The sequence below is a fragment of the Pongo pygmaeus genome, chromosome 22 (genome assembly GCF_028885625.2).
Source record: "Pongo pygmaeus isolate AG05252 chromosome 22, NHGRI_mPonPyg2-v2.0_pri, whole genome shotgun sequence".
Classification (NCBI taxonomy): Eukaryota; Metazoa; Chordata; class Mammalia; order Primates; family Hominidae; genus Pongo; species Pongo pygmaeus.
In genome coordinates, this window is record NC_072395.2 from 47521534 (window position 1) to 47635797 (window position 114264).

At 45.4% G+C, this 114264-nt stretch overlaps 1 protein-coding gene across 1 annotated transcript; it reads left to right on the top strand.

Moving 5' to 3' along the window:
• Window positions 1-16537: 16537 nt before the first annotated feature.
• CLIC6 (chloride intracellular channel 6) lies at window positions 16538-65222 on the top strand. The gene is made up of 6 exons (XM_054468939.2): window positions 16538-18377; window positions 54159-54268; window positions 54819-54944; window positions 55573-55679; window positions 56231-56412; window positions 63121-65222. The coding sequence occupies exons 1-6, from the start codon at window positions 16917-16919 to the stop codon at window positions 63280-63282; spliced, it is 2148 nt and encodes a 715-aa protein (XP_054324914.2). The 5' UTR covers window positions 16538-16916; the 3' UTR covers window positions 63283-65222.
• The last annotated feature ends 49042 nt before the right edge of the window (window positions 65223-114264 follow it).

The window sequence follows — 114264 nt, forward strand, 5'->3', positions numbered from 1 at the left end:
TATCTTAAAATTTTGTATAAAGCCAATCCCATATGTTAATAAGAGATTGTTAATAAATGCCACAAGTGTCATCTGTGAAATTCAAGGACTTAAATAAAAAGTGGAGTTGTTTAAAAAGCTGTTTTTTATTTACAAATGTAGTCAAGAACCTTCCAAAGAGGTGTTATACTGAATGGTAAGCAAGTATTTCTTTCTGTTTTTTCCTTTCATGAAAGGAGCTGCCATCTACAATTCAGCAGAGGAAGGGCTGGTCGGCCCTCTTCTGAGGCTATCTTGGGCTCACTGAGAGACAGGCATACAACGGGGTTGCCCTAGGGTACTGGGTCAGGATAGAATAGGACTGTTTTTGTTCCGAGGGTTAAAGAGAAGCTAGCCCACATCTAGGAGTGGCAATGGGGTGTGGTGCTGCTGGACTGTGCCCTAATGTCAGGCTCTTGGGGCCAGCTTGGGCCCCAGGAAGGGCTGGGTGTGTAAACCCATGGAAAGATTCCATGAGAACTGTGATGTGGGGGACACCTGGAGGGAACCGGAGTCAAAGAAAGAATCATCTCCCCTCTAAGTTTTAGCCTCTGTGGGATTGAGAGCAGGTCTCTCTGTTGAGGGGAGAAGTGTCCCCACTTTTGAGTATCAGCATTGGGTGGAGGTGGGAAACCAGAGCAGGTTCTCCCTGAGGAAACTCCTGGGGTTTGGGCAAATCAAAAAGAGGGGAGACCCAAGAGGAAGATACGCAAATGAGTCCTTGGAAAGGAAAAGGAGGTGGTTGCATTTAATTCTTGACTTTATAGATAGTTCACAGGCTAAGTTTCTAGCTCACCTCCACCTGGGCGTGAATTACAGAAGAACTTGGCAGTAAATACATATGTGATGGCTGGCTAAGAAATTGCATTGGCTGTGCAAACAATCCTAAAACATCTGGACAGTTTAGACAGAAAATCAAGTCAACTCAGTCAAAATATTATTCATTCATATAACAGATGATTATTGAGAGCTTCCTATTTGCCCAGCACTGACTCAGGTGCTGAGGAGACAGCAGGGAACAAAAGCCAGGTTCCCTGCCATCCTGGAGCTTCCTGTCTTGTGAGGGAGACAGTCAACAAATGGAATCCCGAGCAGGATGAGAGGATGGAGAGCGAGGGGAATGCTTCACATAGTACATCTGGGAGTGCAGCCTTGAGGAGGTGACCTCAGCAGGGGAGCTAGGTGAAGTCATAACGTGAGTTCTGCGGACACGGGTAGAGCACTCCAGGCAGGAGCTGGTTCAGATCGAGTGCAGCACAGTGATGGGGAAAAATGAGGCAGGAGACAGAGGTCAGAGAGGGGTGGGGAGATGATGCCCAGTTATGGAGACTTTCAGAGCCCCAGGAGATTTTCAGATTTGGTTCTAAGTGTAAATTGAAGCCATTGAAGGATTTCAGCAGAGCAGGGACATTATCCATTATCCATCCTATTATTACGACAGCTCAGGTTGCTGGGTTGAGAACAGGCCCTAGAGACAAGCATGGAGCAGGGAGAAGAGCTAAGATGCTATTGCAGTGATCCAGGCCATAGATGAAGGTGGTCCAGGCCGGAGACGAAGGTGGACCAGGCCAGAGCTGAAGCTTGGACCACCATTGACAAAGGTGAATCCAACTCATTCCTTCAGCTGGTGTGTAGACAATAAAGTCCCATGAGGGGTCAGGCGTGGTGACTCATACCTGTAATCTCAGCACTTTGGGAGTGTGAGGTGGGCAGATCACTTGAGGTCAGGAGTTTGAGACCAGCCTGGCCAACATGAGGAAAGCCCATCTCTACTAAAAATAGAAAAATTAGCTGGGTGTGGTGGTGTGCACCTGTAATCCCAGCTACTCAGGAGGCTGAGCAAGAGAATTGCTTGAACCTAGGAAGTGGAGGTTGCAGTGAGCCAAATCGCACCACTGCACTTTGAAGCCTATTCAAAAGAACAAAATTTAGCCCCAGCATTTGGGAGGCTGGCAGGGGCAGGGGTGAGCCTGCTGGATGGTGCCGTGGCACAGAGAGGCAGGTGGCTTCCCAAAATACAGTTCTACATGGAAGTGGAGCGCAAAGTCTTACGTCATGACCACGAGGAATTATTACTAAGATTGTTATTTTACTCAAGGCCCGAAAGTGATCAAGCTGCCCTAGTGGGAAACATTTTAGAAAATGTTGTATTAAAGAGTCAGTTTTTCACAGTTCGTTTGTAACTTAATCCAGTTAAACTTCTGTCCTTTCACTCTGTGGCAACCCCTGTCCCCACTCCAGGACAACAACTACCTCCCAGGGTTGTGAAGAGTGTTAAATCACTTAAAATAAGATCTGATGTGTAAAGAGCCCTCTTTATATAGGTAAAACGCAAGACACTTTATTTACAAGAGGGAGCTAGACGGAACGATCTTCGATGTCTAGCTCCCTCTTATAAATAAAGAGGGAACAAAATCCCTCTTTATTTGAGGGATTGAACGAAATCTTTCAAGATTTAATACTCTAAGAGAATGTGAGATATTTACTGAGGACTTGCTGTATGGATGGCATGTGCTTGTCTGGCAGACCACATCTGGTTGGCAGGTGAAGGGTGAAAGTTCAAATGCTATCTCTGGGGACAAGGGATCTGGGAACAATCTCAGCACTTGGATGCACAGCTGCTCCGTCTGGTTCGCTTTCTCCCGTCTTTGCATCTATTCGTTGCCTTTTCTTCTGTTGGACTCCATTAACAAGGATTCAGCTTCCTGCTATTCCCCTAGAAACCAACTTTAAAGGAAAAAAACTTTAATCTTGTTTTCGGCAATCACACTTGAAACAGAGAAATGAAAACTAATTAAAATCCTAATTTAAACTGCAGTAAAGGGAATATGAAGAGGACAAATGTGCTATGTAGTTTTTTTTTTTTTTTTTTGAGGTGGAGTTTCACTCTGTTGCCCAGGCTGGAGTGCAACGGCGTGATCTTGGCTCACTGCAAACTTCACCTCCCAGGTTCAAGTGATTCTCCTGCTTCAGCCTCCCAAGTAGCTGGGATTACAGGCGTGCACCACTATGCCTGGCTAATTTTTGTATTTTTAGTGGAGACCGGGTTTCACCATGTTGGCCAGGCTGGTCTCGAACTCCCGACCTCAAGAGATCCACCCACCTCGGCCTCCCAAAGTGCTGGGATTACAGGTGTAAGCCACCACACCCAGTGTAAATTTCTAATTGACAAATAATGTCTTTTTTTGCAAGATTGATAATTATATAATAAATAGTTATATATAGTTTATTTAAATTAAGTTATTCTACTTGAAGTATTCACATTTTGAAGTTTTGTCCCAATAATATGATGCCAATTCATTAATATAATAAAACCAAATATCTATGTTGTTTTTACCCAACAAGCATAATCATCAATTTGCTTTTGAAATTTTCCTTCATTGTTATCAACCACGTGCCAGGCATATCAGGTTTTTCTTTTCTTCCCTCCCTTTTTCCCTCCCTCCTTTTCTTCCTCACTTCCTTTTTTCTTTCTTTCAATCAATAAGTCATTTTTTTATTCATTTGAAATTAGAAAATATACCTTATTGATAACTAAAACTTAAGACTTCAATTATTATTTTTGCTTTCAATTTAAGCATTTTGTTTTTATGAAGACAACTGTTTAAGCCCCTCTATTTTGCTGTTTCTAATACATTCTGGATTAAGAAACCAGATAACAGGTTAGAATGAATTTAGAATAAAGTTATAGCCTCTGAATGAGAGTCCAGGTTGTTCATCTTTGAAGAAAACATTCACACTTTTATTTAAGAGGCAAACTCCATTACATAGTTTTTGCTTTGGGAGATCTTTTTTGCTCACTCTTTGATTCTGGGCTTTATTCCACTCTGATTGGTGACTTCTAAATATGTGAGATGTTAGGTCATAGAATACAGAATTCAAGTGATAAAAGAACCCCAAGACCATCTGATCCAAGGTCTGCATCCAGAGTGGTATCCCGTCGAGTGAAAGAGATTATCCAAAAGTACAGAACTGGTGGAGTCAAACACATATGTCTCCAAGGGGAATATGCAGCAAAGCCAAGTCTCTCACTACTGGCAGACCACCCTTCTTAGCCCTCATCTCTTTCTGGTCCACCTGGATTGAACTCAACCAAATTAAAAAGAAAAGCTCAAATGTTAGCAAGATACTCTACAATAAAATCACAAGCTAAATGATTTCATTTTATGTGCGCTGCATAAATACATTTTCAAACACTCAATTCCAAGTTTTTAAGAAATATAGTTCAAATTATGAGTAGTAAAAATAATTTTACAAAGTGTGGTCTTGACATATTTGGGCTTATAGGGTGTAGTTAGGGAAATTCAAAATAAATCTGTAATTTAAACTATTGATGAAGCATGGCATGAGACACCAGCATGAAACTACCAGAAACTCAACAGTTTAGTCAGCTTTTTCCATCCTGCAGTTACACAATAGGGTAGGAACCTTGGACTGTTTATGATTATTTCTCCAACACCAGCTGAGTCTGTGTCACAAGAAAGGTCCTCAGAAAAAGTTCATGGAATGATAAATGGATGTATGGGTGGATGGATGGATGGATGGATGGATGGATGGATGGATGGATGGATGGGTGAATGTGTGGATGGATGATGGATGGATGATGGATGAATTGTTGAGTGGATGGGTAGATGGATGGGTGGATAATGGATGGATAGCTCTTCTCAATTCTGTGAATAGTATAGAAATCATCTTTCTAGATCACAATTTTATGACTACATCATATAGAGATGCTGACTTAATTTTGAGATATGCTACACGTCTTTTTCATGGATCTGTAGTCACAGGTAGAATGGTAAAAACAAAAGATTGTAAAGTATCACAATGGCCAGCTTGCACATCTCTTGGCCATTCACAACTTACCTGTCTCCTGGCAGATGAGGGATGTTTTCTGGATATATGGGAACAAGACACGTCCTGGTGACATCCTTTCTCTTTAGCCTTATTTATCTGTTTTTTTCCCCCTAGTGTTTCCTGTAAGACATTGAAGTTTAGGAAACCAAATTATCTAAACTGTTATATGTCAGTAGGTGCTCAGGGCAGTGGATGTTGGCTTTTTGACAAAAGTCAATCTAAGGATAAATACTTCATATTAATGTCTTGTATTATAGAAGGATGAGGTCAATTTCAGTATCTAGCAGTGAAAAACAATTAGGATCAGCCATCACCTGCAGGCAAATTAATAATTTTACTTGGCAATTGTGCATAAATCTCATGGCTGGCAAAACACTTTCACATCTTATACGTTTCAATGCTCAGAAGAACTCAATGCAGTAGGCTTATAACCAATAAGTAGCTTGGCCAAAATAACACAGCTGGTAAGCAGCGTAACTGGGATTTAAACCCAGATTTCTAGATGCAAATCTCATAATCTCTCCATCATCCCAAGGGGTCTGTCATCAGGATTCATTGGTAATCGTAGGGAGATGTTGTAGGGATGATGGGTCCTCTCCACATAAACTATATTCCCTTATCTACAGCTTCAAAGTTCCTGGTAGAGTCAACACATTGGATTAAGGCTTTTTCCATGGAATACACTATAATAAGGGGGCTAGAGGGAGGCTGACCTTCCTCTAACACAACGATTAACAATTTTGGCTGATTGATTCTTTGTTAGGGGGCTGTCTGTGCATTGTAGGATGTTTTACAACTTACCTGGCCTCTACCTACCAGACGCCAGTAGCATCCTCCAATCATGGAAACTAAAAAATGTGCCCAGACATTGCCAGATGACCCATGGAGGGCAAAATCACCCCTTGTTGAAAGCTACTTCTCACACCCATGACCACAGATCTGTTTCATCAGGTCAACATCCTTCACCATAAATTTCAGGGATCTGGAGGAGTGGAGGGTGGAGACTATAATCTTGAGGTTTAAAATAGTTAATGAGACCTCAAGTTTAAAAACTTGTAGAGAGCAAATACAGAGGATTGAACAGTTTAGAAAAACACCACAATGTTAAGCAAATATCTTACAGATAGAGGTGAACGGTTTAAAACGGAACTCCTGTCTTAAATTTTAGTATTGTTTCTATCTCCAGTAGTATCATTACTGTTGCTCCTGGCATCAGAAGTGAAGGTAATATGAGAATCAGAGGTTCAAACTGCAGTCTCCAGGAGTCCAGAAGCCAGCCTGACTCAAGGGTTACATACCCTTCCACACTTGCCTTGGTGCTGACTAGGGAGCCATATTATATCTGAGGCCTAGGATACTCCTATGTCTTTCCCTTTCAGATTATAGCATACTTTTCTAGAAGGGCTTTTGGCAAGTGGTCAGCAATAAAATCATGGAGGAATCTCGTCTTTCTCTTCTTCCCCCTCTTCCTTTATTTTTTCAATAGTTGGACATATGTTTGTTCAAAATCTAGTTTGTTTTGAGAACAGTGCAAGATCACGTGGAACATAAAAAAGAAAACAAAAAATTCTTACTAACTAGATGAGTTCACGGCAAAGTGATTATATAATTCATTGTCCAAACTAGAGCATTTTTGAGAGTGACAGGGGGTGCTCTTACAATCATGCTTTTGAGACAACAGGCATGATTTCTGGTACTGTCACTGGCTAAGTTGGACAAAGTGTTCCCCCTAGTTCTTCATGACTCTTCCAGCTCTTATTGCACACTCCTGTCAAGATGTGACGGCTCTGTTCTCTGGAACAATACTAATAATGGGGTCATAATGTTAGCAATAACAAATGCCGTGCTAAGTTTGATACATATGTTATATCCAATTTAAAACTCACGGAAGAGGAGTTTCAGGATGGCTCATGAGAGGCATCTGGTACTCACTCCCTCCACAAACTAGGACCAAAATAGCAAGTAGATAATCATATTTTAAATAGATCACCTAACAGAGAATGCTGAAATTCAACAGAGAAGTGACAGGAAACATCTAAGGCAAGGAGGAAGAGAGAAGTAAGGCAGAGAGCTCAGTTTTGATTGGCTAGGATCCTGGAGAGGCTCCCCAGTGCAGGGAAAGGGTAAGTGAGTGACCCCCAGCAGCCTATATTTCCACTGCAAATCCCTGCAATCCTACCCATGGGAAAGCTCCTCAATCCATGATGGCTCGGAGATTAGCATGAGCAGCTAACTAAAGACCATGCACTGTCACAACATTGCTCCAGAGAGGGAGCTCACATTGGGTACTACACAGCCCCTGAGTCCTAAACAGCTACAGAAAGGTGCTATTTTGAGAGTCTAGACTCCACCAGAGTGCATCCTGCCCTGGGTCCCAACAGCCCCTGCATCTCCACATCCCTGGAGCCCCAATAACATCCACTCCTCATAGCCAGGTGCCACTGCTGGCCGCTGCCACTAGAGCCTAAGAACGGGCCATTGGCAGTGATCCTGCCACCCCCAGAAGCAGGGCTGCTATGCGTTTACAAGTGCCCTGCAAAAAGGCTATGCAGCTTCACCTAGGGCTGAAGAGCATGCTCCCCAGCCACCTGTTTAAAGATGCTGCCCCTGAAAGCAACCCTGCCCTCCTCAGCAGCAGGGCTGCAGTGCAGCTGCTGCCACTTTAACCTGAGTATTTCTCCAGGGGCCTGGAAATCACCTAATCTCTGCCTAACACAGCCAGTGCTTATACTCAGCCCAGCTCCATCCTCCCTCCCCAGTGTCTGAGCATGCTGCCTGGGGACCTGGAGAGTGCCCTGCCCCTGGAGATTGCCCTGCCCCATCATTGGCACCTGAGCACTCCTCCTGGCGTTCTGAGGATGGGCTGACCCAACCTGCTGCCACCACTACAGGTGGCACTCACTTGCACATGCCACCTGCAAGCCTGGGGACTGGCTTGCCCAGCCTGTCCCAGCCACTACCAACACCAGCACGGACCATGTGAGAGCCAGATGATTGTCCCACCACTGCTACTGCCACTGCCCTCACTATGCCCACTGCTTAAGAACCTGAGGATCTGTCCACCTACCTGGACTACCACTGCCACTTCTGCCACCCAAACAAGCCTCCTAGAGGCTCAAGAATTCGTTCACCTGGACCTGCTAACACCAGTGCTAGTGTACCCCGCCCTGAGGCTCAAGGACAAGCATGCTCAGTCCACTGCTGTCATCAATGTACTGGTACCCAAGGACTGGCTCATTTGATGTTCCTGTCCCCAGCAAAACACTTCACCATAGGCTTTACTAACACCACAGTCTAAGCCACTGAGGAAATCAAAGACGGCACAGATTCTGTTTACAGCTGAAGAAATCATATGGAGAGTATACTACTGCATACACCAAGAATCAAAGCCAAAGTGCTGTGTGCTACTCAACCAATACCACAGATATATCTTTAGTAAAAAAATCCTCTCCTATTATAACAAGTTCAAAAAATTGAAAGAAGCCACCATTACACCAGATGTGCAGATATCAATGTAAGGACATAAGAAACATGAAAAACAAGGAAATATGGTAACTCCAGAGGAAGACATTAATACTCCAGCGTTAGATTCCAATGAAAAAGAAATATATGAAATCCCAGAGGAAGAGTTCAAAATAATGATATTAAAGAAGCTCAGTAAGATACAGGAGAACACAGAAAAACAATGCAAGGAACTGAAAAAAAAAAAACAATTCAGGATATGAGTAAGAAATTTGCCAAAGAGATAGATATCATGAAAAAGAACCAAACAGAAATTCTTGAACTGAAGAATTTACTGAATGAAATATAAAATACAATCAAAAGTTCAAGAATAGACTAGATCAAACAGAAAGAATTTTAAAACTTGAAAACAGGTGTTTTGAAATAACCAAGTCAGACAAAAATAAAGAAAAAGAATAAGAAAGAATAAACAAAGCCTATGTGAATATGGGACACCATAAAGTGATGAAATATTAAAAATTTTTGGTGTCCCAGAACGCAATGAGACAATGAAAGGGACAGAAAATATATTTAATGAAATTATAGCTGAAAAATTCAAGAGAATTAGACATCCAGATACAGAAAGCTCAGAGATTCCCAAATAGATACAATTCAAAAAGGTCTTCATGGCACATTATCATCAAACTGTCAAAAGGCAAAGACAAAGACAGAATTCTAAAACCATCAAGAAAAATGTATAAAGTTACTTATAAGGGAATTCCCCTTAGACCAACAGTGTATTTGTCAGCAGAAACCTTACGGGCCAGGAGAGAATGAGATGCTATATTCCAAGTGCTGATAACAAACAAACTACCCAATTGGCCAGCTAAGGATACTATTCCCAGCAAAGTTATCCTTCATAAATGAAGGAGAAATAAAATCTTTCCCAGAGAAGCAAAAGCTGAGGGAATTCATCACCACTAAACTGGTCCTACAAGAAATGCTTCAGGGAGCCTTATATCTGGAAATGAAAAGATAATATCTACCATCATGAAAACACATGAAAGTATAGAACCCACTGGTAGAGCAGACACACAAATGGGAAGAAAAAGGACTCAAACGTTACCACTACAGAACACCACCAAACCACAATGATGAATAATAAGAGATAAATAAAGGAACAAAGTATATACAAGACAACCAGAAATCAATTAATAAAGTGACAGGAATAAGCCTTCACATATCAATAATAATATTAAATGTAAGTGGATTAACTTTCCACTTAAAAGATATAGACTGGCTGAATAAATAAAAAACAAACACAAGCCAACTGTATGTCACCTACGAGAAACTCATCTCACCTGTAAAAACACAAATAGACTGAAAGTAATGTGATGGAAAAAGATATTCCATGCAAACAGAAACCAAAATCAAGCAGGAGTAGCTATACTTACATCAGATAAAACAGACTTTAAGTCAAAAACGTAAAAAGAGATGAAGAAGGTTGTTATATAATGATAAAGGGATAAATTCAGCAAGAGGATATAACAATTATAAACATACATGTACTAACACCAGAAAACCCACATATATAAAGCAAATATTATGAGATCTAAAGGGAGAGAGAGATTTCAGTACAGTAATAGTTGCAGACTTTAACACCCCAGTCTCAGCATTATACAGATCATCTAGACAGAAAATTAGCTAAGAAACATTGGATTTAAACTGGTTAAGAACTCAAAAGCACAAACAACAAAACCAAAGACAAATGGGCTATATTAAACTAAAACGTTTCTGTACAGCAAGGGGAATAATCAACAGGGTGAAAAGACATTGTGTCAAATCAGAGAAAATATAAACTATCATTTGATAAGGGACTAATATCCAGAATATACAGGAAACTCAAACAACTCAACAGTAAAAAACCAAATAATACAATTTAAAAAAGTGGGCAAAGGACCTGAATAGACATTTCTCAAAAGAAGACATACAAATGACCAACAGGTATATGAAAAAATTCTCAACGTCATTAATCATCAAGAAAATGCATATCAAAATGACAATGAGATACCATCTTACTCCAGTTAAAATGACTATTACTAAAAAGACAAAAAAATCAGATGCTGATAAAGATGCGGTGAAAAGGGCACTGTTGGTGAGAATGTAAATTAGTACAGCCACTATGGAAAACAGAATGGAGATTTACCAAAAAACTAATAATAGAACTACTATATGATCCAGCAATCTCACTAACTGGTTATTTATCCAAAGGAAAAGAAATCAGTATAACAAAGGGATACCTGCACCCCCATGTTTATGGTGGCACTATTTACAGTAGCCAAGATATGGAATCAACCTAAGTGTCCATCAACAGAGGAATGGATAAGGCAAGTGTGGTATATATATACACACACAATGGAATATTATGTGGCTATAAAAAGAATGAAATTATGTCATTTGCAGCAACACGAATGGAACTGAAGGTCACTATGTAGGTCATTATGTTAAGGTCAAAATGTTTTATGTTCTCACTCCCATGTGGGAGCTAAAATGGTTGGTCTCATGGAGGTAGAGAGTAGAACGATAGATACCAGAGGCTGCAAAGGGAGTGTGGGTGGGTAGGATGATGAAGAGAAGCAGGCTAATGGGTATAAACATACAGTTAGATAGAAGGAATAAGCTCTAATGTGGGATAGCAGAGTATGGTGACTATAGTCAAGTTAACAACAATATATTGTCTATTTCAAAATAACGAAGAGAGAGGACCTGAACTGGTCCCAACACATAGAAATGATAAATACTTTAGGTAATAGATACCTTAAATACCCTGACTTGATCATTACACATTCTACACATGTAACAAAATATCACATGTACTGCATAAATATGTACAAATATGTATCAGTGAAACAACTCACAATGGCAAGGTTCCTTTTATAACCCTCACTATTCCAAATGAAAAACTGAATCAAGATCATATAGTTATTACACGATAGGGCAGGGATTTAAATCAGACCACTTAACCCAAGAACCACCCATTTCACCATGATTGTCATGTGTGTCAGTTCCATGTAATGTTCTTACTGACCTGCAAGATGATGTGTACATGCTTCAGGATCTACTGACTAGCAGGCTTTGAAATCCCTGCCTCCTAGTACAACCTATTCTGCAGTGACATTCTTCTTTTAACTGAAGTGTACCTTACCAAGTAACTGAAGAAAGCCAGCCAGATTAAGAAGCAGGTTTGGGGCCACTTGTAGGTGAGTGCAACTGTTTGAGGAGAATTCCAGGCAAGGAGAAACTTTACTCAGCTCTAAGTGTATCCTATGATCTAAATGTTACAGATACATTATAATCCCAAGGGCTCTTCTGAAAGGAGCAGATACCTGCTAGAGAAAGAGCAGATTTCTATGGAAATGAGGCCATTCCTTCTGGAAAAGCAACAAAAGCAACAAACCCTTACATTGTTTATAAGCCCTTAAGGTTTTCTTGTAATCTGAGTTTACCTGCTTCATGGTTCCTTATAATATATGGCAGAAGAACTGTATAATTATTAAAAGTTACTTAAGTATCAACACTTTCACTTCTTGTCATCCACCTCTGAATTTGTCACCTCTGTTTAACCCTCCCTGGTATTTAAATAGCTAATCTAGTGTTGGAGGCCAGGTTAACAATGTGCAAGTCTCTAAGTGACTTCATAGCGACCTTCACACGTCTATTTATTTGGTATTTCCTTTGTGTTCCTTTATATGAAATGACTGAGCCCTTGCTAATAATTAAAAGAATTTGCTAAAGTATTCTTTTGGCAAAGTCAGTAGATAAGAATTTCTGTGAGTGGCTCACGCCTGTAATCCCAGCACTTTAGGAGGCCGAGGTGGGTGGATCACGAGGTCAGGAGATCAAGACCATCCTGGATAACATGGTGAAACCCCATCTCTACTAAAAATACAAAAAATTAGCCAGGCGTGGTGGCGGGTGCCTGTAGTCCCAGCTACTAGGGAGGCTGAGGCAGGAGAATGGCATGAACCCGGGAGGCAGAGCTTGCAGTGAGCCGAGATAGCACCACTGCAGTCTGGCCTGGGCAAAAGAGTGAGACTCCGTCTCAAAAAAAAAAAAAAAAGAATTTCTGTGAATAGTGTGTCTTGTGACATTAGCTTGCCCCCCAAAGTATAAAACTAACTGAGAAAAGTATTTTCCAAAACTAGTTCAGGTTGGTGCATATGTATTTGAAGGCACGTGTGTATTCACTCATTCAGGAAATATTTATGGAGCTCTACTATGTGCCTGGTCTATCCTAGGCAATGACAAGCAAAAACCCCTGCTTTCACAGAATCACCATCCTAGTGGGCTGAGGTAGGGTAGACAGATAACAATTAGAATATATTATGTGTCAGATGAAGGTAACTGCTATGGGGGAAAATAAGGCAGAGAAGGATGCCAGAGAGTAAGGGTTGTGTTTTAAAATGAAATGCTTGGGCCGGGCATTGTGGCTCATGCCTGTAATCCAAGTACTTTGGGAGGCCAAAGCAGGCGGATCATGAGGTCAAGAGATCGAGTCCATCCTGGCCAACATGGTGAAACCCCATCACTACTAAAAAAATACAAAAATTAGCTGGATGTGGTGCCATGCACCTGTAGTCCCAGATACTCGGGAGGCTGAGACAGGAGGATCACTTGAACCTGGGAGCTGGAGGCTTCAGTGAGCCGAGATCACACCACTGCACTCCAGCCATTTTATAAAAGTAAAATGGAGCACTTGGGGAAAATAATTAATCAGAGACTGCAGCAAGGTAAGGGAGTAAGCCATGAGAATATAGGGGGCATCCCAGGCAGAGGCCCAGCAAGTTCTAGGAACAGCAAGCAGGCTGGTGTTTTTGGGGCTGCAGAAGTCTAGTAGGCCAGAAAGAGACTGGGATTGCCTGATTTTACAGGACATCATACTTCATGCATAAAGACTTGACTTTTTCTTAGTGTAAGACAGAAAACCCTTGAAGGGTTTTGAGCATAAAAGTGGCATGGTCTGATTCATGATTTCCAAAGTGGATCAGCTGGCTATGGAGTGGAGAGCAGACTGTCGAAGGCCAGGAACTAGTTAGGAGGTGGTGGCAATAATCTAGGTGACAGGAGGTGATGGTGACTTGGACTGGTACAGTGGTAATGGAGATAGAGAGAAGAGGTTGGATTTTATGTGTGAGTGTGTGTGTGTGTGTGTGTTTGTGTACTTTCTAGTGATGGCATCTCACTATGCTGCTTCCAAGCTGGTCTAGAACTCCTGGGTGCAAGTGATTCTCTTGCTTCGGCCTCCCGAGTAGCTGGGACTACAGGTGCACCACCATGCCTGGCTTTGGATATATATTTTTAAAAAGTGAAGCCAGTTTGATTTACTGGCAGGTTGGATGTAGGGTGTGGAAGAAAAGAGCTAAGGTTTTCAGTTTGGGCATGTCTGTGCACACATTGGCATATGTGTCTACATAAAGGTTAACGTTATCCAAAATTATCTCATTTCTTTGTTTATTTGTTTTTTTTTCTCTACACCATTTGAAGAGGGACCTTCCCAGTCTTGTTTATTGCTGTATATCCAGTGTCTGGAACAATCTGTCTCTGTCTCTTTCTCTTTCTCTTTTAAAAGAAAGTATTTAGTTGTCGGTAATGTGGTTACAGAAAAATTGTAAGAAGCTGTTATTTTCTGTCTTCTGCATTTTCAGCATTGAGCCTGCATTTATTTAAAAATAAACTTTATTTAATTACAGAAGATTGAACAAATTTGCAAAATTATATAATAGAAAATTTTAAAATGCTTATTATCATTAAGTGAAAAATTCTACATTCTGCAGACAGAATGTTATTTTGAGAGCCAATGTTAATGTGAGTAAATGACCCCAAACCCTATAAAAGAATAAATCCAAACCCTGTAAGATCAAATAGCCTTGTGTGATCCACAGGATCAGTTTCCAGGACAGAATAGACTTTATTAGCATTGTTTTTCTGCAAGGACATTATCCAGGCCAGTTCTCAGCCACTCAGCCAACAGCTTTGTTTCCGACTGTGCCAAGTCTGCAAACAGCAGCTGATCATCTTTAGCTCAATTCAAAAGGAGGTTTTTCTAGATATTCCAACCACCACCGCCATAGCCAGCACATTTCTATCAAGTTTGATTGAGTTAGAATTTATGAAATATTTCCTGAATGAGTGAATACACACGCGCCTTCAAATACATATGCACCAACCTGAACTAGTTTTGGAAAATACTTTCCTCAGTTAGTTTTATACTTTGGGGGGTAAGCTAATGTCACAAGACACTCTATTGACAGAAATTCTTATCTACTGAGTTTGCTAAAAGAATTTGCTAAATATTATTACCCACATAAGTGTCTTTAATTTGGTTCTTTGTAAACGTTGAGCATTGAAGACAGTTGGTTTGTTATTAAGGACAAAGTTATGCATCTAACTAATCTCACATTTTTCTAAGCAGTGCAAATAAAACCAGAGCCCTTCAATGGTTCACAGGTCCACAATCCTTTTATATACATTCTGAAATCCTAAAAGGCTCTGAATACTGAAAGTTTTTTTGGGAACTCATCTGGAATCAGGACCAGAATGGCTTGAATTCAGTTGGAGGTGAACCTAAACTGGGGGTGAGGGGCCTGAAGCTTGTATGATTTTACTGTATCTCACCAAATGTGATGCCTGTCTGTCTTACTGCAGAAATATTAATGTGTTTGATCACAAAGTGATGTTCTGTGTTATGTAATATACAGTAAAATCACTCAATCATCTATCTAATAATTCTGTTTTCTGAAACACATCTGGGCTCATGGGATTTGCATAAAGCACTGTAAACCTGTACTGTGTTTGCTGTTTGGGGCTGAACGTGCTGGCTTCATTTTTCTTTACAAGATAAGGGTGATGGCTGCTACCTTGCCCAGTGAATGCGGCAGGATTCCTTTTCTAGGTGCCTAGAGCTTTTACAGCTCACGTGCATCTCTGGCTCACCTGTGTGAGTGTCGTGCTTTGAGTAGATGCCACTTTGTGGTGATGAAGCTTCTGGCCTGTACCTACCCAGACAGAGCACAGCCTTGGAGAAAGGTAGCATGAAGCTGAGTGTCTTTGGGCTCCTGTCCTGTCATCCATCAGTGATGAGCAATGGGAAGTAGAAGGAGACACATTATGTTCATGGCCAAAGGTGTGACCCCAAGCCACATCAAAGGCACCCCCAGCTCTTTCAATGAAAACAACCTTCTGTGGGCATGAGGGGCTCATGTATCTTAGGCCAATATCAAAGCCATATAAAGCCTGACGAATCAAGTCAATCTTGAGCTGGGATCCCCGTTCCACCACATTTACATAGTGCCACCTTGGGTAACCCAGTTTCTTGGTAACCCACTAGAAGTAGCCTGGCTTATAATAAACTTACGACATACTTTTCGCCATAATAACTTCCTTTTTAAAGAAGGTATTGGGTCTGTGATCCTGGGAGAACCCTAACCCAGGGAATTCCATAGCTCCCCTCTTTCATATCTTGGATTTTCTTTTCTCCACCTCCAGATCCCCAAGCTCTTAACTTGGAGGCAGAAGCACTGGTCGTGAGTTTAGAAATCTAGGAGAATCAGCAAGATACACAGACTCTTACAGTCTTAAGAGACCCGGGAGATGAGGGTGTAACCTTTTTCCAGCGCAGGGCTCCCACGATCCTCCAGACAGGCCCAGAGAAGCGGCCCCTCATGGACAACAGCGCCCATCTCTGGTCAGAGAAACTCGACTGGTTCCTTGTGCGTCTATATGAGGGGCCTCTGGAACCTCTCCGGGGGCCCTGCAGACATGGGAAGGCGGCAAGCGTAGCCTCCCCTGCTTCTTCTCTCCGGGATTTACACCCTTGCTCTTGGACACCAGGCACAATGTGGACATCTTCAGTTGGGTACCGGGGGAGCTTGATGCTTCACTCCTGGGGTAAGGTGGGGATTAGGTGTTTGGGTGTCGGGGTGTGTGTTTGGAGGGGGTGATTTAAATGACTCTGGAACTTGAAGCCATTCTGGAGAACAACACCCAAGCGGCCAGGAGAACCAGAATCTTTTCATCAACATCCACAAGGGTCACGAGAAAGGCTGTCATTGGCCAAGCTCCTAGGCTACCCAAACAAGGGAGGGAGGAGGGGAAAACAAACCCCGCCCAAGTCCCAGGGGATGGAGTTGGCACCAAGGACTTCTGGTCAACCCCAGGACAGCGGACAGCGGGCCGGGCACTTCCAAAGGTGCAGGAGCGAAGCAGCCCTCTCCAGCTTTGCACTGCACCTCCGCGGCCCGCGGGCGAGATTGGGGTCCCGGTGGGGAGCAGACGCGCAATCGGGGAGAAGCTCCAGCGGTGGAGGAAGAGTCCAGAGAGCTTCAGCTGGGCAGAAGGGGCGCAGAGGCTTGGGGCCAAGCGGAGTTTGCCCTGCGGGTCCTGCGCGAGGCCCCAGTACCCCGGCTAAATCTTTACCGCAGGATCCCTGAGCCGGCGTCCTTCAAGGAGCACAGAGGGCCCCGCAGCACGCCCCTTGCCCAGCGCCACCGACCCCTAAGCAGCGTCAAGGAAGGAGTCCCGATCAAGGACAGGGATCTGCAGCCATGGCCGAGGCCGCGGAGCCGGAGGGGGTTGCCCCGGGTCCCCAGGGGCCGCCGGAGGTCCCCGCGCCTCTGGCTGAGAGACCCGGAGAGCCAGGAGCCGCGGGCGGGGAGGCAGAAGGGCCGGAGGGGAGCGAGGGCGCAGAGGAGGCGCCGAGGGGCGCCGCTGTGAAGGAGGCGGGAGGCGGCGGGCCGGACAGGGGCCCGGAGGCCGAGGCGCGGGGCACGAGGGGGGCGCAAGGCGAGACTGAGGCCGAGGAGGGAGCCCCGGAGGGTGCCGAGGTGCCCCAGGGAGGGGAGGAGACAAGCGGCGCGCAGCAGGTGGAAGGGGCGAGCCCGGGACGCGGCGCGCAGGGCGAGCCCCGCGGGGAGGCTCAGAGGGAGCCCGAGGACTCTGCGGCCCCCGAGAGGCAGCAGGAGGCGGAGCAGAAGCCTGAGGCCCCGGAAGGCAGCGCGCCCGGGGCGGCGGGGGACAGCGTAGACGCGGAGGGCCCGCTGGGGGACAACATAGAAGCCGAGGAGCCGGCGGGCGACAGCGTAGACGCGGAGGGCCGGGTGGGGGACAGCGTAGACGCGGAGGGCCCGGCGGCGGACTGCGTAGACGCGGAGGGCCGGGCGGGGGACAGCGTAGACGCGGAGGGCCCGGCGGGGGACAGCGTAGACGCGGAGGGCCCGGCGGGGGACAGCGTAGACGCGGAGGGCCGGGCGGGGGACAGCGTAGACGCGGAGGGCCCGGCGGGGGACAGCGTAGACGCGGAGGGCCCGGCGGGGGACAGCGTAGACGCGGAGGGCCCGGCGGGGGACAGCGTGGACGCGGAGGGCCCGGCGGGGGACAGCGTAGACGCGGAGGGCCCGGCGGGGGACAGCGTAGACGCGGAGGGCCGGGCGGGGGACAGCGTAGACGCGGAGGGCCGGGCGGGGGACAGCATGGACGCCGAGGGTCCGGCAGGAAGGGCGCGCCGGGTCTCGGGTGAGCCGCAGGAAGCAGGGGACCGCAGCGTCTCGCCCCAGGCCGAGGCAATTGAGGTCGCAGCCGGGGAGAGCGCGGGGCGCAGCCCGGGTGAGCTCGCCTGGGACGCAGCGGAGGAGGCGGAGGTCCCGGGGGGAAAGGGGTCCGAGGAAGCGGCCCCCGGGGACGCAAGGGCAGACGCTGGCGAGGACGGGGTAGGGGATGGGCCACAGCAGGAGTCGGGGGAGGACGACGAGAGACGAGAGCGGAACCCGGAGGGGCCAAGGGAGGAGGCCGCAGCCGGGGGCGAGGAGGAATCCCCCGACAGCAGCCCACATGGGGAGGCCTCCAGGGGCGCCGCGGAGCCTGAGGCCCAACTCAGCAACCACCTGGCCGAGGAGGGCCCCGCCGAGGGTGGCGACGAGGCCGCGCGCGTGAACGGCCGCCGGGAGGACGGAGAGGCGTCCGAGCAGCGGGCCCTGGGGCAGGAGCACGACATCACCCTCTTCGTCAAGGTAAAGCTCGCTTCCCTCAATTCTTAGGACGACCCCCTTCCATTAGAGGTCTTGGTCATCTCAGATCCCAGAGGGAAGCGCAGGGAGGAACCCTTGGTGATGTCCTGATTGTCATCAGGTGCTTCCATGCGCGGGAGGTAGGCGGGACAGCCGGGATTTCCTGGAGAAGAGTTTCCAGGGCATTTGCGGGAGGACTCAACGGTCTGGAAGCAAAGACTTTGGGGGTGGGGGTGACGGGGAGTGCGATGGGGGGCAATGAGGATGTGGGGTTGTGGGTTCAGCATCCCACTGTCCTTTGTCCTGAAAATCCTAAGTAACCCTCCTAATCAGGAGGTTATTAACGAATTAACTAAAAAGTTAAAAGAAAAAAAAGAAAAAAGAAAAGAAAAGCAACACACCCTATTGGTGTTCAAAGGGATTTCTGCCAAAGGAAGCTTTAATACTTGAAGTCAAAAAACGCAGACAGGTAGGTTCAATTTGGGAGATGCCTTCGAGACTCAATCTCAGAGACCCAGAGCTGGTCAATGTTTTCAACTCCAAAAAGGTATTCCATTTTGGTAGAATCAACAATGTACGTTTAGGGGGGAAAGTGGAGCCTTATTGACCTAATGTTTATTGAACGTTTTAACATTTAATTTGGAAGAATACAAGATGCCAGTGACTTGAACATCATCTGCTTGTATGTAATGTTTTTAACCGCAGTTCACATGGGAAGAGAGCAAGGATTCTGTGAAGGAATCTGTAGAGACACAACTCAGGAAGTTTTGAATTTAAACAGGAATTATTTACAAGGCATGAAAAATGAAAGAACAAAGCTCAGCAGCGGTTCACACCAGGATCTTTGTTTAAAAAGCCTTTTCTGAGGACCTTTGGCCAGACCCAGGAAAGCTGGAGATAATAAGGTCAAGAATGTGCATTTCATGTTGAATCATAATCCTTCAGAAATACTTTCAGGCTTATAGAAACCAGTTACCATCTAAACCTCTCTGGCTGAAATGCAAGCACATTTTAATAAGTAAAAGGAAATGCTCCCAATGTGATTAACATCAGAATTTTAAGAATTGTTTGGGTGGCGAGGGACTTGGAAAAGAAGTGGTGTGTGTGTGTTTCTTCCCTAGTGAGAAGGTGCTGTTTCTGGCTTTTTTCAAGACCCTGGGACATAACCTCAGGACACCAGCCCCTGAGAGGCTGCGGGGAAGAGCTGGAGTGCAGTGCTGCTGTGTGGCCCCAAATCTGCTCCTCTCCATCACCTTGGTTTAAGAAATTACCCATTGCTCTGGTTGTAGGGGTACATGATTCTGGCACACGGCCTCTTAGCACAGTTTTGATGTACAGTAGCAGCTTCTGGCTAGTCTTCCCTGTTTCAGTTCTCTGTCCTCTCCAATCTAGCCTCTTTGTAATAGCCAGTGAGCTGTGGACAAGATCTGCTAATTTTATTTCTTCGTATAAAATTCTTTAGTTGTTTACTGCAGAATTTCAGGTAAATCCCCACTCCTTAGGCAGCCCACAAGGCCCTTTGTGATGTTATTTCTGCCTTCTTTCTCTCTGACCTTGGCATTGCTGGGTGTCCCCACCCTTTGTTACCTGTGGTCTCGCTATGCCACCTGGATTAAACTACTTACTGTTCCTTGAGGGAGCCACGTTCTTTCCTGCCTTGAAACTTTCTACATTATGTACCCTCTCTCTGAATGGAGTTTCTCCTCCTCGCCCCTGTCTGCCCTCCTGCCTAGTTATCTGCCACAAGTCCAAGAGTTAGCATGGATGTCATATCTTCCAGTCCCAGTTGAGTGTCCCTGTTAAGGCATTGCCCTCAGCCTGCTATGTCTCTTTCCTCAGCTGTGTGAAATTCATCATTCTATCTCCAGTGCAGAACACAGGTATGGGATGTGGTGAAGGCTTGAATGGGTGGCTGGCTGCTGGATAGTGTGGTGATCAAGAACATGGACTTCAGAGCCAGTGGGTCTGGGATCAAATCTTGGCTTTGCTAATTTCTTGCCGTGTGACCTTGGGCAAGTTACTTAATTTTTTGGTATCATTGTGGTCTCATTGATAAAATGGGGACAGTAATAGTACCTAGCCCTTGAGGTTACCGTGAGGAATCGAGAATTAGATTACAGAAAGCACTTAGAAAAGTGCCTGGCTGGAAATAAGCGTAGTACACATGTGAGTTCCTATTGTTACATCTGTGCTGCTCCCATACACTTGCATTGATTTTGCACAGAAACAGTTATCCCTGCCATTATTTATTTTATTTATTTTTAGGGAAAATCCCTCTAGGTACCAAATTACCTCCAATCTCTAGGGATAAGAATGTTATGAAAAGTAAAAACAACTTGCTTTCTCAAATACTGCTTGGGAGGAGTTTGTGGAGGCAGAAGCGTGTGGCCTAGCACCAGCAGCCGCAGAGCAAGAGCAGCTTATCCACAATGCTTTATTCTGATGATTGACTTGGTGCTCAGTTGTTAACTGTTTTTTTCTTAAGGAAACAAATAGATCTCCAAATGATGAGATTGGTTAACTTTTTCATTTTTTTTAAATTGACACAGGTTCTTGCTCTGTCACCTCGACAGGAGTGCAGTGGTGCTATCTCGGTTCACTGCAACCTCCGCAGACTGGGTTCAAACGATTCTTGTGTCTCAGCCTCCTGAGTAGCTGAGACTACAGGCATGGGCCGCCACACCTGGCTAATTTTTTTGTGGTTTTGGTATAGATGGGGTTTTGCCATGTTGGCCAGCCTGGTCTCGAACTCCTGACCTCAGGTGATCCACCCACCTTGGCCTCCCAAAGTGCTGGGATTACAGGCTTGAGCCACCACACCCGGCTGAGATTGGTTAACTTCTGAGGGGTCACTTATGATGAGCCTCACAGTATTGACATTGTGTCTCAGTTTCTTCTTATCCTACCAATTATGCTCTTTGAAAACAAAATGAAACAAAAACAAAAAAGACAGACATCAAAGCAAAAAACAAAACTAAACAAACAAACAAAAAAACACCCTTTAGACTCGTATTTTCTGAGTTTGAAATACTTGATGTAAAATCTGTCAATTAGTTCAGAATAGGATTTCTTTGCCAGAATTAGCCTTTTCTAGGCTCCTTCTTTGGACTCAGTTTTGTCTGGATTCTAGTCTACTGTGGACACCTGAGCTAGGTTTTGTGAACATGCCTAGGTGTGTCCTCATGGTGGGTTTTCTACAGCATAGCTGGAGTGTGGAATTCATAGCTGGCTTTAGAGGAAAGTACTGCAATATTCTCTCAAACATTCTCCTAGCCTTCATATGACAGCTGAGCAAACACATTTTAAAATTAGTTAGCCCATATTCTGTTTGGGAACTCCTAGCTTTCACATTTCTTCCAATTTTTTTTTGAGACAGGGTCTCACTATGTTGCCCAGGCTGGTCTCCAACTCCTAGGCTCAAGCAGTCCTCCTGTCTCAGCCTGCTGAGTAGCTGGGACCACAGGCACGCACCACTACACCCAGCTAGTTTTTTAAAAAAAATTTTGTAGAGACGGAGTTCTCACTTTTTTGCTCCAGAGGGTCTCAAACTCCTGGGCTCAAGTGACCCTCCCACTTTGGCATCTCAAAGTGCTGGGATTATAGGCACAAGCCACCATGCCTGGCCTCTCTTCCTATTTTGTTAAAAATAAATATGTTGGTTACAAATATACCAGAAAGTCATGGCTAACTATGCAGTAACATGTAATAATAATTGTCCCACATTTGCTTCTAATTAGCCATCTAATATATTCTCCATCTTTATGAGAATTGTCATGTTATTAATTTGTCAGTTTGTTTTATTTTACAAGCATGCAAGGATGCATTCTTGTACAAAAGCCAGGAACATATAGAACCAGCCAAGAAAGGCCTTAAATTATTTTGTGGTAAATTAATTGCTGATTATGCTAATTTTTAGTTTTGTTTTCTCAAAGAAGTGTTAATTATTTGTCATCAAATTATAGGGTAACTCTGCAATATATTTAGTAAGAAAGGTTCTTTTTCTTTCCTCATAATAACAAAGGGTAACAACATAATCACATAATCACACAACAACATAATAACAACAGGCAAAACACTAGCAGCAAAGAGTTAAGTAAGAACTTCATTTAAGTAAGGAGTTCAGCAGTAGTGGGGATTTAGTCGCCGAAGAAGTCTTGTTTACAGCTTTGGTTCCCCTAATCCGGCGTGTAAGCTTTGAGTCAGGGTCTTTTGGTGGGACAGTCTGAGCTACGGCTTTCCTGGCAAATTTGACATGACTTAAAAAACTTCAGTGTTGACCAGTGATTAGTTCTGGGCCACCCAGGATTTGGACACCACCTGTTTACATGTAAACATGCAGTTATTGCTGAGCTAAAAAAACTTGCATTTGTATTCACATTTGGGTTCTCCAAAGAGGTGAAACTGACCTGATGAAACACAGTAAAACTCAAGACGGACATGGCCTTTGAATAAACACTGTCACCCAGAAATGAGCCCCCGCCCCTCCAAAAAAAAAAAAAAAAAAAAAAGAGCCTTCCAAGCATTGCCACACCACAGGGCTGGGCAAGAATGAGCCAGAACCAGCGTCTGATGGACTCCTGGTAGACTGGTAAGCTGTGGCTCTCTGTGGACGTGTCACTGGGAGAGAGCATGTTGGGACTTGTTCTACGGGGCTTGGTCTCCAGGGAGCTTGAAAGGGAGATGTTATTTTCACAACTATGTGTTCTGAAGGAAAGTGAGCAAAGATGCATTTCTGAGACTTTAATTCTCCCCTAAAAACAACAATTTTTTGTAATTTTTTTTTATTGTCTTAGAAAACCTGCCTACAAATTACATATATGAAATCAGTACCGGGTTACTTGGGGGTGGAAATAGGTGGAGCATGATGTTTTGCGTAACCTCTTACATACAAACAGGTGCGGGTGTGCACATGCATGCTGGGGGTGGGGATACCCCTGCCATACTCAGTGAGAGCCCTATCGTCATTGCCTCTCTGTTCTCACCACCTGCCCTGCAGTGGGCTCATGGCAGGCCCTCCACTGTGCTTTTTGGTGTGGATAAATAGTGGGTCAGGTGGACAGCTAATTGGTAAGACACAAGCCCAGTTCTCCACTGTCCCAGCCCAGTGTCCCTTGTGAGAGAAACAGAGTCACCTTTTTCCATGAAGACGTCTTGGCAGCAGGGTTACAAGATGCTGGTGGCTTTGGGAATTTGCAGCTCTTTCCTGCCATGCGCACACATCACAGCTCCCATCTCTGTCTGGCTGATGGGCCATGTGCTTCATGAGAGGGATTGTGTTTCTTTACCTTCAGCACGGGTTCCTCCCCTCACATGGGGTTTCCTTTGTGTCCTTGGTTTCACACAGCCAGCCTTTGTCGGGCCGACTCAGATATCCCATTTCCTTGGATATCTAAAGACCCACAGAAAACCTTCAGAAATACTACCCTGGGTCCTTTAGGCATGTGAATGTATTGTGTCCTTTCAGACACCTAGATAAAACCTAGAAGTGGAAGGAGTATGTAAAAGCCAACACTCTGATCCATGCTTGAGGCTCAGGGGGATCCTCATGCTATGGGTCTGTATATTAATTCAATACATATGGATATATTACCTACTGTGTGTTGGACTCTGTGCCAGATTCTGGGGACACATTGGTAAGCAGGACTGACAAGCTTCTTGCCCTCCCAGAGTTTACCATCTAGCACAGAAGACAGACATTGGGCAATGTAATACATTATGTCTGTAGCATCTCCACAGGGCTGGAAGCCTGCACTGCAAAGACCATGTAATTTTTCCCATCATTGTTCTTTCAGCCGTTTGCATGCTGTTTGACACATAACAGCCAGTCAGTTAATGCTGGTATGAAGGGAAGGGGGATGGACGATGAGCAGCAGGCTATAGGAGCATGCAGCAGGAGGACCTGCAGACACAGTGGTAATCACTAAATAGTTGTTGATTTAATTATATTTGGGGAGACACAACCATTTTCCTTTCCAGTCCACAGAGTGTGGGATCCTCTGATAATGCCTGGTATAGATTCTTCAAGATTTTCTAAAATAGGTGATCTTTGGTCTATCATTCTCTGAACTCCTGTCGTATTAGTAAAGAAAAAGTTTTTGTGAGAGTTATAAAGGTATTCAAATCTTCTAAAATTTTCCGTCATTAATTTTGTTTTTTTTTTCTGCCTAAGTGTTGATTTATAAACTGGGCCCTATATCTGGGCATAGTTGGAGGAGACCTCTTCTTCACAATATAGACAGTTTCCAAAAGACCACCCCCATGCTTTCTGTCAGCCCATTCTCCTCCCCCCAGGGAGATGGTATCCAAGTCCATCTTTGGCTAAAATCCATGCTTGTATTGACAGCCCCACTTCCTCCTTCTGAAAGCAGCATTTTAATTTGGAGCTGTTGGTGCTTAGGTATAAAATCTATTTCATTTAATGCTGCTATGAAAATTTCCCAGTTTTGAATTTAAGACAGTCTCTTATTGTTTTTTCCTGCTCTTGCATGGGGGACCATCTGCTCTGCAAAGCTTTCAAAACTTTGCTCTCAAGTTAGGTGGCAAATGGGCTAACAATTTGGTATGTGTTAAGAGCTTGTTATAAATAATACTTTTGCCCCAGCTGGTACTACAGTATGATACTTAATGTTGAAGACAACGTCATTAAGAGTGTGTTCAGCTGCAATTAATAAACTATCCAGTAACAAGTGCCTTTAATCAGAAGTGTATTTTTCTCGAACAAGAAATCCAGAGATAGGTGGATAAAGCATCTTACCCGTGTCATCAAGGGCACAGATTAGTTCATTGTGTTCTGTCTCCCTGTATCATCAAAAGATGGCTGCCTTAGCCTTAAGCACCAAATCCTGACCAGCAATATCTTAAGTAGGGAACTAGAGGGAAGGGTCAGGAGTTTTCTTCTTATTCCCATTCCTCCTTCATCAGGGAGGAGAAATGCTCCTGATAACTCTTGCAGCAGACTTTTCCTGTGTCTAATAGCTAGAACTGGATTCTGTGCCCCAACCCCCTCCAGGTCTTTTACAAGCATAAGGGTATGAGATTGGCGTATATATACCAGGGGTTAGCAAACTGTGGCATGCAGATCAGATCTAGCCTGCCACCTGTTTTTGTACACCTACAACCTAAGAATGACTTACGTTTTTAAGTGGTTGGAAAACATTAAAAGAAGAATAATTCATGACTCATGAAAAATATATGAAATTCAAATTTCAGGGCTCATAAACAAACTTTTTTTGGAACCCAGCCATGCTTGTTCTTTGACGTATCCTGTATGACTCCTTTCACTTTCAACAGCAGAGTTGAATAGTTGCAACAGAGACTCTGTGGACCACAAAGCCCAAAATATTTATTACTGGGCCCTTTAAGAAAAAGTTTACTGGCTGAGTGCGGTGGCTCACGCCTGTAATCCCAGCACTTTGGGAGGCTGAGGCGGGCAGATCACGAGGTCAGGAGATTGAGACCATCCTGGCCAACACGGTGAAACCCCGTCTCTACTAAAAATACGGAAAAAAAAAATTAGCCGGGCGTGGTGGCGGGCGCCTGTAGTCCCAGCTACTCAGGAGGCTGAGGCAGGAGAATGGCATGAACCCAGGAGGTGGAGCTTGCAGTGAGCCGAGGTTGCACTCCAGCCTGGGCAAGAGAGAGACTCCATCTAAAAAAAAAAAAGAAAAAGTTTACTGATTCCTAGCTTATACCTACTTTTATTCATCATCTGGAGCTAGATATAATGCCATTCATACAAAATTGGAGTTCAGTTTAGAAGGAAAAGGGAGAACAGTTGTAGAAGAAAGAACTGGCAGGTTCTTTCACAGTGAGTAGGAAATATTTAAGACACTAAACATCTATATATTGTTAGAAATGGTTGGTTTTTGCCTACAAAAACCATAAAAATTTTGATTTATATAAAGTCAACATAAAATGTAGGTTAAATATATTTACACAAATTTTAGTATAACATATTTATGTAGTCCATGGGATTATTTTGTAAAATTTACTTACCATGTTTTTGGAAAAGATAATACATTGGAATAGTAAAATTTAGAAACATAAAAAGATATAATATAATGAGAATTAAGTCTTCTTTCACCCATGAAGCCCAACCTCCCAATTTTTCTCCCTAGAGATAACCACCAAATATTTTTCCAGAGATATTCTATGCAAATTCAAACATATCCTCACTGTATTATCTATTGCTGTGTAACAAATTGTCCCAAGACCTAGAACCTTAAAGCAACAAACATTTTATATTATTCATAGTTTTCCAGGGTCAGGAATTTGTGAGTTGCTTAGATGGGATTTGTGAGTTGCTTAATCTGTTCTCACGCTGTTGTAAAGAACTGCCTAAGACTGGATAATTTATAAAGGAAAGAGGTTTAATTGACTCACAGTTCTGCATGGCCTGGGAGGCCTCAGGAAACTCACAATCATGGCAGAAGGGGAAGCAAACACATCCTTCTTCGTACGGCGACAGGAAGGAAAAGTGCCAAGTGAAAGGGGAAGCTCCTTATAAGCCATCAGATCTGGTGAGAACTCACTCACTATCACGAGAACAGCATGGGGGAAACGTCTTCCATGGTTCAATTATCTCTACCTGGTCTCACACTTGACACATGGGGATTATTACAATTCAAGGTGAGATTTGGGTGGGGACACAGCCAAACCATATCATTCCACCCAGGCCCCTCCCAAATCTCATGTCCTCACATTTTAAAACACAATTATTCCCCTCCAACAGTCTCCCCAAAGTCTGAACTCATTCCAGCATTAACCTAAAAGTCCAAGTCCAAAGTCTCATTTGAGACAAGGCAAGTCTCCTCCACCTATGAGCCTGTAAAGTCAAAAGCAAGTTAGTTACTTCCCAGATACAATGGGGGTACAGGCATTGGGTAAATATACCCATTCCAAGTGGGAGAAGTTGGCCAAAACAGAGGGGAGGGGCTACAGGTCCCATGTAAGTCTGAAATTCAATAGGGCAGTCATTAAACCTTCAAGTTCTAAAATGATCTCCTTTGATTCCATGTCTCAATCCAAGTCACACTGATGCAAGAGGTGGGCTCCCATGGCCTTGGGCAGCTCCATCCCTGTGGGTTTGCAGGGTACAGTATCCCTCTTGGCTGCTTTCACGGACTGGTGTTGAGTGTCTGTGGCTTTTCCAGGCGCACAGTGCAAGCTATTGGTGGATCCACCATTCTAGGGGCTGGAGGATGATTGCCCTATTCTCACAGCCCTGCTAGGCAGTGCCCCAGTGGGGACTCTGTGTGGGGGCTCTCACCCTACATTTCCCTTCTGTACTGCCCTAGCAGAGGTTCTCCATGAGGGCTCTGCCCCTGCAACAAACTTCTTCATGGACATCTGGGCATTTCCATATATCCTCTGAAATCTAGGCAGAGGTTCCTAAACCTCAATTATTGACTTCTGTGCACCAGCAGGCCCAACACCACTTGGAAGCTGCCAAGGCTTGGGGCTTGCACCCTCTGAAGCAATGGCCTGAGTTGTATCTCAGCCCCTTTTAGCCATGGCTGGAGCAGCTGGGATGCAGGGCACTAAGTCCCTAGGCTGCACACAGCAAGGGGGCCTGTGGCCCATGAAACCATTTTTCCCTAGAAGGCTTCCAGGCCTGTGATGGGAGGGGTTGCCACAAAGGTCGCTGACATGCCCTGGAGATATTTTCCCCATTGTCTTGGTCATTAACATTCAGCTCCTTGTTACTTATGCAAATTTCTGCAGCAAGCTTGAATTTTTCCTCAGAAAATTGGTTTTTCTTTTTCTATCACATCATCAGGCTGCAAATTTTCCTAACTTTTATGCTCTGTTTCCTCTTGAATGTTTTGCCACTTAGAAATTTCTTCCACCAGATACCCTAAATTATCTCTCTCACATTCAAAGTTCCACAGATTTCTAGGACGGGGCAAAATGCTGCCTGTCTCTTTGCTAAAGCAAAGCAAGAGTCACCTTTATTTCAACTCCCAATAAGTTCCCCATCCCCATTTGAGACCAACTCAGTCTGGACTTTATTGTCCATATCACTACCAGCATTTTGGTCAAATCCATTCAACAGGTCTGTAGGAAGTTCTGAACTTTCCCACAGCTTCCTGTCTTCTGAACCCTCCAAATCTCTAGGAAGTTCCAAACTTTCCCACATTTTCCTGTCTTCTTCTGAGCCCTCCAAACTGTTCCAACCTCTGTCTGTTTTCCAGTTCCAAAGTAACTTTCACATTTTCAGGTATCCTTATAGCAGCATCCCACTCTCTTCAGTAATTGACTGACAGTACTGCATGGCTGGGGAGGCCTCAGGAAACTTGCAATCATGGCAGAAGGGGAAGAAGTCATGCCCTTTTTCACATGGTGGTGGGAAGGAGAAGTGCTGAGTGAAGGGGGAAGCCTCTTATAAAACCATCAGATCTCATAAGAACTCACTCACTATCACAAGAACGGCATGGGGGAAACTGCCTCCATGATTCAATTATCTCTATTTGATCCTGCCCTTGAGACATGGTGATTATTATAATTCAAGGTGAGATTTAGGTGGGAACACAGAGCCAAACCTTATCAGTTCTGGCTCATGTGGTTGCAGTGAGGATGCCAGTCAGAGCTGTGATCTCATCTGAAGGATTAATTGGGGCTAGGGCTGTGGTTTCATCAGAAGGATTGATTGGGGCTAGGGCCATGGTCTCATCTGAAGGACTTATTAGGGCTGGGTAATCCACTTCCAAGATGGCTGGCTCACATGTCATTTAGCAGGAGGTGCAGTTAGTTTTTTTACCACTTGTGCCTCTTCATAGGACTTCTTTAGTGTCACCACAACATGGCATCTGGCTTTTTCCAGAGCGCGGATCTAAGAGATACCAAGGAAGAAGCCATAATGCCTTTTATGACTTTGTCTCAGAAGTCACATGCTGTAACTTCTGCCTTATTTTATTCATTAGAAATATGATCACTAAGTCCAGTCCTCAAGGAAACTGGAATTAGGCTCCACCAATTGAAAGAAAAGGCAAAGAATTTGTGGACAAATCTTTAAAACACCACATCTACTTTTTTCCACAAAAAATAGTACACTGGAAATACATTGGTTTACATCTTGCTTTCTTCCCTTAACAATATGTCTTGGAAATCACTCCTTATCAATGCCTCTAGCTCGTCACATTCTTGTGAAAAATGTCATAGTATTCTGGTGATGTGTATACTCTATAATCATTTTCTTGTAGGTAGGTATTTAGGTAGCTTCCTCTTTTTGACATGTTAAATAATGGCATAGTGAATATCCCTCCACAGACGTATAATAATATATGGGAGCTAAATTCTTAGAAATGGCATTGCTAGGGGAAAGGGTGTGCATATTTAAGATTTTGATAACCATTACCAAATTTCCTCTTCAAAGAGGTGATACCATGTAATGCTCCTCTGACACTATATCAGTGCCATGCTTAATTCCCCAAACTTTTCTGCTGAGGTATTATCAAATATTTTGAATCTGAGAGGTGAAAATGATGTCCATTGTCATGTAATTTGCATTTCTTTTATTATGTTGAGGTTAAGTGTACTTTTATATATTTAAAAAGTATATAAGTATACTTTTATATATTGGTATTTGTTTTTCTGTGAGCCGGCTGCTTATGTTCTCTGCATTTTTCAAATGGGCTTTTGACCTATTCTTTCTGATTTTGATGTTAAAGAAGTTAGACTTTTTTCTGTCATATGTGTTCCATATATTTTTATAGGAGTGTGCTGACTGTTTGCACTGGAAAATTTATCCTTTTAGTCTTAGTAATTTCTTGTAATTGATGCATGGGAAAGCAAAGTGTGGATGATGATGGCACTCTTAGAATCTCCAACTTCATTCATTGACATCTTTAAATGTTGCTTTACTTTACTCTATAACTTCTTAAATCCTGAAAAATCACATATTTCCAGTCCTACCCCTTTCCCTCTATTTTTAATTAACAGGTACATTTTATCAAGCATATGCCATTTTAGAATGAAACACCATGTGACATGGTAAGAATCCCTTTTCAAAACAAAGTTTAAACTGTACAGATAGCAGGATCACTTCATGCCTATATCACCCCATCTTCAGATGTAAGATATATCACTTTGATCTTTGTATAATATCTACTGAAATTTATTTGGTTCCCACAAATCAAAACCATTGTGAAAATATCACCTGTGAGGCAGTGATATAAAAATACTGTCTCTGAGGTTGTGTCTCTTGGCCAGATGTTCTATTTGTGCTCCAGTCTGTTGAAAGAATTGACCAAAATTTATAGAGAATGAGGAGATCCAGAGAATTGTGGAGGACAATGAAGCCTACCTATAGCTTATGTTTAAGGAGTGGGAGGGTGATATGGTTTGGCTCTTTGTCCCCACCCAAATCTCATCTCAAATTGTAATCTCCACATATTGAGGGAGGGATGTGGTGGGAAGTGATTGGATCATGGAAGCAGTTTCCTCCATGTTGTTCTCATGATAGTGACTGAGTTCTTATGAGATCTGGTGGTTTAAAAGTGTGGCACTTCCCCCTATCCCCACCCTGCTGCCATGTAAGATGTGCCTTGCTTCCTCTTCACCTTCCACCATGATTGTAAGTTTCCTGAGGCCTCCCAAGCCATGTGGAACTGTGAGTCAATTCAACCTCTTTTCTTTATAAATTAGCCAGTCTCTGGTAGTTTTTATAGTAGTGTGAAAATTGGCGAATACAGAGGGAGAACTGAAATGCTCAAACATCAAAGGTTGTTTGAAAAAATAATTTTGAAGCTTTTGTGGAAAACACAGACTCTGTTGACATATTCCGGATTTTTACTATGTTTGTGGATTTTATCCCTCAACTCAGTTTCTCTTCTTTTAGTAGTATTTGGCTGCTTACATAAAAGTAAATAGGGAGAAGTAAAAGCTGCTTTTTTTTTTGTCCTTCACGCTACCAAGTGCTGTTTTGCACCCAAATGTATATTTAAAACAAATATTTATTGATTACCTGCCAAGTAGCAGACATTGTGCTTGGAGCTGGGGGTGTAACAGTGATTAGAACAAATACAGCCCCTGCTTTTCTGGAGAACTTCAGCCTAGACAGTGATCCAGAAAGAAACAACTACTATGCAACATGAGGACGAGGACCACAGGAGATTGCTGGGCCGGGTGGGAAGAGCAGGCTGGCAGGCTGGGCAGTGACAACAGTCTAGGGGAAAGTTAGATTCTAGATCTCTGACCATGAGGCCTGGCCCCCTGCCATATGCCCGTCTATTTGGAAGATTAATCAATTTATCCATCTATCTGCACAACAGATGGATGTATGAATGACAGTTATGTAGAAATAGCTACTCTGTCAGGTGGTCCGTTTTTAATTATATATTTTGTAGAATGTAATTTTATATTACTATCCATAATTTCTTTTCACCTAAGCCAGTGATGTGTCAGCAGCCAGACTGTGTTTACAGACCTTGACTTTGAGCACAGTAACTTAACAACTATTAAAGCTCTATGGCACGTAAAAGATTATGTCCTTCCTTCTCTTTCTATGGTAGGAGACTACAGTGAGGAGTGTAGTGAAGGCCAAAATAAGGGAGAGGAAAATAAATCACTGTAATTATAGTACACAAGCAAGGAGGACCTGGAAATGTGACCTAGGTCATTTCATGTCCCCTTTCTGCAGTTATTTCTTTAAGAAGCAGCACTGATTTTTACAAAGGAGGGGCAACACAGTGCTGATGAAGTAGCTGTCAGTTCCAGGGCACCCTTTTGGTTTCCAGGTGTGAGAGTTCAAAACTATCCTGGAGAAGCCAAGCAGTTGGGTCCTTTTCCATAAACCTAGATTTTGCCTTCCAGCTAGGGAGACTCTCCACTGGAGAGGGTGGCTGGCTGCTGAGAGAGAAGAAAGCCTGGACCCATTGTTCTCAAGGCTTTATGCTTTTATTTTCCTAGCTTTGGTGGGGTGGCGGGGTGGGGGGCGGTGTGTAGGATGCTGCAGTCCAGTAGGAAGAAGCTGATATGCACTCCAGCAATCCCACAAGTGGTGACTCTGGTCCTCCTCTAGCCACCTGGGGACATGGGGATGATGAATCAGAGCAGGGAGGACACTGTTTTATTCCTTGGCTGGAACACACAATGATATCCTGATGGGATCCTTAGGATGAAGGCCATATGGCCTGTCCAAGACATCGGCACATCACAGCCATCATCTGCTTTGAAGGCCACACAAACTAAAGGTGTTATTGGTCTGGAGATCCAGTGATACCCTTTCTCCCTAAATAAGAAAAATCAGCACTTTTTTGGTGCCTTTGGTGTGAGAGCCTTGGAGGTGAGTTCAAAGAACCTTGGAAAGACTTAACTCTCTTCCCCAGCTTTGTTCTCTTTGTTTTAACTCTGGGTTGGATGCCTTCAACTCTCTTCCCATAAATGATCAAACTGGATGAAGTTTTAGGTTGCACTCGGCGGTTTCTCTGTGTCTTGTAACTCTCCAAACAGAGAATCCAGTGCTTAAAGAAACTCAGAGGCATTAACACATCAGACATGGAGGGGGACAATTTTTTGTTAGCTGCCCTTTTTACTAATATATTATGATGTTTGAATCATAAATAACAGCAATAAAGCAAGAATGTTCTGTCACTCTCCAGGTATTGAGGCTCTGACTAAGGGAAGTCCTGCACATATGTAGCTCCACCCATGGCTGAGTACAAAACAACAACTCCATTGCTTTTAGACACTACCAAGGTTTTCTTAACCCATTTATGCCTAGTATTCCATTATTGGACCGCTAAGCTTGTGGAAGTTATTTATATCCTACTGCTTAAGGTCATCACCAAGGTCTGCTTTTTCACACAAAAATTTTGCAACCTCAGGCATAAATGGGTTAAGCCAGTTCAAGTTAGTAAATAACTAAAATGCTCAAGGCATTTATTAATATGATTAAGAACATATGCTTTGGCCGGGTGCATTGGCTCACACCTGTAATCCCAGCACTTTGGGAGGCTGAGGTGGGCAGATCATGAGGTCAGGAGTTCAAGATCAGCCTGGCTAACATGGTGAAACCCTGTCTCTACTAAAAATACAAAGTTAGCAGGGCGTGGTGGCACGCGCCTGTAGTCTCAGCTACTTGGGAGACTGAGGTAGGAGAATCACTTGAACTTGAGAGGTGGAGGTTGCCGTGAGCTGAGATCACGCCACTGCGCTCCAGCCTGGGTGACAGAGTGTTGTGACTCCATGTCAAACAAAACAAAACAAAAACCCAAAACCAAAAACATATGCTTTGAGCATTTTGGCACAGCCTGGAATCATATAGTGTGGTGGATTAAAGATGGCTGCCATTTATTTAATACTCCTATCAAGAAGTGAGGTTTGATTCTCCTCCCTCTGAATCTGGCCTGACCTTAGTGACTACTTGGTAACCAGTAGAATATAGTGGACGTGATGCTGGGTGATTTTTGTCATGCGAGACTGTGTGGCTTCTGCCTTATTCACTGACCATCCTGAGGTCACCATGCTGGAGGGGCTACCTGTGGGTGCTCCATTTGACAATCCTAGCTGAGCCCAGCCTTCCAGCCATCTCTGCAAGATGCTGGGCATGTGTGTGAAGCTGTCTTGGCCCCCTCAGACCAGACCATCCACAAGACGCTGGGCATGTGTATGAAACTGTCTTGGCCCCTCAGAGCAGCCCATCTGCCAGCTGAACACCGCTGAGTAACCTTCGTCAGTGTCACACGGAACAGAAGGACTGCCCAGGCAAACCTCGCTCAAATCCTTCACTCACAAAATCATGAGATACTATAAACCAGGTACTCTAGGCTGATAAATTGTGGGTAATTTGTTACATGGCAATTGGTGACTGGGATATGCCATGACTGATGTCTCCTCTAAGCTAGTGAAATCTGAGTGGGTGAAAAGACAGGGCCGGATGGGAGGTGTGGAGTAACAGTTGAAAGCAGTTCCAAGGGGGAGGGGGCAATCAGAGGAAAGGAAGGAGGCTCTGTGCAGCCAGTTCTTCCATTTGGTGCCTGCATTTTTTTCCTTTTGAGTCACTGTAGGGATTGGACTACTCTGTCATTCAAGAACCTAAACCACCAGGGTATATAAAAACAGGCTGCATTATTAAGCAGGCTTTCTAGAACAAGATGTTCCTTTGTTGCAATAATTCCTTGTGAGAATTTCACAAGGAAATAAGCTTTTCATCTCCATGTAAAAGCTTCAGTTGGTATCAGGCCATATTATTAAATATGGATTAAAAATAGCCCTGGAGTTTTTAAAGCATAATTCATATATAAGAATAGATGGCAAATACCAGTTTGTTTGCTCAAGGACTTCTTATGCCTTGATTCCACCTGCTGTTACAATGAACACTAACATAATTAAGCCTTTTGCTAGAATTGAAAGCTAGGAGCAATGTGGTTCGGTAATTAAAAAATGTGAGTCAAGGGTAGTCATCCACTTAATCCACTGAATAATAAATTAATTATTACAACAGCTGAAAAGAAAAAATACTATACATACTTGGGAATATGTTTAGGATTAGTAGTTTTTTTGAAATGTTTAGACCTATGTTTGAAAGTGTTAAGATCTAAAATATATTTCTTAGCATCTAAATGTAGGAGTGAATAAAGTTAATTTCTAAGTTTTAATGAAGAGTGAGAAGTCTGTTTTAAGGGAAAGCCTAGCTCCTTTTATGGCCGGCCTGGAGTGAGGAATCTGGCAACAAATTTTACTGATAATTGCAGACAATGAGCATTGGGATGGAGCTGTCCGCTCCACTGGGGGTATGCAGTGTAAAGTATTGGTTGAGCATGCAAACAAAGTCAGTCTAGAAAGTGTGGACTTTTAGTTATTTACAAAAAAAATTTCTTTTCTAAAATAGGCCTTGCTGCAATGATGATACATGTTTCCTTTATAAACTTACAAGAAGTGTGATGCCTACTATTTGTGTCACAGTTTGAGCTGGTATAATAACAATGGACAATACTAGCAAAGATGTGAAAACGAGGGGACAAATAGTCTTTCCCCTCATTTCTCATCAGTGTGGCCGCCCCCCACCATTGGTTTGACTCTTATTCGGTTCAGAGCCTTATTTCTGCTGCTGGGTTTTGTTGGCTGTTGCTGTCCTCACTGGCTATTTTTTCTCCCCACTAGAGGGCAGGCGAGGGAAGACAAAAGACGGAGAACGACGGGTCACCCGGGTGGTCTGCTACGCGGCTAGTGTTCCCCTGGCCTTACCGAGAGGCTAAGGAGCGGAGACGCCTTACAGATAGTCTGCACAGACGCCCCGTATGCCCCATCTGTTCTGCCCTTGACCTTTTCATTGCAGGATGGCCTGATGCCTGCCCCACCTCAGGTAGCTCCATCTTGCACCTAACCAAGAGGTGGGGGATAAGACAGCGAGGGTCTCTAGTTTGCTAATATAGACTGCAGAGGAAGAAGGGAGAAGAAGGTGACTGAGCTGAGAAAGGCTTGGGCAGAGGGTGCAGGGAGACAGCTGAGCCGACCTCAGTGGTGGGTCTCATGACTGGGATGCAATGAGACTGATTTTCCTCCTTCTCTAAGGGAGACTTGACTTGTTTCTAAGGGGAAACAGAAATTCCAGAATTTGAGCTGAAGTAGCAAATTCTGATGGCTGCAATGTCAGATTTTCCCCCAAAGAAGCCTGCTAGTATTCTATGACTCCTTCGAAGGTGTCCAAGTCCCTTCTAGAAATTGTGAAATAGGTTGGGCATGGTGGTGTGAGCCACTTGTCCAGCCAGGATCTTCCTTTCTAATCTCTCAGGGCACTTTTATGAAGCTGCTCTCAGTGTGGGGTGAGGGAATGAGGTGAGCCAGCTCTCTCGCGGTTCAAAGAGAGAGCAAAGGGCTCCTTCTTTATTCTTCGCTTGCCTGAGGAGGACCCTGCCCACACCTGCATCTTTGAAGCCAACAGCCCTCTTGTTTCTTCCTCATGAACTGCAGTTCCAGATGCAGGGAGAGGGTGGAGCAGAGAAGGAGATGGATTTCTGGGCACTGCACCTCCCCTTTGGTTTTCCACACCTCCAGCAGTCGTGGTGAGACCCATTCTTAGGAAGACGTTGTCAGTGCTCAGCACAACCCCACAGGTGCGTGTTGACATTGGAGAAGCCCAGGTGAACTGGTGTTCGAAGGTACTTGGATGAAGAATGATGTTTTTCCTTTGGGGATTGGGAGGTGCGTGCAGAAAAACACCAGAGATGGCTTCCACAGTCTGTGTTTCAAACCACATGCCTTGTATCTCACTACCATTCGGAGTATTATTGTTTATTATTATGTCCTGCTCATTCTCATTGCAAGTCCACTTTGTTATATAGAAGGTGCTCTAACAAGTGTCTCATTTGGTGAGTTAAGGGATTTGAAGCCTTTTTTTTTTTTTCCTGAGAATCATCTGGGGCTGGATGGACTTGGTGTCCATTGATACTGCTTGACACAGCTCCAGGGGCACTAAACTCCCCAGCGCAGACTGGAATACAAATGCGCCCTGAGACGCTGTGCAGTGTCAGTCTGGGGACTTCTCTGGGGACTGCGGCTGCTGAAGATTTTTCTTTTCAATCCACTTTCTTAGGTTTGGCAGAAGCTTTCGGACAACTCCATGTCTTTGTTGGCTCTCTGATAGTTCCTTGAACGCTTTATCATTTTTGATTCATCCCAACACAGCGTGAAATTATGCTTCTTGCTCCGCACTGTCTTATCTGAACAGATTCTTCTCTTTCCTTTTAGGAGCCATTCTGACTCTAGCTCTCTAGTCTTGAGGCTAGACAAGTTTCTTCTCCTTTATTCTTGGAAAAGACTTTCATTGTTTTCTGAGTCTGTTTCCCATAGTTGGATCACAGGAACTTGTTTGGAGCTTCCGGCAGGAATGTCCAGACCCTTGTATATTCCCTGACAAAGGACAGACTTCTTGATGGGTAAGGGTGGGGTGCGAGGGGATCTTTCTCTGGTCTGGCTCACAGCTCAGAGGGGGTGAGGGCACAGCACTGCCTGGATATACAGGTGTGCAGGATCAGCCTCTAGGCCAGTGCTGTCACCCCACAGCACATCCAAGTTATCGTCACATGACATTTTCTTCTCGAAATAGACAGCACATATCTTTTCCTATTTAATTGCCTGCTGGCACCTTATTGTAAAATATTTGCAAGTTATTCTCTGTAGAGAATATATTTTATTGCTTCCTTTTCAAATTCCAGTTTTCTAAAGCCTTACTTTGCTTTACCCCTTAACACAGGACTTAAATATGGCAGTTGCTTAAGTCACTGGACTTGCCTGGATTGGATTTAGGGTAACACATGAGCTTATCTGGAAAATCCCAGCCTCTCCTTTGTGTGGTGTAGGTGTGTTTGTTCCTCTGCATGTGGCAGATGAAGTGACTCATTACCCTGACACTGGGTTGCTGTGTTCACCATATAATTCGCAGCCAGTTAGGGACATTGGTTTCCTGGTCACTGAGCATAACTGCCCCCTTTGAAAACAGGAGCCTTTGAATATCTGCTCCTCAACTGGTTTGTGGACAATTACATGAAGCTGATTTCAGGCTGGGTCAGGGTTAGGAATCCTGAAATAGTATGGGTGCCCCCTCCTTTTCTTTTCCCCAGGGTGAGGGTGGGAAGGGAGTTATAATATATGCCAAAAAAAAAAAAAAAAAAAAAGCATGTGGCACAGAAAAGAATTCCTTATAATAAAGCCCAGACTTGGCCAGTCATGCTGGTGTTTCTCCTTGTTTGGAGAGCAGCTGATCCCCTTTGGTCTTGGGCCATGGCCTTCCTCTTGTGTGGGTCAAACCAGGCCATAAAATATAGTTGTAGTCACGCACAGTGGAAAATGGGGGAAGGTAAAGTTTCCAGATAATTCCATAATGTCTGAGGTATCCTAAAGCTCTCTCTCTAAATTGCTAACTTCTACAGGCAGGTATTGTATGTCCTTGCTCACTGACAAAGAACTCTCAAGTTTAGCAAATAAATTTTCCATGAACTAGGAACACTTTAACTTGTAAAGATTCAGAGACTACAAGGAAATGCAAAACTGAAATCTAACAGTTAAAACTGGAGAAGTCACTCCTCTGAACATATTAATAGTTCTAATAAAATTTTGTGATTTCTCTAAATGCCACACTTTTTTTTTATTCTGACCCTGATTTTCCTGCTCTTGAAGCTTAAAGCCAAGTTTTCTGATTTAATACATAATATGATTTTTATGCACTCCTGGTTGATTCTTTTGTCTCCTTTCACCAATGAAAAATGTCAGGCTGGCTTAAGTGTAAAGCTTGTGAAACCCGAAGTTTTGGTTTAGTAATACAGGCTTTCTTTTCAATCTCTGTGGCCAGGAAAAAAAAAAGGGAGTGTCAGGGGGAAAATTAGCAGGTTGATACAGATTAGGTTTCTTAAACATGAGGATATAGGGCAAGGTTTACCAAACTTGCCATTTAAATGAAAAATACCATCCCACTCTACCATTGATCTGGCGTTTGGTCCTACAGCACATTGTGCAATTGCCTCGCTCCTTTACAAGCAATTTTGTTTGTGCTGAGAGCCGTTCATTTGTTTGCTTTTTTTGTTGAAATTGTTCCATTAAGGAAGGCAACTGCAGGAGAAACTGATGATGTAATTGACTACAGGTGGCTCTTGTTCTGTTTGCCCTTTAAAATGAAGCAAAACTTTTCAATGAACATGTCATCCATGAGATCTATTGAGAACTTTAATTTAGCAATCCAAATCTTCTTAGTATCTCTTAGGTTGCTATTGTTTCAGTATTCCAGGTGATTTAATTTTAATATTTGAATACTAGGATACTTTATGGCAACAATGACCAGCTGTAGTCATTTAGACAGTTTCTCAAAACTGCCTCAAACTTTTTAGAAAGAGATCTGACAAGCATGTCTTTACAAAATGTAATTTATTAAGACAAGAGTGCTCATTTAGCTTTGCCACTTCTTCAGCCACCTCTGAGAAGGTGTCACCGTTGAGAAGGTATAGAAAAGTTATGAAAACGAACACTTTCATTTTGTGTATAAGGAAATGGACAGATAGTGTCAACTCATGGGAAGGTTAGAGGTCACTGGAGCTGGTGCCCCCTTTTAGTTCGGCCTGAGGGAAGATGACCACATATGTACCTTGACAGACTGTGGCTTTTTTCTAGACAATCCTCTGTGATTCAGGCTTTCATGAAAGGCTGGTGGGGGCATTTGTATATAGGTGGATTCTCCCAGATCTCGCAAATCATACCACACAGATGATCACCTGCTTTCTACCTGACTGCAAAGCCTCTGATTTCTGGCGTCTTTTAAAAGGAAGCGTTCTAAAATCTATATTGGCTCTAAACCTGATCTCGTAATAATTCCCTTAAGAACCCTTAAGATATTTCTGTTTACTCACTAGTTTCAGTGTAAACAAAAAGTACTATACAATTCCCAGCTCCCAGCTGCAGAGAACTTTCATATATTGGCCATTGAAACTGACCTGAGTATGTTTGAAGGACTGACTTTTTTCTTTGTTAATAGATTGCTCTAGGCCTTTGGCCTCTTTAAAACTTACAAACATTATACGGAAAGATGAAGAGAAGGCAAGTGCCTCCCCAGACCCCCACCTCCAGGGAGCTATGCATTTCTAAAGAACTTTGCAGAAGAGCTGGGGAATTCTGAACCAATTGAGAAAGCTGAGTCTGAACACTTTTAGAGATAATCAGAATTTCTTTTTCTTGGTCTGCTCTGCCAGCATATGGGGTGACCCTACTCTCTCACCACCGGACTTCCTCCCCAGCCCCACCCCTTGTTCTTTAATGAGAGTCGAGAAATAATTTACCAATCTTAAATTGCTGTTTTCCTAACATAAGGCAAAGTATGCACCATCTAGCTGCTGACCTCAAATCAAGATGCATTTTTAAAAGCACACTGTTCAGGTCCTAATTCTGTTTGAGGTGCCTGGACAAAAAGACATTGCCTTCTTCTGGTAATTCTTTTGTGAAGTCTAGGAGGTCTGTCAGGGGTTAGAAAGACCAGCTTGTCCTAGTTTTTCCAGGACTTTCCTGGTTTTAAAACTGCAAATCCTGTGTAGCAGGGAATCACTGAGTCCCAGGGAAATCTAGATGGCTTAGTCCCCCCTAGGGGCTAAAAACTAACTTGTAACATTTTCCCACAAAACCTAATTAGGAATGGAGACGGTAAAAGGGAAGGTGATAAATGAGTGCATCTCTTGACCACTAGGGGGCACCAATGGCCTTCCGCAGTGTTTCCCTACCTTGACGTTTGAGGGTAGGTTCTAAACACCATAGTAAGGAACCAAGATTTAAAAAGGCATAATGTCATGGGTAGACCCTTCATCCTCTTGTGGTGATGATCCAGGTCTGTGCCCTGTTAGATTTTTGGCTAGAGGGACCTCAAATCACTCTTGCCAAGTTGAAAAGTTGGCGAAAAATAACCATGTGAATCCAAATAGAAAGTTCCATTTGGAGCTTGTCCATTAAAAGCTGTGGTCCCAAAGGTGTTGTGAAGGAACAAGCGGGCCTCCCCACAGTTCAGGTGGAAACAGTTACTGTAGTTCACAAGTCGACGTAGAGGAGTTGTGGTCTTGCCTTGTAACAGGGTTTGGATCTGTGTCCCTGCCCAAATCTGACAGCGAATTGTGATCCCCAATGCTGGAGGAGGGGCCTGATGGCAGGTGATTGGATCATGGGGAGAACTTCCCCCTTGCTGTTCTCTTCATAATGAGTTCTTATGAGATCTGTTTGTTTGGTTTTTTTGACAGAGTCTTGCTCTGTCGCCCAGGCTGGAATGCAGTGGCACGATCTTGTCTCACTGCACGCTCTGCCTCCTGGGTTCGCATCATTCTCCTGCCTCAGCCTCCCAAGTAGCTGGGGACTACAGGCACCACCACGCCCAGCTAATTTTTTTTTTTTTTTGTATTTTTAATAGAGGCGGGGTTTCACTGTGTTAGCCAGGATGGTCTTGATCTCATTACCTCATGATCCTCCTGCCTCGGCCTCCCAAAGTGTTGGCATTATAGGCATGAGCCACCGCACCCGGCTGAGATCTGTTTTTTTTTGTTTCTCTTTTTTATTTTTGAGACAGGGTCTCGCTCTGTTGCCCAGGCTGAAGTGTAGTAGTGGAGCAGTGTGATCTCAGCTCACTGCTGCCTTGACCTCCTGGGCTTAAGCAGTCCTCCAGTCTCAGCTTCCCAAGTAGCTGAGACCACAGGTGCATGCCACCATGCCCAGCTATTTTTTGTTTGTATTTTTTTGTAGAGACAAGGTTTCACCATGTTGCGCAGGCTGAGATCTGGTTGTTTAAAACTGTGTGGCACCTCCTCCTTTACTCTCTTCCTCCTTCTCCAGCCATGTAGGACGTGCCTGCTTCCCCTTCACCTTCTGCCATGATTGTAAGTTTCCTGAGGCCTCCCCCAGCCATGCTTCCTGTACAGCCTGCAGAGCCATGAGCCAATTAAACATCTTTTCTTTATAAATTACCCCATCTCAGGTAGTTCTTTGTAGCCATGTGAGAATGTACTAATATACCTTGGTTGTTAGAGGTTCAGTGCAGGGATTCTCACTTTTTCTCCATGGTATCCATGGCCATCATGCAAGTCTTCGGAAAATGAGCAGAGTGGCTCTATGCAGGAAGTTTCTGAAATAGGCTAAGTACTACCTGCTTCAGGGTTTCCTCCCTCTGCATGTTGATGAGTAGTTGACCTGCTGAACTGTCCTGGGGAAAAGTTGAGGATTCCCATGTGGAAATTCAGCTGTATTTGTTTCCTATCATTGCCATAACAAATTACACCACAAGCTTGGTGGCTTTGAATAACTCCAATTTATTAACTCACAGTTCTGTTGATCAGAAACTTGACATGGGTCTCACTGAACTAAAATCAAGGCACTAGCAGGGCTGCATTTCTTTCTGGAGGCTCTAGGAGATAATCCACGTCCTCACCTCCCCGGCTTCTAGAGGCTGCTTGCATGTCTTGGCTCATGGCCCCATCCTCCATCTTTACTCCAGCCATATTTCATTGCTCCGACCCTTCTTCTCTAATCAAACCTGTCCTGACCACGGCTGGGAAAGGTTCTCATTTTCAAGGGCTCATGTGATGAGATTGGGTTCGCCTAATAATCCAGGATAATCTCCCCGTCTCAAAATCCATAACCTTGATATCATTTGCAAAGTCATTTTTGCCATGCAAGGTAATGCATTCACAGATGCTGTGAACTAGGACGTGGACATCTTTGAGGGGCCATTATTCTTCCTACTGCACCAGTAAATGCCCCAGAGCTTGTTCTCTCACATTCTGTCGTGGTCATTCCAGGCCATGGCCAGAGAGAGTGTGGTCAAGGGTTGACCTATTTGGAAAGTCAGTTTGTGGTTATTTGCTTGGCTGTGTTGGGGATTGCCCTATTGGCCCTAACCAGTGTCTTCTCAGACTCTGAAATGAGAAGAGCAAGTCTGAAAAGTCCCTTTCCTACATTAGGAAGTGGCCTTACTTGGTGTGCTATGCTCTCTGGGTGCTTTTATTGAAAGCTATTCATAGCCAAGGCAGACATTGGTTTTACCTGCCTTAAAAAATTCCAGACCCAAATTCTTTTGGCTAAACAACATGAAATGTGCTACCTGGGGCCATGATGGCCTGGATTAAAGCAGATTCAATGATATTTTCCAAGGAGATCCATGGCCCTGCCTGCCCTGTTGGAAGAAAGGGTGGAATTGTTTGCCCAGGTGCAGGCTTTGCAGGACTTCCTGGTTTCTGCAGGTGGATGTCTGCCCCATGACGTTGGCCAAGGGCATGGGAATGGAGGATGAGGCCTGTTGTTAATAAGGCAGAAGGACATTTTGCACTCTAGGTGTTGGTGTGGGGGAATGCAACATCAAACCCATTGTCATCTGCAGTTGTAGCAAGGGTTTCCTACAGAGTGGACAGAATATGCACACACGACTAGAGACCTCCCCATCCCTGGCCTACCTGGCCACGAAAGTTGTCCACCAGGGCTGCCAAATGTTTTCTCTCCAATGCCCCAAGCACACAGGGCATGCATGTTTTACAGCCTCAACCCAGCTCCATTTTCTGTCCTAACCATTGTTTGTACTTTGCACTTTCCACTTGCTTCTGATATGTGTTCTCTTATCACCATGGATTCCAAACCTTACAGAGCAGAGCTGGGTAAAACAAACAAACAAGCCAACTCCCATCACTCTGAGGAAGGACCCTGCTGGCCCTGGGGTCCCCTCCATTTGTCCAGGGTGGGAATGAGAGAATGGATCCTAGCTGACTGCCTGGGTTCAAATCCTGCTTTGTGAACTTGGACAAGTTTCTCTACCTCTCTGTGTCTTGGTTTTCTTAAATGGAGGTAGTAGTAGTACCTACACCTGATGGGGTTGTTGCTAGGATTAAATCTGAGTTGATACAAGTGCTCAGAACCAAGAGTAGTACAGAGCACCTGCTCCATATGTGTTAGTTGCTATCATTATCACTTTCATCATTACCATTATTATTTTGTAACATAGCCATTTTGCTCATAATCACATTTGTAAAAGACAGAACTGGAATCTGCAATCTTCTTAAGGCCTCAGGTGTATTATTTTGAGAAATGCATGTAATTATGTATCTCCTTTTTAGAATGAGAATTGGGGGCTAAGTTCCAAGGTGGCATATATGAATCGATACTGATCTTTTGATCTCTAAATTCCTAGGATGCGGCACCCATTCAGGTGCACAGGGCACTCACTTCTCACCAGCTGCTGATGGGTTGGGGATGCCTGCAGGGTCTCCTGATTGGACTTGGACAGAGATTCTTGCTTTTCTCTTTAATCCAGGGACAGTACAGAGGATCAAAGAGAAATTGCAGCCTTTGTTGAGAGTGATTTAGAGATTCAGAAATGAGGAGGGCCTGGTGTCTGGCCCATTTGGGTGGTGCCCTTTGGTCTGGAGTGTCTGTCACAATTCTGGGGTAGGTTTGCCACCTGTGCTATGCCAGTGATTTTTAAGTGCATCTCTAGTTGAGCTAAGCAGCAGACTTTTCCAAAGGTGGCCAAAGCCGGGAGGGGAAAGGCCGTCCCTGTATTAGCTGGTTTTCCACAGACTTGGGGAGTTTGTTAGGCTTGTCTTAAATTCTCATCTCCTCCCTGAACACTGACAGACCTCAGCCCTGTTTATCTGGTCCCTTCCCCTCCCGTCCCTTCCCCTCCTCTCCCCTTCCCTTCCCTTCTCAGCAGCTGTTATTTCCCTATCATGGGTCCCACCTCCTCAGCATTCAAAGTGTTAACCATCAAGTCTGATGGATGCATCTATGCTGGTGTTTTCATTAGCGAGGAGCAAAGGCCTACTTCTTGGTGAAGAAAACATCAACAATGGTATTTCCCCATCTAAAAATAAGGCTTTTATCTGGGCAGACAATAGGGTGACCAATAATCCCAGCTTGCCCAGGATTTAGGGGGGAGATGGTGGGATTTTCAGTTTTAAAATCAGGACAGTCCTGGGCAAACCAGGGTGAGTTGGTCACGCAGTGATTGTCATTTTGGGTGGGTGGGTAAAGGAGCCCCTGACAGGCAGGCTGGGGAGACATTTGGGGATAGTTGAGGCCAGGAGAACTGCAGGGCCTGCTAAGGCTCTCCTTCAGGAGGAGTGGTTTCGCTGTCTCTGGCTGCCTGTGATGAGGAATCTCATAGGCCTGTGAGGACAGGGTTTTGCTGTCTGTATAGGAGCTCACTGTGATGAGGAATCTCAAAGGCCTGTGAGGACAGGGTTTTGCTATCTCTGTAGGAGCTGCCTGTGATGAGGAATCTCATAGGCCTATGAGGACACGGTTTCACTGTCTCCATAGGAGCTCAGTGTGATGAGGAAACTCATAGGCCTGTGAGGACAGGGTTTCATTGTCTCTGTAGGAGCTGCCTGTAATGAGCAGTCTCATAGACCTGTGAGGACAGTGGTCATTTGCTCCATGGTGTGAGTTTTCATGGGGTACCTTCCATGGTCTTGGCCCTGTGCTTCCATGGGGAGTGGGAAGAAAATTCACATGGGCCAGGCCGCAAGGAGGCATTAGCACTTGTTCTGTAGGGAGGCTGACACTGTCCTGCTCTGAAGGAATGTCACCTACAGGAAACAATTAGTAACCAATTGGGTGCTAAAGGAAGGAAGGACAGAAGGAAGGAAGGAAAGAGACAAAAGGAATGAAGGAGGGAAGAAGGAAGGGAGGGAGGGAGGGAACAGAAGGAAAGTGATGGAAGGAGGAAAGGAAAGAGAAAGACAGAAGGGAGGAAGGAAGGAAAGAGGAAGGAAGGAAGCAAGGAAGGAAAGAGAAAGACAGACGGAAGGGAGGATGGAAGGAAGGAGAGCAGATTATCCAAGGTTCCTAAGTGTTGTGTCAGGCATTGTTCTAGGCATTGTATGTGTACCATCTCATTTAATTCTTATCCAGCACTAAGAGGTAGGTACTATTATGCTTTCATTGTACATGAAGAAAGACAGACACTAGAAGGTCAGGTGACTTGCCAGTGGTCACACTGCCTGGGAGCACTGTGATTCCAATTTGCATTTTAATAACATTCCAGAAGAATGACCTAAGGAAAATGGCATCTTATCAGGGTTAACCTTGTCCAGGATACGGGTTAGGAATTCCATCCAGAGAGATCCCCCAGGCGCGAGGCTCTGAGACCCGGCAAGAGCGGCTTCAAAAGCAGAAACGCTGTGCTGGGTGAGAGACTGATGATCAGGTAAAGGGAAGGGAAGAGTCCAGTTTCCATCTTGAGCACCAGGAAAGACAGTGGGGGCATTGAGTGGAGAGAAGAGCGAGAGAGAGAGCGCACTTTATTCTTTGAAGTCTATTTGCATCTTTGGCCAGGTTATTTAGCATCTCTGAAGTTCAGTTTCCTTGTTTATAAAATGGGAGGAATAATAGGACATGTCTTACACGATTTTAAGAGGATTAAATTCAACAACATCCACAAATGATTTAGAACCTTACCTGAAGTCAGAGTAGGTAGTCAGTGAATGGTAGCTGTGATGTTTTGTTTTGTTTTGTTTTTGAGACAGGGTCTCCCTCTGACACCCAGGCTGGAGTGCAGTGGGGAAATTTCGTCTCACTGTAGCTTCGACCTCCTGGGCTCAAGCAATTCTCCCACCTCAGCCTCACAAGGAGCTGGGACTACAGGCGCATGCCACCATACCTAGTTATTTATTTATTTATTTATTTATTTACTTTTTGGTAGAGACAGGGTTTCACCATGTTGCCCAGGGTGGTCTTGAACTCTTGAGCTCAAGCAATCTGCCCACCTCGGCCTCTCCGAAGTGCTGAGATTACAGGTGTGAGCCACCACACCTGGCCTATTATCTGTTTTTAAAGTCACCTTAGAAATTGTTGCTTTTTGGAGGATATTCTCCTTAATTCCTGTTCTGTGAAGGAATGGGCTAGTTTGTTTCTCCTGCATCTTGTTATTGAAGCAGCATCGTTCGCCTAGGGTAATGGTAGAGGTTCGTTGCCTCATGCCAAGGAAGTCAAGGACACAGACACACATGAAGTGAGGTTAAGAACGGAGGTTTAATAGGCAAAATAAAGAGAAAAAAGAAGAGCTCTCCCTCCTGCAGAGAGACAGGGGCGCCCCAGTGGGTCTTCTGTTCCTGTGGTGAAGTGCATGGGGTTTTATAGACTGGCTTGAGGAGGTGGTGTTTGATTTAAATAGAGCCCAAAGATTGGTAGGACCGGGCATGATGTTTACATAGTGCAGGAAGAAGCTGGCTACCACCCCATCCTAATCTTTTTTTAAGCTGGCTGGAGCCACCTTGCCTGTTCCTTTACTGTACACGTGGTTGATAAAGCAAAGGGAGGATGGAGCCGCCATGTTGAACATACCTGGCCCCCAGGTGGCCTTTTCCTATTGTCACAACTGCCGGCATTCACCCGTGCAAGCTTCCAGCTTGCTTATCCATGTTTGCAGCTCGATTTTATAGGCTGCTTTTTGTTAGAAAAGAAATGATTTGGCCGAGGAGGGCGGATCAAGAGGTCAGGAGATTGAGACCATCCTGGCTAACACGGTGAAACCCCGTCTCTACTAAAAATACAAAAAATTAGCAGTGCGCGGTGCCGGGTGCCTGTGGTCCCAGCTACTCGGGAGGCTGAGGCAGGAGAATGACGTGAACCCGGGAGGCGGAGCTTGCAGTGAGCCGAGATCGCGCCACTGCACTCCAGCCTGGGCGACAGAGCGAGACTCCGTCTCAAAAAAAAAAAAAGAAAAGAATAAAAGAACTGATTTGGAGGCTGCTTTTTATTAAAAGGGAAACCTTAGTGAGGACTTCCTTACCTCACTATCTGCCTAAATAATTTCTTTCTAACTCCTGTATCATTATAACCCTTCTTCATGTGCTTCTGCATTCCCATGGTGTTGAACTTCAAGCTGTGATGGGGAGTGGCTGTGTTCTCCTCCCATTCCATGGAATTCCCTCTCTTCGAGGGGGTGGTAGAAAAAAGTCAGCCGCCCACTGCTCAGGCTTTCTTAGCACCAACCCCAAAAGTCAGAAAGGACCTTAGCTTTTTCACCACTACAGAGGACTGTGGTGTGAGCCTTTTCACCGCTACAGAGGACTGTGGTGTCATTTCTGGAAAAGGAAGCAGTTCTCTGGACGCCTGCCACCTTCGCCACGGGTCAAGGTGTGCTCAGCCGTCCAGGTGCGCCCTTCTCTGGACCTTTTACAAGAGGTTTGTCTGGCTCCCAGACACGAATGCCTGGCCAGGGATTTTTGCCTTTTTGTCTCCTGGCTGAAGATCTGTTTGCTTTGCAATTTAGAAAGGGACTTAAGTTTTTAATTTTCACTTGGAATAGGTATAGGATGTGTTACTTTTTAGGAGAAAAAAAAATCAGTGGTTCTTTAAGGACTGCACAGTTTGGCATAAAAATCTCACTAATTGAGGCTCGTTAAAAGGCACCCTGCACTCCGTAATTGTCTGCTCTGGTGTGTTCAGGTTTGGAAGAGTAATGATGATGATGTTGATGATGATGATGACAATAATAGCTACCTTTATTGGGTGCCCAGGGATTCCAGTGTATCACACACAGATCTTGCACGATGTAGGTGCATGTATCCCTATTTTTTTTAAAAAGGGAGAAACTGAGGCTCAGGGAGAACAACTGAATCGCCCGAGGCCACACAATTAGTAAGTAGGGGGCCAAGGTTCACACAGCTCTCCCTGGCTCCAAGGCCAGCACCCATTCCTGTCCACCACGTTCCCTTGGAGAAACTTGATGTTGCCTGAAAAGGGAAATTTCAACGCATCAGGCAAATGGAGAGACTCATAATTTTTTTTAATTTACAGAACTATTCAAAATCAAGAAGTCTCAGATCAATTTAAATATTGCATTTTAAGTTATAACCATCAGACTGGGGGCTGGGCACAGAAGGCAGCCTGGCAGACTTGCTGCGGGTGACTCAGGCCCTCTTACTTTCTCTCCCACCTCCTCTTCTCCTCCTCCCATAGATGTGACTCTCAGTGGGTGATCTCTTAGTAGTGAGAATTTGTGAACTTCTGGAAGGGAAAAAGTTCGTGGATTTTGGCCCAGGAAAGAATGAGCAGGGAGGAGCTGTGAGGTACTTTCTACGGGGGACCTGGCCCCAGGCACGTGGGAGCCACTGGATTCAGGCCTCTGTCATTTTGTGAGTGTTTCCTGTGCACTAGGAACACCCTGATGACCGAAGATGGGGGGCTGTTGACTCCGGAAACCCTCATAAAAAGGGGCAGAGAGACCCCAGCTCCCCCACCTTTTCCTCATGGAAGCAATAGAAGACCCAACAGGGCTGAACCCTGCCCGTGTCCCAGGACCGTCTGCAGGGGATGGGACAATTTCTGGGTCCTGTCTTGATCCAAATGTCAGCCCTCCATGCAGGGGCGTGGGGGCGCAGGCTGGGGACGTGGCGAGCAGCCAGGGCTCCCGCGTGTCTCTTTCACAAGCACCCACCATTCCACATGCCAGATGCTGACAGTAATATCCCTCAGGCCCTCCTGGGTTGAGTTTACAACTCACACATTCCACGAGGGGTGTTCATCAACCCCGTACATCAACCCCCTAGCGTCAGTTGTACATGCAGTGAAATTTCCTGTGCTTCGAGGACTGACACCCAGCCTCCATGGGCAGGGCAGGCACAGGGGAGGTGGGGAAGGCTGGCTGTGTGGCTTGAAGGCCAAGATCTTCCTGCTTGGCCACGAAGTGCATGTTTGACTGCCAGTGTCCAAAGCGTGTGAGGCCACTGGGCATCCAGCAAAGGGCCGGGAAGGGATTCAGGGAAGTGTGTGGGTGGGACTGGGAGGAGGGAGTCACCTCCTGTCTGATCTGCCTTAACTCTTTCTCTCTGGCTTTTCATCAGTTCAGTTTAGCTGCCAGCAGAGAGAGCCCTGGCTGGGTCTTCTGGCCCCTTTGTTCCCCTCTGAGGACGACTCTCTGGCTTCCCACACCTCACTCTGTCTCTGACTCTGGCTTCCTCTGGTCACCTACTGTTTTTATTCAGCCTGAAGTCCCCCTGGCACGCTGGAACGGAGTGGCCCATTATCACTCACTCACTCACTCACTCACTCACTCTCCACATCCTGCGATGGATCCAAATCAGCTGCTTGCTCCCAGATCCCTCCACCAGACGCCACATCTTTCTCCTGGTTTTCTGCAGGGACTGGCATCCTTCCCTGCACACAGGATGCATGTCCTGCCTCCTTGGTTGAAAGCCAGTTATCAGAAAATAACCAATTAAAATATTACCGCTTTGTGGCCTCTTTATCTTCTCTCCACCACCTCCAAATTGTTTTTCATTATATTTGGGCAGAGTAGAGAAAAGTGCTTACTTGATGGAACGTGTTTACCATGTAAGCCCACACAGAATTTTCTAGAAAGATAGTAGAATCAAGAAGGTGGTAGGGGGTGGCCTGCTCTGGTGAGAAGGAGAGTGTGGGGTGTTGAGGAGCAGCCACGAATGTCTTGGGGAGTCATCGCCCCATCAGGTCTGCGCTGGGATGCCAGGTGTTTGGTCCTTTGAAGGCAGCGGTGCGGCAGGGAGCTGTCTAGTGGAAGGTGGCTGTGTGGGTGGTGCCCTGTACATGTAACTCCAGACCACTGGAGAGGCTGTTTGCCTGAACAAAAAGAAGGAATTAAGAAAAAGGCCTTTTGTCTAAATTTGGGAAGAGTAAGTATGAAAGGAGCCGGCAGGAGAGCCTGTAATTTAGGGAGGGCGTGTGGTGAAGAGGAACTGGTGACCTTGTGGTGCCATTTGGACCTGCACAACTCGGACCTTGGTGGGGAGCCCTGAGACAGGGAGGTTCGCAAGGCCAGGACCCAGCAGAATCCCCAAGTTCTCAGATGCTGAAGCTGGTATCCCGGGCCAACAGAGTTTTTCAGAATGTGACATCAGAGGCATTGGAGGCACCGTTTCTTTCTTTCGAGAATTACCTTTGGAGGAACTCAACAAAGTTGAATTTGAAAGGCAAACATACAGTTCTGGGTTATCCAAGCACCTAAGTCTTCGCTGGAAACAAAAGACACTCTACATTCTCAAACTGCTTACTTTGATTTGATCAGAAATGTATATGTACAAAAATTTCCTTCATAAGCTGAGAATCCTGCTGAGAAATTTTAGCCCAGAGTGCACTTAGCCTGAGAGAATTATCAGCACTGGGGGAAAATGAAAACTGTGTATGATAAAATGTCCCAATTATGGCGACAGTGTCAGTTATTCCCTCGGAATATAAGTCTTTATCCCATCATCTTGTCTGGCTAATGAATATGACCCAGGCCATCCTCTCCCATTATTGCTCAATAATGGGCAATGGAGATGGTGTATCTTTGCCTTTATTTTTGCTGGCACATCCAGGCACTGAAGCACATTAAAGTAATAAAATTAGGCAGCAAGGCATCCCAGTCACTCCCACCATGTTCCCGTAACCCTCTCATTTACAACAGACTGAGACAGAAAGGAATTTTTTAGAGCAATTTGCGATGAGGCAACACTGGATATGTAAATTCTGTTTTATTGGCAGTCACCACTGCTGGCTAATTCTAAAATGCCTAACAGCCTTTGGTTCACTAGCCATGCTGGGTCGGGACACAGTTTGGTTTGAAGGCCACAAAGGGGGAAATGTATAATTGCAACTTTCTTCTGTGTCTTAAGCTGTGGCCAAACAGATATTGTCCCATCCTTTTTCTGGCCAGATGTTCCGTCCTAGTGGCAGATCCGAGAAGCGGCCTGTTAAGAAGTTTAAGTTTTTACTGAGTTGGATGACTAAGGCAGTTTTTATTTTTTGAAAAATTTATTGCTCCTACCGGCTTTATTCCCCCTAAAGAAGTAGCTGCCAGGGTTCAGGAAACAGCAAGAAAAACAATTTCAAGGGAAATCACTAACTTGAGTTTGAGACCAGAGACCGAGCAGGCGGAGAGCCCCGTGCAATGTAATTATTGTGCAGATGCCACGGTGGAAAGAGGCCACTGCAAGAAGGGTCCATTGCAGAGGCAGAGCTTTGTCGAGGGGCGCTTGAACAAGATGCCCCTCGCTGGAATGGGACGCACACACTCAGGAGAGATTTGCCACGTACACAGTGAGTTATAAGAGGATTCCAAAGGTTAGAGAGACGGGAGGAAAAATGAACACAGTTGCCCCACTTTGCAGAACCTATTTTAGACTTTGCTGTGCTTTGTGTAACTACTATAAAAACAAGAGGTTTACAAGCTGCAGAGCAAGTCGGGACTGGCCAAAACATGTGTCCTTGCACTTTCTTCTCCCCGCTCCGCTTTTGCTTGGCTTGACTGTGCTCAAACCTGCAGTAGTTAAGAAAGTTCCACTGTTTAAGAGGGTTCCCAGGTCATCAGCCACTGGGAGTTTTCTCTAACTCAGCTCTGCCCTTCCCCTTGCTCCAGAACAGGGAGTGAGGAGGCGATGGGAGTGGCCTTCGAAATGGCCATAGGGTGGTGGGACCCCAAGGTGAGGAACAGCCTCAGGTGGACGAGGGGATGCTTTTCAGGGCCCATCTGCAGGGAGTTGTTGTGACCACTTGGATGTATGTGTCATAACTGTCCACCTTCCACCCTTCAGGCTCCCGGCAACTTCAAGACACCTGGGGAGATTCTCAGACCCTCTTCTCTAATAGGCAGAGAGGAAATTAATGCTGGCTTGGGGAGGGGAGAGTGGGAGAGGATGTGACGCACAGGCCCAGACTCTGAATTCCGCAATCTGGGTCTATTGGTGCCCCTTCATATGCAGTAAGGTCACCTAGTAACTCTGCGTTTATGGAGCTGTATTTATCACCTGGAAAGTCCTGCAAGTCTTCTTATCAATGGATCATCCAATTGGGGGTTCACATCATTTTGTCTTACACATTGACAATAATGCTGATGGCACCAGCCTTATCTCTTGCCCAAGATTGGACTAAGGCTGAACTTCTCACAGCATGCTTTCTGACCACTGGCATTATATCACTTTGGAGGAACATGTTAAAAATTCACATTCCTGGGCCCCATGCAGCAGGACCCACTGAATCGAACTCTGTATATTTTTTAAATTACTATTTTAACATTCTTTTCTTTTGTATTTAGGTAAAACTTATTGCGTTAGGCTGTTCTCGCATTGCTATAAAGAAATACCTGAGAGTGGGTAATTTATAACGAAAAGAGGCTAAGTTGGCTCAAATGCTGCAGGCTTTATAGGAAGCATGGTGCTGGCATCTGCTCAGCTTCTGGGGCAGCCTCACAAAGCTCACAGTCATGGAGGAGGGCAAAGGGGGAGCAGGCATGTCACATGGCCAGAGCAGGAGCAAGAGAGAGGGAAATGCCACATACTTTTCAACAGCTCAATCTTGTCAATCTTGCAAGAACTCATTCACTATCGAAAGGGCAGCAGCAAGGGGATGGTGCTAAACCGTTCATGAGAAATCCACCCCCTGACCCAGTCACCTCCCACCAGGCCCTGCCTCCAATCCTGGGGATTACAATTCGACATGAGATTAGAGCTGGGACAAATATACAAACCATATCACTTATATTCAGTAAAGTACCCAAACCTTAAGACTTTTATCACTCAAATACACTCGTGTAGCCACCATGCAGATCAAGACATAGAACATCATTGCCACCACCCAGAAGCCTTCCTTTTGTCCTTCCGAGACAATAGTATTTTCCAGGGACATCTGCTGTTCTGACTTCCACCATCATAGACAAGTTTGCCCTCTACCTACCCTGAATCATGCAGGATGCTTTGAGTCTGGTGTCTTTCTCTCAACATTGTGTGTGTGAGATGCACCCACACTGTTACTTGTATAATAGCTAATTCTTTTCCATTGTGGTGTAGTATCTCAAGGCATGGAAATACTAAACTGACACATGCATTCTACTCTTGATAGTATCTGGGTTGTTTCCAGGTTTTAGCTATTATACCAAAGCTGCTAAGAATATTTGATCCTTGAAGAGGATCGAGAGATAGAGGGAGGGAAAGGGCGTGTCTTTCTTTTTCACCTTTGGTGATAAAGGGAGTTCCCATTGCTGCTCCTTCCATCTGTGAGCTGCTGCTCAGAGGCCCAGTGTGGCAGGCAGTGGTGAGGTGGTGGGGAAGGAAGAAAGAAAATGCTCAGTGCAGTGCATACATGTGCATGTGCATATGTGTGTGTGTGTGTGTGTGTGTGTGTGTGTGTGTGTGGTGTTCTCTCCCCCATCCCCTACATCCACCGCCAACTCCACGTTGAGGCTGGTAAAATGGCCTCAGGAGGATATTCACAGCAACCTGACCATTCTTATCAACCTGCAATGATTCTGCATGTGCATGTTGTGGTGTCGGCATTTGTAATTGTGAGACTGTCTCAGATAGAAATCTCCTTCTCCACTTGTAGGCTGGTTATGATGGTGAGAGTATCGGAAATTGCCCGTTTTCTCAGCGCCTCTTTATGATTCTCTGGCTGAAAGGCGTTATATTTAACGTGACCACAGTGGACCTGAAGAGGTAAGACAAGGCGTCTGCCTTACCCAGTTCCCTGCACACACACACACACACACACACACACACACACACACACAGACCTGAGGCCCACGGTGCTGCATAGGCACGTCCATCCTCAGTCAGAGTCTGAACTGAAGCCCACGTGTGGGCCAAGCAGTCATGACAGGGTCGGCTGGGCTGGAGGCAGGAAGGAGTAGGAGTTGGGGGTGCTGTGAAGAACCTGCTCCCCCAGTTGCTGGTCAGCTGTGACTCTCCCAAGCCTGTCTGAGTACCATCCCTGGCTGATAACACTGGGGAGAGTTAACTTTTTCACCTCCGTTTGTTGATGTGCCCCTTTGTGCTCCATATTCACAAAGGGGCACATCAACAAGCCCATCATTTGTTAACGAATGCCTTTACTTTCATCGCCAGCAAGACATTTTCGTAAACCCACCGTCTACTTTGCAGTTCTCAAGAGTTGCTTCTCTTAAACTGGTGAGGACACAGCTAAGCCCTGGAAATGAGTCCAGATTCTCACGGTGGCCCATAAACACTGCTGTTTCCTCCCACCTAGGAAACCCACAGACCTGCAGAACCTGGCTCCCGGAACAAACCCTCCTTTTATGACTTTTGATGGTGAAGTCAAGACGGATGTGAATAAGATCGAGGAGTTCTTAGAGGAGAAATTAGCTCCCCCGAGGTAGGCCTCAGAAAACCAGTGTTCGTAACTTGATTGTCACGTTCCCCCACTAGTAGTCAATTCTAAAGCTCTGGGTAATGTGTGTGTGTGGTTTTCTGCAGCCCACGGTGCTCACTTCCTTAATCATACCCCTGGTGTAACCAGATTAGAATTCGGGGGCCTGGGTTTCATTGTGCTGCACCTGCAGCTTGGCAATCAGGGTTTGATGGCAGGAAGTGGGAGGAGACAGGTCCAGGGTGGGTGGTTGGCTGTATCCTAGACACCCTGCTGGAAGCTATGGAGTATGTGTTACGAAGAAGTATCATGGATTTTTGGACCTCGGGGGAGCTATTTCTACTCCATCCCCTTCGTTTTACTAGGGAGGCACCTGAGACCAGCAAGGCCAGGTGGGGTCCTGTGTCCCAGGACTGGCCACTGCCAGGAAACAACAGCAATCCAAACCTCTCCATCCAGTGCCATTCTCCTAGATGGTGTTACTTCCCAACCTTTGAGAGGAAAAGGGTCACGAAAACGTTGAAGGAAAGCTTTTCATTTTTATACCCAAAGAAAGCTGTTTTTCTCCATTGTATAGTATTATCTTAACTAAAACATTGCTTGTCTGTGATTCTCCAATTTTGAACTTTTCAAGGTATCCCAAGCTGGGGACCCAACATCCCGAATCTAATTCCGCAGGAAACGACGTGTTTGCCAAATTCTCGGCGTTTATAAAAAACACGAAGAAGGATGCAAATGAGAGTGAGTACCTCCCATCCTCCTGTTTTGTGTTCCAACAGACTCGAGCCTCAGCATGGCGGCTCATACGCTCCTGGGGTATTCCCATCTATTTCCCAGTGGATAGAGAAGTGAGTCTGGAGCTACAGAAAAAGTGCCTCCGACTTTGAATCTGCACATGGGCTTCAAGAGATGGAATGCTTCTTTTGAGGCTGGGAACCCAGAAAACAACATTTTTAGGGAAAATAGTCATCACCCAGGTGTTCCGGACACACCATGGGAATCGTGTTCAATAATGTTTCTGCCAGTCCACGTCTCCCCACAGGCTTTCCATAAGTATTTTTGAATAAATAAATGACTTCTAGAAGTAGCAATATTGTGTAGACAGCAGTGTGATTTTCCAGGGAAGAGTGAGCCCTGTATTCATATATTCTACATCCACCTCCTGCCTTCCCAGCACCCATTGCTGGCTGGCCACGTCTCAGCGAGGAAGGGAAGCAAACTCCATCACAGCTGGTGAAAAGTGACATGTACTTGCAAACCTCTCTTTGTGATTTCTTGCCCTTCTGTTTTAGTTTATGAAAAGAACCTGCTGAAGGCCCTGAGGAAGCTGGATAATTACTTAAATAGCCCTCTGCCTGATGAAGTAGATGCCTACAGCACCGAGGATGTCACTGTTTCTGGAAGGAAGTTTCTGGATGGGGACGAGCTGACGCTGGCTGACTGCAACCTCTTACCCAAGCTCCATATCATTAAGGTTCATCTTCCCTCCCGACACATGTGCCGAGTACATGAACGGGGCTCTGTTGTATTTTGTTTTTACTTGTGTTTGGGCCAGACATTTAAATAGTCTGACATGTGGACACTGGGATTAAAAACATTAGTTCTGTTCGGGGCAGCCAAGCCCCAGCTTTCACACACACAGAAGATGGGCTTCGGGTGTTCTCGGGAAGTGCCTGGGAACGTGGCCCCACCTTCTGCTTCTCTCTCAACCTGACTCACAGCCTAAAGAGAGGTTATGTGAAAGCAGCCTGAGGAATTTCATAGATTATACCTGGCATTAGCAATTGAGAATTGGAGATGAGGCGTGTAGAATCTGGGGCTATTCAAATGTGAACTCAGTCTACTGTTGGTGATTGTAGGGCTCCACATGGCCCCTTCTAGGGATGACAGAGGAGTGTTCTGTTAGCTTTTAACAGTGACCCTTGGCCAGGTGCAGTGGCTCATGCCTGTAATCCCAGTGATTTGGGAGGCTGAGGTGGGAAGATTGCTTGAGGCCAGGAGTTCAAGACCAGCCAGGGCAACATAGCGAGATCCCGTCTATACAAAAAATAAAAAAAATTAGCCGGGCATGGCGGTGTGTGCCTGTGGTCCCAGCCACATGGGAGGCTGAGGCTGGAGGATCACTTGAGCCCAGGAACTTGAGGCTGCAGCAAGTTAAGGAGGTGGCACTGCACTCTGGCCTGCGTGACAGAGTGAGACCCCGTCTCTAAAAACAATTAGGTTATTAATTATTTATTTATTTAAAAAAAAACATTGACCCTCAACATCCAGGAAGCAGCTGGCAGCTTTCGGCTGAGTATCTGCCATATTTGTTGCCCTGCCTTCCCATATAGTAGCTGAACATGATTTAAGAGCCATGAGTCATGTATTATTAGGGCTTAAAGACCTCCCAGACCGGTGGTTCTCCAACATTAGTAGGCATACAAACAGTCTGGGGAGCTTTTTAGAAATGTGAGTCCCCGGGCCAGGCATGGCGGCTCACGCCTATAATCCCAGCACTTTGGGAGGCCGAGGCAGGCATGTCATGAAGTCAGGAGATCGAGACCATCCTGGCTAACATGGTGAAACTCCCTATCTACTAAAAATACAAAAAATTAGCCAGGTGTGGTGGCGGGCACCTGTACTCCCAGCTACCTGGGGGGCTGAGGCAGGAGAATCGCTTGAACCCGGGAGGCAGACATTGCAGTGAGCTGAGATCGCGCCACTGAACTCCAGCCTGGGTGACAGAGCAAGACTCCGTCTCAAAAAAAACAAAACAAACAAACAATAAAAAACCAAAAAAACAAGAAATGTAAGTCCCCGATCCACTGCCTGCGCTAGTAAATCAGAGCTTCCAAGAGTGACCCCTGAAGCTCCAAGCGGATATCCCCACACTCGGACTCTGTACCTGTTGCTGTTTCTCAGCACAGCAGCGCTCCCAGCCACTCTATCACTTATTGAAGTTGAATGTGATTGCTGTGATGAGATTGCTGTGTCCTTGGCCCTTAGCAGCTCCAGATACCTCAGGAAGAAGCCCATGCCTGGCTCTGGGGCATTTTTATGATTAAAATCCTGCCAGGGCCAGAGCCAGGTGGTTGGTATAAGTGTAGGGGAGATGGGAGAAACACTGGGAAAAATAAGTCCTGGACCGTTTGTTCTAATAACACATTTAGTTAGCATTTAGAAATTACAAGTTAGCAGTCAGGCGCAGTGGCTCATGCCTGTAATCCCAGCACTTTGGGAGGCCAAGATGGGCAGATCACTTGAGGCCAGGAGTTTGAGACCAGCCTGGCCAACATGGAGAAACCCTATCTCTACAAAAAATAAAAAAATTAGCCGGATGTGGTGGTGCTCGCCTGTAGTCCCATGCATTTGGGAGGCCGAGGCACGAGAATCACTTGAACCCAGGAGGCAGAGGTTGCAGTGAGCACTCACTCCAGCCTGGGCAACAGAGCAAGACTCTGTCAAATAAACAAATAAATAAATAAATAAATAAATTACATGTTAGCATCACACAGTCTAGGGTGCTGAGGCTCCTGTGGGCTCCCAGCCACCCCTGGTGACTCTGCTTCATTCTTTTGCCTTTGTCTTCTTGCATTTCTTCCTTCTACCCTCTTCCCCTCTCAGTCCTGGCCCTGTTGCTCCCTTCTTCTCCCTTCCTTTTTGTGCTTGAGGATACTGACTTGAAATGCAGGCCTTCAGGAGGTTGCTTATCCCTTGGGCAGATGTCTTTTCAATAGCTTTGCCAGTCCACGGACATCCAAAATTTAATGAAAGCATCTTCACCCCTCAAAACCTGCTAAATTTGAGAGCTGCCTTCTAACAGGATATTTATGTAGTTGTGTTTTGATTGAGTCCCTTTTGGTAAATGCTTTTTAGTCCCTACTGTGACCAGCGTAGCATTGCAGAAATACATGAAAGTTGAGGAAGAGGGGGACAAATATCCCAGCCACAGAGCATTCGTGGCCCCTTGTTTAGCTCCCATGAGAAAAGACGATTTTAAATTTCAGTAGAAAGGGTAAGCTTTAGAGTGAGATTGCAGTTCACGGCTCCACTATAAGACCCAGCAGCAAAATCTACAAAGCCATTTAGCACTCACAATACCCAACAGCTTAATGATCTTCCAGGATGGAGTACTTCTGAAAGGAAATGAGAATCAATCTAAGGGAATTATGGTAAAAGATGAGAGTGTGAAGGGATTTATAATTTATTCCCCTGCCAGAAACCCAGCAAAAACAATATAAAAATAGGGTATTAGCTTCATCTTTTGTAGAACTACAAAGGGATGACAGATCACCGACTTAAAGAGTAGGAAGCTTCTTTCAGTGGGAGGAGCTACAGAACCATTACATGTTTCTCTGTATCTTTAGCAAGGTTCAGATTTCTCAAAAGGTAAAGAACACAGTCCTGAAATGCCCAACTCCAACTTCTTTGCTTGAGGCCTAGAGCATGAGGTGGGCCAGGAGGGAATCAGGGAACTTCCCTATAGAGACCATTGTTGAGCTGAGATCTCTAGGGAGGCAGAACTGAAGGAGGAGCCACACAGAGACACCATCTTTCTAGGCTATGACCCAGCACCTAATCCAGAGGAACAGTCTGTAGGGGAAGTAAAGAGGGAGGAAAGGAGGGAAAGCATTATGACTGCTGAGCAAAGAATCTAGGCCCCAACCAGTCAAGAGACAGACTACGAATTGCTTCGTTTTTAGCTGTAGTGGCCTTCTGCCTATCTGTGAGCCTCAGAATGGAGGATGGCCTAACCCTAACCCTAACCCTAACCCTAACCCTAACCCTAGCCCCAACTCTAATGTGTCTCTCTGGGGCAGAGCAGTGGTTGGTGACAAGGTGCTTGGGAGCAAATATTCCAGTTGGTTGGCCACCTGCCCTATCTCACTCCCTTTGCCCTCCCCACTGCTTTTAAGCAAATGATAGGTCCAGTAGATCTGCCTCATTCAAAGAAGGCCAATACCAGAGAGAATGCCAGTGAGACCTTGGTGTAGACAGAGTTGATTGAAAATAAGGGGGCAGGGGGAGGAATGATAAAGACAAGAAACAAAAACAGAAAAAAGGCAGATGGGAATTACATATATGATCAAGAACTGCTCCTCCAGCACATTAAAGAACGTTTCATACAGAAATTTTTCTACAGCCTCAAAGAAATGAAAGAGAATATGGGCTTTTTGAGAAAAATCTCAAAGACAAGACACAAGATGTTCAAAAATATACTATCACAAAGGGGATGGAAATCAGGCTGGAAGAGCTCAAGAAGAAAAGTAAAGACAAATAAAAGAACTGCAGAAATAAAAGTCCTGTTAGAAGTAGTAAGACACAGATGAAGACATTGCTGAAACTGATTTCCTCTGACATTCGCACACATCTTGTAGAGTTGGTTGTGGTATGTGGAATATGTTTGTAGCCTTGCCGTCAGTGATTTGGAAGACAAGCCTGAGAAAATCATCTAAAATCAAATGGGGAAGAACAAAAAAGGTGATTAGAGAGATCCCAGATATACATGATCAGGAACAAGAGAACAGAAAAGGAAAAGGAAAAGGAAAGGAAAAAAAAAAAAGAGAGAGAGAGAATGTTCAATGGGGAAATTACTTTGAACTAAAGGATGATCTGAATCTTTAGTTTAAATGACATGCCATATTAAACATTGCCCCAGAAAGATCAACACACTGAGACATACTTGATACATTACTGAGCTTTGAGAATAAAAAACAACCCTTTTTGGCACCTGGACAATAATAATACTGTAATAACAACAACAGTAATAATAATAAAAAGAGTGAAATAGAGTAAAGCCACTGAAATAGGGAATAAATTCAGACTGGCCCCAGATGTCTTCATGAACCCATTAAAAATCAGAAAATTGTGGTTTAACATCTACAGAGAATTAAAGAAAATGATGTGTGAGGTAAGAATTTTATATCTAGGCAATTACCATTTTCACCTAGACCTTTGGTCTCTTTTTCAAAAAACATAAAATTGTTCCATGATGATGAAATAAAATCATAATCAAAGTAAGAATCCAGAAACAGAGAAGGTGTGTGAAATAAAAGAACAGGTCCTAAACAGAGAACCCCTTTAAATCTGAAACTAGTCCTAAGACCAAACAGCGGTGGGAATTATACGGACAGAATAGAGTCAGACTATATTAAACTATGTCGTTACCACCATTGGAAGGAGGATAAGAGAGAAGAAATGGAAAGAAGCTTAAATACATAAATTCCCTCATTTGTCATCATCAGGAGTTAACAGGCAGCATCTAAAATTAGTAAACCAAGGCCGGGCACAGTGGCTCACACCTGTAATTCCAGCACTTTGGGTGGCTGAGGCGGGTGGATCACTTGAGGCCAGGAGTTCGAGATCAACCTGGGCAAAATGGTGAAACCCCGTCTCTACTAAAAAGACAAAAATTAGCTAGGTATGGTGGTGCACGCCTGTAATCCCAGCTACTCGGGAGGCTGAGGCAGGAGAATCGCTTGAACCTGGGAAGCGGAGGTTGCAGTGAGCCGAGATCCTCCACTGTACTCCAGCCTGGGTGACAGAGCAAGACTGTCTCAAAAAAACAAAAAGCAAAACAAACTTGATAAATCAAGAAACAGAGAATTCCTATATATTTAAAGTTATATAGGAAACCACTGAAGAGTTAACATGACCATAATCCTTTTAAATGACCAGAAAGAGGGACACACACATGCATACAGAAGAAAGACAGAAAACCAAGTTCAGTGTCACATTCATAGGCGTGGCCTTAAACAATGTACTCAGGAATGTTAAAATAAAAAGATGGGCAAAGAAAAACCAGGTACATACAAACAAAAGAAAAACGGACTTCTTAACATGAGCATCAAGAAGCTGGCATTCAAGGAAGAGGTGTCAGACAATTTAGGAGACTCTTTGAAAATTATATGGTTATTCTTTGCTGTCACATTGCATCAATGACTGCTGGCCTCCGAAGTCTGCGCAGTAAGCCCCAAAGGTCTTCTCATTAACCCCATGCCTGCATCATGCAGATATCCTGGGAACCAGTGGGACGGGAGGCAGCAAAGCCGAACTGGCCTTTGTGGCTCTGGGTCTCCACTTCAGGTTGAATTGTGCCCTCCTCCCAATTCCTGTGTTGAGATCCTAACCCCCAGTAGCTCAGAATGTGACCTTATTTAAAAATAGGGTCTTTGCAGGTGTAATTAGTTAAAATAAAGTCATATAGGCGTGAGATGGACCTAATCCAGGATGGCCAGTATCCTTGCAAACTGGGGAAATTTGGAAACAGAGACACAGGGAGAAGGCTGTGTGAAAATGGAGTTATGCTTGCACAGCCAAGGCACTGCCAGAAGTGGAGAGAGAGCCTTCCCTAATGCCTTCAGAGGATGCATGACCCTGCTGATACCCTGATCTTGGACTTCTGGTCCCCAGAACTAGGAATCAGTAAACTTCTTTTGTTCTAAGCCTCCCAGCATGTGTTACTTTATTATGGCAACCCTAGCAAACTGGTACAGTCCCCAGTGTTCTGCACATCTTTGTGACTAATTCCCCAACTGTACCCCTCTTGCTAGAGGAAGCGTCTCACACTGCTGTGTTTCTCGTGGTGCTGTCTCTCATCTCAACTGCTTTTTCCTTACACCCACCATCCCCATGAGGGTAGGGATTTGCATCTGCTTTGTTCATGAATTTCCCCTCTGCACAGGCAGGCCCCACGATCAGATGATGCTCTTAGTGGCAGCATGATGGCATTCAGGAGGATTAACATGCACAGATGTTTGGGACTGAAGAAGTGAGGTTCAGCAAGTAGGAAGAAGAGAGGGCACCCTTTAAACGGCAGATCCACCACGTGTCTTTATTCACATAGCACCAAATAACACAGTAGCATAACATATGGAAAGAAATAACAGGCAACACAAGGAGAAATCCACCAGAGTCCAGAGCATACTCGTGCCAGCGGATTCCAAGACCCGTCTGTGACAAATTGGTGGGCAGAACTATGTGCAGTCACTGTAGTGAGTACAGGACCTTTATAGTCCTCCCCACACCCAAGATGGCCCTATGCAAGTCAAGATGCCATGGTGGGTAGCCCGGATGACTGTGGGATGACATGGGGAGCGGGGAAAGAATGTATTACATGCCTCAAAAGAATGGACTGTCCGACTTGGGAGCCTACCTTACCAAGTTTTCCCTTTACTGATCATTTTCTCTTCATTTTCAGATTGTGGCCAAGAAGTACAGAGATTTTGAATTTCCTTCTGAAATGACTGGCATCTGGAGATACTTGAATAATGCTTATGCTAGAGATGAGTTCACAAATACATGTCCAGCTGATCAAGAGATTGAACATGCATATTCAGATGTTGCAAAAAGAATGAAATGAAGCTGGGCTGTTTTCTGTCTTTTTTCTCAGTTGAGTGAGAGAGGATACGAAAACAGTGTGTTCTATGCATTTCCCCCAAATAAGTCCTTCACAAAATAACACCCATAGTGGGATCCACTCAACCCCAAATGATGCATGGCCTTGTAATTTGTCAACTCACTTGTGTATCTGAATATACCAGTATCTGTTGTTAGACACACCAATTGTCCAGTTAATTTATATCTGTGGCATTCACTGACATTGGAATCGATGATATTTAGGGCACGTGTTTTTCATTTTAAGTTTGAAAACAAATTACGTTTGGGTTCAATTCCTTCAATTTTTAAAAAACTGGTCTCTGAGAGTTTTTTAAAATCATTGAGAGCGTGTTTTTCTTCTCTAAAACATTAATTTTCTTCAAAATGAAAATACTGCTTTGTAATTACAAAATGAGACACACCTATCTTGATATTTTAAAGCAATATCAGAGGGTGTAAAGAAGGACATTTTAACAATCACTTTCAATTTTACTCCACTTAATTACTGAAAACTTACTGGAGAACATCTTCCAAATCTTCAATATCTTGCTCTCTCTCTGTCTGTCTCACACACACACACACACACACACACAATTTCATTCATATATGATATTGCATTATTTTATTTTAAAGCACTGGTGAGGGGACCTCTTAGTAATGCCTGGATGATCATACACAGAGGACTTACACCATACAAAAAGATTGGGCATCGCAGTGCCAGAGAAGATGCTTGAGGTTAGATTTTAAGGAGTGGGGAATTGTGGAGCCCACAGATGCACACGCAAGGACCAGCAGGAACCAGAAGCCCTGGGTCACCCCCACTCTGCCTCATTTCTGCCTCCAGGATGCCACTGCCTCTGTTTCCAGGAAAGGCAAGGGGGAGGGTGCTTATCCATGTCTCTGGTTCCAGCTTCCTGTCCTTGCTCCCTCCCCTCTTTTAGAGACTGTGCCTTCAGCAGGACTCTTAATATCTGCTGCAACTTGGAGAACCTCCCTGCCCTGAAATGTGAACCAAGCACACTTTGGTTCCTTCTCCTGGCGGCTCTCTCTGAGACCCAAGGCTGCAGTCCCTCAGTGCTGGTGGGATCGTGTGAGGCTAGCATGGTCACTGATGCTTCTCTGCCCTTCATTGTCTCATCTAGACATCAAGCAGGGAAAATCCAGAGAGATTAAATTCATGGTGACAAGTCCTGGGAAGTTCTGGTAAACGGTCCAGTTAGGGAGGAAGTAGAAACTATTGACTCAAAAGAGTTTCTGGTTGATCTGTGGCTTTGCCTCCACCATCCCTAACCAACCCTCAACACAGCTTTGTGTGTGGGCTGAATGCTGGCCTTAACCCCAGGCGTGGAAGAGAAAATGTGAGGTTGTTTAGATACTCATCAGGACCTCACAGGAGCTGAGCCTTATCAGCCAGAATGTGTTCCTCGGACAGTCGCACACATCTTACAGAAAACCCTCCTTGTAGAGTTGGTTGTGGTATGTGTTTGATGCTATAAAGCTCATTTTTAATGTGTACACCTGCTCTAGGGGCGATTCGTTTGAAAGAGAGTAAGATGCATTACCAGAAACTATCCTGGGATTAGGTGAAAAATGTCTAGCAAAAGAAACAAAGCTTTAATAGGGTGGCCTCTTTCTCTCCTCGATTATGACTGCTGCAGTTTTACCCCAGCAGTCGGCTGTCTTTGTCAACCATACGTTTTTGGAGGTTGTGTCTAGCACGTGTCACCCTTGTCCACGTTGTTTCACATCTGGTTAGGGGGCAGATTTTAAAATGTAGTTTTGTAATGTTACATTTAAGCGTGATAAATGATTAGACCACCAGATGTTGCTAGTGCTAACTTTGTATTCTTAGACATTAAAATGATTGACATAAACTCTTTGTGCCTTGAAAATGAAACAAATTATTAAAATGTTTAAAGGGAACCAGTTTCTTTCGTTCTGTTTTTTTTTTTTTTTTGCATTCCCCATTCTCCATTTAGGTTTCAAGAAATAAAATGAATGGTACGGGCTTCTTTTAAAATGGTGAGGACAGGCCCAACATAGTGGCTCATATGTGTAATCCCAGCACTTTGGGAGGCCAAGACAGGCAGATCACCTGAGGTCAGGAGTTCAAGACCAGCCTGGCCAACCTGGTGAAACCCCATTTCTACCAAAAATACAAAAATTAGCCGGGCATGGTGGTGGGCACCTCTAGTCCTAGCTACTAGGGAGACTGAGGTGGGAGGATCGCTCGAGCCTGGGAGGTGGAGGTTGCAGTGAGCTGAGATCACACCACTGCACTCTAGCCTGGGCAACAGAGTGAGACCCTGTCTCAAAATAAAATATAATAAAATGGTGAGAGCAAGTTTGAACCTGAGATTATGGGCATTTGAATTAGAGATGATCCATACTTCAGTTGTGAATCACAAAGACATTTTAAAGGAGCCTTAAAGAGGCCTGCAAAGACACCCATGAACAGTCCTTGTCCAGGTGACTGGCACAGATACCCTGCTGGGTGTTCTACTTTTATGTGGAGTTGTAGGAAAGGAGCTGGTTCTGAGTGGTCTTCCCCAGCCCTGTCCCAACTCTGCCTTCAGCTCCGCCCCCAGCCCACACCTCTTGATTCCCCTAAAAACCTACATGTGTGTAAGGAGGTGAGAAATATTCCAGGGCTGCTCTGCTGGACCAAAATCTTCATTACAGTGTGTTTTAAAAAACAAAATGCATTTGTTCTTCAAGACATACCATACAAAATGTAAACATGGACAAATAGTGAACAAATTCTTCTTTTCAGGCTGTGTGGAAGTTTTTCTGGACGGAGAGGATTCCATTCTCAATTCTAGTTGCTTGAGAGGCCTAAAAATTAGTTCATAAAAACCCAAACTTTACCTTTTTTTTTTTTTTTAATTGAGACGGAGTCTCGCTTTGTCACCCAAGCTGGAGTGCAGTGGCTCGATCTTGGCTCACTGCAACCTCTGCCTCCTGGGTTCAAGCGATTTTCCTGCCTCAGCCCCCCAAGTAGCTGGGATTACAGGGGTGTGCCACCACAACGGGCTAATTTTTTTGTTTTTAGTAGAGATGGGGTTTCACCGTGCTGCCAAGGCTGGTCTCAAACTCCTAAGCTCAGGCGATCCACTTGCCTCGCCTCCCAAAGTGCTGGGATTACAGTTTGAGCCACCACGCCCAGCCTCCAAACTTTCCTTAAGAACACAGAATGTCCTAAAGCAGGCTGGAAGGAAACATGAGAGCATCACAAGGTTCTACTTTGTGGATACTGCAGCATACATAAATGCAATGACAGAATCTGCCCAGAAGAGGACTTTCAGAGACCAGAGGTCTCAATCATTTCCATTCTGTAAGTCTATCCCTAGGAATTGAATATATGTTCAAGCCCTTCACCCCCAAGATAGGTGGACAGACAGATACACACACACTAGACACACATATGTGTATACACCAATTTGTGTCACCATTGTCACACACTCACACACTCACAAGCACACTCCCACAGACAGACATTCAGGTACACTCTCCACCCCCACCCCACATGCAGGATGAGCTCCGTCCCCTCTCACCCTCCCCCAGTCGTAAGCAGTAACTCACTCTTAGCACAACCCACCCAGCCCTCAAGTTCCCCCTTCCAGTGGTGCATAATTAGGCTTTGGAAGAATTTTAGATTAATGGCTTTTTTTTTAATTTTTATTTTTTTTGAGACAGAGTCTTACTCTGTCACCCAGGCTGGAGTGCAGTGGCGTGATTTCGGCTCACTGCATCTCTGCACCCCATCCCCAGTACCCCTCACCGCAGGCTCAAGCCATCCTCCCACCGCAGACTCCTGAGTAACTGGGACCACAGACACACACAACCACGCCTAGCTATTTATTTATTTATTTATTTTTGCATTTTTAGTAGAGACAGGGTCTCACCATGTTGCCCAGGCTGGTCTCAAACTCCTGAGCTCAAGCAATCCATGCACCGTGGCCTCCCAAAGTGCTGGGATTACAGGCATGAGCCACCATGTCCAACAGGCTTTTTAAAAAAAATTTTTTTACAAGAAAATTTTAACCCTTCTTTTATTTTACAGTTAAGAGAACCAAGATGTCCTTCATTCTAAGCACACATAATTAACAAAACCCTACATACATGAAATGGATGCATTCACTTGTCATATTCACATGACAAAACAACTTCTCTTTCCACATATGGGTGTAAGTCTCAATTATCCTGTAGCCAATTTCCCTTCGCACGTTGGTATTTTGGTTTAATAAATTATATACATTTCAGGGCATGACCACTTTGTAAGGGATGTGTGTGGCCCCTGGTCACAGAGGGACTGACTACACTGTTCCTCAGGGCCTTTGCAGGTCTGGGGTGTCAGGAAGCCCTTTCTGCTTCTGTGATCTCAGGGACCCAGCAGGAGTGGCACCTGCCATTGCAGCTGGTGGATTGACATGGTCATTGTTCCCATTGCAGAGGGTTCTGGTGGAGTCCTCTATGAGCCTTGCCTTGGAGGAGGCCATTTAGGCAGGAAGAGTCGAAAGCTGCTTGGGGAAGTGGCGGGTCAGTCCAGAGGAAATTGTGTTCAGCAGCATGGAGCTGCATATACGGGAGGAGGAAGCCATTTACTTACGTTATAAGGCCTGGGATTGGACCACCAATGGGATCTTATCCAACCTGCATTCATTTTACCCTTTTGTGGGACTGCCTACCCTATTGTTCAATCCTACCCTATTGTTCTGGATCCCATGGCCTCTGGCTGTGTAAGCTTGTCCTAACAACATTCTGGAAGCTATTTTTCTTGATGACACCTCCCTCTCTCATCTCTTCCTTGATCCCCTTCTGTAGTGGATTCTGTGATGTACTCCTGGGTGAGTGGACAAGGACAGTAGCCATCAGTGGCTGGCCTAGGATTCCCCATGGTTCAGCCGATCTGCTGGGCTCTGTCTCCCTGCAAAGCCCTCTTTCCAGGTGGCTGACACTTGCGAGTCTGAGTTAGGTCTGTTTCTGAAGCTCTGACCTACACATGTAACAAGCACCTGCTAGGACATTCTGAGGCTCTTTAAATCTTTTGGATCTACCCAGGTTCCAGGAGAATTCCAGGGCCTGGAGACAGAACCGTCCTTGCTTAGAATGTTTCTTGATTTTGTTAAAGGGGATGTATTCAAATAGCATTAAGGTTTTTGTTTTCCTGCTTGCTTTTTCCTTCCTGGCATTAAGATGTAACAAGTTCTGCCGGGTGCAGTGGCTCACACCCATAATACCAACACTTTGGGATGCTGAGGTAGGAGGATTGCTTGAACTCAAGAGCTTGAGGCCAGCTTGGGCCACATAGCGAGACCTTGTCTTTACTAAAATTAAAACAAATTAGCCGGGCAGGATGGCGCCTGCCTATAATCCCAGCACTTCGAGAGGCTGAGGTGGGGGGATTGCTTGAACTCAAGAGTTTGAGATCAGCCTGGGCAACATAGCAAGGCCTTGTCTCTACTAAAACTAAAAAAGCATTAGCCGGGTGAGGTGGTGCCTGCCTGTAGTCCCAGCTACTCAGGAAGTTGAGGCAGGAGGATCGTTGGAGCCTGGGAGATGGAGTCTGCAGTGAGCTGCGTAGATGGACTCTTGCTCTGTTACCCAGGCTGGAGTGCAATGATGTGATCTCAGCTCACTGCAACCTCCGCCTCCCAAGTTCAAGCGATTCTCCTGCCTCAGCCTCCCAAGTAGCTGGGATTACAGGCATGTACCACCACACCGGCTAATTTTGTATTTTTAATAGAGACGGAGTTTCTCATTGTTGGCCTGGCTGATCTTGAACTCCTAACCTGAGGTGATCCCCTACCCCCGCCTCAGCCTCCCAAAGTGCTAGGATTACAGGCATGAGCCATCACACCCAGCCCACCTCTGGCATATCTGAATGAGCATTTAACCTCTCAGTCTCACTCTTCCCATCTGGAAAACTGGAACAATAACTCACAATCATGTAGAAGGTGGTATCTTAGAAGTTCTCTATAAAAGCTGCAAAGCAGCTGACTGTATACAAATTAATTTTTCTGGAATTTGCTCTTCTTATGGGGTAACAGCCCTAAAAAACGTAGTTTGTCAAAATGGACAGGGTTTGAGTTTACGAGTGTCTAAGACCTTGAACCTTCCTCACAGAGGCAGAAGGCGGTTATGCTCCGAATTCCTGGTTCCCTACAACAAGGCAGCACCCTGTGATATTGGTCATTACTCAGTTGTCCCTCTCGGCCGGTCACTGGGGGCTGTCCAGGGCTAGTCCAGCTGTCTGTCAGGCACACTGTGAACTGGACAGCCTCCACAGTGGGCTGACAGCTCTATCTGGGATCCTTCTAGTCTGGCTTGGAGACACTGTTTTCAGTTGTGTGATATTTACTTGAGGCTCTCAGGAGTGGAAAAGCAGATCAATCAATGTGGGTGGTCTCCCTAATGTCAAAGCCCTCCTCTCACCCAGGCCAGGCCCTCCTCCTCACCACTAGGTGGCGCTTCCTCCTATTCCCTGAAGCCAGGTGGGCTTTACCTTGACAGGTACTATCGAGTTGACCCCCATGGACTGATGCCCACACAGCCTTGGAACTTCATCCAAACCTAGCCCAGCCCTCTGGTTGTCAGCCCAGGGTGGCCCACGCATCAAAGGGCGGCCTTTCCGGGCCAGAGAAGCCAAGCGTGAAATGACCCTGCTGGTCTCAGCCCCGGCTTCCAGGACGGCCACACCCAGATGGTCAGGCTGTGTTTTCTGATGTGCTAAAGAATGTCTGCAGGAGGAGGAGCTCCCCTCTGTCCTGCGGCTTTCTGTTTTGCCATGGAAATACCTTCAAGGACAAGAAGGCCCTTGTCACGCCTAACTCGAACACAACAGTGTTGGGAAAGTAGCTGGGCACCACCTCATGTACTTGGGCACCACCTCATGTACTTCAGAAATTGGAGAGAACTCTCTGACCACTCTGAAACGTTTCCCCTCCAAACCCAGGAGCCCAGTGCTCCCTCTTGGAGTCAAATGAGCCAATGGCTCAGAGAAGGGTGAGGAGCTGATGGAAGGGGCAAGGTTCTGGATCCTGAGGTCTGAGACTCCTGCTTCCTGTCCTCGCTAGCCCTGGCTCCTAGGGCCAGCACACCTCCCCGGGCCTACCTGTCCTCATAGCTCCTGCCCCAGAAGGCCCAGGGCAGCCTGTGCAGGTGGTCAGTGGGAGGAGGCAGTCTCCCCGCTGCACCCCATGGCTGTGTCCCCCAAAGTTCCTCTGTGACTCCTCGCCTGACCCTGAGGGATGGGGGCGCTGCACATGGTGGGGTCAGAGGGTAAGGAAGTGGGGTTCTGCTGCTGGTGGGAGCACAGAGATCACTGCTGGACACTCAAGCGTCCATGGGGATGAGCCCCTATCCTATGGCCGACTTAATTGTTTCCCCCATTAATTGCCAAGCAATCAATACATCCGCTTATTTGATTTCATTGTATAACTGTATTGAAAACAGTCCAGGGTCTGGACACCTGGTCCCTCTGGCTGGACAGGTCTTAGTCCTTGGACTACCGTCTAGTCTGTGCCTCAGCTGTTTTGCTGCCTGAGAAGAAGAAAAAGGTGATGATTTTACTGTGATATGTTTGTGACTTTTATCACAATGCAGTGCTCAGCTCCTCTGTCACAAAAGCCTACCTCTTTTCTGGCTCTTTTTTGGATCCTGGAGGGCTGACTTAAGTGAATCCTTAGTAAAGGAAAGAACCCAGCAGCCTCTCCTCAAACCAGTAGGCAGCTTCCATACAGCCTCACAGAAAGGTGGCCCAGGAGTGACTTTATCCACATTTTCCTGCTCAGAAAAACAAACCACCAAATCTAAAAAAGAGATTGACCTTGAGGTTTCCAGGAACAGGACTTAAAGGGGTGTGGGGAAGGGGTAAGGAAGAGATAGGGAGGGAGGAAGGGAGGAAATGGGAGGAGAGAGACTCCGTGGCAACGGCAGAGGAGATTGTGGCACAGGCCACAGGTGTGGAAGCCCCATAGACCTTCTGGGAAGCTGCGATTTGCTTTGTGATGAGATTTGTGAATAGGGGGAGGCCACTGGCCCCCAGACCTGCTGGGACACTCTTCCCGGACTCCAGCCAGGCTTTTCTTGTCATTTCATGTGTTAAATCATTTAAAATGTATATAGTAGTATATACTTATCATTTGGATACATTTTCCCCAAAATGTGGACTGAACTAAGATAAAAGAAAAAACACAAGTTATTTTCCTAAGGTTCTTTGCCTCTTCATTTTTATATGTGTCACTGACTGAGCTGCAGAGGCCTGTTTCTGGTCACATAATTCCTTCTCATGATCTTGGGATCTCCCACATTTGGAGCCAAGAAAGAGAGAAAATGAGATAGGAAGGTGCCTAGAGTTCTTGGACAGTGCTGAGCGGTAGGACTTGCTTTGCCTCCACTGATGTCTTTCAATGGCTTGTTTTTGTTGTTGTTGTTATTTTTCAGCTCCTAAATGACTTACTGGTCCCAAAAAACAGTATCGTTCACAAGAAAAACTTCGGGTCATTTGGTGGTAGTTCAGGTGCTGGGCAGACCTCTCTGCTGCATACTTTGGCATATTTTCACCAGCTTGGACAAGGGAAAGAATTTGTTGTCTCAAGTACCATACTGGAATGCATAAAGATTAAAAAGAAGGCAACAAAAATGCTCTTGGTTTTAAAAAATGTGCAGTTCCAATGAGAAAATAGAATAGTGGCCAGAAAGAGACCCAAGGACACGTGTCATGGAAACCAAATGCATAAGTGGGCGAAGTATACACTTAACTTTTGCAGAGTTGCTGAGGCTGAGGGACTGCTACCACAAATAAAGTAATGAGAGTGATGATGTACATTTGCAGAGCACTTTACAGTATACAAAGCCTGCACAAGCATTGTGTCGTTCCAGAGGTCACGAGTGTGTGTCACTCACTGATGAGGAGGTTGTGATGGCAGTGAGGTGGCTGCCATCTTGCCTGGTGGTCATGCAGGGGTCTTATTTGCTTCTCCCTCATGAGTAAAGGGTGTGGGGCACCACAAGGACTTTGTTCTGCCAACTTTGGGGGTCTTGCCCCATCTAGAGGGGGCAGAACGTTTCAGTTGGAGAATTGGCGGCTTAAAGGCTTACTGATGGCAGTAGATGGAGGGAAGAGTGATGGCTGAAGGTTCGTCTGTCTGGAATCTTTCATCTGAAAACTAAAAACTTGGGCTAGATTGTTTTTTGTTTTTTGTCTTTTTTTTTTGTTTCTTTTTTTTTTTTTTGAGATGAAGTCTGGCTTTTTTGCCCAGGCTGGAGTGCAATGGTGCCATCTTGGCTCACTGCAACCTCCACCTCCCGGGTTCAAGCGATTCTCCTGCCTCAGCCTACTGAGTAGCTGGGATTACAGGTGTCTGTCACCACGCCCAGCTAATTTTTTTTTGTATTTTTAGTAGAGACAAGGTTTCACCATGCTGCCCAAGCTGGTCTTCAATTCCTGACCTCAGGTGATCTGCCTGCCTCGGCCTCCCAAAGTGCTGGGATTACAGGCGTGAGCCACCACACCCAGCAATTGGTGGGTTTTCATTCCTGGCTCCATATGAGAATCATCGGTGTGGCTGTAAAAACTGCTAATGCCCATGCCACACTTCGGACCAGATGAATGAGAATCTCTGGGCTTGGACATTGGTGTTGTTAAACTCTCCCTAGGTGATTCTCAGGGGGAGCAGGATTAACAGCCATTGGCTGGATGCTCTGTAAAGTGATTTCTAGCTCTGTCTAATGTCTTGGGGGCTGGGTTAAAACAGCATCTGGTGGGACTGGGCGACGAACAGAGGTGATAGAGAAGGCTGCACCTACCAGGTTATTTCTACTCTTGGGGAAGTTGGTTGAGATTAACTCTGGGCACACATATAAAACCCAGTGTACTGGATTATACAGAGTCCCCTCAAAATTCGTGTCTACACAAAGCCTCTGAATGTGACCTTATTTGGAAAAAGGGTCTCTGCCGAGGTAACTTGTTAAGTTTGGATGAGCTCATGCTGGATTAAGGTGGGCACTAAGCCCTATGTGACTCATGTCCTCAAAAGAAGAGAAGACACACAGACACACACAGAGGAGAAGACACACAGACACACACAGAGAAGAAGACACACAGACACACACAGAGGAGAAGACACACAGACACACACAGAGGAGAAGACACACAGACACATACACACAGAGGAGAAGACACACAGACACACACAGAGGAGAAGACACGCAGACACACACAGAGGAGAAGACACGCAGACACACACAGAGGAGAAGACACGCAGACACACACACACAGAGGAGAAGACACGCAGACACACACAGAGGAGAAGACATGCAGACACACACACAGAGGAGAAGACACACAGACACACACAGAGGAGAAGACACACAGACACACACAGAGGAGAAGACACACAGACACACACAGAGAAGACACACAGACACACACAGAGGAGAAGATACACAGACACACACAGAGGAGAAGACACGCAGACACACACACAGAGGAGAAGACACGCAGACACACACAGAGGAGAAGACACACAGACACACACAGAGGAGAAGACACACAGACACACACAGAGGAGAAGATACACAGACACACACAGAGGAGAAGATACACAGACACACACAGAGGAGAAGACACGCAGACACACACAGAGAAGACACACAGACACACACAGAGGAGAAGATACACAGACACACACAGAGGAGAAGACACGCAGACACACACACAGAGGAGAAGACACACAGACACACACAGAGGAGAAGACACACAGACACACACAGAGGAGAAGACACGCAGACACACACAGAGGAGAAGACACGCAGACACACACAGAGGAGAAGACACGCAGACACACACAGAGAAGACACACAGACACACACAGAGGAGAAGATACACAGACACACACAGAGGAGAAGACACGCAGACACACACACACAGAGGAGAAGACACACAGACACACACAGAGGAGAAGACACACAGTCACACACAGAGGAGAAGACACACAGACACACACAGAGAAGACACACAGACACACACAGAGGAGAAGACACACAGACACACACAGAGGAGAAGACACACAGACACACACAGAGGATAAGATACACAGACACACACAGAGGAGAAGACACGCAGACACACACACACAGAGGAGAAGACACACAGACACACACAGAGGAGAAGACACACAGACACACACAGAGAAGACACACAGACACACACAGAGGAGAAGACACAGAGACACACACAGAGGAGAAGACACACAGACACACACAGAGGAGAAGACACATACACACACACAGAGGAGACGACACACAGACACACACAGAGGAGAAGACACACAGACACACACAGAGGAGAAGACACACAGACACACACAGAGAAGACACACAGACACACACAGAGGAGAAGACACACAGACACACACAGAGGAGAAGACACACAGACACACAGAGAGAAGGCACACAGACACACACAGAGGAGAAGACACACAGACACACACAGAGGAGAAGACACACAGACACACACAGAGGAGGAGACACACAGACACACACAGAGGAGAAGACACACAGACACACACAGAGGAAACGACCATGTGAGAATAGAGGAAGAGGCTGGAGTGATGCAGCCACAGCCAAGGAAGGGCACGGATGGTCACCAACCAGCAGAAGCTGGGAGAGGCAAGGAAAGATTCTTCCTTCCAGCCTTTGAAGGGAGCATGGCCCTGCTGACACCTGGATTTAAGACTCCTGGCCTCCAGCACAGTGAGAGAATAATATGCTTCTGTTGTCTTCATCCACCCAGTCTGTGGTATTTTGTTACTGCCACAGTAACAAAACTAAGCCACCCGGTAAGGCTTGGGTCTCAAGACAGCTGAATCACCTCTTCATTGCTTAGCAATGAAAAACACTAGAGCTGATAGCACAGCTAACATGAGAGGAAAGCTGGGCTGTCAGGAGAGCTGTGTCCTGTTTCCAGGCACAGCAAGGACAGCTGGGTTCAGACTGAAGCAAGACCCAAAATGGATGCCCTGTTGGAGAGCGTTGGTGATTTACCCTACAGGCAAACATTGACTCATTTTGTGCTACAGGAAAGGTGAGCAGATGGGAAGTAGCTGAAAGACTTGAGTTTTGGTCTTGCCTCTGTCACTTTCTGGCTGTGTGGCTCTGGGAAAAGTAGCTAATGTCTCTGGACCTCAGTTCCTCATTTGTTAAGTGCAGGGACTAGATGACATAATCTGCTACACAGTTTCCAACTGTTACGTTCTAAATGCTAAGCCAGAGAGAGACAGGTTTAGCATCAGTAATAACATGTGAGAATAGTCCCCCAGGCATAGGAATGCATCATGCTCCTTGCAGCTCATGCCCCAGGTCTGATTCTGAGTTCAGACATTGCTAGCCACTTGCTTTAGGGATTTCTGGTGGACATGTTGCTTTCTGGTACAGCTACTCCCAAATTTAGGACATTAATGTAGTCTGTGTCTAAATTAGCAATGTCTAATCATTTGATTGTCTAACATCAAAGAAGGATTAATCACCCACAAGATCTAATGAGCTTCTTTTCCTAGAACACATTCTACATGATCAACCAGACCTTTGATGACCCCAACAGCCAGAGATCTTATGAGCCTTTCCCAGGACCCCCACCACCTGCCTCTCATCCATGCAGCAATTCACCAGGCCTGTGTGTAAAACAAGCCCTGATTTTGAGGATTCACCTTGAGGGGAAAAGTGGGTCTAGAAAACATGGATATAGAGAAAATGTGGCTACGTTTCTTCTCTGCAGTTCCTAGGATGTTTCATTAGTTTTCTATGTCATGTAACCACAAACTCAGTGGCTTAACACAACGTGTATTTATCATCCCACAGCTTCCTTGAGTCAGGAATCTAGGCAAGGAGTAGCTGGGACTTTTGCTTAGGGTGTCACTGGCTAAACTCGAGGTCAGCCCAGGGTTGTGATTCTGATGTGAGTGAGACTCGAAGTCTGCTTCCAAGCTCACTGGTTGCTGATGGAATTCTGCTCTTTGCATTTGTGGGACTGAGGGTCTCAGCTCTGAGAGACCACTCGCTTGCCACACAGGCTTCTCCATAACATGGCAGTTTTCTTCTTCAAGGCCGATGGGAGAACGTCTCTGCTGCCTCAAGTCTTTCCACCTTTCTCCGTTTCTGACCTCTAGACCTTCTTTCAAAAGGCTCACATGATTAGGTCAGCCCCTCCCAGGATAGGTAGTCTCCACTCTGATTAACTTAAAGTCAACCGATGAAGTCAGGCTGATAGGGGATAATGTCCCAAAACAAAGTCAACTGATAAGGAACTTCAATCACATATGCAAAATCCCTTCCCCTTTGCCCTATAATGCAGGCTAATCACAGGAGTGGCATTCCATTGTATTCATAGGTCCTACCCACCCTCGAGTGTGGGAGAGTTATACAGGGCATGAACACCAAGGCCTAGGAATCTTGGGGTCGTCTTCAAATTATCCTGCTAGAGATGAGTCTGGGGATCTGTGATAACCCTTCCAGGGGAAGTCGCCCTCATCAATACACAAGCCAGGGCTGAGATCAGCTGGGATAGTAAAACCTCACTTTTTCAGGGGGTCCCAGGCCATACCCTAGCATCAGGTGTCTGCCAAGAAGATATTGGCAGGTTTCCTTGAGACACTTTTACTTCTAATCCTTAGGCTCAAACACCTGTGGAGTGGGAAGTATGGCATTTCCGCGAAGTCCTCTTGACTTGAGTCCCAGGTCCCTCTGACAAAACAGGAGTTTGTTGACCTGCTAGTCCTGGCAGCAAATGTACCTATTTACTCAGCTTTTGCCAGAGGGTGGGGAGAGAGGGTGGAGAAGAAGGAAGGGCTCCTTTGCAGTTGGTCAATGAAATGCTTTGTTATAATTTTCCTTCATATTGTGCAGGTGGCCAAGTGTCTCGGGTACAAGGTAGACAGATTTCTCCCCCTCGGTCTTCCCTGCATTCAGTCCCCAGCCAGTGGGTCACATTCAGAATAGTAATAGGAATAATAAAGGTCACAGTTCCTGCTGCTGTAGGAAAGATTATCTTTAGAAAGAAACAAATAGTCTGGGAGGAGTTACATGGAGTTTAGAAAAACAAAACAGACACCAACTCATCCTGATTCTCTGTGAGTTTCATCCTGTGTTATTCATCAATGCCTGTTTGATGGTTTCATGTCTTGATGCATCTTTTATTGTCCATCTTTTGGCCATGGATACTCTTGGATGATGCATCAAACCAAGCATAGTTTTTCAAGTGACAAGAGTTGTGGGGATAATGGACTGGGTTTCTCTTACTTGTGTTGCAAGACACTTTGGAGTCATAAGCGTATGGATTTTTGTTTGTTTGTTTGTTTTTTATTTTTTGAGATGGAGTCTTGCTCTGTCACCCAGGCTGGAGTGCAGTGGTACAATCTCAGCTCACTCAACTTCTGCTTCCCAGGTTCAAGCGATTGTCCTGCCTCAGCCTCCTGAGTAGCTGACATTACAAGCGTGCACCACCATGCCCAGCTAATTTTTATATTTTTAGTAGAGATGGGGTTTCACCATGTTGGCCAGACTGGTTTCGAACTCCTGGCCTCAAGTGATTCGCCTGCCTTGGCCTCCCAAAGTGCTGAGATTACAGGTGTGAGCCACTACGACTGGCCAAGCCTATGGATTTTAAATCACGAGGACATGAAAATCTCTGTCAAAATAAGAATGCTGAGTTGGAGAGTGGAGGCAAAAATGTCACTCTGGGTTTGTGTGGACACAAGAACCAAGAGAGGCCTCCTTGTAAAATGAAACATGTCAGAGCAGACACTACATGCCCAGAGATCGAGTCCTCAGACCTCAGACTTCTTAGTGCAAAATGAGAAATTTGGCCTACACGTTGTCTCCAAAGTTCTTTTTTTAGCAGTAAAATGCTTTGATTCTATATGACACACAATTCTCCACACAGCCTGTGTAGCTATGTCACGACTTTACAACTTTCGTAAGAGCCACTTCCAAATAAGTCATGAACATCTCACAGCAGGAAGAGATGGCAGGTGACCAGCTCTCAAGTTTGGGTTGGTTTGCTAATTTTCACTAGAAAATCATCTCCTGGGGAAAGATATTAAATAATGCAATGCCATTATGTCTTAAAAAATTAAATTAAAATTTTAAAAATATTATTTACCATTCTAGTTCTTGAGTTTTTATGTTCTGGGAACAAAATAACATTTTTATTTTGTTTTGAGAGAGATAAAAACAATCAAGGCATTCTGACTTTGTTCTCAGTAGCTATCTCATTATTAATGTTGAATGCAATAAAAGTAGTTTCCTTGGTGAGAAATGAATATATGGTTTCAACCACAATACGTCTTCACAGATAAAATGATTCCTATCTGTATTAATAAGAACATTTTCTGGGCCTCCCTGTGAATGTGATCTTCACAGAATAACATGTTCCCACCTTGTCCTGAGACCAGATCCAAGAAATGTTCTCCACGAGTATAGGTGAGATTTGGCTTGGCTCTGTAAGGCATTTCCGGGTAGGAATAATTACTAGACACTGAAATGGCTGAAATGAGGGGGAACGACATTTCCTCTCAGGAGATCTTGATAAAGGAAACATCTCCTCTCTCGGAGATGTCCTAGGTTGGCCCCGTCCGGCAGCCAGAGAACTGGTTAGATCTATCAGAGTGATATCAATGATGTTGATTTTCTGTGAAAGAGCTTCTACTCGGTATTTCTGAGAAGTCTGACAATTCATTTCCATTTTTAAAGAGGAGAAGCTTTTGAAACGCAGTGGCACTCACAGGCTAAATTTGAAACGCTACCCTCAGGGACCACCGTGTTCACAATGCCAAGGCAAGGGCCTTTTGCACCTGGAATACTAGGCTTCCCTGTTTTGGTGAAGCCCCTGAGGTGTTTTCCTGATGGGCTTGGTAGTGCAATGGTGATTTCCCACCCCAGGAAATCTAATCCTTAAACCCCGAGATCACAAGAGCCTTCTCTGTTTGCTCAATGGAGTCTGGCCAGTCCTGGCTCTCTCCCATGCTGTGTACAAGTTTGGATCTAGAACTCAGAGTCTGATTATTCGCTAATGCCTGAAGCTCATTTTTGTGGCACCGTGTAATATCAGGAGAATGGCAGGTCCCAGCTGCCCACTTTCCCTCTCCCCATCCTCAGGCCTTCAGGATATACCGTTTATACATGTGCATACGTGTACGACAATATGAAACATATGGATTTCAGATCCCCTCTTCATAAGGGGAATGGAGGAGGAAGTTGAAGTGGATGAGAATCCAGGAACAGGGTTTAGCATTGGTGAGAGTGGCAAGATGACTCAGTCTTGGATTTTTAATCAAGGGATCTTAGTGAAGAACAGCATATCCTTTGTTGGGCAGAATATAAAAATGCAAAACAGAAGCCAGTAGAGATTTAATAAACAGAGCAATAAGTAGGGCTTGGCAGGGAGATGGGCACACAATGGCTGCTTTAACCTGGTAGAGATGAGCTTTGGTGCGATGGTAAATGTTGGTTTCCATTGATATTGACTTGAGTTGACTCAGGAGTCAATGAAAGAACATTTTGGATCAATTTGGACAATTATCCACAAGCAGTAATCCTACAGTGTTCACTGTTTTCCAGGAACTTTTAAAATAATAGAAAGGGTTATTCCGGGATAAAGCATTTTTCCTTTTTCAAATGCTTTCAGAGGTTGGCTCACCTTATTTGGGTGAGGCATATAAGTATGGTTAGTGTGGGTATTGAGGCTACCAAACAGTTGTAGATGTTTCTTTAAGACCAATCTTACCAGTCTTATTCCCCATCTTTCTTTCTCCTACCTCTTGAACTGGGACTCAAAATGACTGGGCAAAATATTGCGTGGCCTTGGGCAAATTGTTTGATTTTGCTGAATCTCAACTCACTCACCTGGAAAACACCTTTTCTACCCAGCTCTTGGAACTGTTATGAGAATGAATGGGCAAATGCATAAAAATTGGAAATACTAGGTACAAGCAAAGATTATGTTTTCTCATGGTTTGGGGCTAGATTTTTGTATACAATAAGTGTTTCCATCAGAAGCAATTGACGCCAATGCAAAGCCATCAACAGGAGGAGAATTTGCATTTGGACAACTCCTTGAAGGATGAAGAAAGAGGCTTCAGGAGGCAGAGCAGCCTTATGGGCAGAGAGTTCAGTGGAGGAATCAAGTCAGTCTGTTGTGGAGGAGGCCTTGAATAGGCCACTTTTTCTCCTCAAGGCCAACAAGAATCACACCTGTCTTTTTGAGATTGCAAGAGGAAATGGAAGAAAAATTATCTTGACCTTGTCTAAACAACAGTGTCGAGGGGTGCTATCTCACCCCAAAATACTTTTAATGTTAACTGCCTAGCTCTGTCCCAGATACTGTTTGTCCCTGAAAAACCTCCTCAGGAAGAGCCCCTCGACCTGGGAGCCTGGAAGGAGGTTCTCTTTGAATCCAGGTTGTTTCTGAAGCCATAGCCAAGCACAGGGGACCCATATCCACATCTGGTCTGATTGACTTCCTCTAGTTGAAAACATATGGGAAGGGCCTTGAAAGGCATAAGTCATATTTCTGCCTTCTGTGCTTTTAGCTGTTCTCCATTGTATCATCTAGATTGTGATACATTAGATCATCTAGATTTTATATGTGTATCATCTAGATTTTAACAGTGACTGTTAAAAATGACCATAAATCTTTAGAGAAAGCAAGTATTAGGTTGGTGCAAAAGGAATTTCAGTTTTTGCCATGAAAAGAGATGGCAAAACCAGCAATTCCTTTTCACCAACCTAATATTACAAAGCAGCTGGGATTACATGAGAGAACACATAGGAAAGCAAGGTGTAACACATGTTCATTATGTTGATGGTTATCTTGTTAGTTACTAACTTTCTAAATTAATTGAGAAACTTTTTTAAGAACCAGAATAGAGATGAGCATGACTAAGAGAAAATATTTAAGACCAAAGAACATCAACCCTCCTTTTAACTCACTAGTTGAGAGCTACACTACTCACCTCCCAAAAATGACTTTTGTGTCGAGGAGCTCCAGGCCCTGAAGGATGCTGCTTTGCTTAGGAAGAAAGAGTGGCAGACTTCTCATGGGCTGATGTGCCAAGAATGGCTGAGGTTGGGTCTCAGTGGATGGCAGGGCTTGCAGGGAAGGCAGCAGCCAAAACCCTGGAAATCTGGCTCAACACAAAAGTGAAGAATGGGTCTTACATGAAATACATTGGGTGTCAGTGTCAAGAATGCCAAGGCCCTAATTTTTACATTATCTTCTCCTAAAGACAACCATGGGGGCTGGCTTGTCATCTCTGTATGTCAATATTCCATATTTGCCCTTTCCCTTTGAGGATATGGAACCAATCCTGGTAATTCTCCCCACTTGAGCATGCCCGAGGACGGATACCTCTTCAAATACTCAGTCATGGGTGAAGATTACATTCTTGAGTGAAATGCATCCTTGGAGATGCCAAAGAGAAAAACAAAGGGACGATATTTTGATCTATTCTAGAGGCAGGGGAAGGACCCGTTGGCTATATCTGGTCCCAGGATCATCTCTCTTGGGACATTGGCCATGGAGCCAACACTGGGTTCTGTGGTGCCTGCAACTTTAGCTTCCTAAAAAACTCCTTCAGGACTTGCTGCACAGGGACAGCATCTCAACTTAGATCAGGCTCTAAGTCCATACTAGAATCTGGTGTGGCCTCCTTTAAGGGGATCTCCTGCCCCTGTGAGTTCCCTGAGTCCTGGCCTCAGTTTTCTCCTCTTTTAGTGAGCTCTTTCCTGGCCCATCACTTGGGGCTGATCTCTGCGAGTTCAAGATTTGAAAAGTGGTTGTTGTTCTGACTGGTGCCTTTGCTGCCTAAGATTTCATGAAGATGATAGCACTGCAGATGACACAAGGAAGGATACTTTAGACCTTTTGTGCTCAGATAACTTTGGAGATAAAGGCAACATTAGCAATCATACAAGACAAATTTCAGCTGAAGAAGCCCAGAGAGCTTAAATTACTTGCCCTAGGTCCCTTGGCCACATACGGCAATGCTGGAACTAGTATTCAAACCTTGTGATTCATAGTTGACAACGATCCATGCGTGGTTGGGGTTCTCGAAATGTAGTCCTTGGACCAGCAGCATCATATCATCTGGGAAAGCATTAGAAATGCAAATTATCAAGCCCCATCCAGACCTACTGAGTCAGAAGCTCTGCAATCTCTGTTTTAACTGGCCCTCTAGGGAATTCAAATACTTGCTATGGTTTGAGAAACAGTGTTCTGTGCTGTGCTAAATTAAACCTTTTGCGGGACAGTGCAGTATTTTTCATTTGTAGAAGAGTTGAGTGCTTAACAATGATTTCTATCACACTTGATTCTTTTATTCATTTCTACACTTAATCTTGAATGCCCATTCCCATATTAGGCACCATATGGATCAGAAGGACATATTGAACAAAGATCCTTCCTTCAAGGAGCTGATAGCAGTCACAACATAGACCAAGGAGGCTTTGATACTAAGAAGTAAGGCAAAATATGACGAAATTTTGGAATGATGCAGACACCACGGGTGATATGAGTTTGCTAATGCTTTGGGCTATAGAGATGAGGTTGGGAATACAAATAGGAGAAGAGAATTAGCAACCAGGTGGTAGAAATGGGCCTAGTGAGTTGTAGAAAGAATAAGGAGATTGACCAGGTTGAAGGAGAGGCCTTGTGCTCTCTTAGGAGATTTATGAGAAGTTATGAGACTGAATTTCTCCCTAAATTATGAGGACCCCTAAGGTACTTGCCTCAGTGACTGAAGAGAATGGATGGTTGGCCGTAGATCCACCACTCAGTGATTGACTCTGGAAGCATCTGTCTGGTAGGGAGGGCGAGAGGAGCTATTTTCAGACTTTACTCTGGTACAGGCCTCAAGCAATTTGTCATGACTCAGGTGTCTGGGAAATAAGTGTGCTCTCAGGACAGCTTGACATGTCACTCAGCAGCCTCCTGGGGCCAAGCTGTTCTTTTAAAGGAAGAGTTTTGTGTTGACTCTGAACTTGGAAGAATCCAAAAACAGCAAGTGACAACAGAAGGTTGAGTCATGAGTGCATACCGCATCCAGGCCAGGCTTTGCTTCCAAGCACGAAGTAGACCATGGCATCGGGTTGACGTTTTCACATTGTAACCGTAAATTCTCTGTGACCCATTTCCACTGCCTGTATCATTTTATAGACCTGTATAGCTGCATGGAAATTAAATTGGTATTCATTATAAGGTGCCACCAGATGCCCAAAGACCTTCTAGATTGCCCAAGAAAAGCATCTATCGAGCATCCAACTCCAGCATATTTTATTATGTTTAAATTTCTGAAACATATGCACTTGTGATATATGTGACAAATATAGTTATCAGCATTTTTTCTTAAGCAGGAAACTTTGTTTTCAACCAATATGGTTAAGAGAGAACTTACTGCAGTTACAACTATGCATTATTTTTGAAAATAATCCTAGCTAGCATTGATTTACTATGGTCACAGGCCCTCTATGTCTGCTTCGAATTCATTCTCTGTGTCATGCCCACAATTATCCTCATACGAAGGAGGCATTATTGTTGTCTCCACCTTGCAGGTGAGTAAACTGAATCACAGAGAGGACAAATAATATCTTCGAAGCCATGCAGCAAATAAGCGGTGAAGACTGGATTATACATACACATGTGCACACACACACACCATTCAGAATCATGGTGGAAGATGGAATAGTATGTTGGAAAAAGGTAAGGACTTCAAGCTAACGTCTGGTAATTGACAGGCTGAGCAAGTTAGGGAAGCCACTTTTAAATCCTAGAATACTGGTTGCCTAATCAATAACATAGAAGCCTTTACTCATAGGTTAATTTTGAGGAATGAATGAGATAATATGTTGAAAAGTTTCGTTCTGTAAACTAACCTCCCCAACAGCCATATCCAGAAATCAGATTTTTACTGGGAGGTCATGAATATAGGCTCAACCTCGAAATTTTCTGCTCTGACTCCCTTTTCCCAACTCGAATGGGTCGATTATGTTCCTAACCCATTAGTGCTTAGTTGATGATACGTAATCATCTCTCTGCCCAGGTAACCTGGTAACTCAATTAACCAGCAGTTTGACATGGAACTTTGTGGAGTACCAGGCATGGTGATGCAGACTTGGACCTGCTCAGGGCTCTGACAGATGGACACCAGCATCCCTGAAAATAAAGATGTGTTGTCTTTGGGTCTGTGTGTTTTGTTACCTAGTTGCTTCTCTGCTCTGTGGAAGTCACATTTTCCTCTGTTTCTTCAACAGTCCCTGCACCCGGTGGGTCAGTGCCCCGGGGACATACCATGGCTTCACATCCTTGTTTTTTCCAGCATCTGGCATCTCAGGAAGCCACTGACTAATTCCCTTGGCCCCATCCCACCCCTACTGCCCTGCACTCATTGGCTTCTAGCTTTCGATGAATTCAGGGAAATAGGGGTTCCCGTGAGCCCATGTTTTTCAAGGGCTCATAGTTTGTGCCTGGAATGCATATTTGCACTCCAGCTTTCTAAAATGAGCAGAACTTTGGAAATACCCTTTAGTGGATCCTGTCTGAACTCTAAATGTCTCCCTGAGTTTGCTTTAGAGACAGAAGGGAGAATTCTTGAATTAACAATGATCCTCCAATGAAATCCTCCTATGGAATTTGAAATGTAGCCATTATGACAAATAGGCTTTTACCTTTTGTTGTGGTAAAATATACATGCATAAAATTTACCATTATTGAAGGTCCACAATGTTGTGCAACCTTCACCACTGCCTACTTCCACAACATTTTCATCACCCCTAAAGGAAACTCTGTAGCCAATAAACAGTCCCCCTCCATTACTCCCTCCTCCTGGACTCCAGCAACCACTCATCTTCCTTTTGTCTTTAGAGATTTGCCTATTCTGGATATTTTCATCTAAGGCAGATCAGTTTGTTCATTGAAAATTTTCAACATGCTGGACATTCACATTGCTTCAAAATCTAAAAGTCTAAAAGGGTTTCCTTTCTTTTACTTCTCCCCCATCGGCCTGGGCTCCCTTCCCACAGGTGATTTCTTTGTTTGTGGAGGCATATGTATTCTAGAATATGTGTATCCCAGTACAAACAAATACGACACACACTCTTATCTCCTCCTTTTATTACATGAAAGGTAACATCCTATACACCATATTCTGTACGTTGTTTTTCAGCCACCTTACAAAATGTCCTGGAACTTCTGTCCCCATCAGTACACAGAGAGCTTCCTCATTCCTTTTTATAGCCGCATAGTAGTTGTTTGAATCTAGCATGCTTTATTTAACTAATCCTTTCTTGATGGACATCTAGGTTTGTTTCCAAGTATTTGCCATCACCAGCAAAGCTGCCATGAATTATCTCACACACATGTCATCTTAAAAGTGTCTCGGCAGCACAGGTTCCCAGAAGATGAATGACTGGGTCAGAGGGCAAGTGGATTTGTAGTTTTGTTAGTGATCACTCCGTTTCTTTCTGCAGGGGTTGTGCCAATTCACACGCTCACTGGAGGTACACGAGGGTCCCGCAGCCTCCACCAAAGAGTGTGTTACCCAACTCTGTATTTTTCTCCTAATCTCAGTGTAATCGAATTTGAATATCTATTCCTATGTTTAAGAAAGAGGATTTAAAGAATTCTGGTTTTGTCTTCCAAAAGGAAAAAAAAATGCATCTGGCACCTCCATGTTACCTGTTTGCATTTAAGGATAAATGAAAAATGCAGTAATTTCCAGTAATGTCCACAAAATCAGTGACTTGCTGAAGTCCACACACCTTTCCCTACCTGGAAAGAAGCTTCTGTGGAAGGCCTCTGTTTCCCAGGGTACCTCACTTCCCACCCTCCCAGGGACAGGCTGTGAGATCCCACTCCTCCATGCTCCCCACTGTTGACTCTGCACCCCACAGCCAGCTGCCCTCTGAATGCCCAGCCTGGCCTCCAGTAGTTTATTTAGAAGCATGACAAACCCTCTAATTATGGAGATAAAAGCTGCCTGTGATGCAGATCAGGGCTTGGGTTGAAAAGTCTCTTTTTTGGCCCTTTCCCATTTCATTAGAGTTGCGGGGGTGGCTGGTCACCCCAAGGTTTAATCCTTGGAGGCAGTGTGACAGCAAATGTGGCAAGAATCACAGCTCATTGATTGTTCCATTAAAAATTTCTACAGGTACCTGAAAAAGGTGCCTTTCAAGTTGCTTCAGTCTGAAGAATCTTATTTCTCCTAAATTGAGTCAATTAATCCCTTGAAAATGTGTGGTATTCACAATTTGATGTCATGGCCTCCACGTGAACATCTCTCTCTGCATGGATGGAGGAAGTGAACAGCTTTTCCTTCTTCCTGCATTTCCCACTTCTCCCTAAATCTAAAGAGCAGTTCTCTGCCTTTGCGAGCATAGGCTGGTGAGAGCTGGGAGAGCAAGCCCACACTGCTCAGCAGCCGTGTTTACCATCTGATCATCATGGAGGGACAGCTGAGTGCACAGTGTCCTTCCATCCATCATTGCAAGACCAGGGAAGGAAATTTGGCCCTTGGGCAGGCTGTAGCCCAGGAAAAAGGCTATCTTCAGGCGGCCGGCCGCCTTCTCTAGTTTGCAAACAGCACAGATTGAGAGCTTGCATTCCTTCTCATCTCAGGAACCACATATGAGCACCTCTCCCTGCCATGGTTCTCACGATGGCTGGATGATCCTTATTTAAGTATTGAATCAGGAGAGGGCAAGAGGCTTCACCCAAGACGGCTGTGAGGTGGGGATGCTTGAGCTGCCCACATCTGCTGGTCAATGTGTCACCTCCATCCTCTAACCCAGAGAGCATTTCTCTTCATTTCCTCTGCTTCTTGCTCCCTACATTCAACACTCTGACCTCACTCTGCCATCTCTCAAAAGCTAACCCCAGACTCCTCTTCTCAGTACAGGGCTCTGGTGACCAGGCAGACTGAGGTGTGATGAGCAGGGCCTTGGGAACCAGTTACAGAGGGTTAAGTCCTGGCTTGGTCATTTACAGTCCCTGAGTACTTTAACTTTTCTGAAATGTAGTTTCTTCATCTGTAAAATGGGCTAGTAATACCAATGTGCAACAGCAATAGGTGAGGATTGAAGGAGACATTTAGGAAGTCTCTGGCCCCACAGAGAGTACTCATAGCAGCTGTGAAAATGTGCTACCCGGGTGGAGGATTAGCCCATCTACTGGTCCTTTGGATCCACTAGTGTGTTTGCTTGGGGGTCACACTTAACACAGCTGCTCCCAGGCGGTGACTGGGCCCTATAGGGATGCAAAGACAGGCCCATTCCAGAGATATGTGGGATTTCTCTGACAGACAGCTGTGGCTCAAGGACTCTCCCTGAGCTTTGCTAGGAGTTTCTTGGAGATGTGCTGCAGTGTCTAGACAAGCTTCCTTCCTTTCCTCCTCCTCCTTCCCTGACTTTCACAGGGTCAGACCTGCACCATAGCTTGAGGGTTCTCCCACTTTCTTGGCCCCTTCCAGACTGTGTCTCCCAATAAATCCCTCAGGTGTCTAATCCCATCTTGGTATCTGTTTCTGGAAGACCCAAACTACACAGCACTCAAACCATTTTAGTTCCATCTCCATTTTGCTAAATATGTAGTTTAAAGGTCGTGTTTAGGGATTACCTAGAAATCATTTTAGGGTATAATGACATGTTATTTATTTATTTTAAAATTATGTTTGCTCCACTTGGTGAAAATTTCTGTAAGTACTTCTGAGATCATGGATCCTGGGGCTTCATTGAACATCAACCTTTGGGGGAACTGCTTCTAATGCTGATAAAAGTTTCAGGATCTTTCCTTGTTGACTGGGACTGGGATTTTTTATGTGAGGGCAAGAGAACAGCGTTAGCATCTCTGCAGGTGTTGTGCTGCCCCAAACCAGCATCTTTCTTCACAGGGGGGCTAGAGAGGGTGGGGGGCCACTTCAGGCCCTGGAACCTCTGGGTGCATGAACAGAAGTGCCATCAGCCTCTTTGCGGTCCCACAAGACAGTACTCTTTTGCTCTATCTGATTTTTTTTTTTTTTTTTTTTTTTTTTTTTTTTTTTAGGGAATCTTACCTCCTTGGTGCTAAGTGGTGACAGATACTTTGACACTTACTTCTTTTGCCCCATAAATCAGCCCTGGGGTCCTGGGCAGCTCAGAATCATGAGACCATAAAAATATGAAATGACAAGGCATGGAGTGGTCTTAGAGATCATTAAATCGACCTGCCTTACTTGATACATGAGGAAAGAGGCCTAGAGTACATCAGAAGTGAATCTACCCTTGACTTCCTTTTTAAAAAATCCATCCATTCATCCATTCACCTACCAGTCCACTCATCCATCCAGCCATCCATCTATCCATCCATCCATTCCTCCATCCACCCATGTAACCTTCCATCCATCTACCCACTCATCCATCCATCCATCCATCCATCCATCCATCCACTCATCAATTTGCCCCATCGTCCATCCATCCATCCATCCATCAATTTACATACCAGAGGTAGACCCTGAAAATGCAAAGATGAATAAGATGTGGTCTCTACCTCCTGGGGTCTCCCAGTCCAGCATTCCCTTCCATTCCTTTAAACGGTTCAATTCAACCTTGTCTCTGAAATGGGCTGCGTCACCCTTCACTAAGCATCTTCCATTGCCAGCCTTTCAGATTCCATCAGCAACACATTGGCTGTGGGCATGTAGGTCATGAGAACAAGGTCAGCAGCATACACTTGCCCATTGCTCGCCAGAGGAAGGAACTCCAATGTCCAGGGTCTGGGGCATCTGTGCTTCCAGCTTGGCAGGTTCTCCCAGCAGAGAGCAACCACTTTTAAACTTCGACTTCTCCCTACTTTCCATCCTTCTCCCTTCTCTTCCCTCCCCACATTGTCCTGGTAGCTTACCATTCCCAATCCTGTTCCCCTCAAGCACATTAGCTTTGAGGCCATCCAGAGATCGATTCATTTCATGGTCCTGTTTTTCCCATTGCCTTTCACATCAGAGACCTTTTCTCTCTTCGAGCAAACCCATTTCCTTCTGTGATTACTGCTTGGATAGAAAGGACTCTGATGTGTGGTGTGGGGAGTTCAGGAGGATGGCGGGCACTGAGCCATTACCAAGTTTGCACTTGTTGCCTTCTGGCCAAGGACCAGAATGTTTATTCAAAGGAGCAATTTTTAAATAAGCCACTGACACCAGTATCTGGTCTAAGAGAAGAGCAAGAGAAAATAGTGGGAGACCTGGAGGAAACCAGGTGTTCCTCCAGTCAGGGGAGCTGTAGAATCCTTCTCATGGAGTCCTTTCTGTCACCTCCACCAACTGAGTGAGTAGCTCAGACTGGAGGCCCCTCACCATGCCTGTGGGACCCAGTGTCACCTGAAGGCAGGGGTTCTGCATAACAGGCCACCAGGCTACCAGCTGAGCAATCTTGGGCTAGCCACAAAATCTCTGAGTGTCAAGGCCTCCACCTGCATAATAGATATTAACAAAAATATCTGTGATGACCAGTGTTTGGATACATTAGCGCACAGGAAGATAGTGCTCCAAAAGTGCTTGGTAACAAGAGCCTCATGCATATTACTTGTAAAAGTAGGGTTTAGCCCAACTTGGTGTGCTCTCATGCTGCCACAAATGCCACCACTTTTGCACACTCACGTACCCGCAGGTACTGCTATACCGGGACCACCCCCAAGACATACTAAATGCCTGATCGTGGTGGTCTTTGAGGGAAAAGTTGTTTTCAAAGCAGTGGCTCTTCACCTCTTGAAAGGTTCTCCCCCAAAACATGCGCACACGCCAGAACACACATGGACCCCCTTGCTGAGGTGGGAGAATTGCTTGAGCCCAGGAGGTCAAGGCTGCATTGAGCTATGATCTCACCACTGCACTCCAGCCGGGCAACAGAGCAAGACACTATTTCTAAAAAATACAAATAGAAATAAATACGAAAAAAAGAGGGAGAACCCAAGGATGAATGGATGGATTGTGTGCCAGGCATTTAATGCATTCTTTCTTGTGTTCTTCACTCAAACCTTCTAAGGACTCTTGACCCCACTTTGCAGAAGGGAAGTTGGAATTTGTCTGAAGGTCCATGGCTGGTGAGCATCAAAACAAAGATACAAACTCAGGTCTGTGGGGTGCTCAGCTTTCCACTGTGCCTGTCACTCCTTCTTCTCCCTTTGTATCTGATCAGGCCAAGTTCTACGCAGCAGGCTTAACACACACCCAGGAGCACCGGCTACCCCAGGAGAGGAGTCACCAGGAGGGGAGAGCTGTTTCCACCTTCACCTGCTTCTCGTTCACCTGCTTCTCGTTCACCTGCTTCTTGCCTTGCAAGTCTCCAGACAGGCAGACTTCAGAGGGGACCTCCTGGCCTATCCTCTAGGGTATCTTGCTCTGCCTGCTGTCATCTTCTAATACCCAAAAATGTGTCGCATCCCCTCAAAGCTCGCTCTCGCCCTGCAAACCCTGAGCCAAGCCTATTATTATTGTATATATTTTACTAAATCAATCTTTTAAAATTCTACTTAACATAGGTGCCCAGCCTCATGGTGGCCATCTTTTAGAGGAGGAAATAAATGTTCACAGAAGTCAAGCTCCTTGTGCAAGCAGGATTAGTTACAGGGGACATGACCAAGAGACCTCTGAGTCCCTCTGCACATCCATGCTATGTGTTGACTTGCTCACAAGAGTCCCCTGTGTCGGGGCTGCCTGGCAGTGGGGACACGAGCCTTTCCCTTAGAGGGGAACACGAGGTTGGGCAACAAGGGTAGTCCTCAAGGTTCTACCTCGAGACTCCAGGACGCTGGACATTGGAAATGAGGCTGCACCCTGGAGGAGGATTTTCGGCTAAAGCCAAACACCATTAGCATCTGAAGGGGATGTGGGACCCATCTAAGGTATCACATCCCTGCTCACCCACCATGGGGTCTGCAGCTGGAGAGGGTGCCCCCAGGAGGGGCTGGAGAGGGGAGTTCTCTGCCCTGGGAGGCAGGTCTCCTGGTCCTTCACTGGACTGATCTCTTCTTTTCTGATGTCAAATCCTGACCTAAAGAGAGGCATCTTCTTTCTTATGGCATGGCCATGTCTCCTGTGTTCCTTCCTCAAGCCAAATCCTCTTCCATGATGCCTTCCCCTCTGAGCCCTATCTAACCTAACAGTGCAAATATTCCCACATCCCCTACCCCCGGCAGGGCTGAGCACGTTGCACATGTTCTGCCAGCGAATCAACACCTGCCTGGAGGTGTTCATGGTGTCTGCGTCCTGCCTCTGGTACAGAGGACCTCAAATCCATGATATCCCACCTGGTGCTCCCCAGGGAAGCCTGGCAGAGGCCCTGACGATTCCCAGCAAGACCAAGCACTGCTGCCCAGGGTCAGCCACGGTCACTTCTCTGCAGCTGTCATCCGGGCACAATCTCCAAATATTTCTAGCCATTCAGACTTTCACCATAATCAGAATTAACGCATGTAGAACCAAAGAGCCAGACACATGGGTTCAAACCTGCCCCACCATTTACAGTGAGAGTTTAGTGAGTCACTTAACCTGTGCCTCAGTTTTCTCACCTCTAAAAAGAACATAACAGTAACAATGCCTTTGAGCCGCTATGCAGTGGATGAGCTTCTATATGAAAGGTGAGTGAATAGTGTCTGGATGTGGTGGTGTCAACCTTTCCCTGGGGTGGTGGTGGCTGATCTGTGGCACCCCACATGACAATGTCTTTGCCATGGCAGTTGATGCTGTTAAATCAGGCCCTGGGTTTGTCTTGGCTTGACTTGTTTCCATTTTCAATTGAAAATTAAATGTGGATAGACTTCAGCCTGACTCGGTCTGCTCCCTGGACCTTGGCCAGTGAGTTCTGAGTAACTGCAGACAGGGTGTGGTCGCCGGGATTTGGTTATTGGATTTTTTTCCCCCTGCGGTTTTGGGCAGGTTGCTCCATGACGGGCAGCTGTATCATCTTAGAACTGGACTTTCCGGGAGAGCCTTTGGGTCACTCTGGGCATCAGCTAGAAAAGGCTGCTCTTGGAGCAAGCTCATTGGCCCACAGGAGGAGCTGCCTTCTTGAACTGTCACCCTGAAGCCAACCAAAGTCTGGGCAACACCAGCTCCAGTGACTGCCGCTCCATCTCCTAGGCAATTTGCATTGCTGTTTCTGTTTGTTAGGCCTTGACCGTTCCTTTGTTGTCATGCTGCGCTTCCCTGGCCATAGGCCCTTTCCCCAGCCCCACCACGGCATGCCCACCTGTGCTTGGGGAGGGGAAGAGGTAGGAGCCCCAGCCAGCCATGTCCCTGTTTCCTGCTCCAGTGACCACTGCTATGAGGACTTTCCCACTGGCTCAGGCTCAGTTAGTCGAGCTGGTGTGCCCCACTTTTAGCTGTTCCCCAACTCTCCTAGAGTGTGCTAATTCTGACCCAGCTCTCCCAGGTGGAGGATGCTTTTCAAACATGTCCTCGGGAATCTCTGCAGACCCATTCCCAGCCCATTCTCCATGATTCTAGGCCTGGCCAGGTTGGAAACTTCTGTAAATTAAAACTCAAATAAAGAGAGTATAGCTTGGGCATACATTTTGCACACGCATATATATGTGTGTGTGTGCACGTGTGTGCATGTATGTGTGTGCATGTGTTGGGATTTTTTATTTTTTAAATTTATATTTATTAAAAAAAATTTTTTTTGAAACAGGGTCTTCTTCTGTCTCCCAGGCTGGGGTGCAGTGGTGTGATCATGGCTGACTGCAGCCTCAAACTCCTGGGCTCAAGCAACCCTCCCTCCTCAGCCTCCCAAAGCACTGGGATTACAGGTTTGAGCCACTGCACCTGGCCTATTTGAAAAGTTTGTCTAGAGCAAAAAGTCCCTAGACCTGCCAGTCCAGGGCACTAAATCACAAGAACACCAAGGCCAAACAGGCTTGAAGTCTCCAGGCTCCTCACTGGCAAACTCTACTTCCTGATCCCTTAGTGGGTTGAGGTGCCAACAGCCTCCTGGGGAGGAGGGGGTTGCATTATGGCCGTGGAGAGACTCTGAGCCTTATCAACGGTGTGGGGATGACACCCTTTTCGGAGCACTTTGTGAGGCTTTGTGCCATGCTGGGCGCTTGGCGTCAGAGGCAAATGGAGTCAATAGCTGTGCAAAAAAATTTGCCAGACAATTTATCCCATTGGCACCGAGCCTAGAATTATAATCAGATCTTGACTTCTTCAAAGCCTTCTTGCTTTGGATTTTCCAAATCGAAAATAAATATTGAGGGCAATTACCTTTCCTTAGTTCTCTGATGTATGAAGGGGAGTTTTCATCTATTAATTCAAGAACCCTCTCATTTCATTCGGAAGGTATTAGCCCATGGAACTTGTTAACTTAATATCAACACAGTCTGTCTAGGTTTTGACTGAAAAGAGAAAGGGGTTGTTATGCTCTAGGTTAATATTTTCCTCTCTTTAAGAAGTCTTGGGTATGCCAGACACTCCTCGGACAAAAACTGCTGTTTTCTTCCCATTACTGAACGCATTGTTTGTGCGAGTTCACTTACTTGCTATACTCAGAATATCCTCCAGGAGTCAGCAAATCCCAAACTCTGGACGTGGCTCAGGGCCGCCCTGCCCATTGCTGGCTGATTTGGAATTTGGGCCTGAGAGAGGAAGTGATTATTGGATGACAGGCTGCCTCCTAGGGGGCTTCTCTGGGCTTGCCATGAAAGCACTTCTGGAGGAAAAGTAGAGCTCTATCAGTCTCTTTTGGAGAGCTGTGACTTGACCAGACCTATTAATTACTTAACTGAGGTGCTGAACTTTGAAAATGAAAGTGCCAGTGGGGAGTTCTGTCCTTTCCAGCCTGGGGAGCTCTGTCAGGGCTCTCCTGAGCGTCTCTTTCAGCTTATCAAGCTCGCTCGGGGACCATCTCTGGTAAGTACAGGCAACCCCTCCACCCCGTGGGCCGGGGAAGTGTCTCCTCGTTGAATCCACTTGCAGGCACTTCCTTGATCTCAAGCCACACCACGCTGCCCCCAGAGTCCCAGCGAGCGGCTCAGTCACACTGGTGCGTGCCTCTCACCCGCTCTGACCTCGTCATGGGGTCCCTGAGGTGCTGGTTCATGCAAGGCTCTGTGCCTAACCAAGCTAAACACGGTGGGGCCGGGAGCGGAGGCTCACACCTGTAATCCCAGCACTTTGGGAGGCGAAGGCAGGTGGATCACCTGAGGTCAGGAGTTTGAGACCAGCCTGACCAACATGGTAAAATCCCGACTCTACTGAAAATACAAAAATTAGCCAGGCGTGATGTCACGCGCCTGTAATCCCAGCTACTCGGGAGGCTGAGGCAGGAGAATCGCTTGAACCTGGGAGGCGGATGTTGTGGTGAGCCAAGATCGTGCCACTGTACTCCAGGAGCCTGGGTGACAGAGGGAGACTCCGTCTCAAAAATAAATAAATAAACTGGTACAGTGCCCTAGTGACTTTGTTGCTCTGGCTGGGGGAGGAGGGTGGGTTGCATAACTGAGCAGCACCTCCAAGCACGATACCAACACTGCCCAGGGCCTGGCAGAGTCTACAGCTGGTCCTTATCCATGAAACTGGGGGTGAGGGGACGGGGACTGGCAGGGGGACAAGTCACCTGCACAAATGGAACAAAGATACAGGAGATAATGACAGCAAATGGAACGTAGAGTTGATGCGTTCATTTACAAAGAATTTCACACCCTGCATTATCTCACTTGAGCCCCCATGAAGAGCCTGTGAGGTGGCTAGGGATGTGGAAGGAGTAGATAGGAGAGGCACAGAACAGGGGAACGAAGGAGCGGGGCTGGGAGTGAGGACCAGGAGGGCAGAGCTGGCCCCTGGACAGGAAGAAAGCCCAACTGCCTCTCTCCCTCCCCTCTGCCCTCCTGCCTGCCCTTTTTCCAATAAGATGGAAACACTGAAGGGGTTAAAAAGGCAGCATTCTAAAAGCTGAGATCCTAAAACTGTGACCTCCCTTGAGATCTTAGCCTTCATGTCAACAGCATTGAAAATCAACCCTGGTCGGGCACGGTGGCTCACGTCTGTGATCCCAGCACTTTGGGAGGCCGAGGCGAGTGGATCACCCGAGGTCAGGAGTTCAAGGCCAGCCTGGCCAACATGGTGAAACTCTGTCTCTACTTAAAAAAAAAAAATTAGCCGGGCGTGGTGGTGGACACCTGTAATCCCAGCTACTCGGGAGGCTGAGGCAGGAGAATCCCCTGAACCCAGCAGGCAGAGGTTGCAGTGAGCTGAGATTGTGCCACTGCACTCCAACCTGGGCAACAAGAGCGAAACTCTGTCTCAAAAAAAAAAAAAAAAAAAAAAAGGCAAAAAGAAAATGAACCCTTGGGAAAGCAGGCCTTGACTACTCTGCTGCTCTTATGGAGTCCACTCTTGGGGATGTCGTGAATAGATCTCCTTTGCATCTAGATGGAAGAGCAACAGGAACATTATTAAGAAACTAAAAATTCTGGATTCATTGGAAAAGGCTTTAAGAGAGAAGGGAAAGGGAAACCCCTAATTCCACCTCCTTGAAAACAGTGTGTTTTCCTCTCCCACACCCGGGCCGTGTGTCTTTCTGTCCACGTGGCCCAGCCACATTTGTAGCCCGTGGCCTGATGGAGCTCTGATGAGTCAGTTTCATGTCATTTTTTTTTTTTTTTTGAGAGAGAGAGTCTCATTCTGTCACCCAGGCTGGAGTGCAGTCGCATGATCTTGGCTCACTGCAACCTCTGCCTCCTGGGTTCAAGTGATTCTCCTGCCACAGCCCCTTGAACAGTTGACATTACAGGCACCCACCACCGCACCCAGATACTTTTCGTATTTTTAGTGGAGACGCTGTTTCACCATGTTGGCCAGCTGGTCTCGAACTCCTGACCTCAAGTGATCTGCCTGCCTCGACCTCCCTATGTGCTGGGATTATAGGTGTAAGACACTGCGCCCTGCCTCATGTCATTTTTAAAGAGCCCACACAATTCCTGCAGCTGGATTATGACAACCCCAACGGCAAGACCTCGACGTGATATTACTCCACGTGAGAGTCTAAAAAGCGCTGAGCGCAGTGCTCTGCCAATGGTGTGTCTTCCAGCCTTGCTTGCTGAGAGAACAGATGTGCCGGGGAAGGAATGGACGAAGCTGGGAAAGGAGCCTAACTTCTTCAAAGCAGTTGGGCACCGGTGAGGCTCTTTTGGTTACAAACCACAGAAACGGGTTCTGGTTTATCAGTTTAATCTCAGTGTAACTAAAAGTGGGATGTACTGGAAGGAGACGCATTTCATGGGCTCAGAGGTGACCTTGGGGCACTGAGGTGGCCCTTCCATGGCCAGGTGTCCCTCTCTTGGGGACCTGCCTTCCCATGCCCCAGCCTCAACTCTTGGTGTCTGTCTAATCTCAAACTCCCAAGAGACTGGATTGGATTAGATCAGTGGGGTGTAGCAAGAGGCACCGTGTGTGTGTGTGTGTGTGTGTGTGTGTGTGGTGTCATTAGGGAGATCTCAGAGAACAACCACCCTGTCCAACTTGTCTATCTCACGCCAGACGTTTTCATCCATCGTTCTGTCCAACCCTACATAATCCTGCCAGGGGGCTATCAGTTTTTTGTTTATGTTGAATGCTAAACTCAGCAGGAAAGAACACTGCTTTCTGGGATTTTCTTCATTTAAACCTCTATTGCCTATGAGAACAGTGCATTTTCTTTAAGGGCTACCAGGTTTTCTATTAATAGAAACTTTAAAAAATAGTGAGAAGTACCAAGAACAAAATTAACATCACCCTTCATCCACCATTCAGACAGAAAAATGGTCCCTTTGACTGATGTTCATCAGCTATATAAATCTCTACACACACACATATACACCCATACATACTTTGAAATAAAAATTATAAAGAGCGCATTGTTTTGTGACCTTTCTCTTCACGTGCTGTGTTCTCCATTCTGTTAAATATTCACTTCCATCTTTTTTAATGGGTGCTTAATAAACTTTGACTCATACATGTTGCAAAATTTGTTTAATCAGCCCTCCATTGTCGCTCATTTAGGTGCTTCAAACTTTTTTGCTGTTATTAGCACTGAAGAGATAATCATTCTAGAAAAAGTATCTTTATACATCTGTTGGATTCTTTCCCCAGGATAAAATTCTACAAGTGAAAATGCTGCGTTAAAGGATGTCCATTAAAACATTTTTAGATAAGCAGAATCCAATGCTCTTCTGAAACATTGTACCACGTGTCTTCTCCACCCAAGGGAAACTCAGTATCACTTAATTACAAAATATTTTTATAGTTTATATGAGAAAAATGACATCTCATTACTTTTTTTTTTTTGAGACGAAGTCTCGCTCTGTCACCCAGGCTGGAGTGCAGTGGTGCGATCTTGGCTCACTGCAACCTCTCCTTCCTGGGTTCAAGTGATTCTCCTGCCACAGCCTCCCAAGTAACTGGGATTACAAGCACACGCCACCATGCCTGGCTAACTTTTGTATTTTTAGTAGAGACGGGGTTTCACAACGTTGGCCTGGCTCATCTCGAACTCCTGATCTAAGGTGATCCACCCCCTGTCGGCCTCCCAAAGTGCTAGGATTACAGGCGTGAGCCACTGTGCCTGGCCGACATCTCATTACTATTTAATTTTTTTAAAATTTTACCTTTTGTGAAGATACAACTTACAGAAAATGCATTCATGTTAACTGCACAACTCAATGAATTTTTATGTATACAGATGCCCATGTAACCACTACCCAGATCAAGGTACAAAACATTTCCACCACTCCAGAAGGCTCTCTGTGCCCTCTCCCAGTTAATGTCCCCCGATCAAAAGTAATCTCTATTCTAGCCTTTTTCACCTTGGAACAGTCTTGCGTTTTTCTGACCCTCATATAAGTGGAAATGTACAATATCTGCTGTTTTGCGTTTGGCTTCTTTTGCCCTGTGTGATGTCTGTGAGATTCACCTGTGTTGGTGTGTATTGGTATTTTTCTTATTCTCATCGCTGGGTATACCTCACTGCATGGATAAACCATTCCTCTGTGGAAAGATATTTTGGTTGTCTCAGTGTGGGGCTATTATGCACATTCTTATAATGTCATTTGGTAGACATGAACACCCACATCCAAGGAATATGTGCCTAGGAGAGGAAGGGTTGAGTCAGATTGTATATTTGGTTTTTGTAGATACTTCCAAATCTTTTGTCTAAGTGGTTGTATCAGTTTACACTCCCACCAGAAGCGCATGTGAGTTGCAGTTGCTCCACATCCTTGCCAACACGTTGTATTGGTAGTCCTTTAAATTTCACATATTCTGTTTGGTTTTTTGTGTGTGTGTTCTTATTTTGTATTTTTATGATTGCAGGTCAGGTTGATCATTTTTCTCCATGTGCACTGACTATTTGGGTTTCTTCTTTTTTGACTTGCTTGTTTCAGAAGCTTTCTATCCTTCTTTTGTACTGGGGTGATTGTATATCTCATTGATTTTAGGAGTTTTTTTGTCTATTATTACAACACTTGGTTATGTGTGATGCCAATATATATGTGCTTTTGTTTAGAGAAAACAATGCTGAATGCTCAGAAGTACTGAAGCCTTCCTACAGGTGAAGTATTACACTAAGGGTTTTATATAAAATCTCGTTGATCCTTATACTTTATGGAAGAAACTAAGACACAGAGGGGTTAAAGAACCTGGCTAACATCACACTGTTAGTAGTTGCCGGGATGGGATTCTCACCCACAAAGTTGGACACCAGACCTCAAACTTTCAGCCATTATGGTCAATTATGTTGTGAATTTTTGACTGGGCCACTTATTGTCAAGGCTGCTGGCGTGAATTGTGGAGTCTTCTTTTACAATTATTTCTGGAGTGATGATTTCATTCTGTTACGCGGCTGACTTCTGTTTAAAGGAGACATTTTGTGTGCTCTTTGTGATTTCATTGGAAGAGAACACAATGTGACCGAGATTTCTGATGCCACCAGGAAACATGCAGCAGAGACCCCTGGGTGGTCACCCACCAGTCCTCAGCTGGGCTCATGGCTGGGCTGTGTCTCCAGCCTTCCCTCATCACCTCCCTGCTGGCCCCCTCAGCCCTCACCAGACTGCGCTCTGTGCTGTCTCCTGCCCGTGGCTCAGGTCTGGAAGGCTTCTGTAGCTCAGCCCTATAAGTCAGAGCTAAATTGTTACTGGAGACAAGGGTCTAGTTAATTCTTTTGGTATTATCCTCCTCCCATGCTTCAGCCACCTATACTCCCACTTTTGAAATATGATCTCTGAACTAATAGTAATAGCTAACACTGCTCTGTTTATTATCAATACTTTACACACAGCATGATATGGTTTGGCTGTGTCCCCACCCACATCTCGTCTTGAATTGTAGCTCTCATAATTCCCTTGTGGTGTGCGATGGACCCAGTGGGAGATAATTGAATCATGGGGGCAGTTTCACCCATACTGTTCTCATGGTAGTGAATACGTCTCACGAGATCTGATGGCTTTATAAGGGGAAACCCCTTCCATTGGGCTCTCTTTCTCTTCTCTTGTCTGCCGCCATGTGAGACATGCCTTTCACCTTCCACCATGATTGTGACTTCTTTCTTTTGTAAATTGCCCAGTCTCGGGTATGTCTTTATCAGCAGCGTGAAAATGGACCAATATATAACACATATAAGTAGGTCATTTAATTGTCAAAACAACCTCAGGAGGGAGAAAGATAAAATATCTTGCCCAAGGCCCCACAGCTAGGGGTGGAGCCAGGGTTCAAACCCAGCCAGGCTGGCTCCTGACTTTTCACCAGGCTGCGTTTCCCTGAGAGGGAGTGCGAGGCCAGTGGCCCAGGCCCATGAGGTGGTCCTGCAGCCGAGGCTACGGTAGCAAGTTCTCAGGGTTTTCTAAGGCATTGCATCTTTTTGCCTTTTGTTGGGAGAAGGGGTTGTGATTGTGTGAGCCTGTTTCCCCTTTTATTCTCATCAGTGTCTCACACTTCGCTTGCAATAAGTGAATATTCCCATTGGATGAGTTTCCCAATGCTGCCATAACAAATTACCATTAACCGGGAGGCTTAAAACAACAGAAATGTATTGTCTCACAGTTCTGGAGGCCAGAAGTCCAAAACCAAGGCCTCAACAGCGTTGGTCCCTTTGGCAGCTCTGAGGGAGAATCCGATCCAGGTCTCTTTCCCAGCCTCTGGTGGTGGTTGGCAGCCCCCAATGTTGCTTGGCTTAGTGACCCATCCCTCCGATCTCTGCCTCCATCTTCACACTGACTTCTCACTGTGTCTCAAATATCCCTCTCCTTTCTCATACAAGGACACCAGTCCCTGGATTTAAGATCCACCCTTAGTCCAGGATGATCTCACACCTAGATCCTTAACTTAATTACAAATGCAAAGACCCTAGGTCTAAATAAGGCTATATGCACAGGCATGGAGGGCAGGACTTGGACATAACTCTGGAGGACATGATTCATCCACTGCACCCCTCTTCTCTGGATTTACATCCAGAAGCAGGGTACCTACTTGCCAAGGTGCAAACTAGGTGCAAGCTGGCCCACCTGACCCTTCCTCAAGGCACAAAGGACACCTTGTTTCATGCTTTCGGGGACTGAGAAGCAGGAAGCACTCCCTTGCCACCCCCATCCTCCCGCCGCCTTGTTTTCCTTTTCCTTTTCCCTGCGACACCTCCTACCACATCCGGCACTGGATTCTCCTCTGTGCATTGGTGTTGGTGTGTCAGCTTCTTTATAAACTGCAATCAGTGACTCCTGCTGGGTGAGCCTTATGAAGAGACAGCAGCAATTTGAGCAAACGCATGTCTAATTTGTTGATCTCATTTAGCAAGATGAAATGACTAGAACAAGGAGTACGTTTCTGAATGTACATACTCTGAATGAAGATCTCTAGATGGTTGGGAATAAGTTACCACACACCTGGAAAAAAGAATCTGTGTTTACTTTTTGCCTGTCATGAATGAATGAAGAGGCTAGAATAAGTCTCCCACATGGTCTCCTTCATCAGATCCAAATTTGGGATTTTATTCTTTGCAGTTATTCCAAACTCTGAATAAAAATGTCTTCTGTAGGTCAACAAGTATTATATGAACCACAGGTGTTATGCTTATTGGTGCATGGTAGTATGAAATGAAAATAGTTCTCTTTAGAATGCAGTATTTAAAATTGCAGCAGTCTTTAAATTAAAAGTTCAAAAATCCAAAAAGAAATTGGGAGGAGACACAGAACAGGGGGAGGTTAGGAAAAATAAAATTTTGGGCAACACACACATCACACACACACACACACACTCCTGGCACCTGGGAATTGCAGGGGCTGACACCTGGAGCTGAGAGGTGGGCTGCCTTACTCCCCGGCAATGGTTGAATCCTTGTCTCTGATTCTACAGACCCCGTGGGGCTTACCTTCTTTGCAGGGAGGCTGGTGGCCACTTATCCTGTTCCTGCTGTCACCACCCAAATTTAAGGCCCCTGCTACAGTCCCACAACTCTTCTAATTGCCTCCTCCTTGGGCCACTTCCTGCCCAACCCTCTCCCCTGAAACCAATCTTCCAAATCACTTCTAGATGCATCTTAAAACATCCAGGTCAAGATGTCACTCCTCAAAACCTCTGAAAAACCTGCTATAGTAAAGAATCAGTATGACCCACAACATACACAAGTATGTGCAAATATACATGCTTGCATACATACATGTAGATATATATGTATATGTGTACATACACACAAACACAAGCAAGATTCATGGAAGAATTCTTGTTCACTACTCCTATGTGATATTCCTTCTGCTGTTTCCTGTTCCACTCTGTGCCATTCGATTTGATTCCACTTGATTGGAATTCATGCTGCAGGTGCCCCACTACCTTCATCTCAAAACCCCTGAATGGGTTGTACCTATACTTTGACTCAGGCAAAGCTGGAAATCTGGAGCCTGGTTCTCAAAGTTCCCACCAACGTGCCCCACCCCCCACTGCTGCCCCCACCATCTCTCCAGCTTCTTTTGGAGGTCACGCTGCCCAACTCTCAGTGGTGCCTAAAGCCCAGGGCCCTTTTCTGACTATACCTTGTTTGAGTCCTTTCTGACCTCACCTTGCTTGTCCTTCTGGGTCAGTTCAATCCCTGCCTCTTTCCTGAAGAGTCCTTGACCAAGATCCCCTTTTCTTGTTTTCTGCCTCGTATATCAAGTATCTGATTAGGAGGCTGGGCTCTGCTTTCAAAATGCTTAATTCATGAACAACCCACACACCTAGGTTTGTTTCCAGGTTCCGATCTTCAGGGGTATGTGTGGCCTGGAGAGGGCCTTCATCCACACACGCTTAAAGCTTCAGCAAGTTCCTGGTGCCCAGAACACCCAACCCTTCCCGCCCTGTGGCCCCCACCCTCGGGATAATGGGAATGTTTTCGTAGCAAGTTGGAACGAGAAATCAATTTTCCTGCTGAGGTAACCAGCGCTACATAGGTAGGTGGACCTGAAAAGGTGCTTTGAGAGCCGTGCTTTAAACACATTTGATGGTGTTGGCTTTTACAAGCCAGCCAAGAAACCTGCCCCTCTCGGAGGCATTTTTATGGGGAAAGGTATTACATTGTGTACAAGTACTAAGCCACTGGCCTACAAACAACTTTTGGGGTGCTGTCTGTCCTCTGGTCGAACGCCTCCTGTGCTGCTTGTCTCGCCACCTCTCCACATGGGTGTGTCTTATCTCCACAACTCAGTGGTTTCCCATTTGCTGCAGGGCTCAGCGTGGCGCCTTATGCCGGCGATACCTCCATGACCAGGCTGGTGACCTCTCGTCCTCCCCACCTCTGGCTGCCTAGCGTCCTCGGCTCTGTCTTCATCGTGGTTTGTCCTGGAGTCAATGGGTCCCTGCCTGTTTGCTTGGAAACCCTTAGGAATACTTACCAGGAAAGGGAGAAGAAGGAAGGTGATGAGGAAAGGGAAATAGACAAGAGAAAAAAGGAAGAAGGATAGGAAAGGGGAAGAGAAAATGGGAACTAGATAAGGATAAAGGAAGAAAAATGAAGAAAGACAAGAAAAGGAGGAGAAAAAAGAAGAGAGAACAAAAAGGGGGAAAGATGAGTATAGGAAAAATAAAAAGAGGAGAAAACAGGAGGGAAAAAGGAAAATAAAGGGGGAAAACCCCCCACATTTCCACTACTCTGACCAGAAGCTATTTCCCAGTAGAAAAGGGCAGAGAAGCCAGACCAGGTGAAGGTGCCGGAGTGAGAACTCAGTTTCTGGATTCCCAGCCTGGACAAAAAGGGACCGAGGAGAGAGGCTGGGAAGGCATATCTGGGGGGCAGGAAGCTGCACCCAGTGAATAGAGCCCACAGCGGCAGGGAGCACTGGGCTGGGGTCCCTGTTTATAGGCCTGAGCTGAACGTCCCCTCTGAGAGCTATAGTAAGTTGGTGGTGGTCTGCAGGGCTGCGAATGTAAGGTAATTTTAGTCACTTAGCTATATTTGTTGCTTTCCCAAATCCAAAAGAGCCTTGATCTTTCCCTTAGAGCTGGAGCCTCCAGAACTACAAGTTTTTGGCTCTGAGACAGGATAGAACTGACGTTTCTGACTCTGGCTGTGTGTTAGTACCACACAAAGGTCCCAGAAATCCTGATGGCCAGACCACAGCCCAGACCATGTAAATCAGAATCTTTGGGGGTGCCACCAGGCATTTGTATCTTGTGAAGCTCTTCAGGGTATTCTTGTGTGCAGCCAAAGTCAAGGTCTGATGCTTTCATGGTGCACAGAGAGCAGATCCCAGGACCCTACTGGGACATCCGGGGGCCCTGCCTTTTATAGGTTGCATGGTGGGAAGCAGAGACGGGGAAAACGAATCGTGTGGGTTGATTTGAAGCCTAATGAAAAAGAAATACTGATTTGGGTCTTATATGGTGTACCAAGTATTAGTTAAGACTGTTGTTAAAATGTTTGTGATAAAATAAAGACACATTTGGGGAGCATTTCTAACAAGAGCCCTACTCATGTCAACACTTGTAGGCTGGGTACATGGCTCACAACTATAATCCCAGCACTTTGGGAGGCAGAGATGAGGTAAGGATTGCTTGAGCCCAGGGATTCAAGAGCAGCCTCGAAAACATAGCAAGACCCCCTGCCTTTACAAAAAATAAAAATTAGCCAGGTGTGGTAGTGCCTGTAGTCCCAGCTACTCAGGAGGCTGAGGCTTAAGGATTGCTTGAGCCCAGGAGTTCAAGGCTACAGCGAGCCATGATCGTACCCCTGCATTCCAGCCTGGGTGGCAGAGTGAGACCCTGTCTCTAAAAAACCACTTGTGGATCCATGATTGTCTTCAGCCTTCATCCTGCTGCTTCCCACAAGCAGTTCCCAACACTGCACAAGGATTTGGTGTTGATGGAACCAAAGATGATAATTCTGTCAACAGGCAGCACCCACGAAGGGAGAAGTCCCAACGAGGTTCAAAGCTGGACTGGCAGCTACCAAGTGACTCAATCCCATGATGCCTCCACTGCCTTCCTGTCCTCGCGGGTTCAGGGGTCAAACTGTCTCCTGGCTTCTCTGTTCTGTGTGGTTATTGGGAGATAAAAGGATGAAAGTAATTTTCCAGAGAATGATGCTGTGAGCACACAGGTGTCTGTTGAATGAATGAATGAACAAATGTGTGAATGTAACTTGTGTTAGCATTACCCTACACTGTCCTCTCTGCCCAGAGGTGACAACAGCAAAATAATTCAGTCCGCAGGCTGTTCTTTTTTTAGTGTAATTGTCAAAAAAAGTCCAGCTAAAAAAATTCTATTTTGCTTGTATAAATAAACAGAAACCTTATACCCCTGAGCCAAGTGGAAAATTTTCTCAGTAAAAATTTGTAGGGACAGGGAGTTTTTAAATTTATAAAGGAATTTAATAATTTTTCCAAAATTACTGAGAATAAATTTCAAATGTCTCACCACAAAAAAATGATGAGTAAGTGAGGTGGTAGATATGTTAATTCTCTTAATTTAATCATCCCTCATTGTATACATATATCAAAACATCACACTGGACTCCATAAATATATATTATTTTTGTCAATTACAAGTAATAATTAGAAAGAATGATAATTTCTTATGTACCCACCTGTGATATAACTATAAAGTCATTAATTTGGATTCTATTAATTTGGCATTTGCAATAACTTATGCCCGTCCAACCAATTCTTCTCGAAAAAAAATGTTCACAGTAATTCTTTTCCTGATGGAGAGAATACTGAGTCCAAAGTTTAGAAGCTTAGGGTCAAATCCCAGACAATTAATTAGCTACATGAGGTTGGAAAAGTCACAGCCTCTGTGAATCTCTTCTGTAAAACTCCAGTTTGTGAAGAGCATAAAGTTAATAAAAGGACTCCGTGAACTGTGGAGTGCTTTGTAATGTATTTAGAGTCTTTCATATAACTAAATCAAATCGTTTATTAGCAGCTTTCTTCACCCCAAGATACATGTGACTCCCTCACGTGGTTTCAACTTCTGGGCCGAGCAATTGTTCATGAATATGCTTATCATCAGATTGTATGAAATACAGCAACTTTCTTTATCACATAGACCCTTAAAGCTAGAAAGCCCCAGGGACAATGTTTTTTTTTTTTGAGACGGAGTCTCACTCTGTCACCCAGGCTGGAGTACATTGGCGCAATCTCGGCTCAATGCAAGCTCCGCCTCCCAGGTTCACGCCATTCTCCTGCCTCAGCCTCCCAAGTAGCTGGGACTACAGGTGCCCGCCACCATGGCCAGCTAATTTTTTGTATTTTAGTAGAGATGGGGTTTCACCGTGTTAGCCAGGATGGTCTTGATCTCCTGACCTCGTGATCCACCTGCCTTGGCCTCCCAAAGTGCTGGGATTACAGGTGTGAGCCACCACGCCCGGCCAGGGACAGTGTTTTTAAAAATGTGTCTAATTATCAAAATTACCAAGAAGATATACACACTCACAGGTCTGTGTGTGTATGTCTAGGTGTGTATATATGCAGGTATGCATGTACACATCTATATGCGTATATATGTGTACGTATGTAAAGATATACAACATGGATATATAATATATACAATACACATATATTATACATGAGCATATTGCACATATTATACATGAGTATATAATATATACAATACCCATGCATATTATACATGACAATGTATACATTATAGATATACATTATTACATTGTGCATATATTATGCATGAGTATATATGTATATTATATGTATATGTGTATGTGTGTATATCTATGTATCCCTACCTCCTGATTCACTAGATTGTGGATGGGACTCAGGAATCTGGGTCTTTAAAGTTCCACATGTGATTCTTTTTACCAGCAGTTTAGGGGACCACCCTCCTCACTTTTTACTCCTGAAGAAACAGGCTCGGAGAGCTAGTGGCATGGCTAGGGTCAGCAGCTGGTTAGAGGAGAAGCTGGGAATGGAGCCCAGCCCTCCTGATCCTGGCTCAGAGCAGGTTATCATAAACCACGCTGCCCGTTGTCCACACTAACCTACTCAGAACTGAGCTCTAAAATTCCTGTCTGGCAGCTAGTTAGCTAGTCAGACTAGATTCCTCTATCATTGTCCCATGTAACCCCTTAAGGGATCAGGCAGAGCAACTGCTGCCTGCAGAGGGCCGTGAGTCCTTCCAAGGTGGCCTCCGGAGCCCTGATGCATCACCTGTAGGCAGCATCCAAGTGCCCAGACCTCTGGGGCCTGCTCCGGGCTTCCTGGAGGCAGATGGGCATCATCGTAGTGGGTGTCTTTCTCCTTGGTGTATGAGCTTTCCACGGAGGTGTTATGTCTAAATCAGATTCCAACATTCAAGAGCCTGTCTTTGGGAAGGCAATGGAAGGTCTTAAGCAGAGGAATAATAACCAAATATACCTGACCCAGGTTGTCTGGTTCATCCTCAAGTGGGGAACCAAAATGGAGGCAGGGAGATCTAGGGTGGGGGCAAGGGGGCTGTCTCAATGTCCTGGCAATACCCTGTTTCAATATCCTCTGTCGAGGGCAAGGGTCTTCTTACGGCAGCCTGTGGGCCCAATCTGGCCAGCTGCTGGGTTTTGTCTGGCCCATTAAATAGGAATGGTGAACACTCTCGATTGATTTGATGAGAGAGAGAATACTACCTCTGAACCCCAATGAAGTGAGATTTTATCACCTCTAAAAAAAGAATTCATTTTTTTCTCATTAGTTGAATTGTATTTTTTAATGTCCTTGATTTTTAATAATATTGTCATATTTTAATTTTCATTAATAAAAAAAGTATGGAAATGTGCTTTCACTCTTTTTATGGAAGTAACTGCTGCAGGGCATCCTGGCTCATGCTTGTAATCCCGGCACTCTGGGAGGCCAAGGCAGGCGGATCACCTAATATCAGGAGTTCAAGACCAGCCTGGCCAACATGGTGAAACCCTGTCTCTACTAAAAATACAAAAATTAGCTGGGTGTGATGGCGGGCACCTGTAATCTCAGCTACTCAGGAGGCTGAGGCAGGAGAATCACTTGAACCCGGGCAGGGAAGATTGCAGTGAGCTGAGATTGTACCGTTGCACTCCAGCCTAGGTGACAGAGTGAGGCTCTGTCTCAAAAAAAAAAAAAAAAAAAAAGTAACTGCATGTAGGCTTGATTTTGCCTCTTGGCCTACAACACCTGAAGTATGCACTATCTGGCTTTTTACCAAAAAGGGCTACTGAGCCCTGGTCTAGGTGTTGGTGGAGAAAATGGATGGATTCAGATGTATTTTGGAGGGAGAGCCAGTAGGACTTTAATTTTAATGCTGACAGAACATAGACCATGCAGCAGGGTGGGACACAGTGTCACTTGATCCCTAAGAGAAGTCTAAGACTATGAGGGGCCATGGTCCACCACTGTCATAGCAGGTGTCTTTCTTCTTGGTGTGTGAGCTTTCCAAGGAAGTGTTATGTCTATATCAGATTCCAACATTCAAGGGCCCAACTGTATATGCGAAGGCAATGGAAGGTCTTATGCAGAGGAATAACAACCAAATATACCTGACCCAGGTTGTCCGGTGCCAGGTGGAGGATGGACCACCTGGGAACCAGAATGGTGGTGATGAGGCCTCCAACATGGCCTAGAGCAGCCCTCCCCATGGTGCCCTTTGGGTTGAGTCTCGGGCTCCTCCCATGCCCCAGCTGAGCCCATAGGTCTCCTATGTACCAGCAGCCTGTTGACCAGAATAAGCAGTGCCTGGCACAGGCCCTGGAGGCTTCATGGTACAGCCCATAAACAACGCCGTATTTATTGATGGATGACTATCATTGTCAAGTTTCCAGCCACCACCCCACCTTCCATAGGACCAGCAGGCTGGCTCCTGGCTGGCACCAAGAGTGAGCGGCTTGGGCATTTAATCAGGTTCAGGTAACAGGTAAGGACTGGTTCCCCAGCTAGGGAAAAACACGGTGAATATTTTGGATTGAGCCGTGTGTGCCGCATCTTGCTGGAGCTTGCAGGCCCCTTGGAGGCTCTCAGACGGCTCTTAATTAATTGCTGGAGCCAAGTGGGGCAATCTTGTGAGCGCTGTTGCTTTTGCTAATCTGATCCAGCCATGCTCAGGGGAGGGTGAGGAGCTGGCCTTGGATTTAGGGGATGAATGGGGTGGGCTGGGATATGGGAGGAGCTCAGTGGCCTAGCCAAGATGGTTGGGACAAAGCTTGGAATAGCCAACCCGTTTGTCAAGCAAATGGACAGGCCCTTTCTTCCAGGCAGAGAAAGACCTTGCTTCAGCTCCCTGGCTTGGGGAGGAGAGACCCAGATTCGAATCCTAGCTCTACCACTAACTAACTCTGGGACCATGGGGCAATTAACTGCTTTAAGCTTCACTGTCTCATCTGTAAAATGCATACAGTGATACTACCTCGAAGGATTGTGGTGGGAATCAAATGAGATGAGGGTAATGCCATGCACCATGGTCCCTGCAATGCCACTGGGTCCCTGTAAAGCCACTGCTCAGTGGGGCATGCCAACACTAGAGGCAGTGCTAACCCTAGGAGGCGGGGACAGCAGAAGAGATCTCAGGTGGGCCCATGTCCCTAAGGGCAGAACGAGCCCTGGGCACCAGGAACATCATGCAGTGAAGATGCTGGAGGTGGGAATGGGATTGCAAGTGCCAGGGACCATCTTCTTAACTCCTCTGCACTCATGCATGCAGCTCCTGCAAGGCTTGGCAGAGCTGGGCCTGAAGGGGAAAGGCTCCTGCCTACCCAGCCATAGGTCCCCAGTGGATGCAAAGGGAACTTTCCCTTGGTCCTGGTCCTCAGTGGAGCTCATTTTGTTTCGATTGTCCCTGACCTGGCCTGTGCTCTGGCTGCACCATCCTGTGGAACACAGACACACCTGGAGAGTCAGAGCTGGCTGGATCTTTGGAAGGGCACAGTCACAGCTGCACCTGCCACTCCTTCCCATCCCAGGCTCGATACTTCAGTAATCCTTGCTGCCTGAGCTTCCCTCATGGGCCCCAGGTCACACCTTCTTTCCTCCTACTCTGTTTGCTGAGATACTTTCTCTTCAAATCCTTCTCCTATAGAGAGGTTTCCACGAGCCGTGGGATGGGATGGGTGTGGCCCTCTTCTGGGATCCAGAGCTCCATGGAGAGCCCTCTGACGGTTCCTGACTCCTTCTGCAGACCTTGTCTTCATCTTGCTTCCCTCCTCCATCAGTCCTCTAGGCCTTGAGGACAGGTGCTGAGTCTTACTGCAGTGTTGAGGCTCCAAGATGGCGGTCATCTCCCAATAAATATTTGCTAACCTCAGCTGATTTCTTTACTTTATGATGTAAGAATTGTAGCTACAAGAGGGTCTGTGACCTGCCTAAAGTCATATGCAAATTAACCAGATCTTGGCTCCAGTTGTCTACTTTGACTCGAGTGCTGTTTCCCTTAAACCACGCAGCTTGTCAGGTCAGGTCAAGCATAGCCTGGATCTCACCATATTCTTATGGGATTGAAGGATGTAATATTAATGGCTCAGTAGGCTCAGAATCAGCCAATCAGCAAATGCTCCTTGAACCCCTTGATGTGGAAGGTACAGGTAGAGAAGGTAGTAATTTTTCACAAGTCTCAAACTCAGCTCTGTAGAAATATAGATCTGGTTTTCTTCCCTTATTTTTAATAGATTATACAATCATATTACATAAAAGCAAAACCAATACAAAAAAGCTACAACTTTTTACGTCTTATTTATATTTTCTTAGTTTTTTATGAATCTTTGAAAAATATAACCAAAGTGAATATATGTTCTTAATTTTCCCTTTTTGCATAAAGTGTAGCCTATTGCATGCGCCGTTTTGCATCTTGCTTTCTTTGTTTCCTTTCCATACTTTTACGTAGAGAGCTTCTTTACTGTTTTATAGCTGTAGAATATTCCATTATTGATTTAACCTGCCTCTTATTGGTGGACAACTGGTTGTTTTCAATCTTTCCTTATTATAAACAAAACTGCAGTGAATAACCACAGCCAATAGGAAGGCTGATAGGAAAAATTTCCAGAAAAGCAATCACTAAGGTAGAGGGCAAATGCTTTTGTAAGTTTTATAGATGTTTTCAAATTTCCCTCCACAAGGCTGTGATAATTTAGGCCTACATTGGCCCTGGTGAGAGTGAACCTACCGGCCACAGCCTCACCAGCAGTGTCAACTCAATTTCCACTCAGAGTCCTCCTTCCACCTAGTAGTAGAAACAATCTTAATGAATTTAGGATAAATGCATTCATATACACTGGATTTTTCTTGGATACTTTAGGACTGAGCTCAATGAGTTCAGGAGTTTCTGTCTTTCCTTTCTTCCCAGAAAAGCAGCTGCCTAAACCACAGCATCTGGTGTCAACATTCTCTGCCCTCTTTGGCTTTGGCCGAGATGCCTGTGGTCGCAACATGGCCACTTTCAGGCAGTCAGCACATGGCTGTCTGTGTTTTACTCTTCTCCTTCCTCCTTCTCCTCCTTCTTTTTCTTCATCTTTTGGATCTCGGGTACACAGAATTGGATTAATCATAAACTTTGGGTCATGCCAAACTCTCACCATGGCCTACTTCTATTTAGTTAATTATTTATAATAATGATTAAAATAATTAGTTATGTTATGAGACACCTGTTGTTAAAGATGAACAAAGCCAGATACTAGCTAAAGTGGCGAGGACAGATTTTAATCAGGAATAACTATTGCAATGGGGAGAAGAGTTCAATGTGACTTGAACTTGGATTTGTACAGAGGTAACTGCACATTTGCACATTTTAAAGGGAGAATGAGGGAGCAGGGAGGGGCAAGTGGGGGCTCAGCAGAATCAGGAAAGTGAAAAATTACACAGAGTTCACCAGCGAAAATGCGACTAGGCCACTGTGTCTGCTGGCTGACAATTATCAAAGTTAGGATTGTCTCCTCCCACGGAGACTGGGAGGCAGAAGCCCTGTCCTCAGGTGTTGGCTGGAACAAACAGTAGATTTTTTTGCTAGCCTTGAGTTTTCTCATGCAGGCACTTTGAGGAGGGTAGGGCCATACTAGGGATGTGGCCTTGGGCTGTTAGAAAAGACATTAGCGTTTGCTCAAGTCTTTATTCTAAGCCTGAGGCCTAGTGGAGAGGAGGGCCCTGAGAAGGCTGGCTAAAGTTCCGTCACAGAGAGAGTCTTTGTCATGGTGACCCTACTGAGGTCTCCAGTCATCAGCCCCCACCTCTGTTTCGTTTCTATCCTGACCGTGAGGCCCCAGGCACACCCCTCTCAGGCAGTGAGGACAAGTTCTGGTGCTCTCTGAGGCTCTCTGGTACTATCTTGGCCATCTCTTCTTAGCCCTGCTGCCTTTTCTATTCAACTGCTTCTGGGGGTGGGAGGGAGGGGAGCAATTCTTTGAGGGCCCAGGCTGGGGAAGGGGTGATAGGAATTGGTGTGCTGGCAAATGTCTAACAATTGGCTCTGATAGCAAGGGGAGAGGTGTGCAGAAAGGCCTGAATCTATAGCACTTGCTGATTTCAGGGACATGAAAACTCCCATTAAGTTCAATTTTAGGCTACCAGTCTCAAGCAGTTCACAAAATTCCTGAAAATTTAACAATTGGCTGCCAGCATGGGCCAGCTCCAAGCTTACCTATGGGGAAAACTTGTCTAGTCTCTAGGGAAAGGGTCACGGTCATCTAGTTCTTGTGTGTGCTCTTTTCTACCCAGTGTCCTTGACCAGGGCTTGATATTCTTTGGGAGTTCAAAAACCTCCTCTTGCAAATTAAAAACCTTGACCTTGATGTGACACCCAGAGGCCTGACTTGGAACACCAAAGGCATAACTTTGACTCTGATCTCAATCTCTCTCTTTTTTTCTTTTAGAGACAGGGTCTTGCCCTGTTGCCTAGGCTGGAGTGCAGTGCTGTGATCATAGCTCAAGTGATCCTCCCACCTCAGTCTTCTGAGTAGCTAGAGTCCTGGCTAAAAATAAAATATAAATAAATAAATAAATACATTAAAAATAAAATTAACCAGGCACATGCCACCACACCTGGCTAATTTTAGTTTTTTTGTTTTTTTTTTTTGTAGAGATGGAGGTTTCTGTATGTTGCCCAGGCTGATCTCGAACTTTTGGCCTCAAGTGATCCTCCTGTCTCAGCCTTCCAAAGCATTGGGATTACAGGAATCCCACTGCACCTGGCCCTGATCTCTGTATTCTTTGTAGCCCCTCTCAGTAGTTAGCGTATATCACTGTAGCAATAAGGCAAGAGAGTTGTGGGGAGAATAAGGAAGTGTAGGGAAGAGAGTGCCTCCGTTCGAAAAGGAATTTTAATCTGCTTTGCTTCTGTTGTTTATGGGTGGCATATCACTGATGCCCCATAAATATTTGTAGAATTAATATGTATCTAAAAATCTTATCTTGCTACTCAAAGAAGTGGAAGCCATAGCTCTCGCCCTCATGGAGCTTACAGTTGGTATACGATATAGAATGAATGACGTAATAAAAGGCAAGTGCCAAATTATGGCCCAGACAGTGAGTCTTGGTGACTGTCTGAAGGATGCAGAGGCTGCCATGGGCCAGCAGCGCTTTGTGGAGAAGATGGGATTTGTACTAAGCCTTGAAGGTTACTGCTTCTGGAATAAGCTCAAGTACAACTAATTGAAAACACATCATTCAGCTTTGACAGCATGTCGTGGGTGTCTCACAGAAAACCAGCATAATTCTTCCTGCTTGGTCAAGAGACATATGTACAGTGTCACCAAGAAGCAAGCTTGATGGGTGAACTCCTAAGACATTAGCTCCCCCAAGCGATTTATGGCCCAAGTTTGAGAACAGCCACATTGAATCATCAATCAGAGAGTAGTGACGTGAGACCTGCAAGATGTGTGAGGCTAACAGTCCCTATTCTCTAAGAGCTACCAGTCTGATCAGGAAGATCCTGACAGGCTCAGTGGACGTATACATGAGCAACCCCAGAGAAATTCAGCTTGTCTGTTGTCTATCTCTGCATAGATCAGAGACTTAGGGAAAGAAAATATGTGGGGAGATTATGATGCAGACCTCCCAAAATGCCCCTCATAGACATCCTAGCATCATATGGCCAGAACTCAGTCCATGACCTTCCACCTCACAGATGCTCGAAATTTTGTGTTCCTGATGGCACCATCTACTTGCAAGTTGGAAATTTGGCAGTAGCCCTAGCTCACTGCATGGACTGTAATAGGCACTTAATCCATATTTCTTTTCACTCACTTATTCATTTACTCATTCATTAATGTATTCAATAAACAAAGAACCTACTCTGTAGGGAGGTGGTATAGAATATGGGCCAAGAACATGCGCTCTGGAGAGAGATTACTTCAGTTGGAGTCATGGCTCTGCCACTTACTAGCTGTGCAATTATGAATAAGCTACTTTTCTAAGGCTCGGCTGCTCTATTTGTAATATGAAAATAATAATATATCTCTTGGCCAGGTGTGATTGCTCACATCTTCAATCACTGCATTTTGGGAGGCTGAGGTAGGC

Excerpts from the sequence above, each read along its gene's own strand:
- CLIC6 (XM_054468939.2), top strand. The coding sequence starts at position 16,917 with ATGGCCGAGGCCGCGGAGCCGGAGGGGGTTGCCCCGGGTCCCCAGGGG. Across the intron at positions 54,269-54,818 it reads ACCACAGTGGACCTGAAGAG|GAAACCCACAGACCTGCAGA; the intron begins GTAAGACAAGGC and ends CCTCCCACCTAG. Across the intron at positions 55,680-56,230 it reads GAAGAAGGATGCAAATGAGA|TTTATGAAAAGAACCTGCTG; the intron begins GTGAGTACCTCC and ends CTTCTGTTTTAG.